Here is a 144179-nt window from a genome sequence, read left to right as displayed (position 1 = left end):
ACATATTGTAAGACAGATAAGAGAATGTTTTCCCACCATCTTGCAAGGAAACTTAATAACATCTTGCAAGAAATACTTTTGTCAGGTCTTCTGTCACCATCTTACAAGTCAGATAATCGATATCTTTCAAGGAAGATCTGGGCAGGTTTCCCCCCTGCATCTTGTAATTAAGATCAACATCTTGCAAGGCAGATCAGAGCAGGTCTCTGTCAGCATTTTGCAAGGAAGACAATGGCCTATAAAGAATTGGGTATTTGAAGACCAAATTAACAATTTGAATGATTACATCAAAGACTTTATAGCAGTGTGTAGTATAAACACTTTCTTAGTATAACCAATTCATTAAGCTAGAGTGACATGATAACTGCAGCATTTCATTTCAACATTACAATTTTGAGGATGTCCACGGATTTTCCAGTATTTCCTCCATTTTCATATAGGCTAACTATGAGTCAGTGCTGAGGGTATGTAGGATTCTGGACCAATTCCATATCTCTTAACAACATGAACAGCCTAAAACACCTTGTCAATAACAGACATTTTATGATTCATAAATAGAATTCATGAATTATATAAAAAATTATTCTCACCACCAGAATGCAAATCTTCCTACACAATTCTTAGTATGTTAGACGCCTCTATTCTAATGTGAAAATACTATGACGGTCTCTTATTTAGCTCTATGTTATCTCCCTGGGCTTGTAGTTGAACCACACTTATGTCACACCTTGTAGTCATCTCAGCAACACCAACAACAGCATTCTAAAAGAAATGCCTTTTCCTTAAATGTCAGAGAATTTTACTAGAAAGTGAAACAAAACAAATACAAATGCAAACCCAAGAAGCTTAAAAGGAAGAATTTACCATAATTTTAAAAATTCTTTAAATCCTCCAAAATAAATACAACACAAGGGGTCAATTTCCCTCTTGAATAAATGTGAAATTAAACTTGGAACCCCCAATAACACAAAGAGTTACAATGTTTAGCAGCTAACTGAGAAGATGGTTCCTTTCTCCTCAGAGACACTTTAACAGATAGATCTGGTGACTGACTTTTGAAAAAAAATAACCTTTGAAAACACTATGAGGCACAATTCTCAGACAAACATGGGCCACTGTAAACTAAACACAACCAAATATCAAATGTTCTTGAACAGCTCTGGAAACTTAGAATATGAAGACTGTCTTTAACAAGCAAAAGATGTCCTGTGAGTTTGTCACTAGAACAACCAGGGGCAGCGAGATGAAGAGCCAGGACTCCACCATGACTTTCACTGTCTCCCTCTATCTCCAGGCAACAGCTGCCATGAACAACAGTGGGAAAATTCTATGGACAGCCGCTCCAGAGGGGCAATGGATGAAGCCTCATGTTGCAACATAACTCTGGATGGGAAGCTCCAAGATGCTGAGTGGGTCCCTGTGCTCATTCTGACGAATCTTCTCCAAAAGGAATCCTGACCCATGAAGGGTAAGCTGCATCTGGTCAGACCTTAGGGAAGGCCAAGTGGGTGGGTGACCTCCATTCTCTGAAATCTTCGCCCCCGCACCTTTAGTCACTGACTGTTATTGAATCAGTGCTTCCCCATGAGTGTCAGAGACTGTGCCCTTTACTAAAGAAGCAAGCCTCACTTTTAATCCCATCCCGCCACCATTACACCGTGTCAGAAATGTTTAGGAAAAAATTCTAGTCACACTACTCACCTTTTCAATTCACAGTTGTAGAGGCTTTCAAGGCTCAGATATCATTCTGGACCACTCTCTTGACTCAAGTAGGTGAGTACCAGAGGAATCCAAGATGGGAACGTGGGACGGTAGGCTGCTTCCTCCCAGGCTATGCAGAAGGATGAATCCAAGTTATGTAGGAAATATGGCAAGATGCTGTCGCAAGTCTGGAGATGCACAAGTATGGTGAGGCCCTGGACCTGGCCAAATCTGCACAGCGTACAGAGAGAATCCACTTACATTTATACTGGGGGAAACCACACCCACCAGGATAGCACCTCCCACTTCTGGCTGCTGACAGAAAATCTCTTCATGGATGTGATGGCATTACTTGTCACCTAGGCTGACATTATCGTAATCGTTAACCTTCTGAGAATCCTGGCCAAGCAAGCCGATAAAGAACCTAACCCATTACAAAAAACAGACTGTTCCATAAACCCAAGTGATTTCAATAACATTGAAGAACGTGAAAGGGAAGAGGGATGGGCAATACCCTTCCAAAAATGGCATCCAACCAGATGTGTTCAGTGTTGAGCTCTGAAGAAGAGTCCAGCACATTTTCTTAGTTTTTAAGTGTCTTTTGAAGGAATCATCACTAATTGGGGGGTTTTCCGTTTAATGTGTATTTTCTTATAAATTAGGTGGGTAGAATTCTGTGGCTTATGTTACGTAGCCTATCAGCCATAGGTTAAGCCTCTCTTATTCTGTTGCTTCTGGGGCAAGTTCCTTGTCTGCTTGGACTATCTGTGGGATTAACTTGCTTTAGATAGCACTGTGTATGTGTATGTGTGCTTCAACATTACCTTGGATCTAGGAGGTTCACTGTGTAGGGACTGCTGGTCCACAGAAGAACTCTGATCCAGGTCTCCTTTCTTGCTGTAGTCAGGTCCTACATCTCTCTTTTCAATTCTCTATAATGCTTTCAGAGATGAAAGGCTGTGCTGCTATACCACAGGATAATCCCTTTACCTTTATCCCAGAAAGCTTATGAAGGGAGTAAAGGATTTACCAAACAGCCTGAATCCCTTTACCATGGAATGTCTTCACACATGATACCATCACAACTGATCCATCAGAGTTTCACTTTATATCATCAACATAAAATAAATCAAGCCCAGTAACACTGTGTCCATTCCCCCTCATAGCCAATCATTGGACAGACTAGAATTGCTCCCTAGTTCCCTCAATGCTGTCCATAATAGGATCCCCAAACTACTGGCCCTATTGCATGTCCTACTATCAGGAAAACAGAAAAATCACCCACATCCCTGCAGGCAACTGAAAATGTTTTCATTATATACCATAATCCAGAATAAGAGTAAAAATATTCTCACTGCCATTGCATCAGAGCAGACTAATAACTATTTAGGACAAGGTAGAACTGCCCCTGTGAGTTTTTATGACTGTAATTCTTTCTGGGATTAGAAAAACCACATATTTCTCCTATAAAGTACACGTGGACCATTCCATTTCCACTCAAGAGGAAGTATCAGGTACTTTGATAAAAACTAAAATATGTCTTTATGGGAGCAAACTTCTCACCTTTCTCAATTGGAAACTTGGTGAGTTTGAAGCCACCATCTCTTGATTAATAGACCCACTGAGCATACTACTCGACCAGACTCTAAAACTGACATCATTACGTAATTACTACACTACAAAGAATTATGACCCCAGAAAGTTGATACAGATAATGAACCTCTGCATATAATTAAGATATTTAAACACAATGAGGGCCCCGAATAGGTACTGAGCTTTAAAAGAGATAGAGAGTGAGCAGTACATACCAATCTGTTTGCCCTGTTTATATTGAATACAGCAAGTAAATCCATATCTTCAAAATTCAATATAGATTACACCCAGTTCACCCCAAAAGTAGACTTGTATGCTTTCTGTTACACATGCTCATTATGAAAGAAATAAATACAACACTTGTAAGGCTTTCACAAACAGAAAGTCATTCTCTTCCCATAGGGGTGGGTAGAAAGTTACATTTTATGTGACTGGACCAATACATAGCATAATGAGAATTTTAGAACATATTGGGATTGTCAATGATTACATCTTGCTTGCATGCACAATAAGTGCCCATGGAAGCAGAAGTCAAGAGATCAAGTGAACCATGACAGTAGATAAATCTGCTTCAAAAGACATCTTGAAAGTGTTGAAAAGCACCCCGCCCCTTCTGCCAGATGCCCCTCCCCTTGCGCCGGCCGCCCCACCCCCAGCGCCAACTGTAACTTTCGCTCCCTTCAGCGCTGTCCTCTTGGAGCTCCGAGCTGCCCGAAGCCAGCGCAGCCACCGCCCTCTCGCCACCGTCATGATCATCTACCGGGACCTCATCAGCCGAGATGAGCTGTTCTCTGACGTGTACAAGATCTGGGAGATCACGGGCGGGCTGTGTCTGGAAGTGGAGGGTACCATGGTCCGCAGGGCCCAAGGCCACATCTATGACGCGCTCATCGGCGGCAACGCGTCCGCCGAAGGCCCCGAGGGCGACGGGCCCGAGCACAAGGTGGTCACCGACGTGGACATCGTCATGAACCATCACTTGCAGGAGACCAGCTTCACCAAGGAGGCCTACAAGAGGTACATCAAGGACTACATGAAATCCCTCAAAGGCAAGCTGGAGGAGCGGAAGCCGGAACGCATGAAGCCCTTTATGACCGGGGCTGCCGAGCAGATCAAGCACATCCTCGCCAATTTCAAGAAGTACCAGTTCTTTCAGGGCGAGAACACGATTCCCGACGGCATGGTGGCCCTGCTGGACTACCGCGAGGGCGGCGGGACCCCGTACATGATCTTCTTCAAGGACAGCTTAGAGATGGAGAAGTGCTGACAGTGGGCAACGCACGACCGACCGCCCGACCGCCCCTCCTCCTAGCTGTCTGCGGTCCGCCCACACGACACCAGGACCGAGACAAACGGAACTGATGCCATCATGAGCTCTGCGTCGACTTGTGACCTTGACTTGGAGCGGTGACCTTGATTTTTTGGAGCAGAGGCTTTTTTTTAAAGAAAAAAACACACAAAATGTCGTGTAGGTTGTCTAAAAATAAAATGCATTTAAACAAAACTAAAATAAAGAGTTGGAAATGCAACAAAAAAAAAGTGTTGAAAAGCAAAGATGTTACCTTGAGGATTTTAAAGTATGCCTGCAGAAGCCTTGGAATTTTCTGATTCTTTCTTTTTCCTCAAACCATTTTGAGAACTAATCCAGATATCACATCATTCAATAGTTGTATCTTGTCATGCAAATGACTATCAGTTTCAAACATTTTCTTTTGGCTTATATTTCTTTTTTGTTTGTTTGTTTTTGCTTAAATTTCTTGATAGCAACTCCTCATTATCTCCCACCAGGAACCCTTAATGTAGCTATAGTTTCTATAGAGTCACCCACACTGGGTTCTACATACCAAATATGTATAGAAAGATCCATAACAGACTCAGAAGGCTGCCAACAATAACAACAACAGTAAAGAAATAAACTCAATTTGGAAACCAAAACCAGAAAGTATTAAAAAACAAGATTAAGGTGAAAGTGTATCAATAGGGAGATCAAATAACAAGTTTTTAACTTTCAAGTCAGATTTTTTATTTCAATCTGCTATAATCATCTCTCTAATACTCTGTCTGATAACCAGGTTATTCCCATCCCTTATTTATGGTCAGAGAGAAATCACCAGAAGCTTATTCCTTGTGTAGAACCCGCAAATGTATTTGGCCTTCAAATGTCATCCACAGCCTTCTCAAAATCAGAGTTAAAAAATTAAACTCTGATACAATTCTCTCCTTACATTTGAATGTGACTATTGGCAATCCTTTGATCAGCATGTTGGTGTTCTTCTCCATGTGGACTTAGTTGACGTTACACTGAGATGACTGCTTGTTTAAAAACAAAGCTTAAGACCCCAGACACCATTCTTTCTGAGAGCAAGATACCATCTCATTTCTTCACCACACTTTGCTGTAGCACCCACACCTGTGGTTCCTTCAAAAGGGCACATACTGATCAGGGCAATGTCATAAGAACTAATTGTTCTTAGATTGAGCTAGGGTTAAGTGTGACCCCCACATCCACCCCTAACTCTGTGTTTTCTATTCACCTCTTCTCACCTTCCAGATTTTTTTTTACTTTAATGCAGATAACTTTATCAATCATCCCCTTGGAGCATATGATTCTTCTGCTTGTAGTGTCATTGATTTAGGGCATGTAATATATTTAAAACACAATTGAGAAAAGGAAATTAAAGAAGTGTGCAAACAGTATTTTCAATTTCCTGTGACCAAGGAATGTGAAAGTTATACATTCTTCAGTGCATAGAAAGGAAGACTGAAGAAGAATCAAAGTGTTAGAATATAGTAATGGCAGAAAACATTGACAGCACCATGGACTGCCGAAAGTGAAGACAAATCATTCTCAAGGACCAACACCTTGAGTTTCCGGGTAAGGCCATTTGTTATGAGAACTTAGTGCTTATTCTGCTCCCTCATTCCTTGTGTACTTTGAGAAAGTGCATACAAGCTTACTAACACATGTCCTAGCTAACAGATAAAATAAAAGACCGTGCAGGGCATCCATCAGGGTGACATCCAACCAGAGGTGTTAGTCCTTTACTGGATAAAGGGTTGGTATTCCAACCTACATTTGTGACATGGTTTATCACATAAGCTCACCCTGGTGAACTTATACAAATGGAAGACAATATCCATAATATATAAGAAAAATTAACACCCTTCTATTGGCTCTATATTCACTCACATCTCCCATGTACGACTGAGAAGATCTCTTCTCTAGGACTTCCAATGCGCTAAATCTCAATGGTAGCAGTCTCATCTTCTTTGCTAGAGTAATTTGGGATCACAGACCAACAAATAAGCCTTCACACAACAAGGGCTTCAAATTTACAAGGTAGCATGATTGCCAATCTACTGAGTATCACGGCCTGACCAAGCTGACACAGAGAAGACGCACCTCAGGGAAATGAGATTTGCATCAGGGAAAGCATGCCAGAGACCAACTGCAAAGGCAGTGAAGGCAAAAAGATAGAGGGTGAACAAGACCTCAGAATTATGACACCCTGATTATGGTGAGTAAGGCATGGTGAATGTGCTCTGGAATGTCATTCAAACAATGCAAAGCAGACCTGTGTTCAAGCGCTGTCTTTCTGTTTGGAGCCCAGAGTATAACTGTTGATACGACCCCACACAGACCCCTCTCATGGAGTTCATTCAGCACCCTAGGTAGCTGCCCCTTTCATGGTTTCTCAGGCTGTAAACATATCATTGTCCTTCCCAGTGAAGTAACTGGTAGGAGTAGCACACAGACCATGTCCTTAGCTATCAAACGTTTCTGTCAAAGCACCACTAGGGCTAAATTCCCTACTCCACTGGGGTTACCAAAGAAGCATCATGATATAGCTGCCCAAGCACTGAGATGCACTGTGCAACCAGTGACACAACAATAAGGCATCACTGGTGGGAAAGATATGCAAAGCTAAGCTTCAAACATGGTGATATGGGAAATATAAAGAGGGTAACCAGTACATCCTCTCTGGATACCCATTTCTACTGAGTAGAGAAAATCTTCACAGATTCTGAATAGACATAGGAATACACTCATGCCAACTGTAGGACAACAACCAGAGATATAAATACCAGATGTGGTGCATATACATACATATATACATATATATATATATATATATATACATATATATATATATATATATTATAAAGCTACTTAAGTATGGAAGTTTATTATTGTTGTGGCATATTACTTCAAATATAGGTAGTATGCAGGGTTGAGGGCTGTGTTGAGGTCATGTGGTGCTGGATCTTTGAGTTAGAGGAGAATAACAGATAACTAAATATTGTTGAGCGGAGATGAAGAAATCTTAATAGATGAGTAGGTACAGAGAATAGGATATATTAGCACAAGGGTAGGGTTTAAGCGATGTTATAATCATAAGTGGTCTTCTGACTAAGTATAATGTTTTTTTTATAAATTAGAAAAGGGAATTTCAAGAGGTATTCTAGTACTTGATTGTTTATGTGAAAGGGTGTCACTGAGAAAATGAGGGGTGTGTCTTGAGGTAGTGGTGAAGGTGGTATAGATAGAGTATATCTAGTAAGTAATCTAAAAGATTAACATATCAATTCCCTATATAGTACATGAAGAGCGCAACAGATCAATGTTACTGTGTTTATAAGAAAGTGACCCCCTTTTTTTGGGGGGGGCGACACTCTGTTTAGCAGCTTTAAGCGTCAGTGTCACATGGGACATAGTGGAGAGGCATTGGGTTTCTGTGTCACACCAAATAGCCATCATCAATGCAGGGGTCCCAGAAAGGAAATGGAGGTCCAGTAGGAATGGAGGCTTGAGGTTTTAGTGGTGGGGAAGGGGCGCTTCTAATCAGGGGGAGGTCATTAAGAGGTAAATGGCAGCACTGGTTAGTTGCCAAGTTGAAGGACTTGCTGTTATATGAAGTTCTGGGTTATCTGGGCGGGGTGGGAGATTAAAGTTTTTTAAAAAGAGAATAAAAATAATATACATTATAGTTATATTCTGACTGAGATTGGTTGAGTTTGCTAAAAGAGTCTTTCAGGCAGCCATGTTTTCCCCTGAAATTCAATCATTTGAAAAGAGTTCTGAGTGGAGAATTTCCTCATCAAAAATATGTATTTAAACGTATGTCTTTTATCTCAGATAAATAAACTTCTTAACCTGATATTTTTGAACTAAGAGAAATGAGCAAATGTCAATAAATTACACACATACACAAAAACCTATACCTGGCATTCACCAGAACATAAAATGACTAAATGAAAAATATACAAATATCAGGAAACTCCCTGAATAAAAAAGATCTGTGATTTGTCCTTCAGGAGACTGGACCTTAATATTTTGAAAGTTTAGGTTGGAGAAACCCCAGGTGATAAAATGGCACCCTCCTCATTAAAAAATAAACTCAATTAACCATGAACTAAGTGGAAGTGAAGATACAAAAATGTTGGGCCGAGATCAGACCTAATAAATTGAAAACAAAATGAAGTCAGGATCTTGAAGGAGGAGTCAAGATTCCTGAGTATGCCCAGTTGGATAAGAAATCTTTCATTCCATTGGGGCTCCACTCAAGTTCCCCCTCAATGCAAGAGTATTTTGTTCTATTAAACTGGCATTTCATGATGCTCACCTTCCTGGCATAATCGCCAAAGACAAAGTTGGTGCATAAGCAAATGTGGTGAAGAAAGCTGAGGGTGCCTGATTATCAAAAGATATAGGGTCTGGGGTCTTAAAGGCTTGAAGGTAAAAAAGTGGCCATCTAGCTCAGAAGCAACAAAGCCTACATGGAAGGAGCACACCAGCCTGTGTGGTCCTGAGGTGTCAAAGGGATCAGGTATCAGGTATCCTCAGAACAAACAATCATATCATTGTGAATAAGGGGCTGTGCTGTGCGTAGTGGCGACCCAAAGTCCATCTGCAGGCAATTGGAGATTCCCTTACAGAAGGGCCGCAGGAATGAGATGAGCCAGTTAGGTTTCAATGTAGCAAAAATGAAACATACAACTTCCTTCTAGTTCCTAAATGCTTTCTACCCCGCAACTATCCTGATCCCAATTCTACCTTACAAATCTGGCTAGACAAAAGGATGTACACTGGTACAGTTCGGTACTGGAAACACAGGGAATCCAGGGTGGATGATACCTTCAGGACCAGTGCTACGAGCGGCAATACTGGGAGGGTGGAGGGAGGAAGGGGTGGAAAGGGAGAACCGATTGCAAGGATCTATATATAACCTCCTCCATGGGGGACAGACAACAGAAAAGTGGGTGAAAGGAGACGTTGGACAGTGTAAGATATGACAAAATAATTTTTAAATTATCGAGGGTTCAAGAGGGTGGGGGGAGTGGAGGTGGGGGAGATGAACTGATGCCAGTGGCTTAAGTGGAGAAAAAATGTTTTGAGAATGATGAGGGCAATGCATGTACAGATGTGCTTTACGCGATTGATATATGTATGGGTTGTGATAAGAGTTGTATGATAAAATGATTAAAAACAAAACAAAAGAAATCTTTCATTCCAATTATCCAGTATTAGTCACTGTGATTACTGTTTGGGCATAAAAAGACTTAAACTGGTGCAAAGAAGATAAAAATTACTTTAGACATGGTAGTCAAGTGAAATATACAAGGCTGATTACTGTGACCCACTGGCTCAGAAGCACATGTCCAAGTCTGTTTTTTACCAGTAACAGTGCATTGGACATGCTATCAATCAGTAACCATGTTTTCTAAGATTAGCAGCCACATCATTTACATGGATCATGAAAAGTCATATTTTCTTCTTGGGAAAACAAAAGAAAACTTTTGTGTCCTAGATTGAGACCAGGCTGTCTGTGGGGTCTTTGACACCTTAAAGCATGTTGGACTTTGTTCTAGTTGATTGCTATAGACAAATTCATCACCTCAACATATATGGTGTTTTTGTACAGTGATTCACCTCCAGAATGCCCTTTCCTGGTACCACTAACAAAAATAGTACTTTGAGTTCATCCAGAAAGTAGCCTGTGTGATTCCAGCAGAAACTACATTGAAACACTACTAATTGGATCACAGAATTTCACAGTTACTTAAAAACGAGTTGATATTAACTTGTTATAAATACACATACCATATGACAGCTAGATCCCCACAAGTATTTATTCATATAAAAGTATATATGTTCAGAAAATAGTGGTACAGGATTATTAATATATTCTTTAATAAAATTTTAGAAAATAGTGTATAAAACATTACCAAATTCCTATATATTGGTGAGGTCATAAAAATATTTGTATATAAGTAAAATTAATAATCCATAAAATTTATGTTGCATCTATAGAAGTCAGCAGATGAGAAAATTGAGCGCACACACTACTAAAGAGTTATAAAGCTTTGTCATAATTCCTAATGCTTCTCTGCAATATGGGTTTTTCATATGTACAGTGAAGTTTTTGGATTCACTAAATCTGTTACTACATTCCTTACATTCCTAAATCTGTTACTATGTTCCTTACATTCATAAGTCTTCCCTTTACTTTGAGTTGTTATATGGTTAATGAGGTGTGAGTATTGAATAAATTAGTTCCTACATTCATTACTGTAATAATGTCTTCTCTCCACTATGAATTCTCATATGTTGATTGAGTTCTGAGGAATTATTAAAGGCATTTCCACATTCCTTACACTCATAAAACCTCTGCCCACTGTGAATACTCATATGTATTTTGAGGTTTGTGGATTGAGTAAATGTTCTCTTGTATTCCTTACACTCATAAGGCCTCTCCCCACTGTGAATTCTCATATGTTGTGTAAAGCTAGCAGATCTAGTAAAAGTTTTTTCTCAGTCTTTACGTTTATAAGGCCTACTTCCAGTGTAAACTCGCATATGTCTAGTATGAACTGAGGCTCTAAGAAAAGCTTTGCCACATTCCTCTGCTGTGAGTTTTCAAATGTTGAATGACACATGTGTCTTGAGTAAAAGCCTTCCCACAGTGCTTGCATTCATGAGATTGAGCTCCATTGAAAATTTCAATATCATCCGTGAGTGTTGACGGATCTCCATGGAGTTTTCTACATTATTTATTGTCACCTTTGCTTTCTTTTAGAAATTCTATTGTAATGTTCATATTGTTTTTTCCATTTTTGTTAAACTTGTCAGCATTGAACTGAGTATGAAATTGCTTGTTATGCTGTAGTGAAGGTAAATGCTTGAATGATTTTCCATCCCAAAGATGTTCCATGGGATATAAGTGTTCTGGTCTTTTTAATTCAGGAAGAATTCCAATTTGACTGGAGAGCTCATGAATAGTATTTACTTCATATATTCTAGAGGATATCAAGGGCAAATACTTTCTACTACAACAAGCAGGTAAAAAGAAGGTTTTTTACCATTTTATTATGCCCATAGATAGTAAACATACACAATTTATCTCAATTATCTAACAAATCATAAATTTAAATATCAGATACAATCATAATGGTTGGTGAGTTAATAAAATATGGAGAAATTATATAAGTTGGCATATGAGAAATATATTTAAATATTTAAAAGTAATTCACAGGGATTAAAACTATATATCTGCAATCAATATTTTAAGTGTACTATTAAAATAAATGTTGACACTTTATATTGAGTGCCATTTCTTTAGTCATAATTTTGGTAATTGAATTAATATATGTATAGGTTATACATTTGTATATGCAACCATATTTGTAATGCATATGCTTTTATATTATATTCTAATAGATATATGGATAGAGATATAAGCTGTAATTTAGTCATTCTACTCATTGTGACGCTATAAGGTAGATAGGAATATTAATTTTTATCAGAACAATAATATCGTATTTCTCATAATGTATGGCCGATGTGTTAGAACCACTCTCCTTTCAGTTAGCAATGAAATGCTTAATATCATGCACCACAAGCCTTATGTTTCTGTGACTGCATATGCATATATACAAACATACATTTATTTTCATCTACAATAACATGAGATGGAATTAAATGTTTTCTGGAATAATTTCTATTTTTCATGGATTTTGGTTTGTTGATGTACCAACTATGTCTCAAAATTCACTTTGAGTGGATTATGACTCAGTTCAACACTTCAGGTGCATGTAAAAATTTACCCGTAATTTTCTGAGATGATAGCTTTTCAATGCAGTACAAGGCCTTAGGTTTCTCCCTTGGAACAGGTGGTGGTTTAGAACTGCCAAACTTGTGGTTAGCAGGCAATATTCAAAGAGCAATTGGCAATTAAACACATCTTAGAAATTTATCACTAACAATAATGTGTACAGTTTCTAATTAGAAGATCAAATTAAAAACTACGGGACACAATGCAGATGTAACACTAATGATGAAAAGTGACTTTTTTTTTCCTTCACCACTACACCAGGTGAATTAGGTGTTGGCTACTAAGTCATAGTGCTGGTGAAAAGAACGTTGATCACCAACTTAATATGAGGTGATCTATATGTGTAGACGGTGTGTTGATTATGCACAGATATTTATTTTATATCATTTATATCTTTACATATTTATATATATAAACAACATATTCCTACATGTACATGTAAAGACAGGGTATTATAAGATGATAAGACAATTTTGGCTCTGAGCGGCTTATCTGTAAGTATTAAAGAAGGAGATCACCAAAGGATTGATTCTTTAGAGGCACTGGCAGGTTCTGAATTGCCTCATTTTGCTATTAGATGAGTACTTAATCATCTACTCTACATGTACTTAAAATGTCTAAATGCTCGCTTCGGTCTCTTTCCTCATACATGTACTTAAATAACATAATATATCCTTCCAACTCAAATCTGGAGCATTGCTCTCTCTCAAATAAATTACACTCACCTCAAAAGTGGGTTCTTGTTATCTTGCTTTACACTTCCAAGAAACTTACAGATTTTTTGTAATATGGAGGTACTTGTATCATTTTTCAAGAATCTTACCATTACATTTTCAGTGGTTAGTTTTTTCTTAATCATTAACATATGAGAAGCAGAACCAATTATGCATATTGAAGTTCACAGTAGGAAACAAAAAGAACAGCATTATACACAGACAAGAAGTAGCTATGAGACAAGAAATACTTTGTCGTGTAAATATTTTTTGATGTTTTAACCATGTTCAAAGAGAAATTAGCAATTAAGCATCCTTGAAGATTAACAACAACAGTAACATATGTAGTTTATAATTAGAAGAGCAAATTAAAAAGCTATGGTGCACAGGGCAGATGTAACACTAAAGATGAATGTGGTTTTCTTTTCTTTCATGAACACAGGTGTTGTAGTAATGTCTAAAATTAATGAAAACGCAAGGGCAGGCATTTGTGCAGAATGTTCTTGGGCAATTGAGACTTTTACTTACAAATTTATCAAGTAAAATTTCTTCCATAAAGAGTTGGTCAATGCTTTCGTGACACAATGATCCTGAATGAATTTTCTGCCCTCTCCCATGACATTTCTCTTACTACTCTGAGAGAACAAAATAGATTTTACCAGCATACTGCTCCTGACAGAAAAAAAAGTCCTATTAACATTTCCCTGAAGCTGTTTCAATACTTTGATTTTTCAAGATTTCAAAAAGTATGCAGGTGTGAATAATTTGCAAAATAAATTACTTTTTCCCTTTCAAACATTTAATAAATGCACTAATACTATGGTTACATAGGTGGTACACATTGTGCTGGTAACTGGAACATCAGAAATTTGATATTGACATCCTGGTCTGTGGGTGAAAAATGAGATTTTGGATATTTTTAACTGCATGGGGCTCTTCTTCTGTCACTGTATCAGAGAATGTTCCATTATGATTCGGTGTTTACCAGTGGCTTATATTCCAGAAGTGGAACACTTCTTCCTTACTACAAGTCTGCTCAGTTGGGAAGTTGCACAGTTGCACAGATACCTGTTTAGCATGGGTAATACTGCTAGTATTTAAAATACTTGTGTAGCTTCCATAATAAAATCATGGAAGTTTAATATTGTGCAAAACTGACAGAGTAGTGGCAGACTGTAATATGTAGAGATTTGTGATCATGGGAAATTTTGGATATAATCAGAACTGAGATAAAATTAACTTTATTGTCATATTTAACCAGGTATCCCTATCCCTTATCCCAGTGACGGAGGCAACAATCACCTGTATTTGGTAAATAATGCATTAATTTGAAATAAGCTATTCATACCTACTATCACTAAGTTCTTGAAGGTCTCCACCATCACATCTCTGTAGAGTTGCTTCTGAGAAACACCCAGCAGTGCCCATCCTTCAGTGGTAAAATCCACGGCCTCACCCTCACCAGTCACTGAGTCCAAAAATAGTCCACATATTCAGCTTCATCTGAGGATTAAGCATTCAAACATGTGTGAAAAGAAAGATGCAGCTTAAAGTTCTGATCAACTTTCATTTGATAAGGATTTGACAAATGGTTGTGTGTTCCATAAAGTCTACCTTTGGGTTTTGTCATTATTGTCATTCTCGAACCATCTACATTCACTTCTCCAAAGATTTCAATTCATCTCATAGACTTACCAATATGAACACCATTCAGAATTTGTGCGCAAAACTTCCATTACCTTTAATTCTCTTTTCTACTAACTTTGTGACACGTCCGCCAGTTGATTACATAGCAAACATCACCGCCCATTTGGACTGTCCAATGTCCATCTGTATCCTATAGTAATAGTTTATGATAGAAACTCTCTACTATAAACACCATCGTCTACATTATATGTTTTCTGTGTGTGGGTGTGGAGCAACACCTTCCATAGCAAATAATTGAATATATAGTTTAAAAACAAGTTAATTTGGAAATATTAACTAGAGATACTGAAGACTGGAAACTTGTTTGTTTTAGGGCTTTTATCAACCATTTGAGGAGCTATCATGACATCAACAAATGAAGGAGCTGGGACTGCCCTTTCTTTCACATCCTCTCTTCAGAGATGAAAAAGGAAAGACATAACAATGGTCATGCCAAGAAAGCCACTGGCTGCAGACACACTATTTGCTGCATGAACTGTGCCTGCTGTGAGCCCAGAGACAAGGCCATGAAGAACTTTGTAATAGAGAACAATGTAGACCACAGCCTTCAGAGACATTTCCATAGCGAATGCCTTAGTGCATATATGCTTCCCAAGCTGTATGGGAAGTCATGTTATTTTGTGAGTTGTGCTACTCACAGCAAGGTTGTCAGGAACCAGTGACTTGAATCCCAGAACCTTCACATGAAGTCTAAACCTTCCCACCCCATTTTACACCTACAGGTACAGTCCGACGACCATCTCCAAAGCCTAAGCAAAGATTAGAAGCTGAAGGGAAACAAACCTGAAAAAAAAGGGAAACTATTCTTTAAAAACAAAAGAAAGAAAGAAAGAAACAAATTGCATAAAAAATTCAAATGTACTGTACAGTATTATGGATAAACAATGTTTCAATAACTGACTGAATATTAATTAATATGATTAAACAAACACATTGGGAATTGTCTATGTTCCCAAATTTGGAAAACAAGTACTTGTCTGCAGACTGGTCGATGTGCATATTAATGTGAATTCTACAAAAGAGACATTTAAATTAACTCTCAAATTTTAAAACTATTATCATTATGACACAAATATAAAATGATGCTAAAATAACTCAGAGACACCTTTAATTCCAGATCAACGGAACTGCCAGGAATCCAAGATGGATGTAGAACTTCTGAAACTTGTGGTGATATCAGATGGTTGTTATATATGATCTAGTAAGATAATACCATAAAAATGCTGGTCTGTCTTTTGGCACTTATAAGCATCCTTAATGTGAAAAATAGTGCAAGCTATTCAAACAGAATAATGGGATGTTGCTGGGTAATTTAAAATCAGTAAAGATACTATTTTTTTAAATCTGGAAAACTAGGCATAATAAAAAACATGGTATCAAGATGGAAGAAAATCAAATTAATAACATATGACAAAGAGGTATTTCTTGATTAAAGTTAATAGAATGTAAAGAGATTACTAAGGAAGATCCCAGACTATAGCCTTGAGTATTGATTCAAAAACAGAACAAAGAAAATTAAATTCTTACAACTGAACCAATAAAGAGCATTCCTAATAGTTTGAGCATAATTTTAAATCAAGATTTTTATTTATGCACAAGTGGCATAGGGGAAAAGCTAGTGTATACAAACATTCCTGGGCAAGGTCTAGGTAGTATGGCAGGGGTCAGACCAAATCTAGGGATACATATGGAAGCCAATTCAAAATGAGAGGGCAAAAGGGAAAAAAAAGGACAACGGGGTACTAACCCACCAAAGGGGAGGGTATTGTTTATCTCCACAGGGAAAGAGGGGCCAGACTTCAGCCCGGTGCTCCATGACACGAATGAAACATACTAGCATGAAGAAGGGAACCAATAGAGAGGTTTGAGGGGCGGGCCACAATCCCAACTACCTGGACAGTCTCCCCGCCCCCCCCCCCCGCCAAGAAGAATGTACTTCAGAGGACCACACTGAAACTACAGCTCAGGGAAAGGGACATGTCTCATCAGAGCACACAGGTGCAAAGGAAGGAGGTGCAAGGGAGAGCAGGGCACATGCTGGGCCACCAAGTCCTGAGGACGATATTCCAGCTCATAGCAGCCAATGCATAGAGAGGTCCATAGGGCTGGCCCCACTACGCGGCACAACATCCTTCACTGACCCATAGCATGATGGGGAACAACACTGGAGACACTGGGAATTGTGTCCAATCTGACCCCACCACACCGAGGCAAAACACTAAAGGTGTGTGACAGAACAACAAGGGGAGCAGAACATTGAGTCCCAAGGGAATATAAAAAATAGACTTTGGGGCCAGGAGTGGCACCTCACCACACTCCACCAGAAAACACTCCTAAAGGTCAACAAACAGACCTTGAACTATTTACAGCAGTGGTTCTCAACCTTCCTAATGCCACGACCCTCTAATACAGTTTCTCATGTTGTGGTGACCCCCCCCCAAGCCATAGAATTATTTTTGTTGCTACTTCATAACTATAGTTTTGCTAGTGTTGTGAATTGGGCGACTCCTGTGGCAGTGTCGTTCGATCCCCCCCACCCCCCCCCCCAAGGAGTCACGACCCACAAGTTGAGAACTGCTGATTTACAGGCTTTTCTTTTTGTTATTTCGTTTCTTTTGTTGCTTTGCTTTGTACTGTCTTATTTTTTGTGCATATTATTATCTATGTAGGTCTATCTAGATAAGGTAGGTAGGACAAAGAATCTGGAGGAAAAAACAATGGAACTGGCAGTTCCGGGGGTATCTGGGAGAGGGGGATTTGGGGGAAAGGAAATATGTGTTAACAAATGCAGGGGCAAAGGAACCAAAATCAATGGCAAGGAGGGAATGGGAGACCAGGTAGGCCTTGACAAAGAGCAAAGTAACTAAGAGGAATTACTGAAACCCAAATGAAGTCTGAGAATGAGAGTGGGACATGAGGAAAGGAATAGAAAATAGAGCAAATAACTAGGAGGCAAAGGGCATTTAGAGATATCTAAATACAGACATGTATACATGTAAATATGTTTATATATGAAGATGTGCATATATTTATAGTTTTAGTATTAAATTAGCAGATGGACATTGGGCTTCTACTCAATGCCAGAACATTTTGTTCTGTTAAACTGGCATTCCATGATGCTCACCTTCCTGACAAGATCACTGAAGACAAAGCGGTATATAAGCAAATGTGGTAAAGAAAGCTTAAGATGACCGGGTATCAGAAGATATAACGTCTGGCATCTCAAAGGCTTGAAGATAAACAAGCTGCCATCTAGCTCAGAAGCAATAAAGCCCACATGGAAGAAGCACAACAACCTGTGTGATCACAAGTTGTCAATGGAATCAGGCATCAGAAATCAAAGGGGGGAAATCATATCATTGTGAATGAGGGGGAGTTCGGAGTGGAGACCCAAGATCCATCTGTAGGCAACTGGACATCCCCTTACAGAGGGTTGTGAGAGGAAAGCAGCCAGTCAGTATGCAGTATACCACTGAAGAAACATACAACTTTCATCTAGCTCTTTATTGTTCTTCCCCCCTACTACCATGATCCCAATTCTACCTTTGAAACCTGGCTAGACCAGAGGATGTACACTGGTACGGATAAGAACTGGAAACACAGGGAATCCAGGAGAGATAAACCCGTCAGGACAAATAATGAGAGTAGCGATACCATGAGGATACGGGGAAGGTGGGATAGAAAGAGGGAACCAATCACAATCATATGGGTCTGGGTCTCCACTCCGAACTCCCCCTCATTCACAATGATATGATTTTTTCCCTTGGCATCAGCTGTTCATTTTCCCCTCCTTCCCTGTTCCCCCCTCCCTTATGAACACTTGATAATTTATAAATTAATATTACTTTGTTATATCTTACACAGTCCATCATCTCCCTTCACCCACTTTTCTGTTGTCCATCCCCCAGGGAGGAGGTTATATGTAGATCCTTGTGATCAGCTCCCACTTCCTACCCACTCCTCCCTCCCGGTATCACCACTCTCACCACTGATCCTGAGGGGTTCATCTGTCCTGGATTCCCTGTGTTTCCAGTTCCCATCTGCACCACTGTGCATACTGTGGTCTAACCAGGTTTTCAAGGTAGAATTGGTATCATGATAATGGGGTGGGGTGGGGGAGGAGGAAGTGTTTAAGAACTAGAAGAAAGTTGTGAGTTTAATTATTGCTACCCTGAAAAAAAGAGTTTTTATTTTATTTGGATCCATAATCTGTGGCAAAAACTGTCAATAAATCCAAAAACATATTTTATTGGAGAAAATCTTCTGCAAAGGATCCACTTAAAGTGTTGAAATCAACACGGGGAGCTTGGCTCAAACCAGACCATGGTATATTCATTACAACATATCCAATATTTTTAAAGTGGACAATGAGTAAAGCTAAAAATTAATTTATTTTAATTGTTGTGTTATTTGTGCAGAATATTGACTACACCACAGACAGGAAGAAGAATAAGCAAATCTATCTTGGATGGAGCACTAATGAAACATTTGGCTGCTAACTGCTCAGTCAGTAGTTTAAAACTTCCAGCCACTTCACTGGAGAAAAATAAGACTTTCAATTCCCACACATAGTTCCAGTGTAAGAAACCCATGGGGACAGCTCTACCCTCTCCTTTTAGGCTGTAATGACTTTCAGTCCTTTCTATCACAGTGAGTTTGTATTTTGGTCTCTTAGAAGAAGTTCAGGAAAAATGTCATTAAAATCAAAGATGTTGAGGTATTATTCCCTCATACATGGGACATATTACAGGAATGGAATAGTCCAGAGAAAAGAACATGGTTTTTTGTTTAAGTTTAACAAAAAATAGAACCATCTTCAATGGCTGTATTTTAACAATAGAGTGTAGTTTAACAATACAGGGGCTAATTATGTCAGGCATTGTGGAGATAGTGAAAGACAAGGCAGGATTTCCTTCTGTTGTGCAAAGGGTCATTAGGAATGAGGAGTGCGTCTACCAACCTAAGTATCACCATCCATAAAAAAATAATTCCCACATATTGACCAACTGGATACATTGCCATCAGATTCATTTTGTTAATGAAGCCCTTATACGATTACATTTCTAAACCGTGAAAGAGCTCAAGCTCCCATTTTCAGAAATCTATAGAAAATGTTTGACTGAATGAAGTGAATAAAGAAGACTGTAGGGCTGAAGAAATGCTGACACTAGACAAACAGATAATCCATGTCCTCTGGTAGAGCTTTATATCCAGACTCTACTCAGGAAGTTCTGTTGCCCATCCCAATGGACCAAGTCCCAAACTAGGAGGTTGACGCCTTACATAACCAGTACCAAGTCATAGAAGGAAAATCATCCCAGTAATCCAGTGCATTAAACCATATATCCATTTGATAGCAATAGCTATCACAAAGCTTTATGAAGCCCCGTCTTTGTTCCCCTACCCTGCCATGCTCTTACATTATAGACAACCCTCAGCTATTGGACATAGTGTTCCGCACAAGTCCTATCTAACCTTTACCTGGATAATGAAAATACCCTAGGCATCTTTAATACCATTTTGTAGCTCAAGCTTCTTGAAGTCAAATTAATGCATTCTTTACATACAAGAAGCAGAAGTCTAGAATGTTTGGAGTTGGTTGAATGAATTTGGTTCACACACCAGCCAAATGTTGATAGCTTTCCTGGTCGTGCATAAACGTGAAAGATAGTATTCCCAGGTTTTAGCTCCCTCAACTGGACGGTATTTCTCTCTGGCAAATCTGTGACCTGAAACTTAGCAGTAGATAATGTTGATTAGGGCATGTCAGTTTCTTGGCCTACACTTCTTACCCTAAGTGGTTCCTTGTGGCCTCAAAATAATGCTCCAATCTGAGTGTTTGCATTAAATACAGGACCCACTCTAAATTGAGGGTACTCTGTTTTCTTCAGCCTCCTTTGTTGGCATTCATGTCAGACAGGAGATATTTCTTCATCTCAGAGGATGAATTCATTCCAGGTCTTCCCAAAATGAAAACAGTGAATCTGAAGTCCTATATAGACTTGGGAATTTAATGCTTATGTTGAGGATTGATCTATATTGTTAAAGGTTGACCTACAGCATTAAACCACACAGATGAATTTGATATCACCTTAGGTGATTTTTCAGGCACAGCATATTATTTCAGTCCAAGTCAATGAACTCACTGTGTCAATTGTTTTTGTGCCATTAAAACACCAGTATTGTACTTAAAAAGCAATTTAGAAAAGTATGATATGTGATCAATAGTTTTGTTGCTGTTGTTATTTATTGTGGACTGTTTCTAGTAACAATTATTTCTCTTTTTAAAAACCATTTTATTGGGGGCTCATACAATTCTCAAAATCCATACATACATCCATTTGTCAAGCACATTTTTACATGTGTTGCCATCATATTTCTCAAAACATTTGCTTTCTACTTGAGCCCTTCGCATCAGTTCTTCAGTTTTCCCCCTCCTTCCCACCTCCTCCCTCCCTAAAGAAATCTTGATAATTTATAAATTATAATTATTTTGTCATATCTTACACTATCTGATGTCTCCCTTCTCCCACTTTTCTGTTGTCCATCTCCCAGAGGGGGTTATATATAGATCTTTATAATCCATTGCCCTTTTAGAATTATTTCTTAACATTTATGTTTAGTTTATCTTTATACTTCATTATCTGAATATAACACAAACAATCCCTTGCTTTCCAGAACTTGGAAAGATTTTTAAAGAAAATTCCCCCAATATTTTAATGATCGTTTAACTAAAGAATCAGAAATTATTTATATGTATTTTAAGTAGTAGTCACACACTTGTTCATGTTTCTTTCTTTCCCACTATCTCCTCCAACTAATTCCTATACTTTTATTTGTTGATTCCAATGCAAATGTTTCTCTTACTGTGACATTCCAACAGATTCTGAGTTTTTCATCAAAGTTCATCCTGCTTCAAGCTCCTTGTATCCCATGGAAACTGTATAATATTGACAGTGTGTGAACAAATGTGTATGGTAGGTAGAGCACATTTAGAAGCCCATAGTAATAGAGTGTGGTACCACAGTAGAGGGTCACAACCAGTGAAAGCTGTTTTAGAGATGGAAAACAAGAGATAAAAGGAAATAAGCAGGACATACTAGAGGGGACTTGGCTAAGGCAGAGACAACCTTAACAAGAACTCAAGCCCAGAGGGAGGTGTATTTCCTAGTCTCTACAGCTCTTGTGTTTAAGGATGCCCAATGTTAAAGCTTTTGTGAAAGATAGCACATTACCAATAAGGAATGACAAGGTGTAGGTAGACAGACGATGCTAAGAGTAAAGGTGAATGAAGGAAGAAGCTTAAAAGTACATGAGATGAAGGAAGGTACTGGCTGATGCAGTCACTCTCCTCCTGGCTGTGGAGCAGAAATAACCTAGACTGTAGGCACAAGGTGGATAGCAGCACGGGGGAACCCCAGGGTGAGGTCTTGTGACTAGCTCTCAGAGGGTCTCTGCAAGCCTGGGGTTATGACCACTTTTAGACAGCAGATGGAGCAACAGCAATCTAATTGAGAGGAATTACTAATAGGTGGAAGGAGGACAAGCATGATGGTGGGGTAAAGAGGAAGGTAAAAGGAAACAGAAGAAAGATCTAGGAAGCAAAGCTATGGATAGTGGTACAAGCATAGGTCTGTGCATATGTAAATACATTAATTCTGAAAAATAGAGGTCTTGACCTACATGCATATATTTATAAGGCAATACACTAAGATAGTAGATGGACTTTGGGACTCTGACCAAGCCCTCCCTCAATGCAAGAACACTTTGTTCTAACAACCTGACCTTCTTTGATGCTCACCATACCAGCATGATCACTGAAGACAAAATGGGTGCATAAGCAAATGTGGTGAAGAAGGAGAAAAGTGCCTGGCTATCAAAATATATACCACCTGAGGCCTTAAAGCCTTGAAGTTTAAAAGTGGGTATCTAGTAGAGAAGCAACGGGCCCACATGGAAGAAGCACACCATCCTGTGTGATCATGATGTGTCAAAGAGATAGGGTAATAGGCTTCATAAGACCCCAAACAAGCAAGCAAAAAAAACCCCAACATATTGCTGAGTATGAGGAGGGTTGTAGTAGATACCCCACATCTATCTGTAAACAATGGGACATCCCCTTACAGAAAGGTCACACTGAAAGGATGAGTCAACCCGGGACCAGGATAGCACTGATGAAACACAAATATTATTAGGTTCCTTGAGGCTTCTTCATATCCCACTATCATGACTCCAATTCTGCCTTTCCCTGTGGGCTAGACTGGAGCATGTGCACAGGTACAGAAAAGAGATACGAGTTCACAACATACCGAATCCAGGAACAGGAATGGGAGTATTAATACCAGTCGGGGAAGCGAAAGGCAGGGAGGAGAGGGGAGGAAGGGGGAGCCAATCACAATGATAGACACATAATCACACACACACACCCGGGGGAGAAACACAGAAACCATGGGGGAAGAGAGATAGCAGTCAGTGCAAGATACAAAATAACAATAATTTAATATTTATCAAGGGGTGACGGGTGGGGGGAGAGGAAGAGAGGGGATAAAAGGAGCTGATACCAAGGTCTCAATGGAAAGTAAATGTTTAGAAATGAATGATGGAAATATATGTACAAATATTCTTGATACAATTGAAGTATAGATTGTTATGAGTCCCCAATAAAATTATCTTTTAAAAAAGTACATGAGATGGATTAAGGAAAGACATGACTTTCATCCATTCTGTCATCTTGGGCTAGAGCATGGGTTTCAAGCTCTCTAAGTAATGTTAACAGATGACAAACAACACAAAGTGGGAGAGGACTTATTGCCTTGGGGTCTAGGATATCCCATCCATAGTCTTGGTCTTCTAGGGAGACTGGATTAGCTAGTGTCAGGCCTGGAGCTTGCGAATCATGCTTAACCAGGAACTTGGAGGGAGGAAATCAAAATGAGTGTGGTGGCAAGAGGCTGTGCTTCGATTAGTGAGGGCAGTATTAGTCTGAATGACTAGTTGGGCATCATTGGCACAGCCCTTTTGCAACCCCCAGGGTGTTTTTGGAGGCAGAGGGGTGTGAGGTTGCAGTTATAGGATAAAGGGTGAGGGTTTGGGCCCCTCTAAAACTGATCTGCAAGTCATGCTAATAGACAAAGCCACAATTTGTTTTAGACAATCTTGTGCCCAGTTATCATGCATTTCTGGAATCTAAGTGTCATCATTCCTCTAGGTCTTAAGGACAGCCTTCCAGCTCAGGGCTCTGAGACAGGTTGGTTTCAGAGAAGGTGAGCTTCCAGGTCCCTCCTTGCTCAGTATTCTTAATCTAAGCTCGACTAAGTATTAACTTCTTCTGGAAAGATTGTTAGGTTATGGGAAATTACAAAACAACTAAAAGGTGATAATAAATTCAATAGATCAATAGATGCATTATACTGGATAAATCTGCCTAACAAGGCCCCTGAAGAACTTCCGGGAAGATGGCGACGGAGTGACACACACCAGAGGGACTCCGCAGAATCCAGCCCAGGAGAGTTGCTCAGAGTGAAATTCAACGCCACTGGATCGCAGGAGGTGCATCATAAAGATAAGTAGGCACAGATCCACGGGGTTTTGAGGGGCTGGGGGCTTTTGGCTTACCTCAGTGGAAGCCGGCTGGGGCTCGACCCTAGTCCTGTTGCCGGATCTGCCCAAGCCGGGACCATTTGGAGCCTGTAGCAGGGCTTGGTCTCAGCACAGCCACAGTTTTTCCCTATCTGCCTCAGGGCAGGAACAGGACTCTTGCGGCTCCACTGGCAGGGATCGGGGTTCATCTACATTGTTGCTTCTGTTTGCGTCTCTGCTTTATATTCCCACACAGCCTTGGAGGGCTGCGCAGGGGCTTTTTCAAGGCACAGCCACAGCCGCAGCCGCGCCGCGTGGTCTGAGCAGGGAATAAACCCAAACCCCCACAGCTTCATAGGCAGGGATCAAGCTTCAGCTACACGGCGGCGTCTGTTAACATCTCTGCTCTCTGTCCCCCCTCTCTGCTCTCTGGGGGCAGCTCAGCAGTTTTCTTGCGACCCTTCTTGGGGCTCAGCTGCGAACTACCGCTGGGGCTTGGGGCAGGGAGTAAGCCCTTGTAGATCCACAGGCAGGGAGTGGGACTCAGCTACATAGTTTCTTTTGCTTCCCTCGCTTCCCTGTACCCCTGCACAGTCTAGTCTCACTTTTTTATTTTTCTCACCCCCCTTGTTCCTGCCCTGCTCTCTCACACTCCATTGCGGACTTACGGGGCACTCCCATTGCCCTAGGGCATTTGCGCCTGGGTCACACCCAGCTAGGTGAGCTCCACCCTGCATAGATAGCCCAAGGCTAGGGTAAGGCCTGCTTGCTCTCCAGGGGATACTCCTCAGACTTCTCACCAGGGAGTTCCTGCCTGTGTACCTGGGGACATAAGGCAGCTCAGCCAACACTTATCAATATTCAAACCAATAGCGGGAACTTCAGCCCAGCCTCTGCAACACTGGTGCAGGCAGTTGATCTGCCATCTGGGGCACTCCCCTAATAGGGAAGCCACAGGAAGATAAAGTGGTAGGTTAATCCCATAGCAAAATCAGCTGTAGGCAGATCGAAGAAGAATTCCTATAAGTCTTCCAGAGAGAGATTAGAAAATGGCACCTGGTCCCTCAAAAACAACTCAACGCAAACAGCCATCACCCCCAATGACCTCAACGAAAAAACAAGAGAAACAAAAGGCAAAGGAAGAAGATGTCCTGAACATAACAACATACATAGAAGAAGCAGACATTGAGATGCCATACAAAGAAGCTCTCAGAATGGTGCTTGGAGCGATGCAGAATATGAGGGAAACACTACAGAAAAAGGATGAAATGATAGAGGATATAAAAGACACATACCAAAGGAAAATACAGGAGCTTGAGGAGCAGGTAACGAAACACAATAGCAGAATCATGTTCCTTGCGAATCGATTGGAGGAATCAGAGAACCGCATCAGTGGCGTGAAGGACAGCCAAGCAGACTTTAATAAACGTGAACAAAAATCTAATAAGAGCATCAGAGAAGCCGAAGAAAACCTAAGAGCTATGTCTGATGCTATGAAGCGGAACAACATTAGAATTATTGGCCTACCGGAGGAAGACACAACAAAGAAGTCATCTGCAACAATAGCAAGAGAATTCTTGGAGGAAAACTTCCCCAGCCTAATGAATGAAAACCAAGCAACCATCCAGGAGGCTGAAAGAACACCAGCACGAAGGGACCCCAAGAAGAAATCACCAAGGCACATAATAGTTAAACTTTCAAACTTTGAGGAAAAGGAGAAAATCATGAGAGCAGCTAGGGAAAAGCAAGCAATCACATATAAAGGTTCCCACATAAGGATATGCTCAGACCTATCAGCAGAAACTATGAAAAAAAGGAGAGAGTGGAGTAACATATTCCAAAAATTGAAAGAAAACAACGCAAATCCAAGAATACTCTACCCAGCCAAATTATTGATCAAGATCGATGGAGAAGTAAAAGTCTTCCCAGACAAGGAAAAACTCAAAAAATACGTTACAACAAACCCAGCATTACAAAAGATCCTCGCCGACTCAGTATGGGCAGAAGAACAACACTCACCAAGCACAAATAAGACACCAGCACATAGAACAACTTCACCCAGAGCACAACAAAGAGAAAACAGACCCCAAGATAGCAATGACTTAAGGATGGAAAGAAGTCAAGAATGATACACACACAAAACACACACTAATGAGAAAGGAAAGTAGGAAAACTCCCAACGCAAAAAGTATAAAATGGCATCACAGAGTCCGCACATGGAGATAATAACCCTGAATATCAATGGCCTGAACTCAGGCATTAAAAGACTGAAACTTGCAGAATGGCTTAGAAAACACAACCCATCAATTTGCTGCCTACAGGAGACACACCTCAAGGCTACAGACAAAAATAGGCTGAGAATCAAAGGCTGGAGAAGGACCTACCAAGCAAACAGCAACACAAAAAAAGCAGGGGTTGCAATCCTTATCTCGGATAAAATTGACCTCAAAGTGCAAACCATAAAAAGAGATAAGGAGGGACACTATATAATGCTCAAGGGAATGATAGACAATGAACCACTAAGCATTGTAAACATATATTCCCCGAATGAGAGACCAGTTCAATACGTGAACCAAACACTCCAAAAGATTAAGAAAGAAATCACAGACTCGACAATTATAGTGGGTGACTTCAACACACCACTCACTGAGAAAGATAGATCACAGGGAAAGAAACTCAACAAGGAGACTAGAGAGCTAAACTCCACAATTAGACAATTTGACCTAATAGATATTTACAGAGCTTTTCATCCAAATACAAAAAATTTCACATTCTTTTCAAGTCCTCATGGCACATATTCGAAGATAGACCACATGCTGGGGCATAAGGCAAATCTACATAAATTTAAGCACATTGAAATAATACAGACCTCTCTCTCTGACCACTGTGCCATAAGACTGGAAATCAACAAAAGGAAGACAAAGAAAATAAGAGCAAATAATTGGAGGATGAATAACTCTCTACTGCAAAAGGAGTGCATACTGGTGCAGATCCGAGACGAAATCAGGAAATTTCTCGAAACCAACGAAAATGAGCACACGACGTACCAAAACTTATGGGACACAGCAAAGGCAGTCATCAGAGGAAGTTTCATAGCAATACAAGCACACCTGAGAAAGGAAGAGAGACTCATGACGGATACGCTGACACAAAATTTACAAAAACTAGAGCTGAGTCAGCAGGACAACCCTACTAATAGCAAAAGAAAAGAAATTATAAAAATCAGGGCTGAGATTCAGGAGAGGGAAAATAAAAAAACTTTGGAAAAATTAATATCGCTAAAAGTTGGTTCTTTGAAAAGATAAACAGGATCGATAGACCATTGGCAAACCTAACCAAAGAAAGGAGGGAACAAATCTCAATAGCAAGAATAAGGGATGAAAGAGGGGTCATTACAACAGACCCTAATGAAATCAAAAGGATAGTTACACAATACTATGAAGGATTGTACTCCAATGAATTCAACAATTTGGAAGACATGGACAAATTCCTGGAAAAACAATCCCTCCCTAGACTATCCTCGGTGGACATCAAGAATCTCAACAGACCCATCGCAATAGAAGAAATAGAAAAGGTTATCAAGGGATTACCAACAAAAAAATCCCCTGGAACAGATGGATACACTGGAGAATTCTACCAAGCATTCAGGGAAGAACTAATACTAATCCTACACAAACTTTTCCAGAACATAGAAAAAGATGGCAAACTCCCAAACTCCTTCTATGAAGCTAGTATAACTCTGATACCCAAACCGGGCAAGGATCCCACAAGAATCGAGAACTACAGACCGATATCCCTAATGAACATTGATGCAAAAATCCTTAACAAAATACTAGCCAACAGAATACAAAAGTATATAAAACAAATAATTCACCATGACCAAGGGGGATTCATACCAGGGATGCAGGGATAGTTCAACATACGAAAGACCATTAGTATTATTCGTCACATTGACATGAAAAAGTACAAGAATCACATGATAATATCAATAGACGCAGAAAAAGCATTCGACAACATCCAACACCAATTCCTGTTTAAGACACTAGCGAAGATAGGAATGGAAGGAAAGTTCCTCAAGACAATACAAGCTATATATGAAAAACCAACAGCCAAAGTCATAGTCAATGGAGAAAAGACTAACACAATCCCACTGAAAAAGGGAACCAGACAAGGATGCCCCTTGTCTCCACTCCTATTTAATATTGTGCTGGAGGTTTTAGCTAACAGCATAAGGCAAAGAAGTGACATCAAAGGTATTCGTCTGGGGAAGGAAGAGGTGAAACTATCGTTATTTGCAGATGATATGATCTTATATATGGAAAATCCCAAAAGTTCCACAAGGGGAGTACTGGAAGCAATAGAGGAGTTTGGCAGAGTGGCAGGATACAAGATCAACAAACAGAAGTCCATCGGACTATTATACACATCAGATAAGACCACAGAAGAAGAGATCAAAAAGGTGGTACCCTTCACAATAGCCAAACACAAACTGAAATATCTAGGGATACACCTGACTGAAAAAACAAAAGATCTATATAGGGAAAACTATAGAACACTATTACAAGAAACCAAGAGCGACCTCAACAAATGGAAGAATATTCCGTGCTCTTGGATTGGGAGACTTAATATAGTTAAGATGTCAGTTCTGCCAAAGGCACTATATAAGTTTAATGCTATCCCGATACAATTACCATCATCTTTCTTCAAAGAAATGGAAAAACTGATTACCAACTTCATATGGAGAGGGAAGAAGCCCAGAATTAGCAGAGAACTCCTCAAGAAGAAGGACACCGTGGGAGGGCTTGCTTTACCTGACTTTGGCACATACTATACAGCCACAGTTCTCAAAACTGCATGGTATTGGTACAATGACAGATACTCAGACCAATGGAAAAGAACTGAAAACCCAGAAATAAAAGCATCAGCATACACACAGCTGATCTTTGACAAGGGCCCCAAAAAGATCAAATGGGAAGCAGATGCCCTCTTTAACAAGTGGTGCTGGAAAAAATGGATATCAACATGCAGAAAAATGAAGCAAGACCCTTATCACACTCCATACACAAGAATAAACTCAAGGTGGATCACAGACCTTGAAGTTAAACCCCAAACTATTAGGGCCATCAATGAGGGATTTGGGACCAACTTGAGAACTTTGGCGCAGGGAATACACAGGCTATCAGAAATAGGGAAGGACACAAACACAGAGGAGGCACAAATCGACAAATGGGATATACTGAAGATAAAACACTTGTGTACATCTAAAGAATTCACCAAGAGAGTAATAAGTGAGTCCACAGACTGGGAAAACATCTTTAGCAATGACACATCAGACAAAGGCCTTATTACAAAAATCTACAGTACTCTGCTAGCTTCCAAAAAGAAAAAAACCAATAGCCCACTTGAAAGGTGGGCAAAGGACTTAAACAGAAGTTTCACAGGGGCAGAAATCCGAATGGCCAACAAACATATGAGAAAATGTTCCCGATCTTTAGCCATAAGAGAAATGCAAATTAAAACAACAATGAGGTACCACCTGACACCCTCAAAGGTAGCCCAATTCAAAAAATCAGAAAGCAATAAGTGTTGGAGGGGCTGTGGGGAGACAGGAACTCTCATCCACTGCTGGTGGGACTGTAAGTACGTACAGCCACTATGGAAATCAATCTGGCGATACCTAAAACAGATGGAAATAGAGTTACCATATGACCCAGCAATCCCCCTACTGGGCATATACCCAGAAGAAGGAAGAAACAAACCAAGGCCAGACATCTGTGCTCCAATGTTCATTGCGGGACAGTTCACAATTGCAAGGAGTTGGAAGCAACCCAAATTTCCATCAACTGACGATTGGATTAAAAAACTGTGGTATATACATACAATGGAATACTACGCATCACTAAAGAGCAGTGATGAACGTATGAGGCACATAGCGGCATGGGAAGAACTGGAGGAAATCATGCTAAGCGAGGTAAGTCAGGCACAAAAGGACAAGTACAACATGAGTCCGCTGAGGTAAGAATTAAAAAAAAATTTTTTTTTAAAAAGTAAAAGTGGCACAGGGAAAAAAGCTACTATATACAAACATTTTATGGGTGAAGACGGGGTAGTATGAAAGAGACCAGACCAAAACCAGGGATGTACATGGCAGACAATGGTGGAGGAGGTGGGGAAAGGAAAACAAAAGGATAAATACAAGGAAGAAAAGGGTAGTGGGGTCATAGGGCATTAATCCACCCAAGGGGAGGGTAGTGTTTATATCTCCACAGGGAAAGTGGGACCAGACTTCAACCCAGTGTCGCAAGGTGTGAACGCAATATCCCGGTATGGAGGAGGGAACCGGTGGAGAGGTCTGGGAGGCTGGCCCCAGCACCATAAATTACGTGGATTCCTGCCCCTCCCCTGAAAAGAATTTTTTCCAAAGGACGACATTGACTCTGCAGCTCTGGGAGATGGACATATTTGATCAGAGCACACGGGAGCAGATGAAGGGGCAGGAGGAGAGAGTGGAGCACAACCTGGCCCACCAGGCCGTGATGATGATGTTCCTGAGTAGAGCAGCCAGTCCACAGAGAGAACAACATGGCTGGCCCCACTATGAGACATGATGCCCCTCAGTGACTAAAGGCGATACAGGGGACAGCACCGGAGACACAGTGTGGGAATTGCACCTGACCTGATCCCACCACACCGAGGCAAATCACTGGGGGAGTGCAGCGGAACAGCAAGGGAATGGAGTGGCAAGGTCCCCAGGGAATGCTGAAAGTGGACTTTGGGGCCAGGGCGTGGTGCCCCAACAGACTGGACTGGAAAACGCTCCTAAGGGCCAGCAAGCGATCCCTGAACTATCTACAAGCTTTTCTCTTGTGAACTGTTTTATTCTGTTCATTGTCAGTGGTTTGTTTTTGTTGTTTTGTTGTCTGGTTGTATACTGTTGCTTTGTTTTCCTCTCTCTAGTTTTCGTGCATGTTAGTGACTCCACAGGTCTGTCTGAATAGGACAGGCTGGATGAACTATCTGGAGGAAAAACAACGGGACCGACAGTTTTGGGGGGACTTGGGGTGGGGGGGTAGGGGGGGGTAAGGAAGTGGTGTTAACAAACCCAGGGACAAGGGAAAAACATGGGACCCCAAATGGTAGAGAAGGGGGAGTGGCAGGCCTGGTGGGAAATGATCAAGGGTAAGGTTGCTTAGAGAAGAGGTATACTCTAGCCCAGGTGGCGATGAAGCATGGTAGTAGGGCAGGAGGAAAGTCAAGGGAGATGGAGGAAAGAGCTAGGAGTCAAAGGGCATTCATGGAGGTCTAGACAAAGACATGTACATGCAAATATATATAGGAGGATGGGGAAATAGATCTATGTGTCTATATTTATAGGTCAAGTATTAAGGTGGCGGAAGGACCTTGGGCCTCTACTCAAACACTCCCTCAATGCATGAATACCTTCTTTTATTAAATTGGAACTCTATGATGCTCACTCTCCCGACACAACGGCTGGAGCCAAAGTGTGTGAACAAGTAAATGTGGTGAAGAAAGCTGATGGTGCCCGGCTATCAAAAGAGATAGTGACTGGGGTCTTAAAGGCTTGAAGATAAACAAGCAGCCATCTAGCTCAGAAGCAACAAAGTCCACATGGAAGAACACACCAGCCTGAGTGAGCGAGTGGTCCCAAAGGGATCAGTTACCAGGCATCAAAGAACAAAAAATCATATCATTGACTGCACACCTTCATGATAGGATCGCTGAAGACAAATGGGTGCATAAGCAAATGTGGTGAAGAAAGCTGATGGTGCCCGGCTATCAAAAGAGATAGTGTCTGGGGTCTTAAAGGCTTGAAGGTGAACAAGCGGCCATCTAGCTCAGAAGCAAATAAGCCCACATGGAAGAAGCACACCGGCCAGTGCGAGCACGAGGTGCCCAAGGGACCAGGTATAAGGCATCATGCAAAAAAAAAAAGATATAAGTGTGTGTATGTATGTGTATATATGTGTATATGTATATATATGTATATATATCATATTAAATGAAGGGGGAAGTGCAGAGTGGAGACCCAAGGCCCAAGTGTCGAACAATGGAGATCCCCTCATAGAGGGGTTTAGGAGAGGAGATGGGTTAATTAGGGTGTGAGGTAGTATCGATGAAGAACACAGCTTTCCCCCGGATCCTGGATGCTTCCTCCCCCCAACTACCATGATCCGAATTCTATCTTGCAGGGCTGGATAGGACAGAGGCTGTACACTGGTGCATATGAGGGTTGGAGGTACAGGGAATCCAGGGTGGATGATACCTTCAGGACCAAGGGTGTGAGGGACGATGCTGGGAGAGTGGAGGGTGAGTGGGTTGGAAAGGGGGAACTGATTACAAGGATCCACATGTGACCTCTTCCCTGGGAGAGGGACAGCAGAGAAGGGGGGAAGGGAGACTCCGGATAGGGCAAGATATGACAAAACAACGATGTATAAATTACCAAGGGCATATGAGGGAGGGGGGAAGGAGGAGGGAGGAGGGGGAAAAAAAGAGGACCTGATGCAAGGGGCTTAAGTGGAGAGCAAATGCCTTGAGAATGATTGGGGCAGGGAATGTATGGATGTGCTTTATACAATTGATGTATGTATATGTATGGATTGTGGTAAGAGTTGTATGAGTCCCTAATAAAATGTAAAAGAAGAAAAGAGAAAAAAAAAAGGCCCCTGAAGAGTGTTGAAAAACAATGATGTTACTTTAAGACTAGGTTCATCTTACCCAAACCATGGCATTGCCAATTACCTCATATGCATTTACAAGTTGGACATTGAATAAGAAAGAATTAAGAAGAACCAGTGTATTTGAATTGTAGTGCAGGGGCCTTCAAATGGACAAACAAATATGTCTTGGCAGAAGTAAGGTCAGGGTGCTAGATAGAGATAAGGAGGTGAGAGTTCACATGAAATTCTTTGGACATGTAAGAAGTGATCAGTCCTTGGAGAAGGATATTTTGTTTGGTAAAGTAAAGGGGTAGTGAAAAATAGGAACCCCTCAACTGAAAGGATTGATACAGTAACTTAGGTAATAGGTTCATTCTAAATTGTGAGAATGCTGCAGGGCTTGGCAGTGTTTCATTCCTTTGTGCACAGGGTCCCTGTGAGATGGAATGGACTCAATCAGAACTATCAACAAGAAGAACCTCAGAAATTACTAATCAATACCCAAGCAATGCACAAAATACTAAATATTTAGCTATGTTTACAAAAGTTATTTCCATGTTATCAAATGCCTGAAAGCTCAAGAGACATTCACTGGAATATGAGCTTATTAAAAATAATGAATGGGTTTCTTTTGTTAAAAAATATAATAAAATAAAGGTGATGCAAAACCAAGGTGATGCAAAAATTACTGAGGAATTGCTGCTCCTCCTTATACCATTCTTCTGGAGGTTAGCTAAAGGACATTTTCTAAGATCCATACAGCATGTCATATGGCAGAGTATTTTCCAAATTGAGGATCTATTGTGAGGGCATCACACAATGACGTAGGTGTTAGTGACTATCTGTCTGGCAAGAGGAATGTAAATCATGTCGTCTTCCAAACTGAGCCAGCTGGAAGATCAGAGGGTCCAGCCAGTGCATGGGATCAATGGTAGTTGAATGCATTTTAGGTTGCTTACAAGGGCTATAATCAATTGAATCAAAATAAAATTCCAGGAGAAATTTCTAGCATAATCAGACCATAGATTAAAGCTTAATACAGAGTACTGAGCTGGTATGAATAAACACCACTTAACTGTTTGTTAGTTTAAGTTCAAGTTATTGAGTGTAAATATAACAATGGTTGTGAGAGAACACTTACCAATACTTCAATACTTTCTCTTTTTAAAAAAAATCATTTTATTGAGGGCTCATACAACTCTTAACACAATCCATAACATACATCCATTGTGTCAAGCACATTAGTACATCCATTGCCATCATCATTCTCAAAACATTTTCTTTCTGGTTGATCCCTTGGTTATCAATACTTTGTATCAAACCAGTAAATACCCTTGACACCAATGTCAGATAATGACACTACAAGAAAACTGTAGCGCAATACTGATAATCGATCTACATGAAAAATTCTTTTAAATATTTGGAACAGATTCAGACAACATATTACAAGGATTATGTACCATGATTCATTGAAATTTGTCCCAGAGCATATTTTACATAAGAAAATAAGCACTATAGTGAACCATTGACAGAAAAGAGGGTCAATTGTCTAAGTAGGCACAGAAAACAAAGTAGGAACATTTAAAAAGTCAAAGGTATTGGGCCTCTACTCAAGTCTTTCCTCAATGCAAGAATACTTTGTTTTAATAATCTGTTATTCTGTGATTCTCATCTTCCCAACAGGATTGCTTAAGGCAAAAGGGGTGTATAAGCAAATATAGTGAAGAAAGCTGATAGTGCCTGGCTATTATAAGATATAGCATCTGGTCTCTTAAAGGCTTGAAGTTAAACAGTCGGTCATCTATCTGAGAAGCAACAACGCCCACATGGAAGAAGCACACCAGCCTGTGTGATCATGAGGTGTCTATGGGATCAGGTATGAAGAATTAGAAGACCCCAAACAATCATACAGATGGGAACAAAGGGTGTTTGATTGGAGACCCAAAGCACGTCTTTAGACATTGGACATCCCCTCACAGAGGGGTCACAAGGAAAGAATGAGCCAACCAGTGTACAATAAAGCACCAACAGAACACATACCATTCGTATAGTTCTTTAAAGCTTGCTTCACCCTACTATCATGACCCCAGTTCTACTTTTCAAATTTGGCTAGACCAGAGCATGTACACTGGTACAGATGCGATCCCTCAACATAACATATGGAATCCAGGAGAGATAAACCCCTCATAACAATAATGGGAGTAATGATACCATGAAGGTAGGGGAAAGGTGGGGCCACAAGGGGGAGAAAGGGGAACAGATTGTAAAGATCATCACATAACACTCCCCCAGGGTAAGAACAACAGGAAGTAGGTGAAGGAAAATAGCAGATTGTGTAAGATATGAAAACAATAATTTAAAATTGATCAAGGGGTCACAATGATGGGAAGGTGGTGGAGGGAGGGAAACAAAGATGAGCTGATACCAAGGGCTCAAGTAGAAAAAATAAAATATTTTGAAAATGATGATGGCAATGTATGTACAAATGTGCTAGATAAAATTGATGTGTGGTTTATTAAAACAGCTATAAAAGCCCCCAATAAAATAATTTAATTTAAAAAATCAAAGGCTTTTAAAGTTTGGGGGAAAAAACTACAACTGTAACATGAAGCAGGTATAGTTCAATATGCTAATATATTCAGTTAAAAAAGCACCAGCAAATATCATTCTTAGAGGAAAGAGAAAATACCCCACCCCACTTAAGAAATAGGACAGACAGTTCCATTTTCAATACTGTATTAAAAATTCTATAGTATTTTCTAGATAGACCAATCATAAATGGAATGCTTTTTAAAGGAAGAAAAGAGGCTTCCAAAGCGAAGAAATACTAATTCCTCTAATCATCACAATTTAATGATATTTTACATAACAGATTTCAAATATACCATAAATATTACAGGTAATGAATAGTTTAAAAGTTGTAGGCTACATTTCAACACACAAAAATAATTTTTGCCACTGAACTCTCTAACCATTAACTACAAATCTCCAAATCTGAAACCATTAACCCTTACACCTTAATATGCTAAGCGTGCTTACAACACACTAATAACCTCCTAATGCACTGACCCCCTAAGTACATGAAAAAGCCCCTTACCACCCAGAACTCTTAACACCCTGAGCATCCCCTGACACCCACAAGAAACTTGACATGCTTAACAAATCCTACCACAATACACTCTTAACCTAGGCTAATGCATTTATCCCAATGTTTAAAACCAGGTCAAAGGTTGAATATATTTTACAACCTGAAACCTAACTTCATGACCATAAACCTCAAATTCAGAAATCCAACCCAGAAAACAAGAATCCTTAAACCATAAATCTACATCTTCATACCTTAACACATAAGCCCCTAATAAACTCCAAACACAATCTGTTAGCCCCTACTGAACTCCAAACATAACCTTCAAAACATAAAACCCTTTAACATGTCCACTAACATCTGACTCATGACACTTGATTCCTATTTCTATTTCTTGGCAATTGTTCTTGAACCTGGAACACTGATTAATCCCAGGATTTAGATGCTAATCTTTAAGTACAGACTCTCATTCAAGCACACTACAAGCCTAAACAGAACCCCAAACCTAATCCATCAAAAAACTAATGTTGCTAATTATGTGTATGTAGCTGTCTTCTCTCTCAGATTTTACACAAACAAGAACTTGGGTAGGTTGGCAGGCAAACTAAGAATCACAAACACATTTTCAGTTAATTTTAAGTAATTTGCATCTGGTTCAAGGAACTTAGGAAAACAAAGAAGTGTTATATAAAGTTTAAATATGACAAATAGCATCATGGTCAAGGGCTATCACAGGTCCCTTGCTGATCTCTGATCTACTGTGTGCTGGCCTCAAGGAGTCTTTTCTGCTGTTAGACATATGCAGGGATGGTACCCAGTAAGCCAGATGCCTGAGGGTTGAATAGTATTTACGCACGAATTTGTAGATCGCTATTTATCCTGGTTTATCCCTGGAGGATAGAGTGAAACCCATGTTAAATAAAACAAAATACTTACTGGTTATTCTTTCATTTACCCCCTTGCTCTCCTCATTCCCAGGGGACACTCACATCACCAGAGATGGAGGAGGTAGCAAATTAAAGGTGCTTACCTTGGAATCTGTGACTCCACTTTTGAAAATTGATCTTGGCCTTTCTCTCAGACCTAGGAAAAAAGACTCAGAGGAAGAATTTGCACACCCCCTTAAATAGAGAGACCTGGCAACCCTAAAATATTTGGGTCCATGTCTCTTGGAGATTCCTGTGAGTTAACGTCTTAAGCTCACAAGACATACTTCAAGCAGGAGCTCTATTTTCACCCCAAGCGGGAAAGGTGTCAATTCCAGGGACACCTGTGTGTCCAGTACCAGGAACTGTCACTCACAGCACACTGGGGATCTCCTCTCATGAAGACACAAGTCCTCGAAGAGGTCTCAGGAGAACAACAGCGGACCAAGCTCTCTCTGATGCTGGCCTGGAAATTAATACCTTTGAGTTCAACCCCAGGGACTTCCACAGGCAAACCAGAATATTCCTTCCTGAGCCTGTCTTACATGTCTACCGGCTGAGAGTACCTGTCTTAAGATAGGGCCCCCTCCCCAGGTTCCAGGGTCTCTTACCTTTAGGACACACAAAACATCCAAGCACGGATGATCCGCTGTCTTTCCACACAGCATACCCTGATCTGAGATCCAGATCCACCCCAATCTCAGCACCTTGAATTATCTGCCTCACCTGGGTCCTGCGAGTGACCTGGGGAATAAAGCAGGGAAGGTAGAGACAAGTTAAATCACAATCACCTGTAATTACTTCAGCATGATTAGTAAATCAACAGCTGAAGGCAGATTAGACCCTAGGTAGATTGGTTTACATTGCTGTAGTGAGGCATTCTTAGCTAATGCTTGGGAGCCCCGAGAACATCTTTGTTCACACACTCACACACACACACACACACACACACACACACACACGCACGCATGCACGTGCAAGCATTCATTTAAATGGTAGCAGGCAATAACATCCTAAAGAGAATGGGGAGCCTAAAGGAAAATAAGAGACAATGGATAATATTTAACATCAAATCAGAGCACAACTAAATCCCACAGCCTACCACTGTGTTCTCTATATTTGCTCCATTAGAAAATGTAATATTTGCTGACCCTTTATCTGTTAATCTCTATTATCAGATTAGGTGTGTTCATTAGTAAATTACCTCTTTGGCAAACTTCATTCTTCAGTGATCAACCTTGATTATCCTTTATGTTTTAAATATGTTTTCTCACACTTCAGATTTGAACTGCTTAAAACTTCACATTTTTTATTTATGAGTACTCAGAGGGCATTATACCATTGTGGCAGAACATAATAACTAATGAAAACTAATTGACAGTCTTGGGTCTTAGGAACTTGAAGGTAAGCAAGTGGGCATCTAGCTCAGAAACAACAAAGCCTAAATGGAAGAAGCACACCAGCTTTTGTGATCACAAGGTGCCAAAAGAATCAGTTATCAGGCATCAGAGAACAAAAAATCATATCATTGCATTCTCCTCTCCCCGATAGGGTCGCTTAAGACAATTGGATGCATAAGCAAATGTGGTGAAGAAAGCTGATGATACCCAGCTATCGAAAGATATAGCATCTGGTGTCTTAAAGGCTTGAAGGTAAACAAGCAGCCACCTATTTCAGAAACAACAAAGCCCACATGGAAGAAACACACCAGCTTGTGTGATCACGAGTTGTCAAAGGGATGAGATATTAGGTATCAAAGAACAAAACACTGTGTAATTGTGAATGAGGGGGGTGAGGAGTGGGAACCTTAAGCCCATATGTAGGCAACCTGGCATCCACTTATGGAAGGGTCTCAGGGAGGAGATGAGCCAATGAGGGTGCAGTGTAGCAACCATGAAACACAACTTTCCTGTCTAGTTCCTAAATGCTTCTCCCCCCACCCCCCTCCCCCACTCCCCCACTCTCATGATCCCAAGTCTACCTTACAAATCTGGCTAGACCAGAGGATGTACTTTGGTACAGATAGGAACTAGAAACACAGGGAATCCAGGATGCATGATCCCCTCAGGACCAGTGGTGAGCATGGCAATACTGGGAAGGTGGCGTGGAAAGGGAGAACAGATTAAAGGGATCTACATATAACTTCCTCCCTGGGGGATGGACAACAAAAAAAAAAGTGGGTGAAGGGAGACGTCAAACAGTATAAGATATGACAAAAACTTATAAATTATCAAGGGTTCTTGACTGAGAGGGAGAGTGGGTAGGGAAGGGGAAAAAATGAGGAGCTGATGCCAGGGGCTTAAGTGGAGAGCAAATGTTTTGAGGATGAGGGCAAGGAATGTAAAAATGCGCTTTATACAATGGATATATGTATGGATTGTGATAAGAGTTGTATTAGCCCCTAATAAAATGATTAACAAATAAAAAGAAAACCAATTGACTAATTATAAATTTGTATTGGCTTAATTATATCTTTTTAGTCTGTTTCTCATTTGAGGATATTTTAATGCAGTGAATTCACAACGGATGGTGAGTTATCTTGTATTCACAGTTATTGGCAAAAAAAACACCTGGTTGACAGTGTCTAGAGGCAATCTGATATATTTCGCTAGGAAAAATGAGTATATTTAACTATAACGTATAAAATAAATAAGTAATGTGTAAATATTGTGGGGTTTTCCCCTAAAAATCCAGCGAATTGCACTTTTTCAATAAAACACACATTTTCATCTGTACAGTTTCCACAGCAAAACAAGATTTTCCAAATTAGAGATAAAATATTTTAGTTGTATCAATAGTATTGACATGTTCAAAGAAAGTTTTGGGTCGATGCATACCAATGCTCAGTTTAAAAATTTTTAAGATTGATTCGTGGATAATATTTTCTCAAGTTAACATTTGCTGGAATTAAGAAAATCTGTGGGAGACTCAAAGCCCATCGGTAGGCAACTGGGAACTCCCTTGATGATGGATTTTGGGGACGAGATGTGCCAGTCAGGGTGCAGGGTAGCAATGATGAAACATATAACTTTCCTCTAGTTCTTAAATGCTTCCTCCCCCCACTATCATGATTCCAATTCTACCTTAAAATTCTGGCTAGACCAGAGGATATGCATTGGTACAGATAGCAACTGGAAACACAGGTAATCCAGGACAGATGACTCCTTCAGGACCAGTGGTGAGAATGGCGATGCCTGGAGTGCGGAGGAAATGTGGGGTAGAAAGGGGAACAGATTACAAGAATCTACATAAAGCCTCCTCATTGGGGGATTGACAGCAGAAAAGAGGGTAGGTGGAGACGTCAGACAGTGTAACATGTGACATAATAATAATTTATGAATTATGAAGGTTTTATGAGGGAGGGGGGAGTAGGGAAGGAGGGGGAAAATGAGCAGCTGATATTAAGGGTTCAAGTATAAGGCAAATGTTTTGAGAATGATGGCAACAAATGTACATATATGCTTGGCATAATGGATGTATGTATGGATTGTCATAAGGATTCTATGAGCTCCCAATAAAATGATTTTTTTAAAAAGGAAAAGAAAATCTATGGGTAACTTTTCATCCTCACTTTAGTTGGCTATAAAATATGAGTATATTTTTGCATGTACAAAGAATAAAATATTACAATGAGTAAAATAATGTTCAACTGAGGAACGCCCTTCTAGCATCCCTGTCAACAAGTTTAACCAGGTTAAACCACCACAATGACTTTCTACAATGATTCATTATCAAGTTTATGAAATTGAATGTCTCATTTATGAAAACATATTTGCATATGTTCAATTTTAGATACTGTACCTGATCTCTTCACATAGTAGCAAACAATCATAGTTCCATTGGTCTACACTCTTGATGTTGTTAGTTTATTGTGCCAACTTGGCCAATAAACACGTCAGATTAATTGAAGGGCAGAGAGATAAATGGCTCAGCGAGCCTCACCTTTCTTGTCTCTTGCTCTTTGATCATCAGATCAGTGTGTGGCTGCCTTGCTTGATCTGTGCATCAATTTGCAAGCTACACTACCAGTTGGACAACTAAGCCGTGGACTGTGTCGCTGTAATTTGAGGTTCCTTCAAGACCTGCTTTGCCACACTATTAGAATATACATTTCTTGAGCTGGGAACTGTCGGACACTGTCATCTGGCTGACTGTTGGTGACCTACCTGCCTTGCTGTTTGCTTCCTGTGACTGGATAGCCTGAATTGCTCTACAGAGGACTACCTGGTGGTCCTCAAGATTTGAAGGATCCCCAGTGTCTCAAAGACTGTCTCATGGGAGTGAGCTGCACTGAGCCATTTGTGCTGCTTTATAGATTGTTTATTTCTTATGTTATCTTTCTCTCTCTAGCATTATATTAATCAATGATAATATAATTAGCATTCTATAATTTATATGTTAATTACATAATATATAATTGATAATGCTAATAATTATATAAACTATAATAATCTATAGTTATTAGCATTATGGTTTTGTTTCTCTAGAGAATACTATATAACATAATTGATAATGCATGTTCATATGCTCAATAAATTTGTAAAATATATATATATATGCTCACCTCAGCCCCATGATGCAAAGACCAAGGTTTATTAAGTGCATCCACTTCATTGGGGGAAATGTGGTAAGAGAAAAAGTGCAGAGAAGATCATGGAGGCGGGAGGATCACTCAGCTAAGACGCAAATCTTACGCTGAGAGAAGGAACAAAAAATGAGGTAAGAAAAACTTCCTTAAATGTCAGTGTAACCCAGCAGATGTCCAATAATTTGATCAGCTTACCTCAATACAAAATCACTCTAGAGAACCACCTTCTTTATCACAGACAAACGTTTATGCTTTGCTATTCTTCTTCTTGACTTGGGCTCACCCTTAGAACTGTCAGGGCTACAAACCAGGCAGTAGAATTCAGAAGCAATGTTTCTGCCTTGTCTCCTTATGCTCATTGTGTTGGAAAGGAATTACCTTCTTAGATTTGATTCTGCTGTTATATGTTTATATATGAAAACGTGTATGTATTTTCTAATAAGATACATTGACATGTAGGATGTCCTTTCTTTAGGATGAGATTGTAAGAAATCTTTCCTCTTAATGACATTCCCATAGGTAATAATTTCAAATTTTGTTTCCAAATAGCATCCTGCTCTTCTTTGCTTAGGACTTTCATTACATTTCCTGAAAATCATCTCACTCTTCTCTCTTTAGTTCTTTTTAAAGATAAATATTCAGTTCGTTTTTGGAGTTAGTTATCTCAGCCCATTAGATTCCCATTTGACGTTTTCCTCAAAGATATTTCAGGGACATTAATTGTATATATTCCTACCCTGTTATTATTATTTCATGCTACTCTCCACAGAAGTCAAAGACATTGACTTCCTCTATACATTCTTCTCTCCCATACTGATCGAACTCCTATGCCCTTATCATCTCATCTACTGATAGCAGAGGGAGTAGTTTAATCATATCAGCTACTATGAGGAAGGCAGTTGAAGCTGATTACTTGCTTAAAGACTTATAATCTAGAGACCATAAGGATTTCTACTCTGTCTTTCAGGGACACTATGAGCCAGAATTAACATAACAAGAGTGGGCAATTGAGTTTGTTGATTTGATTCTTATTTTATTTGCTGTTTTCTTTATTTTTTTCCCCTGTATGTCAACACAACTCTGATGGAATCTAGGGGAAACTTGAGTAAGCCTTGGTGATCTCCCCTTCAGGATCTGCACTCAGTTTCAGTAACAACTGTGTGTCCTATGTATGTTGTTTCCAGGGTAGGGCTTTCAGTGGGTTGCACAATTTAACCTGATGGTGGCAGAGAGAACTATGTTCCACGAAGAGTTGATTGCCCATCTCTAGAAACAGGATGAACTGAAAGTGAGGGGGTGTCAGTGTGAGTCCAGGCACACTCAGGATCCAATGAGCACAGGCACCAGCATCTGAAGTCAGTGCAGGTTGATTGTCAGGGTGAGTTTCCTGTTGTGGTTTTGAGATTCATTTCCATCTCTAACTTTTCCAGGGGAATCTCTCTCTATAATTATTCTGCATCCACCCCTGCTATCTATGAATTCAAAAGTTGTATTGAACAAGTAAATAGCCTCACTCGCAGGAAAACCAGTCCATTAACCGCATGAAAACTCAGCTTTTCTGGCATTAAGAGTGAGAGTTCTGATGAATTTCAGCGAAAACTCTGTAGAATTCTCTCTCAGACTTGAGTCAGAGAGCATGCAAGGGGCCATAAATTTAAGTGTTTGAACACCAACTTGTCAAACCAACAGAGATGCCTTCAGGAAAGACCTGTGCTTTGATTTGATTCTGAAACAACAGACTCATGGCAAAGACTGCAGTGCAATCCTCTAATTCCGAAACGCTGAGTTTTGAGTTAAAGACTAGTGAGTGGTCAGTATGTATGGTCAGTAACATATGAAAGTATAATTTGGTTCACAACCGCTGTGCTCCTTCATGCAGAAGTGGGTCAAACCCAACAATGATCTGAAGATTTATTTGTCCTTTTCTATTTTCTTTTTTCCTTCTTTTTTTTTCAACTTGGACAACTATTGATTCATGCTGTATCATTTATATCTCCAATGGAGCATGTCCACATTATCAATCACTCTGTTAAAGAGCATGTGTTAGTTATTATCCTGCAAGATGCAGGGACCAATCAGGGAAAAATCTGTGCTGATTTTCCTGGGAAACACCTGTGTGAGAAAAAATCAAGAAGAGGCCAGGAGAGAGAAAAGGAATTCAGTCTATGAAAGGAGGACAAATGGGTTTCAAAATATTCACAGAGAAATGGAATTAAACAATAATGGATTGTTTCCAGTAACTTTGGAAGACTACTTGTGTGGTCTTGAGGGAAGAAGAGAGAGGGGGTATGCTTGGCAGAAATTGTATTAACTATTGTGCAGTTCAAGGAAAGTTCAGTATGGCCATTGGATGTTCTAATTGAAAAATCCACCTTTGAAAATGATATACAATCTCTTGTGCTGCTGGACTTTCTGTGGGGGCTCCCCTCTGGGCTTGAAACATCTGCATAATATTGGCAATGGATTTCATGACCCTTTGTGACCACTGTAGTTTTCCAAAATGAAGGAGGCATCATCAGGCCTGACGGATTCTTGATCGATGTTTTTGAAGATAACCTGGTCTTATTTTTTCCTCTTAGAATACACATAGATGGTTGGATTATAATTCTTCTATTGGTTATATTGACTTGGGTATTTCTCACCCTAGAGAGATTTCTCACCCTACAGAGATAATTTCCAATCCTTTTTAAGACCAATGCTTCTATCCTCTTCTCCTGGGAATTTTATTACCTGCACTGGAGACATTAAAGCTCTGTGTCATTTAACATCTTATATTTATTGTACATTTTATCATGAATGTTGGGTTTTTACTAAGAACATACCACAAGTAATTTTATTTTTGTACAATCTTCAATCTAGATGGACTATTCTGTGTTTTCTACAGAAAGTGAACATATTTCTCTTTACAACCAGTTTCATAATTAGCACTGTGATAGACACACCACTCTATCTGCTGAAATCTATTACATGGCTCATTTTGCTTTAGCATCAATATAAATGTAAGACAAGTGTATCAGTGCACAACGATGAAAATAATGAAGTCATTTTTAGGAAAGTTACCAAAAGCATGCTCCTTTATTCCTGCTTACAGCTCAGAAATGAGGTTAAAGCTTCTCAGCCCAGGTTAGGAGTGTGATGGGATTGAGATGGGAAAACACTCACTTACAGTCAATCCAAAAAATTTTAAACGTTCATTAAATATTTTTTAAGTTGAGTTTCTCCCTATATTTTTAGGTTATGACATAGCATTCCGTTTGACTCAATATTCAAGTTGATAGATGCTATTTGAGAGGTGAGCCGTTAACACCCACCATCAGGTCCCTGTGCACATGAAAACTGACAAGCTGCATCCACAAAGATTACATTCTAGGGAACCATATGGGTTCAGTTCTAGTCTGTAGTAAAGAGTGACCTGGAGACAAAATGGTCAAAACATTCACAAAAATAACGTGTCACGGTATATATTAAAGTTAATGTCTCCTCCAATTTTGAAAGTACAGTTAACCATGCCATCGGCAGCTAACTAATAAGGAGAATTCTGAATTAATGTTAGCAGTGACTTAATTCACACTTTATGTGGAATAGACTAGGAAGCAAACATAAGCAATTCACAACTTAGGTCTAGAGAGACTGACTTAGATATGCCTGCAGGAATTGGGTCCAGGAGCAAGGAAACGTCTCATTATCAAGTATGATGTAGTCTGGATACTTCCTAAATAATTATTAACCTCATGTGATTTTTCTGGTACTCAGTATTCTGAATTCTAATCTTAGTCAGCTGTTTATTGACTAAGTCAACAAATTAAGGACAAATTTTCTCTTTATGATACTACTTAAGTATCATAAATAACTTTCACTTTGTTTTGAAAACTTGACAGATTTTACTCAAGCATCTTGCTTCAGGCATTACTTTCATTAAGTTTTTGAAATTAATTAATTTCTATTTATGTTTGCTTTACTCACTGCTGCACCTGCTTTACTCTATTAGAATATGATCATCTCTTTAGTCTTCTCACTCTTTCTTTGCAGATTTCAATGTGCTCTGCAGAGCATTTTATCCAATGGTCTCCTCTCATATGAAAAAGGACTCTGTTTTATTCGGCACTCCATTTCCACAACCATGTGTCCTGCTCACTTCAGATGGACAATCTACAGCAATTTGTTAAGGAATGTTGATTGGTTGTGTGACTGAAAAATCACTCTGTTCAGTTTTTCAATATAAAATGAATCACGAAAACTTTCAAAAATGCTAACGAATTAAATTTGAGATGTCACAATGTGCTGCACAGACTAAAAACTAACTGCACGGAAAGGTCATGATCAAATGAGATTGATGTATTCAGATAAATGAGAATTTAATCTTAATATTTACTATTTCTGCACGGTGGAAACATGTATTTCCCTTGTTCTCAGAGCTGAGTCTTATGAGGATTTATCCTAATCTGGCAAGAGTTAGAAAATATTAATGTTCACTATACATCTATTTTCTACTCCTCAGAGGAGCAGATTATTCCCTTTCTAAATTGTGATCCACAATTGTTATGCTGGGAATCTGGATGGTGATGAAGTGAGAGAATGGGAATGTTCTGTGTGATCATCTGATTGGGCCTTGCTCTGTTATAGGACCTTCGTAGTGGGGCTCTGACCTTAACTTCATGCCTTTTCCATACTTTATATCTTCCCTGGTCGGTGTTCCTTTCCTTCACGGCAGTATCCACATTCTTTGCCTTTAACTCTTTATCACTGTTGACTATGCCTCTCCCCCTACTTAGGTGTCATGGGTAAGATGTGGGTGTGTGATTGATAGGGGGAATATTTCACCCCCAGCTTTGCAAAATTAATAAAAATGACCTTCCTCTGGTGAGAAATCTTTCAAGTTGAGAATAGTCTTCCTCTCCAGTGCCAGAAACATGAGGACTTGTTTTAAATGTTCACTGGAGAACCTGGACGGGTTTTACAGTTAGAACATGGGCCCCACTAATAACCAGCCCCAGTGTTTTCTCACAGTCTCAGTAATCAGTACTCAACCTCTAGAAATGTATCACATTTAAATGTACATACATATTTTTATTTTTCATATATATATATATTATTGTGAAGATGGCATAAGAATAGAGTGTTTTATGCTGTTGTACATAGGGTAAATATGAGTTGAAACTGCTTCTGACTTGATGGCACCTAACAATAATATGCATTTTGTCTCCAATGTTCACATTTAAAATGACAGGAATTATCAATGCTACTTGATTGCAAGTTCTTGCAGAAGTTGGCAGATGTCTTCAATTTCTTCTTCTTTTTTTTACATTTTATTAGGGACTCATACAACTCTTATAACAATCCATACATATACACACATCAATTGTATAAAGCACATCCATACATTCCCTGCCCCAATCATTCTCAAAGCATTTGCTCTCCACTTAAGCCCTTTGCATCAGGTCCTCTTTTTTTTTCCCTCCCTCCTCACTCCCCCCTCCCTCATGTGACCTTGGTAATTTATACATCATTATTTTGTCATATCTTGCCCTATCCGGAGTCTCCCACCCCCTTCTCTGCTGTCCCTCCCCCAGGGAGGAGGTCACATGTGGATCCTTGTAATCAGTTCCCCCTTTCCAACCCACTCAGCATCGCCCCTCACACCCTGGATTCCCTGTGCCTCCAGCCCTCGTATGTACCAGTGTGCAACTTCTGCCCTATCCAGCCCTGCAAGGTAGAATTCGGATGATGGTTGTTGGGGGGAGGAAGCATCCAGGATCTGGGGGAAAGCTGTGTTCTTCATCGGTACTACCTAATTAACCCATCTCCTCTCCTAAACCCCTCTATTACACAGGCAGAGTTGTGGTAATCTCCATGTGCAGAGATGTTACAGGGGGACTAGTGCAATGGGTGCCTCATGGCCCAAAGTCAATAAAATCTGATGAACATTTTATCATCCCTTCTGCTTTGTTCCCAGGTTCTTCTAGCCGAAACCTGGAAATCAGTGCCCTGGACTTTAAGTAAAGAGCATCCAAAGGTTAATGGTGTCTCTTGAGCTCTTAGCCCTTGAATTGTTTTAGGACCATCAGACAAGGAAATATTTTTATAAAAATGTGTACTATATTCTTCAAATTTTGCCAATTTTGTAGCGATATAACCTGATAGTATGGGATTTTGCTCTAATTTTTCTTTCACAGTGCGGATATTATGTTGTTTTTTTTGAACAATTTATTAGGGGGTCATACAACTCTTATCACAGTCCATACATATACATACATCAATTGTATAAAGCACATCTGTACATTCTTTGCCCTAAACATTTTCTATTTTTTTATCCTCTTTTCTTTTTTTACATTTTACTGGGGACTCATACCACTCTTATCATAATCCATACATATACATACATCAATTATATAAAGCATATGCATACATTCCCTGCCCCAATCATTCCCAAAGCATTTGCTCTCCACTTGAGCCCTTTGCATCAGGTCCTCTTTTTATTTCCCTCTCTCCCCGCTCCCCCCTCCCTCATGTGCCCTTGGTAATTTATACATCGTTATTTTGTCATATCTTGCCCTATCCGGAGTCTCCCTTCCCCCCCTTCCCTGCCGTCCCTCTCCCAGGGAGGAGGTCACATGTGGATCCTTGTAATCAGTTCCCACTTTCCAACCCACTCGCCCTCCACTCTCCCAGCATCGCCCCTCAAATCTTGGTACTGAAGGTATCATCCACCCTGGATTCCCTGTGCTCCGGCTCTCATAAGTACCCGTGTAAAACCTCTGCCCTATCCAGCCCTGTGAGTTAGAATTCGGATGATGGTAGTTGGGGGGAGGAAGCATCCAGGATCTGAGGGAAAGCTGTGTTCTTCATCGGTACTACCTCGCACCCTAATTGACCCATCTCCTCTCCTGAACCCCTCTATGAGGGGATCTCCATTGGCCGGCACTTGGGCCTTGGGTCTCCACTCTGCACTTCCCACTTCATTCGATATGGTATATATATATATATATATATATATACACACACACACACTCACACACACATACATATTATACACACACACATATATACACCTATACACATACATCTTTTTTTTTTTTTGCATGATGCCTTATACCTGGTCCCTTTGGCACCTCGTGATCGTACTGGCCGGTGTGCTTCTTCCATGTGGGCTTTTTTGCTTCTGAGCTAGATGGCCACTTGTTCACCTTCAAGCATTTAAGACCCCAGACACTATCTCTTTTGATAGCCGGGCACCATAAGCTTTCTTCACCACATTTGCTTATGCACCCATTTGTCTTCAGCGATCCTATCATGGAGGTGTGCAGTCAATGGTATGATTTTTTTGTTCTTTGATGCCTGATAACTGATCCCTTCGGGACCACTTGATCACACAGGCTGGTGTGTTCTTCCATGTGGACTTTGTTGCTTCTGAGCTAGATGGCCACTTGTTTATCTTCAAGCCTTTAAGACCCCAGTCACTATCTCTTTCTATAGCCGGGCACCATCAGCTTTCTTCACCATATTTACTTGTTCACCCACTTTGGCTTCAGCCGTTGCGTCGGGAGAGTGAGCATCATAGAGTTCCAATTTAATAAAAGAAAGTATTCATGCATTGAGGGAGTGTTTGAGTAGAGGCCGCAGATATTATGTTTTAATTAAAATTTTCAACTTTGGTTAGTCCTTTTAAAGTATCTTAAATATATATGTTGCAAACTAATTGAATTTATTTATAGAATAATATCAGACTTATGACAATATAGATAATATTCCTTAGATTTGTTTTTCTAATCAACTTCACATAACACAAGCCCCTTGAATGTTCAACGTTAGTGTTTGAGTAGTTGATTTTTTCACATCTCCCCTACGAGATGAGTGAAATTATAGGAGATGTGTATAAGTGGATACGTCTGTACCAGTATGACCAGCTGTGAGCTCACTTGGTGAGATACTCCCACAATTAGCCATCAGGATTCCAGAATGCACTTGAGATGCACAGCTCAGCTATCACTACCTGTGATGCTCTAGAACAGCGGTTCTCAACCTGTGGGCCACGACCGCTTTGGGGATCGAAAAACCCTTTCACAGGGGTCACCCGATTCATAAAAGTAGCAAAATTCCAGTTATGAAGTAGCAATGAAAAATAACTTTGGAGGTCACTACAACACGAAGAACTGCTCTCGAGTTATTGAAGCTTCCGATTATTTAGACATGATATAGACCAGAAATACATTCATGAATGTGAAATATATACACATACAAGTGTTCTATAGAGTTGAAGGTTGAATCCATCTCTGCTGTCACAGCATCAAGCAAGGATATTGTCATATAGGTTGCATCTAAACCACTGACAACAAAGTGAACTCATGAAGGGGTGACTGTGGAGCTTCATTTCCTATTGACAGTATCCCTGGGTAAGACAGCACATGGGATGGAGAGAACACTGTGGCAGCTCCAGAGCCCTCACCTTCTGATTTATGTCCTCACAGGTGTGCATGCCCAGATGCAGTTAGTGCAGTCTGTCACCAATGTGAAAAACCTTGGAGATTGGTGACGGTGTCCTGCAGGACCTCTGGAAACACTTTCACCAGCTACAGTATAAATAGGGTTTGACAAGCACCAGGAAAAGGCTTCTGTGGATGGGCTGGATCAACACCCACGCTGGGAAATCAGCCTATGTCCAGGGATTCACACAGGGCTATGCCTTCTCCTTGGATGCCTCAGTCAGCACAATGACTCTACAGATTGTCAGCCAGAAGTCTGAGACACACGCTGTGAAACCCACATCCCGAGAGCGGCAGGAAACCTGGGGGAATGGCAGCTGTGCTCACTATGGCAGGGACTCTGAACATTTCTCTGAATCCTTTATTTACTAGGTATGCCCTTCGAGATGAAATACAAAGAAAATTACTTCCTGAAATTAGCATAACTTTCCTGTGAAATGAGGAGGAGGATAAACAATACCTTGGTATGCAGCCTTTGTTCAGCTCTCTGTGTAAATACTGCCATTGCAGCACTAGGAACAATGCAGACTCTATGAAGGGTTGATTCAACATCTCCAGAGACAATGACAAGAACACAGTTTATCTGTAAATGGAAGGTTAGAAAATGGAAGACAAGACCCTCTGTTACTCTGTGAGAACATGAGAGGAAGTCAGTGTGATCCCAGACACCAACTCCCTGCTCGGAGAGAGCTGGGCAGCAGGGGACGCTCAGGACCCACACATCACAGGACACACTCAGGGACAGGTGCACAGGGACAGTTTCAGGGCTGGTTTCCTGTTGTGGTCTGGGGATGCTTCTCCATCTCACGTTTCCCCCAAGGGTTTTCTCTATTTTTATGACACAGGAATGCAATGTTAATGTACAAGAAATATGTAAAATCAGACCTATTGCATGTAGGATGTATAACAATGGAATTGAAATCTCAATTTAAAAAGTGGGAGGAAGGAGCAAATAAAAAAGACAATTTTTATTTATTAGGGTTATACCTTACTTATTGGTATGCTAAACTTGGCAGCAATTGCATTCTTCAAGTAAAGCTTGATAATAGTTGTATTGATTGGATTTCCTTGAAGGCATATAATCCTATCACAGACATTATTGTATTTCATGATGGGTTTAGCAAGATCCTTTCTGACAATGACTGCCATGCCGTTCTCTTGACTGTGCTTTTCCCAACATAATAAATCCTATGTTTTTCTGTTCAAATTGGTCAATACCAGTCAGTCGATTTATGCTCACTAATGCCTAGGTTACCAATCAATATTCTTGCACCCCATTTAATTTTTGACCACTTCCAATTTCCCTGAATTCGTAGTATGCTCTTTACAAGTTCTGGTATTAGAAGGCTTTTGTAGCTGTTTCGCTTTACCTTACTTAAGTCATGCCCCATCAGCAAAGGAAGATCCTGACGGCTCCACTCCCAAATCACGTCATGATGGCCTACTCCCCTCCAAGAAATCGGCCTCTCTTCAGTCACATTTTGAGTGCCCTCGAACCTGAGGGGCCCATCCTCTGGCAGTAGCTTCAACAATTTCCTACTTCCTTGGCTTAAGCTTTTAATATTCGACAATACTTCAAAGTTATGCATAAGGTTTTAGCAGCATCTTCCTCTTAAGAGGGCAGAGGGGTCCTTCTGCATTGTCTGTTCTTAGTCTGGAAGCTTTGCTGAAATCTGCTCCCTTTGGGTGACCCTGCTGGCATTAGATATAACACTGATATATCTTCCAGCACCTCAACAAAAAGAGCCATGACAGTATCATGAACTAACAGACAGATGGTGAGAATATAACAGCATTTCTTTACTATATATCAAGCAAGTTCTGGATAATATTTTAAATGCAATAAATAAATAACAGCATAGTGCAACCAAATAGTGGAATATTTCAGTTCAACATTCTCTATTATGAACTTAACATTGAAATAGAAATCTATAAGGACATCAAGAATCAAATAAGTAAACAAATAAACAAGTCTAGCAAACTAAAATTAATAACCAATATATAGCATACTCCACCAAGAACCAAACATATTTGCTCCCATTAAGCTGGGGTTTATTTCAGAAATAAAGTTAAGCATGAAATTGGTGGAAATATAAACAGAACTATAAATAGACAGACAGATAGATAGATATAGATGACAGATACAAGATATCGACAGTATTGACAGAAAATAGATGATAGCTAAATCGATAGTTGAGTAGATTTGTAAACCAATTAATAGATATTCAGCAGATATAGGAAAATATATAGATGGATGAGAGAGAGAGAGAGAGAGAGAGAGAGAGAGAGAACCTTGTTCAACAGACTCCATTGTCATTGTGTATTCAGGTTCAGGGTTAGGGCTAAGTCCATGCAGATGGTGTTCAGACAACACTCTTGTCTATCCTGAGATAAATTGGAGACTAATTGCACAAACCACAACATGAGGTGTTCCATCAGGAGTAAGCTGTTGTACATGGATGCTATAAAACAATGACTCACTCGTCGAGATTATCTCAAGTAACTGGGTCCTCACAAAAGAAATATACCACTTATTTGATGCATGCATGGATGGCGATACAAGTAGGTCAGGGAAGCTATGTGAGACCAGATTGTAAGCATCACGAAGGGAAGCTTGTGATGTATGGCACAGGGTCTCAGGCCAAATAGGGACATGACCCTCATTCAAGACTCAGTGCATGGGGAGGAAGATACAGATTTTCTAGCCGAATTTGGGGGCCTTCCCTACCCCATTTTCCCCTGTGTCATGGTTTTTAGTCCTCATCCTGCTTCTGAGAACCAAGATTTAGATGTTTTTAGCATAACTGTCAACCCAAGAGAACAGAGGGAGGAGAATGAAGCATGGAAGTAGGACATCTTCTCTGGGTCCTGGCTTGTGTCTTGGGATACCACAAGTGGACACACCACAATCCAAGGTGCTCTCTGCCCACCAGAGGAGACCTGAAGGGAAAGTGTTCTAATGTTATTTTCTCTTTACTTTTCCTTGTGAATTGCATGAAGGTATACTGAGGAGATTAGTGTTCATTCAACAATTCATACACTTTTGTTTCATTTCATTGTCTACAATACACACAAACTCCTGTTACAATTACCTTTTCTTGTCAAACATTCTGAATTTTCCCTGGATAAGTGATGCCCTTTTAAATTCAGAAGTTTGATTATTCTAAGGTAAGTGTATCTCCCCAGGACTATTGCTCCCTTGTAGGCTTGCCGATTATTTGACTGGAAGTTTTTCCGAGGCTGTGAGTTTGGTCCCAAACCTGAAGGGATGCTGACAGCCATAGTCTCAGGACTTCCACAAGTCTACCCAACCAGGAAGCCTAGTCTTTGTATTTTTATTTTCTTTGTGTGTGTGTGCGTTGTTTCACTTATTATCCCACTCCTCCCAAGAACTTCTAATGCTATCTTTTCCAAACAAGTGGGTACTGATAGCAAGGCACCATCTATTGCTTCTGGTCTTAGAGTTCAGGATACTCATGTCCATGATTCATTACAGCATTGGACTAATAATGGTTTCCATGTGTCTTCAGTGATCATCACTCTGGAAAGGGAGAGACAATTAGCTACACTTCATGTGGTTTAAAGTCTCTAATGACTACCCTCAAAACCCAGATGTAGAACATTGTCTTTATGGGCTGTTATGTCAACGGTTCTTGGTGTTCCCTGAGCCCCAAGGCCTCCTTAGAGAGAGAAAAGTTAACCTACTGATTGTTTCCTTTCGTTCAGATCAGAGCAGATCAGAGAAATATTTAGGACAGATTATGAAACTGATGAAGATGAAATATTCTCCATGTTGTACTTTTAACTTCTCTTCTGAACTAGCTCCACTGTCAGAGAGATGGTGACAAGGGCCAGGTTGACCATGAGTATTCAGAGTGACACACTCATCTTTGGCTTTAATCTGCACAGATTTGTCTGACACTCTGAGTAAAGCTGACATTCCCTGAAATTTGTCTCCTCTCCTCAGGAAGCAGGAAGCACAGGGGAGACTGGGCACTGGGAGACACCTGAGAGGTCTATTCAGAAGGGGCCATTCAGGCTATCAGATTTTTCAAAGTCTTCACTAAGAATACAGGGTCACTTTTTATGCTGGACATCATTCCCCACAGACAGTAAGGAGGGACCATCTGTGAGGCCCCAGGCTCCTTGGGCTGCAGATTCACACTGGGTTTAAAACCACTCCTCCCCGGTGTAGATTGAGAGATGCACTGAGTGGAGAGCCACCGTTCAAAACTCTCCATGCGTGAGGTGCTAGTGCCAGTGTTCTCTCTCTCTCTGTCTCTCTCTGTATACATGTGTGTGTTGTGGGATGTTATTAGGATCCAGTTCTTCCCTCCCTGCGGTCCCAAGACCCGCACCTCCCCCTGCCTTGGGTTTCCAGGGTTGTGAGGCTGGAGGAGTCTGACATGGAGGGCAGGACAGAAATATGCAAAGTGGAAGACATCCATTTTAGACCCACAGGCTACCTCCACAGGGGAAGCTCCCTCATCACCCAGCTGGTGACCTTAGTGTGATTGCTTTCCATCCTCCTTGCAAGATGGGTTCTGCCACCCTACCTCTCCTCATTGCTCTTTTCCCAGGTCAGGATTGCCACAGGGTTCGAGATGAATAGAGGTGTGTGTGTGTGTGTGTGTGTGTGTGTGTGTGTGTGTGAAGAGGAAATCTCTGAATCCTATCTCCACACGTGTGTGTGCTCAGGTGCAGCTGGTGCAGTCTAAAGTGAAGAGACCTGGGGAGTCTTTGTGGATCTCCTGTAAGACATCTGGATGCAGCTTTACTGGAAGCTGGATCGGCTGGATTAGGCAGACACCTGCAAAGGGCTTGGAATGGATAGGAATTCTTGACCCTAGTGAGGCTGACACCAGGTCCAACCCATCCTTCCAAGGAAAAGTCACCATCTCCACAGACAACTCCATCAGCACCATGTCCCTGCAGTGAAGCAGCCTTAAGGACACAGACATGGCCATGTATTGCTGTGCAAGAAACACAGTGAGAGAAACTCCTTCCTGAAAGGGGCAGAAACCCTCAGCCCGATGCAGCTGCAGAGCAGGAGTCTCAGAGGCATCTGTCAATCCAGCACCAGAGGACACAATGTCTGCTGTGTCCTAGAGAGTGAGAACAAGAACACAGGCCACTGACACGACAGGGAAATATCTCCCCATGTGGGGGCAGTGATGCCTCTTACTGGATCGGGGTTCTCTGGAGTGGCTCACTCTGTGGCTTCTGAATAACCACACGGCTATAGAGCAGATGAGGTCAGGTTTCTTCACGATATTTTCAGAGTTCAGCCCTTGCTGCCGTTGAGGAATGAGCAGGTGCATTGCTGTAATGGGAAAGAAATTCCTAACCTCAAATTTCCTGGCCTCTTTTCTCACCAAGGCCATTCCAATTATTACTAGAACTTCTTCCTGACAAGTAACTGAGGTATCTTATTGTCAACATGGCTGATAAACACATGTGGGGTTAATTGAAGGGCGGAGGGATAAATGGTTCAGTGAGCCTCGCCTTTGTAGTTCTCAGGTCTCTTGCCTGTGATGATCGAACCAGCGTGCAGATGCCTTAGCAGTTCCCTGCTTCAGCTTGCAAGACTGACTTCCTGCAAGACATCCCCAAGGAGAAGCCACATGAACCTACCCCGATGCAGCCCTGGGTGCTGGAGCACCCGTGTGGAGAACCCTGTGTGCGCTGAGTTGCTTACACATTCACTGACTCAGCTTTTCTCCTACAGTTGGCATCATTGTGTCCGTTTTGTGAGATGGAGGTGGACTTTGTGGATTGGTTTTGGACATATGAGTTAATGTTGGTCTTGTGGGCTTGAGAAGCACTGGGTTGGGATGTTTTCTTGATGCACACTTACCCTTTATATAAAACTCTCTTATACATTAGTTTCTATAGATTTGTTTCTCTAAAGTACCCAAACTAACACAGTAGCGATGGTCATTTTTGCGTTCTAACTGAATTCAGTTGCCTGCATTCAACTTGATTCAAGAAACAGCTTTGTAGAAACTTTAAGGTGGAGTGGTGGCATTTGCAATTAGAAAACTACTAATGGATCCCAGACCTTATACCAGCCAGTTACACTCATGGGGAAATACTTCATATAGTTTCCTGGTTAAAAGTGATCTCCCCAGGAGGAGATTAGACCCTGCTGAGCCAGGATGGACTTGGTTCAGAAGTGTCTACATCCTTCCTCTCCCTCTTTCTCCTGAAGATACTGGTCCTACCTGAGGTCAGTGTCAGGGAAGGGTATTTTGGATTGATTAGATTCAGGTAGCACACAGGGAGAGGCCATGGTGTACAGAGACCTCTGACTATAAGTCACTGTATTAGTGATTTTGACCCTTCAAGGAAACAGTTCTCCCTAACTCCGACCTCTGTGAGCATTGAGGACACATCTGTTATTACTGTGCAGGTGGACACAGAGAGGGCAGTCAGTGTGGCCCTCACATAAACTATACTGCAGGACAGCTCTGGTACCGGACTGCACAGACCGTTCAGACCAGCAGGTGGCACTCAGGACAAACAACAAGCCCAGGATCCAGGAGCAGGTACAGAGCTGAAATAATGTGGGGCTTTCTGCAGTGTCTTGAGTTGGTTTTGTTCCCACAGCTCTCAAACAGGTTCAGTGGAAACTCTGTTTACAATCGTAGGGAGTGTACTAGTGTCTCCTTAATGGTAACAAAGAAACTCTCACTGTCATGTAGTTGATTACGATCCAAAGTGACCCGATGGGACAGGTTTAAACTACCCCTGTAAAAGGTATTTGCATATAAGTGTTTAGTCTTGCAAAATTCTCTCATGTGATCTGCAATTTTATTTTTTAGTTTCACCTTAGTTAGTTGAAAGTATATAAAATACGAGTGATTTATATAAACAAACCTGGGGTTCGCATGAAAGTACCAGCATGGTAGCCAGTGAAATAGGCCCCATGGGGCAGAGATACAAAGAGGGGTGGTGATGTTGAAAGCTAAGTATCCCCAATAAAATTTTTTAAAATAGAAAGAAAGAAAGCTAAGCATTGGGCTTCTAACCACAAGGTCACTGGGTTGAAATCCAACATCCTCCCCTCAGGGACTGTACTATCGTCTCTTAAATTCCAACAAAGAGAATGTCCCTTAACAAAGGGCAGGAAGACAGTAAAAGCACTACAAGTTGGTGCCCTTTGAAAGTGAAAACTTGCCAGAAACGTAAAATGCAAACATTATCCACAAAATAAGTGGTCGAAAAATGGTAAACTTATTCCCTGTCAGTGGTGGAAAATTTGTGGGCTGAGGGTGTAGGGGGTCAGGCAGCCCCACTAGGTCCCTGCTGCCATCAGAATCATTGTATGTTTATTCACTGCACAGGGTGGTGTCTATTAACAATATTTCATCCTTCACTGCCTAAAAATTGAATGACTTTCTAAATCATTAGTATTATGAGGAAGGTAAAAACAATTTATTTTGGTTTTATGTTGACATTTACTTTGAGAACTGACTCTTTTTCATTAAGTGAACTTTTGCATAAATGCTATGTTTCTGAAAGCTACTGCAACTTGATATCACAATTACAAAGTCTTTAAGAATAGAAATATGTTTTGTTGAATATGGAACTAGAAGTTAAAATTCAAGGCCAGCTCTAAGGGAAGGCTTTATGACTGTTAAAAAAATTCATTTGATTAATGATAATCTTTTCAATTAATAGTTTAAAAGTATAAAACTAGGAAAGTTAGACCTTAATCCTATTAAGAAAAAAACATACAGTAAATTGCTTAGATGTTAAAACAAAATACAAAGGCAAAATAGTCTAGAATAAAATAATGGACTTTATATTTCTGTTTGTTTGTATGTCTTTATGACTATGAGATTTCAGATAAAACCATAAAATCATGATGCATTAATGAAAAAAATAAGTTCAATAGCATTTGGACTTTTTGCAATTATAAATGTTATGAAAAGCTAGATATTTTAATAAACTATGTGTAACCTTGAAAAGAATGGGAATTCCAGAACATTTCATTGTGCTCATGAGGAACTTGTACATGGATCAAGAAGTAGGTGTGTGAACAGAACAAGGGTTTAAAATCAGGAAAGGTGTGTGTCAGTGTTGTAACCTCTTTTCATACTTGTCCAAGCTGTATGATGAACAAATAATCAGAAGAGCTGGCATATATGAAGAAGAATATGGCATCAGGACTGAAGAAAGGCTTATTAATAACATGTGATATGAAGATAATACATTCTTGCTTGCTCAAAGTGAGGACTTGAAACACTTGCTGATGATGATCAAGGATTGCAGAGATTATTATGTATTAGGATTCAATGTAAAGAAGACCAAATGATGAGGGCCATATTCCAATTATTCCAATTCTGCTGTTGTTTCTGATAACTGTTTATTTTGAACTGACTTTGGAAAGTCAGCATACTTCATGAAGACTACAGACACCCATCTTCCTCCCAGGTGCTCTCACAACAAGCAGCCAAGAAGAGCATTCACTCTCTCTCTCCTAATAGCTCAAGTCAAAGCAAAACAAAAAAAAGTGTTACACAACTCAGTCTTTATAAGTGGCCTTGATTCTGCCTTGTCTGCTTGAGCCAACTGTAGTAAAGTTCAAAGTATTGGAATTTTCTTTTAAGTTCCAGGATCCTACTGCATTTAAACTCTGAAAATTGTCTTACTTTGTGGAACTTTGTGAATCCTTACAATTATTATTGTGCATTCCTAGATTGTTTCATTCCTTCAATAAACCCTTTAATTTTTAACTGAAGCTCCTGTTTGGCTTTGGAATGAAGAAGAGAAAAGTAAATAATATGTTCATTTCTTGACAATAGATGTCTACCAATCACTATCAAGTTCCTAAAAAGGAAGAAAACAAACAATAAATAACAATAAACTGACCATTTTTTAGCAAAATGTAGTAAACATCAAGGGATTCAAAAAGTTATCTTCAATAACTAATTTTTGTGGCAAGATTATATTTGTTTGAATATAATAGCGAAGGAGAATCTGACTACAGTGTAAGAACAATTATGAACATTGAGCATTCTGTTTGAGGCCATGCCCTAACCTGCTTAACTTTATGTAACAATGTAAATTCCACAGATTGTACAAAGAACCTCCCCTTAGGACACGAGATGAGGCCACAGGATGTTAGAATACCCCATTTATTGCCTATAATTATTCTGAATTTTCTTTCCCAATCCCCTGTCTCTCTTGAGCCTTTCCTCACAGGAAAATATCACATTATACCAAATGACTATCCATTTTGACCAAAAGTGGCCAGGCAAACATGTCCAGTATAGATATTCCCAACCTTCAGGTCACAGATAACTTGGAACGGAAGGACTTTGTTCAAGGAAGCAAGTCACCAAAAAGACATCATCACACCAAATAAAAAGACATTTGGAACCAAGAAGTAGAAAGAGTCCTATCTTGTTAAGAATCATAACCCCAGGTAGGGACAGAGGGGGAAAATGAGAAGCTGATACTAGGCATCAAGTAGAAAGAATATTTTTTGAGAACGATGATGGCAACAAATGTGCAAATGTGCTTGAGACAATGGCTGGATGAATGGACTGTGCTAAGTGTTGTACAAGCCCCCAATAAAATTATTTTTTGTAAAGAATCATAACCATGGACATCAAGAATCTCAACAGAGCCATAGCAATAGAAGAAATAGAAAAGGGTATCAAGGGATTACCACCAAAAAATCCCCTGGACCAGATGGCTACACTGGAGAATTCTACCAAGCATTCAGGGAAGAACTAATACCAATCCTACACAAACTTTTCCAGAACATAGAAAAATATGGCAAACTCCTGGACTCCATCTATGAAGCTAGTATAACTCTGATACCCAAACCGGGCAAGGATCCCACAAGAATCGAGAACTACAGACCAATATCCCTAATGAATATTGATGCAAAAATCCTTAACAAAATACTAGCCAACAGAATACAAAAGTATATAAAACAAATAATTCACCATGACCAAGTGGGATTCATACCAGAGATGCAGGGATGGTTCAACATACGAAAGACCATTAGTATTATTCATCATATTGACATGAAAAAGTATAAGAACCACATGATAATATCAATAGACGCAGAAAAAGCATTCGACAACATCCAACACCAATTCCTGTTTAAGACACTAGCGAAGATAGGAATGGAAGGAAAGTTCCTCAAGACAATACAAGCTACATATGAAAAACCAACAACCAAAGTGGTAGTCAATGGAGAAAAGACTAAAACAATCCCACTGAAAAAGGGAAGACAAGGATGCCCCTTGTCCCCATTCCTATTTAATATCATGCTGGAGGTTTTAGCTAACAGCATAAGGCAAAGATGTGACATCAAAGGTATTCATCTGGGGAAGGAAGAGGCGAAACAATCGTTATTTGCAGATGATATGATTTTATATATGGAAAATCCCACAAGTTCCACAAGGGGAGTACTGGAAGCAATAGAGGAGTTTGGCAGAGTGGCAGGATACAAGATCAACAAACAGAAGTCCATCGGACAGTTATACACATCAGATAAGACCACAGAAGAAGAGATCAAAAAGGTGGTACCCTTCACAATAGCCAAACACAAACTGAAATATCTAGGGATACACCTGACTGAAAAAACAAAAGATCTATATAGGGAAAACTATAGAACACTATTACAAGAAACCAAGAGCTACTTCAACAAATGGAAGAATATCCCATGCTCTTGGATTGGGAGACTTAATATAGTTAAGATGTCAGTTCTGCCAAAGGCACTATATAAGTTTAATGCTATCCCGATACAATTACCATCATCTTTCTTCAAAGAAATGGAAAAACTGATTACCAACTTCATATGGAGAGGGAAGAAGCCCAGAATTAGCAGAGAACTCCTCAAGAAGAAGGACACCGTGGGAGGGCTTGCTTTACCTGACTTTGGCACATACTATACAGCCACAGTTCTCAAAACTGCATGGTATTGGTACAATGACAGATACTCAGACCAAAGGAAAAGAAACTGAAAACCCAGGAATAAAAGCATCAGCATACACACAGCTGATCTTTGATAAGGGCCCCAAAAATATCAAATGGGAAGCCGATGCCCTCTTTAACAAGTGGTGCTGGGAAAAAATGGATATCAACCTGCAGAAAAATGAAGCAAGACCCTCATCTCACTCCATGCACAAGAATAAACTCAAGGTGGATCACAGACCATGAAGTTAAACTCCAAACTATTAGGGCCATCAATGAGGGAACTGGGACCAACTTGAGAACTTTGGTGCAGGGAATACACAGGCTATCAGAAATAGGGAAGGACACAAACACAGAGGTGGCACAAATTGACAAATGGGATATACTGAAGATAAAACACTTGTGTACATCTAAAGAATTCACCAAGAGAGTAATAAGAGAGTCCACAGACTGGGAAAACATCTTTAGCAATGACACATCAGACAAAGGCCTTATTACTAAAGTCTACAATACTCTGCTAGCTTCCAAAAAGAAAAAACCAATAGCCCACTTGCAAGGTGGGCAAAGGACTTGAACAGAAATTTCACAGGGACAGAAATCCGAATGGCCCACAAACATATGAGAAAATGTTCCCTATCTTTAGCCATAAGAGAAATGCAAATTAAAACAACAATGAGGTACCACCTGGCACCCTCAAAGGTAGCCCAATTCAAAAAATCAGAAAGCAACAAGTGTTGGAGGGGTTGTGGGGAGACAGGAACTCTCATCCACTGCTGGTGGGCCTGTAAGTACGTACTGCCACTATGGAAATCAATCTGACGATAGCTAAAACAGATGGAAATAGAGTTACCATATGACCCAGCAATCCCCCTATTGGGCATATACCCAGAAGAAGGAAGAAACAAACCAAGGCCAGACATCTGTGCTCCAATGTTCATTGCGGGACAGTTCACAATTGCAAGGAGCTGGAAGCAATCCAAAATTCCATCAACTGATGATTGGATTAAAAGACTGTGGTATATACATACAATGGAGTACTCCGCATCACTAAAAAGCAGTGATGAACGTATGAGGCACATAGCGGCATGGGAAGAACTGGAGGAAATCATGCTAAGTGAAGTAAGTCAGGCACAAAAGGACAAGTACAACATGAGCCCGCTGAGGTAAGTATTAAAAAAAAATTTTTTTTAATGCAAAAGTGGCATAGGGGAAAATGCTACTGTACACAAACATTTTGGAGGTGAAGACTGTGTAGTATGGAAGAGACCAGACCAAAACCAGGGATGCACATGGTGGACAATGGTTAAGGAGGTGGGGAAAGCAAAATAAAAGAATGAATATAAGGAACAAAAGGGGAGTGGGGGCATGGGGCACTAATCCACCCAAGGGGAGGGTATTGTTTATATCTCCACAGGGAAAGTGGGACCAGACTTCAACCCAGTGCTGCAAGGTGTGAATGCAATATCCCGGGGTGGAGTAGGGAACCAGTGGAGAGGTCTGGTAGGCTGGCCCCAGCACCATAAATTAAGTGGATTCCTGCCCCTCCCCCGAAAAGAATTTGTTCCAAAGGGCGACATTGACTCTGCAGCTCCGGAGATGGACATATCTGATCAGAGCACACGGGAGCAGATGAAGGGGCAGGAGGAGAGAGTGGAACACAGCCTGGCCCACCAGGCCGTGAGGATGATGTTCCTGAGTAGAGTAGCCAGTCCACAGAGAGAACAACATGGCTGGCCCCACTATGAGAAATGATGCCACCCAGTGACTAAGGGCGATACAGGGGACAGCACCGGAGACACAGTGTGGGAATTGCACCTGACCTGATCCCACCACATCGAGCCAAAGCACTGAGGGAGTGCAGCGGAACAGCAAGGGTATGGAGTGGCAAGGTCCCCAGGGAATGCTGAAAGTGGACTTTGGGGCCAGGGCTTGGTGCCCCAACAGACTGGACTGGAAAACGCTCCTAAGGGCCAGCAAATGATCCCTGAACTAACTACAAGCTTTTCTCTTGTGAAGTGTTTTGTTTTGTTCTTTGTCAGTGGTTTGTTTTTGTTGTTTTGTTGTCTGGTTGTATACTGTTGCTTTGTTTTCCTCTGTCTTGTTTTCGTGCATGTTAGTGTCTCCACAGGTCTGTATGAATAGGACAGGCTGGATGAACTATCTGGAGGAAAAACAACAGGACCGACAGTTCCGGGGGAACTTAGGGTGGGGGAGCGGTAGGGGGTAAGGAAGTGGTGTTAACAAACACAGGGACAAGGGAACAACATGGGACCCAAAATGGTAGTGAGGGGGGAGTGGCAGGCCAGGTGGGGAATGATCAAGGGTAAGGTTGCATAGAGAAGAAGTATAGCTATACCCCAGGTGGGGACAGGGCATGGTAGTGGGGCAGGAGGAAAGTCAAGAGAGATGGAGGAAGGAGCTGGGAGTCAAGGGGAATTTATGGTGGTCTAGACAAAGACATGTACATGCTAATATATATAGGAGGATGGGGAAATAGATCTATGTGTGTATATTTATAGGTTCAGTATTAAGGTGGTGGAAGGAGCTTGGGCCTCTACTCAAACACTCCCTCAATGCATGAATACTTTCTTTTATTAAATTTGCACTCTATGATGCTCACTCTCCCGACACAACTGCTGAAGCCAAAGTGGGTGAACAAGTAAATGTGGTGAAGAAAGCTTATGGTGCCCGGCTATAGAAAGAGATAGTGTCTGGGGTCTTAAAGGCTTGAAGGTGAACAAGTGGCCATCTAGCTCAGAAGCAATAAAGCCCACATGGAAGAAGCACACCAGCCAGTGCGACCACGAGGTGCCAAAGGGACCAGGTATAAGGCATCATGCAAAAAAAAAAAGAATATATATATATGTGTGTGTATGTGTGTGTGTGTACATATGTATATGTGTGTGTGTGTGTATACCATTGAGAATGAATGGGGAAGTGCAGAGTGGAGACCCAGGGCCCAAGTTTCAGCCACTGGAGATCCCCTCATAGAGGGGTTTAGGAGAGGAAATGGGTCAGTCAGGGTGCGATATAGTACCGATGAAGAACACAGCTTTCCCCTCGATCCTGGATGCTTCCTCCCTCCAACTACCATGATCTGAATTCTACCTTGCAGGACTGGATAGGGCAGAGGTTGTACACTGGTGCATATGGATGCTGGAGGCACAGGGAATCCAGGGTGGATGATACCTTCAGGACCAGGGGTGTGAGGGGCGATGCTGGGAGAGTGGAGGGTGAGTGGGTTGGAAAGGGGGAACTGATTATAAGGATCCACATGTGACTTCCTCCTTGGGAGATGGACGGCAGAGAAGGGAGGGAAGGGAGACTCCGGATAGGGCAAGATATGACAAAATAAATATTTGTGGATTATCAAGGGCTCCTGAAGGAGGAGGGAGTGGGAAGGGAGGGGGGAAAATAAAGAGGACCTGATGCAAAGGGCTTAAGTGGAGAGCAAATGCTTTGAGAGTGATTAGGGCAAAGAATGTACGGATGTGCTTTATACAATTGATGTATGTATATGTGTGGATTGTGATAAGAGTTGTATGAGCCCCTAATAAAATGTAAAAAAATAAAAGAAAAAAAAGAAAATGATTAGAGCAAAGAATGTACAGATGTGCTTTATGCAATTGATGTATGTATATGAATGGATTGTGATAAGGGTTGTATGAGCCCCTAATAAAATATTTTTTAAAAGAATCATAACCCCACCATAATGCATATTCATGACAATCCCCGGTCCCTGTGAAATCTGTTTCACATCCATAATCGTTTACATTTACTTGTTGGTTTACTTGGCTAAATCTGTAAACCACTTCTACCATTTATTTTCAGGAGCTTTCCTTGGGGAATCTTCTGGCTGAGTCCTTACTTGATCCAAGTAAAGCAAGGCCCTTTCACTTTCATACATCTCCTGTCTTTTTTTCTCAGCAAGAGTGGTGCTACTTAAATGTTATACATTTCGTTTAGATGAGTTTGCTTTTCCCTTATAGAGTCGCTATGATACGGAATCACTTTAATGACAGTGGGTTTGGGATTGGTGTTATCATAAAGAAGATGTGATAGGGACAGGAGGAAGGTCAAGGGAAATAAAGAGGTGGGAAGCAAAGGGCTGTTATAGAGGTCTAGATAAAGACATGTACATATGCAAATATATTTATATATGAGGATGGGGAAATAGATCTATGTGCAGATAATTATAGGTTTAGTATTAAGTTAGCAGAAGAACACTGGGCTTCCATTCAAGTACTCCCTCAATACAAGAATACTTTCCTCTATTAAAGTGGCATTCAATGATGCTCACCTTCCCTACACAACCGCTGAAGACAAAGAGGGTGAATAAGCAAATGTGGTGAAGAAAGCTGATGGTGCCCAAGTATCAAAAGATACAGCATCTGGGGTCTCAAAAGCTTGAGGGTAAACAAGGGGCCATCTAGCTCAGAACAACATAGCCCACATGGAAGAACACACAAGCCTGTGTGATCCCAAGGTGCTGAAGGGATCAATTATCAGACATCAAAGAACAAAAAATCATATCATTGGATGCACACCTCCATGATACGATCGCTGAAGACAAATGGGTGCATAAGCAAATGTGGGGAAGAAAGCTGATGGTGCCCAGCTATCAAAAGGTATAGTGTCTACATGGAAGCAGCACACCAGCCAGTGCCATCATGAGGTGTCGAATGGATAAGGCATCAGAATAGAAAACAATCTTACCATAGTGAATGAGGGGAGGAGTGCAGAGTTAAGACCCAAAACCCATTTATCAGCCACTGGAGATACCCTTGAAGAGGGGTTTAGGGGAGGAATGAGCCAGTCAAGGTAGGATGCAGCACTGATGAAAAATACAACTTTCTTCTAGTTCCTAAATGCTTCCTCCCCCACACGATCATGATTCGAATTCTACCTTGCAAGTCTGGCTAGACCAAAGGATATACACTGGTACAGATAGGAGCTGGAAACACAGGGAATCCAGGGCAGATGATACCTTCAGGACCAGCGGTGTGAGTGGCGATACTGGGAGGGTAGAGGGAGAGTGGGTTGGAAAGAGGGAACTGATTACAATACAAGGATCTACATGTGACCTCCTCCCTTGGGGGCAGACAACAGAAAAGTGGGTGAAGGGAGACGTCAGACAGGGCAAGATATGACAAAATATTAATTGAGAATGATGAGGACAATGAATGTACAGTTGTGCTTTACACAATTGATGTATGCATGGATTGTGATAAGAGTTGTATGATATGAACCCCTAATAAAATGATTTTGAAAATAAATAATAATGAAATAATAAAGTTAATTCTCAGAGTAAAACAAAATTTTTAAATTGAAAAAAACAAAGAAGATAATGGGGTCGGATTTCCTCTTTTCAGTTTCTGAGCAGACTGGCATCATCACTACTTCATTCCTGGGGCTTCCAAAATGCAGAATATTTTATCAATTTCCAGGTAAAATATCAAACCTACTGAAAAGCATTACATCATGGACAGGGTTCTCTAGGATCCACAGACCTTGTCCATTGTCATCAAATTCCTGTGGAGATTCTTCTGCCAAGCGGTAAATTGCCAGTGTCCAGCTCTGTCAGAGATAACCTGAAACAGGGTCTGAAGGTAGGGAGAGGGACTTTAAATAAAGAAGGAATAGAAGACAGAACAGAGGGGTTCAGGAGGACCGAACAGCTCAACAACCCTGGAGCTGCTGGCAATTTTATTTTTGCAAAAGCCTTCCTTATATACTAAACACAGTAACCACAACCTTGACTTCATCATCTGTTCCGGGCAGTTTGCCAGTCTGTTTATACAAAGCTTATTCATAACTAAAACAATATATTCCTCAAAAAACTTTTATATCTAGTACAGGATGAGAACACACAATCAAGGCTATCTGTTCCTCCAAGGATACTGTGAGATCAGTCAACTGGACACGTAGTCCTCTGATGTACACAGAAAGGCCAAATTTTCCAAACTGACTCAGGGGAAGATAGGGAAAGGGAAAAGAGTCCCCACTCCAATCCCTTAAAGCCCGGAGTAATTAGGGAAAATTCCCTACTCAGTCTCAACCAAAGCCAAGGAAGTAAGTGGAGAACTTCTTAGACCGAATCCCACAGTAAATTCTCTCTGGTAGTGTCCAGATTCCCCAAATGGCTTGACATAATAAGGTTTCCATTGCTTGTCATCAGTGATTATTTTCCCTCTTCCTAGTTGTCAAAGATTTGAACCCAGGATTGATGAACCCCTCACAGATTCTCAACCTAGTTTTTGCTTTCTCTGGTGACTGCTGAATTCCAGAGCTGGATCTGCCAAAACCTGCAGAAGTGGTTGGAGTAGTTGTGAGCAATATATTCTAGTAGCAGAAAACAGCTTCCCATCACTATGGAGATGGTACTCAAGCTCCCGAAGAATACCCACAAATCAGTTATCCTGCATCTGAGCTCAATCACACTGAGGGCACAGCTGTCCACTCATGTGGGAGAGAATCTGAGAGAGAACTGAGTGCCATCCCAGACACAAATATCACTGCAATCATGGCATTGATCTACGGTGATAACGTGGGGTGTGGAAAGCACAGGGGCAACTATATTTCTGGGGCCTGGGCAATGTGGGAGGCCTGGGAGCAAGCAGCTTCCTGTTAGCATCTAGGGTTTCCATTCCCTCCAAAATATTTCCTCCCAGAATGCCGTCTTCTTAAATGTGTATTCCCAAACCCCACAGATATTATAATTTTCATCCATTTGTAGATTTTATGCACACACAAAATTGTATGTGTGCATGCATACCTGTTTTATACACGAATGCTGTTTGTCTCATTGAGAGCTATGGCATATATTCAATGTTTTTTATACCCTGGATGGCTGTATTGGAATGAAAAAACAATGATTGCACAATATAACACTCTGTGGGACTCAACTGAAGAGAACTTAATGGTGAATTCATAGACACAGACATCTGTATAGTATAGAAATATGGCTCGGAAATTAAGTACCTCATTGCCCATCTAATGGAGCTACTAAAGATGAGCATGCCATATCACAGTTTAGCAGGGCAGGCAAGGTGGGTAGGAACTAATACATATAAAAACTCACATAAATGAAACAGAAGGCGCACAGAAAATAAACGAATTAAATGAAAAAAAGAGAAGACAAATTAAAGTGATAAAGACCCAGATTCCCTGCTCATGACAAAAAGAAAGAGGACTGGAATCTCTCAGATCAGAAACCAGAGAAGAGACACCATTCCACAGGTTCCACAGGTTTTATGGACATGTTTTATGAACAGCTTCATATACACAGTTTAAAAAAGTCACTGAATAGGGGAAATTCCTTGAAAGGCTAAAAAGAATCTAATAATGTCCCCACATAAGAAACAGATCATAGAGCTGCTCACTGTCATCATGCGTATCCATCGGTTGAGGGGAACGAGAGGGGATGCACTGTGAGCTCTCAGATGGCAAAGGCTGTTGTGTCTGCCATATACAGCTTATAACTTGAAAGTTACTTTCTTAAAAATTAATAATGTGTAACAATCAAAGCAATACTTGGTACAGAACCTGTGTAAGGGCTCTGTTTTCCTATGAGAGTGTTTGTGTTTCTCTGAGTCTGAGGGAGAACAGGTGCCCATAATCTCTACTCATCCACTTCTAAATATCAGAGAAGATGCAAATGTAGCTCTCTGCCTGCCGATAAACCAGCCACAGCCCCTGATTTGGGAGATCTCAGAGGACAGTCCAGCCTTCGGGTCTCTGCTGTTACCATTTCATGCCCAGGAGCTAGTCCAGAGGACACATAATTAATTTTGCAGCAACGCTGGCTTTCATTTTGGCTATTTCACATGGTAATTGTGCTGTACCCTGCTCTGTGTCTGTGTGTGTGTGTGTGTGTGTGTGTGTGTGTGTGTGTGTGTGTGTGAGAGAGAGAGAGAGAGAGAGAGAGAGAGAGAGAGAGAGAGAGAGAGAGAGAGAGAGAGAGAGAGAGATGGTGAGTGATTTAGTTTATTTAGGTCATCTGAGCACAGTGTCTCCTGCTTGCAGGTGGTCAGTGTGAGGTGCAGCTGGTGGACTTTAGGGTTGATATGCGAAAGCCAGAAGGATCTCTGAAAATATCCTGTGTAAATTCTGGATTCAGCATCAATAACAATGGCATGAATTGGGTCCTCCAGACTCAAGGAAAGGGCCTTCAGTGGGTCTCAAGCATTAAGAATGGTGGTGGTACACACTACATTGACTGCGTGAAGGGTCAATTCACCATCTCCAGAGACAACTCCAAGAACACACTCTATCTTCAAATGAACAACCTGAAAGCTGAGGACAGGGCCATGTATTATTGTGCAAGAGACACCCAATGGGGGGAAATCAGTGAGAGCCCAGACACAAATCTCCCCTGCAGGAAGGACAGTGGTCTCCAGGGGGCGCTCAGAACTCACAGAGCACAGGACTCAGACACAGGAGCAGGTGCAGCTGGAGCTTCAAGGCTGTTTTCTTGTGGGGATCTGCGGATTCTGCTAAATCTCGGTTTCCCTAGGGAATCCCTCTCTAATTTAAAAATATTAATTCTGTGACTACTTCCGGTATCTGTGAATTCAAAAAGTATATTGTAACGGGAGAATATAATCTGTCTTACAGCAACAAACAGTCTGCCCCTTAAGGACAGAAAATGACTCTGTTAGGGGTCCTTGCATCAGAGTTCTCATGACGCTCCGATAAATACTTTCCAATCAGACTCAGTGGAAATAGGAGACTGGGAAAAGGTAACTGTTAAGTGCCAACATTGTTGGCTGCAAAGTTCACAGTATATTCTTCCATCACTTTGTGAGGTTTCCTGACAATCACTTATTCAAAATATAGAAACATCAATACATGCACACCATAGAAAGCTATACATGCCTAAAAGTACTAGAGAGACCACAAAGCACATTATGACATAGACATGAGTGAAATTACACAAACACACACGCACAAACACAAAACAATGAAACAAAACAAAAAAACACCTGCAGTGGAAGCTCCACTCAAACTTGGGCACTTGTCAGATAGCAGGAATTAGGAAATGGCAAATAGTTTCTGACATTCAGCAGTGTCCCAGGGTTACTTCAATTTCATAGTCTCCTGAAATGGTGTTCTCAAAGGAACCAAATTGTTGAACTTAAAGAAGAAAATCTCCAGTGTGGGTGGCACAGGTGATTGCTATCCTAAAGTCATGTGTTTCAGAGTATGATCATATGATTTCAAACTGTAAAAACAAGATCAGAGGAGGGAATGGTATTAGAGGTGCAATTCAGGGCTATCATTGTTGGAAGTTCTCTTTGTTCTGGCTAAAGACTTCAGGCCTCTAGTGATGTGCTGTTGTTTTCCTTTCTCTCTTGGCATTGGTCTGACAAGGGGAATACAATCCTGCACTTGCCTTGTCAGCACCCTCAGGGGGATTCCAGGGTTATTATAGTTGATGATTGTAAGTTTGTCTGGAGTTCTGCTAAAGCGAAAGGTGATCAACTGATCTTCTGACTGCAGCATTCTAAGGGAAACATTGTGAACCTAGGTCTGACATGTGGCCTTACAAACATCCACGTTTCTCCCTCAAGGGAAATATGGGCCCAGGAGAAATTCCTGGCCCTCTTCCAGGATAGACCTTCTTCTTTTTTACCGCATCTGTTTCCCCCTCAGTTGCTATAGCTTATCACAGGTGACCATAACGTCATGTTTTGGAGTTTTTAGCTTGTATATCTTGGTTTTTGTGTATTATGGAAGATAGGGGCTATATTCTGGGGGGGGGGGGATCATATGGCGTCCTCTGTTTCTATTGGTCTCTGTGTGACTTAACCACTACACGTTATTCTGCTGATGAAAACCAGACTAGCAAAAGTATTCAACTCTAGGAGAGAGGACACACCCCATAGGATGCCCAGTTCTCCCCATTCACTGGAAAGGCAGGATTATACATAAGTCACAGTGGAATTTCTGAAGGCCTAAGATTCTCTTGTTGCAATATTAAATAGGAAAAGAAAAATGTGTTGAACAAAAGAGTGAAACCATGGATGTTGGTTTCCTGATCGGATGTCTTTGTGTTTGCATGCCTTCAATGCAGCTAGAGGCTCTGGGAGACTTGAGGCAGAATAGGGCACCTCTGAGATTCCGCAGTCCAATCTGTGGACCAATCCCCAGCAGTGATGGCATGGATGTCATCAGCCAATTCTATGAAGGGCCTGAAGTGAGTAATAGTTATTCCATATCCTACCTATACACTGTGAATACCTGAATGACAGTCACCAGGGAAAAGCCAAGAACATTCTGCATCTTCAAATGGACAGCCTCAACACTGATAACACAACCTTCTATTTCAATAATGGAGACACGGAAAAGGGAATCTGTAAGGGTCTGTACACAAACCTCCCAAAGGGGAGGTATGGATTTCAGGGATTGCTCAGGACTCTCAGTCATAGGGCTCAGTTCTGGCAGACAGTATGGAGGGGAGTTAAGAACTGGCTTCATGTCAGTGTCTGGGACTTCCTCTCCATCTTACAAATTCCATTAGAGCTTCTTTCAATGTGAGGGTTTGCATCAACCACTGAATTACAAACTTTGCATTGTAAGGGGAGGAAACAGTCCCCCATTTCCAAAGAGCAGAAGGACACCTTTGGAGTCAGATACACACAGAGGGACAAGGCAAAGATGATGGATCTCTCAGCTATGATGCAAATCTGTGCCCAGTAAGGGTCTTGGGAGGAAAGGGTGGCTGGGATTTCCATAAAGTTAGCTCAATCCCGCATGAACCAGCAAGCACTTCACAGTGTCCTCAAGCCATAGCTGTGCATTGGAGCTGTCCTGTGTATCTCAAACCCAGCTTGTCTTCATCCCCTTGACATCCTCAGACACTGGGTGGGAATCAGGACAAAGCAGGTGAGGAGTTCCAGAGGACACATTTAAGGGCCTGCCCTATCATACGGTTAGCTTAGACAATCATGGCATTAACATTCAGAGATGGAGGTGACCTGGACTAGTGTGCATCTACATCAAAGTGTGATCCTTAAGTTGTCCTGCCAGCCAGCAACATCAGATGTTATGAGACGAGTGTGTGCTGGAATGACCAGGTTCACGTAATGCCATACTAGTCTGTATGTGGAAACTGAATGACTCCAATGAGCTTCAACTGAAAACTATCATCATATTATTCGATTGAAATCCTGAATTTTAGTGAACCTCGTGAGTGTTCTTTTGCAAGGCATTTGCTTTTTCTCCTCAGCAAAACCGAGCTCAGAAAAGCCCAGGTGACCAGGACCTGTGCTTGGATTTCCACAATGGTAAAAAAATATTAATTTAGAGACATAGAGACAGTTTAAGCATTCAGTAAATGAGTTGTGTCAACTGTAAGACTGGAGAAAATGCTTGTCATGGTGGATATCAATGATAAAGAAATATTCATGGGAAGTGAACATTAAAAATGCATGTTTCAAGATAGTACTACTGAGTTCATGGTCAAGAATATGCAAATGATTCCAAAATCAGGCAATCTGTGACTTGGGTAATACATTCAAGGTTGAGAGTCCTGCAGTTATTAAGGGGTCAACCCTACAGCACAAAAAGAGTCACAGACTTTGGTTGTAAATGATCAAATTTCAGGTGAGCCAGAGCCGCTGGGTAATGAATAGTTAAAACAGTCTATAATCCTTCCTAAAATTTAAGGACCTGAATGGACCTCATTTAATTTGGAGTGCCTTTGTGTCTCAAACTGGTGTATTTTGGTTAAGGATCTGAAATACTATTTTTGGATCTTATTCTTACTCTGTCCTGTCTATTAAACAACTCCTTCCCCCTAACTGCTCTGCTGTATCTCTACATGTGAAGTCATGACACCTGACTGGTTTGCACTCTTCTGAACGTTCCTGCCAAACAAAGGTCTTTCTTCAGAATCTTGCATTTCTTAAAGGGCACAGAGTTAAAGCCTTGTCTTGTCTGGGGACCAACTTTTCTAGTTGGCAACGTCTTCCCTGAATCATGATGACACTTAACTCACTTTACTTACACTGAGGTTTTCCTTAGCCATCAGGCACTGGGATGCATTGAGGGTGTTGCTTGTAGGAGCGGTGTGGTTTGTGATGATCACGGCCAAGGTGGGAAAAGACCGGGCTGATTCCCATCAGTAGGAGGCCAATGCCTCCTGGAGACATCCTGCCAGAGGGCTCAGGGCATATGACCATTAATAACATGCAGGGACAGGAGTGAAGGACAGCCTCTGGTCCCAGCTTACCCCTGCCTGACCTTAGCAATATGGTCTGAAGTGAACCCATGAGCAGGTGAGCCATTTCCTCAAGTATTCATGAGTTTCTGTTGGACTCTGGAACAATTCACAGAGCCAAGAAACATGAGGAAGTATACTCAAGGGAGGGGTGGGTTGAAAAGGGCACTGAATGGCATTATGGAAGAGGTGGATATTGAGGCATCATCAATCCCCAACTCCTTGGGATCAGCCTGGTATTAATTCTTGTAAATCATATATTTACCACATATGAAAATAACCAAGGACTTTGAGGTTGATTAAGTGGCACCAGTGTATGAAAAAGAAATGTGTTTTGGAGAGTGTGAGATAATGGAGACACTGCAGGGTGGACCTGATGGTTTCAAGGAAATCTGTACTGTCCAGTCTCTGACACACAGGTATATCAGAGCCTCAGGGCAGGAGCAATGAAGGGCTGGAGGGAGAGATTCTGGGCTCAGAAATGCGGGGCTGTTCTTTGACTATTCACTCACACCTCCTAGGAAACTTGCTTTCTCACTGCGGACTAACACAGAGATGAGTTCAAAAGAAGAATTACCCTACAATGGCCTCAGAGGAAACAAAGGAGCATCTATTCATAAGCACAGGGCTCCCTCCTATGCAAATCATTCTTCAGGCACTAGGTTAAAATCCCAGCCTTGGGCACTGAAGGCTATCAGTTCTCTTCTGACAGAGCTGTGGGTCCCTTGGGAAAGCGCAGCTGTTGGCTAAAGATGCTATTGCTATGTGTTCTCCTGTGCCTGCTGACAGTTCCCCAAGGTGAGGGTCTCAGATATCAGTGTGGAATCTGGGGAAGGTTCTGACTGAGTGACTAACAGAGACCAATTACCTTTATTTACAGAAGTCATGGCCCAGGTGCAGCTTCAGGAGTCAGGCCCAGGATTGGTGAAGCCCTCCCAGAAGCTGTCCCTCACCTGCACTGTCTCTGGTGTCTCCATCACAAGCAGTGGTTACTACTGGCACTGGATCCGCCAGACCTCAGGAAAGGGGCTGCAGTGGATGGGCAGGATAACGTATGAAGGTAATACATATTATAACCCGTCCTTCCAAAGCCGACTCTCCATCACCAGAGACACATCGAAGAATCAGTTATCCCTGTAGCTGAGCTCACTGACTGCGGAGGACATGGCCATGTCTTACTGTACAAGGAGCACAGTGAGGGGAAGTCAGTGTAAGCCTAGACACAAACCTCCCTTGCAGGGAAGTCATTGGGCAGCAGGGGGCGCGCAGGACCCACAGAGAACAGCCAGCCAACCCTAGACAGGCACAGATGAATGACAGGATGTCCTGTTGGAATTAAGGTTTCTCTTAGCTCTCAGCATCCCCAGGGACAATTTTGCCTCTTTATTTTTTTCTGTCTAAATTTTCTCCGTCACAATGCAGGCTTGAAAGGAGCGGCTAACAATCTTGGTTTGAAATAGAATATAAAAATCACAGGGCCCCCTGACTTGTGAGACAAGGTCAAATAGAATGGCCTGGAATGACTGGAGGACTGCTTTGTGAGATCATTCATGGAAGGGAACACTCATTGGAAGGGAACATTTGATCCCTCTAAAATGGCAAGTGTGTTACAAGAGCAGGACATTTCAAACGAGTGTCTCAGAATGCTGGTTAGAAGTGGAGAGGACGACACTTCTCCCCTGGTTTGAGCATGTCGTCAGGGAGACAAGTCCCTAGGGAAGAATGTCCCTTTGCACTGCAGTGTCAGCAACAAGAGGTGCACCCTCAATCAAGTGAATAGTCAGTGGTGCCTAAATGGTCTCACACATGGGAGAAGTGTGAGGATGGTGCAGGGCCTGGGGATTATTGTTATTATTCTGTTTTTTATAAAGTCGCTAAGAGTAAGCACTGACTCAACAGCACCTACCAACGTCTCTAATGCAGTGAGGGGCAGAAAACTGAAAGTAATTTGGAAATAAATATAATTGCCTAAATTAGCAATATACTATCTTACTGCATATTATTTTATCTTTATTTAGAAGTGTTAAAATGATTTAAAATTCAATAAATCTGCCATTTCTAATTATGATAAAACCTATGGGGATAACACACCCGAGGACAAGTGTAAGAAATAAATATAAAGGCTATAATGAAATAAGGAGAAATGGTGACACAGTGGATTTGGGTTGGGCTGCTAACTGCAAGCTCAGCAGGTAGTAGAGCACTACAGCCTCGCAACCCACAGAGCCCGTTGTGCTCTACCCTGCAGGACTGAGATGACAGAGGATGGACTCAAGGGCAGGGAGTTGGTGTTTTGGTATAAATAATAGTAAATCATCAATGATTCCCTTATTGAATCCAATAAATATTCCCATATAACAAGGAAGAATAAATGAACTTGCATCGGAGGAAATACAAATAAATTCTTTATGCTCCTGATGAGACATTTTTGCATTCTCAAGAGAAAAACTAAGTAAACCATGGACTCAAGAGTTTGTACTATACTAAGATCACTGAATCCAAAGATAATCAGCATATTGTTTTTCTAGATATTAGGGTGGAAATATTTCCAAATGTTTCAACTTTTAAATTTTAGTTACAATTCAATCCATTATCAATCAATTTGGTAACAGAAATTTAATGAAATCATCAGAATGGTATTTAAATTTATTTGGGATCATTATAAATGAAAAATAAATATAGCTAACGTATATTCTTGACCATACTCTGAAGTACAACACCGTGTTTGATGCCTTCTGACAACTATAAATGCAGTAACATTAGATATGATCTGTCTTTGTTGCATCTACTTCTCAATTGACTGTTTTATTGTGTGTGTGTTTTTTTTGTGTGTGTCCTTTCATTTCAAACAGTATGTGATGGTATCTCACTGTTTAACCTTACACTCTAATGACAAGTAATGCTTATTTGTTATATATGATGCTTATGTTTCCTAAGAAAGTCAGATTATTTGTGTTTTTGTAGTCCTTCCAGGATGAGGCTTTAAAATCAAGTCCTGTTTTCAATATTTTATATCTTCCTTATTATAGATTTCCTGCTAGTTCCCAGTTTAGGTCGGTACCTTCAGTGATGATGCCTCTCTCTGTGCCTGATATAACAGATCACAGGGAAAAACTAAGAAGAGCTTCCACCCCGTGGAACACATGGTCTAGAACAGACTCAGTAAGAGATTGACAGTACAACTGGGGGATTTATTGGGGTGGGCATCTGGAGGATCCTTGAGCAAAATCCGTGAAAGGCAGGGTTCAGACTCCATGCCGCTGTCTCTCAACATCAATGAGGACTCACCTATGAAAGTGGACAGAGACATCCTTCCTGAGCAGACAGCCCCCAGCACTCCTCTCAGACACCACACCCAGGATTCTGCCCAGCAGGACAGTGAGGGTTTGCATCTCTGGGCTCCCGCTGCGTCACAGAAATCTGGGAGCTTCCACTAGCCTTTCAGCTGGCCACTTCCCAGTGTGCATCTAGTGGAACAGAGTGTGTTGGTGACTGCAGATGGATTTCATCCATTTTTGACCCCCAAAATTCAATAAATACAAATAACAATTTTAAAATAAAAGCTACATAGTCATCAGTAACCAGAAAATGTGTAACGGATAAATAATAAAGACTATATATAAATGAAATCATCACAATGCATGTGATATGATTAAAGTTAACCTTAATGATTTTAAATGATATAGAACAGCTTTTAGCAATAATCCACACCAACTTTCATTATAAGAAAGAAATAAATGACAATCTATCCAAGGAAAGAGAGGTAAAAATAAAATTGTCACCCTTTATGGTATATGATTAAAGTTTACCCTAGTGCTTCTAAATGAGACCTCAGCAGCGTTCAGCATGAAAGCCATGTTTCCTACATAACTTGGATTCATCCTTCTGAATAACCTGGGAGGAAGCAGCCTACCATCCCACGTGCCCATCTTGGATTCCTCTAGCCCTCACCTACTTGAGTCAAGAGAGTGGTCCAGACTGATATCTGAGCCTTGACAGCCCCTACAACTGTGAATTGAAAAGGTGAGAAGTGTGACTAGAATTTTTCCTAAACATTTCTGGCACGGTGTAAGGGTGGCGGGATGGGACTAAAAGTGAGGCTTTCTTCTTTAGTAAAGGGCACAGTCTCTGAAACTCACAGGGAAGCACTGATTCAATAACATTCAGTGACTAAGGGTGCTGGGGCCAAGATATCAGAGGACGGAGGTCACCCACCCAGTTGGCCCTTCCTGAGGTCTGAGCAGATGCAGCTTACCCTTCATGGGTCAGGATTCCTTTTGGAGTAGATTCGTCAGAATGAGCACAGGGACCCACTCAGCATCTTGGAGCTTCCCATCCAGAGTTATGTTGCAACATGAGGCTTCATCCATTGCCCCTCTGGAGCGGCTGTCCATAGAATTCTCCCACCGTTGTTCATGGCAGCTGTTGCCTGGAGATAGAGGGAGACAGTGAAAGTCATGGTGGAGTCCTGGCTCTTCATCTCGCTGTCCCTGGTTGTTCTAGTGACAATCTCACAGGACATTTTTTGCATGTGAAAGACAGTTGTCTTCATATTCTAAGTTTCCAGAGCTTTTCAAGAACATTTGATATTTGGTTGTTTTTATTTTACAGTGTCTCATGTTTGTCTGAAAATTTTGCCTCAGTGTTTTTAAAGGTTTTTTTTTTTTCAAAAGTCAGCCACCAGGCCTATCTGTTAAAGTGTCTCTGAGGAGAAATGAAACATCTTCTCAGCTGCTAAACATTGGAACTCTTTGTGTTATTAGGGGTTCCAAGTTTAATCTCACATTTATTCAAGAGGGAAATTGACACATTGTGATGTATTTATTTTGGAGGATTTAAAGAATTTTTTAAATTATGGTAAATTCTCCCTTTTAAGCTTCTTGGGTTTGCATTTGTATTTGTTTTGTTTCACTTTCTATTAAAAATCTCTGACATTTAAGGAAAAGGCATTGCTTTTAGAATGCTGTTGTTGGTGTTGCTGAGATGACTGCAAGGTGTGACATAAGTGTGGATCAACTACAAGTCCGGGGAGATAACATAGAGCTAAATAAGAGACTGTCACAGTATTTTCACATTAGAATAGAGGCGTCTAACCTACTAAGAATTGTGTAGGGAGATTTGCATTCTGGTGGTGAGAATAATTTTTTATATAATTCATGAATTCTATTTATGAATCATAAAATGTCTGTCATTGTAAAGATGTTTTAGGCTGTTCTTGTTGTTAAGAGATATGGAATTGGTCCAGAATCCTACATACCCTCAGCACTGACTCATAGTTAGCCTATATGAAAATGGAGGAAATACTGGAAAATCCAGGGACATCCTCAAAATTGTAATGTTGAAATGAAATGCTGCAGTTATCATATCACTCTAGCTTAATGAGTTGATTATACTAAGAAAGTGTTTATACTACTCACTGCTATAACATATTTGATGTAATCATTCAAATTGTTAATTTGGTCTTCAAATATCCAATTCTTTATAGGTCATTGTCTTCCTTGAAAAATGCTGACAGAGACCTGCTCTGATCTGCCTTTCAAGATGTTGATCTTACTTACAAGACATGCCCACATCTTCCTTGAAAGACATCGATTATCTGACTTGTAAGATGGTGACAGAAGACCAGATAAAAGTCTTTCTTGCAAGATGTTACTAAGCTTCCTTGCAAGATGCTGGGAAAATATTCTCTTATCTGTCTTACAAGATGTCGCTGATACTCTTTAAAAGGTGCTGATAGAAGACCTGGTCTGAGCTTCACTGATCTTTTTTGGAAGATGCTGATAGAGTACTGCTCTGATTTTCCTGGCAAGATGTTGCTGTTCTTCCTTGCAAATTGTGAGAGAAGACCTGTTCTGATCTGCCTTGCAAGATTTAGCTGAACTTCCTTGCAAGAAATTGATTGAGACCTGCAATGATCTTCCTTACAAGATATCACTGGTCTTCCTTAATGGGTGCTGATGGAAGACTTGCTCTGGTCTTCCTTGCCAAGATGTTGCTGATCTGCTTTGCAATATAGAAGACCTACAATGATCTTCTGTACAAGATGCTGCTGGTCTTCTTCAAAGAAGCTCTTAGAAGATCTGCTCTGGTCATTCTTTTTTGTCTTCTTCTTCTTCTTTTTTTTACATTTTATTAGGGGCTCATACAACTCTTATCACAATCCATACATATACACATATCAATTGTAGAGAGCACATCCGTACATTCTTTGCCCTAATCATTTTCAAAGCATTTGCTCTCCACTTAAGCCCTTTGCATCAGGTCCTCTTTTTCCCCTCCCTCCGTGCTCCCTCCTCCCTCATTAGCCTTTGATAATTTATAGATTGTTATTTTGTCATATCTTGCCCTATCCAGAGTCTCCCTTTCCCCCCTTCTCTGCTGTCCCTCTCCCAGGGAGGAGGTCACATGTGGATCCTTATAATCAGTTCCTCCTTTCCAACCCACTCACCCTCCACTCTCCCAGCATTGCCTCTCATACCCCTGGTCCTGAAGTTATCGTCCACCCTGGATTCCCTGTGCCTCCAGCTCCCATATGCACCGGTGTACAACCTCTGCCCTATCCAGTCCTGCAAGGTAGATTTCGGATCATGGTAGTTGGGGGGAGGAAGCATCCAGGATCTCGGTGAAAGCTGTTTTCTTCACCAGTACTACCTCGCACCCTGACTGACCCATTTCCTCTCCTAAACCCCTCTATGAGGGGATCTCCAGTGGCCGACACTTGGGCCTTGGGTCTCCACTCTGCACTTCCGCTTCATTCACTATGGTATACACACACTCACACACACACACACACACACATATACACACACATATATTCTTTTCTTTTTTCTTGCATTATGCCTTATACCTGGTCCCTTTGGCACCTCGTGATCGCACAGGCTGGTGTGTTCTTCTTTGTTGGCTTTGTTGCTTGTGAGCTAGATGGCCGCTTGTTTATCTTCAAGCCTTTAAGACCCCAGACACTATATCTTTTGATAGCCAGGCACCATCACCTTTCTTCACCACATTTACTTGTTCACCCGCTTTGGCTTCAGCAGTTGTGTCGGGAGGGTAAGCATTGTAGAGTGCCAATTTAATAAAAGAAAGTAGTCATGCATTGAGGGAGTGCCTGAGTAGAGCCCCAAGGTCCTTCCGCCACCTTAATACTAAACCTATAAATATAGGCACATAGATCTATTTCCATATATATATATATATATATATATATATATATATATATATATATATATATATATATATATATATATATATATATATTTGCATGTACATGTCTTTGTGTAGACCTCCATAAATGCCCCTTGACTCCTAGCTCTTTCCTCCATCTCCCTTGACTTCCCTCGTGCCCTACTACCATGCTCCGTCCCCACCTAGGCTACAGCTATACCTTTTCTCTATGCAACCTTACCCTTGCTCATTCCCCACCAGGCCTGCCACTCTCCCCTCACTACCATTTTGGGTCCCATGTTGATCCCTTGTCCCTGTATTTGTTAACACCACTTCCTTACCCCTCTACCTCCCCAACTTTCCTAATAGTTTGAGCAAATTTTAAATCAAAATTTTTATTTTATGCAAAAGGGGCATAGGCGAAAAGCTCGTGTATACAAACATTCCTGTGGCGAGGTCCAGGTAGTATGGCAGGGGCCAGCCCAAATTTAGGGATACATATGGAAACGAATTCAAAATGAGGGAGCAAAAAGGAAAAAGAAAAAAGACATGAGATGCAGGACAACAGGGTACTAACCACCCAAGAGGAGGGTATAGTTTATCTCCACAGGGAAAGAGGGGCCAGAGTTCAGCCGGTGCAACATGACATGAATGAAACATACTAGCATGAAGAAGGGAACCAATAGAGAGGTTTGAGGGGCTGACCACAATCCCAACTACGTGGATAGTCTCCCCTCCGCCCAGAAGAATGTACTTCAGAGGACCACACTGAAACTACAGCTCAGGGAGAGGGACATGTCTGATCAGAGCACACAGGTGCAAAGGAAGGGGGTGGAAGAGAGAGCGGGGCACATGCTGGGGCACATGCTGGGCCACCAAGCCCTGAGGACGATATCCCAGCTCAGAACAGTCAATACAGAGAGAGGACTATAGGGCTGGCCCCACTACAAGGCACGACATCCCTCACTGACCCATAGCACTATGGGGAACAACACTGGAGACACTGGGAATTGTGTCCAATCTGACCCCACGACACCGAGGCAAAACACTAAAGGTGTGTGACAGAACAGCAAGGGGAGCAGAGCATTGAGTCCCAAGGTAATATGAAAAATAAACTTTGGGGCCAGAGAGTGGCACCTCATCACACTCCACCAGAAAACACTCCTAAAGGTCAACAAAGAGACTGAACTATTACAGCAGTGGTTCTCAAACTTCCTAATGCCAGGAACCTCTAATAGAGTTTCTCATGTTGTGGTGACCCCCCCAGCCATAGAATTATTTTTGTTGCTACTTCATAACTGTAATTTTGCTACTGTTATAAATCAGGCAACTCCTGTGAAAGTGGCATTCGATCCCCCCCAAAGGGGTCACGACCCACAAGTTGAGAACTGCTGATTCATAGGCTTTTCTTTTTGTTGTTGTTTTGTTTCTTTTGTTGCTTTTTTTGCTGTATTATTTTTTGTGCATATTATTATCTCTGTGGGTCTATCCAGATAAGTTAGGCGGGACAAAGAATCTGGAGGAAAAACAATGGAATCGGCAGTTCCGGGATTATCTGGGAGAGGGGGAGTATGGGAAAGGAAGTATGTGTTTACAAACCCAGGGGCATAGGAACAACAAATGATCCAAAATCAATGGCAAGGAGGGAGTGGGAGACCAGGAAGGGCTTGAAAAAGGGCAAAGTAACTAAGAGGAATTACTGAACCCCAAATGAAGGCTGAGAATGAGAGTGGGACATGAGGAAAGGAATAGGAAATAGAGGCAAGAACTAGGAGGCAAAGGGCATTTATAGACGGCTAAATACAGGCATGTATATATATAAATATATTTATATATGATGATGTGCATATATTTATAGGTTTAGTATTAAGGTAGCAGATGGACATTGGGCCTCTACTCAAGTACTCCCTCAAAGCCAGAACACTTTGTTCTATTAATCTGGCATTCCATGATGCTTGCCTTCCTGACAGGATTGCTGAAGACAAAGCGGTATATAAGCAAATGTGGTAAAGAAAGCTTAAGATAACCGGGTATCAAAAGATAAAACATCTGGGTCTCAAAGGCTTGAAGATAAACAAGCTGCCATCTAGCTCAGAAGCAATAAAGCCCACATGGAAGAAGCACACCGGCCTGTGTGAACACAAGCTTTCAGTGGAATTAGGTATCAGGAATCAAAGAGGAAAAATCATATCATTGTGAATGAGGGGGAGTTCAGAGTGGAGACCCAAGACCCATCTGTAGGCAACTGGACATCCTCTTACAGAAGGGTTATGGGGAGGAAAGCAGCCAGTCAGTGTGCAATATACCACTGAAGAAACATACAACTTTCATCCAGCTCTTTGTTCTTCCTCCCCCCTACTACCATGATCCCGAAGCTACCTTTGAAATCTGGCTAGACCAGAGGATGTACACTGGTACAGATAAGAACTGGAATCACAGGGAATCCAGGAGAGATAAACCCATCAGGACAAATAATGAGAGTAGTGATACCATAAGGATAAGGGGAAAGTGGTATAAAAAGAGGGAACCAATGACAATCATATGGGTCTGGGTCTCCACTCCTAACTCCCCATCATTCACAATGATATGATTTTTCCCCTTGGCATCAGCTGTTCATTTTTTCTCTCTCTCCCTGTTCCCCCCTCCCTCATGAGCCCTTGATAATTTATAAATTATTATTTTATCTTCTCTTACACTGCCCAGTGTCTCCATTCACCTACTTTTCTGTTGCCCATCCCCCAGAGATAAGGTTATATGTAGATCTTTGTGATAGCTTTCCCCTTTCTACCTCCCCTTCCCTCCCGGAATTGCCATTCTCTCCACTGGTCCTGAGGGGTTCATCTGTCCTGGATTCCCTGTGTTTACAGTTCAAATCTGCACTGCTGTGCATCCTGTGGTCTAACCAGGTTTTCAAGTTAGAATTGGGATCATGATAATGGGGTGAGAGGAAGTGTTTAAGAACTAGAAGAAGGTTGTGAGTTTCATTATTGCTACAGTGAAAAAAAAAGGTTTTTATTTTATTTGGATCCATAATCCGTGGCAAAAACTATCAATAAATCCAAAAACATATTTTTTGGAGAAAATCTTCTATAAAGGATCCACTTGAAGTGTTGAAATCAACATGGGGAGCTTGGCTCAAGTCAGACCATGGTATATTCATTACAACATATCCATTTTTTAAAAGTGGACAATGAGTAAAATTATATATTAATTTATTTTATTTTTTATTTGTGCAGAATATTGAATATACCACAGACAGGAAGAAGAATAAAAAAATTATCTTGGAAGGAGCACTAATGAAACATTTGGCTGCTAACTGCTCAGTCAGTAATTTGAAACTTCCAGCCACTTCACTGGAGAAAAATAAGGCTTTCTATTCCCACACATAGTTCCAGTGTAAGAAACCCACTGGGACAGCTCCACCCTCTCCTATTAGGCTGTTATGAATTTCAGTCCTCTCTATCACAGTGAGTTTGTACTTTTTTGTTTTTAGTCTCTTCGAAGAAGTTCAGGAAAAATGTCATTAAAATCAAAGAGGTTGAGGTATCATTCCCTCAGACATGAGACATATTACAGGAATGGAATAGTCCAGAGAAAAAAAACATGGTTGTTTTTTTTTAAGTTTAACCAAAAAATAGAACCACATTCAATGGCTGTATTTTAACCATAGGGTGTAGTTTAACAATACAGGGGCTAATTATGGCAGGCATTGTGGAAATAGTGAAAGACTAGGCAGGATTTCCTTCTGTTGTGCAAAGGGTCATTACGAATGAGTAGTGTGTCTACCAGTCTAAGTATCACCATCAATAAAAAGTAATTCCCACATATTGACCAACTGGATACATTGCCATCAGATTCATTCTGTTAATGAAGTCCTGAGACTATTACATTTCTAAACCGTGAAAGAGCTCAATATCCCATTTTTAGAAACCTATAGAAAATGTTTCACTGCATGAAGTGAAGAAAGAAAACTGTAGGGCTGAAGAAATTCTGACACTAGACAATCGGATAACCCATGTCCTCTGGTAGAGCTTTATATCCAGACTCTACACAGGAAGTTCTGTTGCCCATCCCAATGAACCAAGTCCCAAACTATGAGGTTGACGCCTTACATAACCAGGCCTAAATTACATAAGGAAGATCATCCCAGTAATCCAGTGGATTATACCATATATACATTTGATAGCAATAGCTATCACGAAGCTTTATGAAGCCCCGTCTTTGTTCCCCTCCCCTGCCATGCTCTTACATTATAGACAACCCTCAGCTATTGGACATAGTGTTCCCAACAAGTCCTATCTAACCTTTATCTGGATAATGAAAATACCCTAGGCATCTTTAATACCATTTTGAAGCTCAAGCTTCTTGAAGTCAAATTGATGCATTCTTTACATACAAGAAGCAGAAGTCTAGAAAGTTTGGAGTAGGTTGAATGAATTTGGTTCACACACCAGCCAAATGTTGAAATCTTCCCTTGTCATGCATAAACGTGAAAGATAGTATTCCCAGGTTTTAGCTCCCTCAACTGGACGATATTTCTCTCTGGCAAATCTGTGACCTGAAACTTAGCAGTAGATAATATTGAGTAGGGCAAGTCAGTTTCTTGGCCTGTACTTCTTACCCTAAGTGCTTCCTTGTGGCCTCAAAACCATGCTCCAATCTGAGTGTTTGCATTAAATAGAGGACCCCCTCTAAATTTAGGGTACTCTCCTCTTTTCTTCAGCCCCCTTAGTTGACATTCATGTCAGACAGGAGATATTTCTTTATCTCAGAGGATGAATGGATTCCAGGTCTTCCCAAAATGAAAACAGTGAATCTGAAGTACTGTATAGACTTGGGAGGTAAATGCTTAGGTTGAGTATAGATCTACATTGTTAAAGGTTGTCCTACAGCATTAAACCACACAGATGAATTTGATATTACCTTAGGTGATTTTTCAGGCACAACAATAAACTCACTGTGTCAATTGTTTTTGTGCCATTAAAACACTAGTATTGTGCTTTAAAAATAATTTAGAAAAGTGTGATATGTGATCAATGGTTTTGTTGCTGCTGTTATTTATTGTGCACTTTTTCTAGTAACAATTATTTCTCTTTTTAAAAACCATTTTATTGGTGGCTCATACAATTCTTACAATCCATACATACATCCATGTGTTGCCATCATAATTCTCAAAACATTTGCTTTCTACTTGAACCCTTTGCATCAGCTCTTCAGTTTTCCCCCTCCCTCCCGTTACCTCCCTCACTAAAGAACTCTTGATAATTTCGAAATTATTATTGCTTTGTCATATCTTACACTGTCTGACGTCTCCCTTCTCCCACTTTTCTGTTGTCCATCCCCCAGGGAGGAAGTTATATGTAGAGCCTTATAATCAGTTGCCCATTTAGAATTATTTCTTTCCATTTATGTTTTAGTTTATTTTTATACTTCATTATCTGAATATAACACAAACAACCCCTTGCTTTCCAGAACTTAGAAAGATTTTTAAAGAAAATCCCCCCAATATTTTAATGATCATCTAACTAAAGAATCAGAAATTATTTATATGTATTTTAAGTAGTAGTCACACACTTGTTCATGTTTCTTTTTTCCCACTATCTCATCCAGCTAATTACTGTACGTTTATGTGTTGATACCACTGTAAATGTTTCTCTTACTGTGACATTCAACAGATTCTGAGTATTTCGTCAAAGTTCATCCTGCTTCAAACTCCTTGTATCCCATGGAAACTGTATAATATTTATAGTGTGTGAACAAATGTGTATGGTTAGTGGAGCACATTTAGAAGCCCACAGTAATAGAGTGTGGTACCACAGTAGAGTGTGGCAACCACTGAAAGATGTTTTAGAGGTGAACAACAATAAATAAAATGAAATAAAGCAGAAAATACTAGGGGGACTTGGCTAAGGCAGAGACAACCTTAACAAGAACAAAAGCCCAGAGGGAGGTGTATTTTCTAGTCTCTACAGCTCTTGTGTTTAAGGATGCCCAATGTTATGGCTTTTGTGAAAGACAGCACATTACCAATAAGGAATGACAAGGTGTAGGTAGACAGATGATACTAAGAGTCAAGGTGAATGAGGGAAGAAGCTTAAAAGTACATGAGATGAAGGAAGGTAATGGCTGATGCAGTCACTCTCTTCCTGCCTGTGGAGGAGAAATGCAAATCCCTAGACTGTAGGCACAAGGTGCACAGCAGCACGGGGGAACTCCAGGGTGAGGTCTTGTGACTAGCTCTCAGAGGGTCTCTGCAAGCCTGGGGTTATGACCACTTTTAGACAGCAGATGAAGCAACAGCAATCTAGTTGAGAGGAATTACTAATAGGTGGAAGAAGGACAAGCATGATGGTAGGGTAAGGAGGAAGGTAAAAGGAAACAGAAGAAAGATCTAGGAAGCAAAGCTATGGATAGTGGTATAAGCATAGGTCTGTGCATATGTAAATACATTAATTCTGAAAATAGAGATCTTGACCTACATGCATATATTTATAAGGCAATACACTAAGATAGTAGATGGACTTTGGGACTCTGCTCAAGCCCTCCCTCAATGCAAGAACACTTTATTCTAACAACCTGACCTTCTTTGATGCTCACCATACCAGCATGATCACTGAAGACAAAATGGGTACGTAAGCAAATGTGGTGAAGGAGAATAGTGCCTGGCTATCAAAATATATACTATCTGAGGTTTTAAAGGCTTGAAGTTTAAAAGAGGCTATCTAGTAGAGAAGCAATGGACCCACATGGAAGAAGCTCATCATCCTGTGTGATCATGAGGTGTCAAAGAGATAGGGTAATAGGCTTCATAAGACCACAAAGAAGCAAGCAAAACCCCCCAACACATTGCTGAGAATGAGGGGGGTTTTAGTAGAGACGCCACCTCTATCTGTAAACAATGGGACATCCCCTTACAGAAGGGTCACACTGAAAGGATGAGTCAACCTGGGGGCAGGATAGCACTGATGAAACACAAATATTATTAGGTTCCTTGAGGCTTCCTCACACCCCACTATCATGACTCCAATTCTGCCTTTCCCTGTGGGCTAGACTGGAGCATGTGCACAGGTACAGAAAAGAGATACGAGTTCACAACATACCGAATCTAGGAACAGGAATGGGAGTATTGATACCAGTCGGGGAAGCGAAAGGCAGGGAGGGGAGGGGAGGAAGGGGGAGCCAATCACAATGATAGACACATAACCACACACACACACCCCGGGGATAAACACACAAAACATGGGAGAAGAGAGATAGCAGTCAGTGCAAGATACAAAAATAACAATAATTTAATATTTATCAAGGGGTGACAAGAGTGGGGGGAGAGGAAGAGAGGGGATAAAAGGAGCTGATACCAAGGTCTCAATGGAAAGTAAATGTTTAGAAATGAATGATGGAAATATATGTACAAATATTCTTGATACAATTGAATTGTGGATTGTTACAAGTCCCCAATAAAATTATCTTTTTAAAAAAGCACATGAAATGGATTAAGGAAAGAGATGACTTATCATCCATTCTGTCATCTTGGACTAGAGCATGGGTTTCAAGCTCTCTAAGTAATGTTGACAGAGGAAAAACGACACAAACAAGGAGACGGCTTATTGTCTTGGGTTCTAGGATATCCCATCCATAGTCTTGGTCTTCTAGGGAGACTGAATTAGCTAGTGTCTGGGCTGGAGTTTGTGAAACATGCTTAACCAGGAACTTGGAGCGAGGAAAACAAAATGAGTGTGGTGGGGAGAGGCTGTGCTTTGATAAAGGAGAGTAGCATTAGTCTGAGTGGCTAGTTGGACATCATTGGCACAGCCCTTTTGTAACCCCCAGGGTGTTTCTGAAGGCAGAGGGGTGTGAGGTTGCAGTCCTAGGATAAAGGGTAAGGTTTAGGGCCCCTCTAAAACTGATCTGCAAGTCATGGTAATAAACAGATGCACAATTTGTTTTAGACTCTCTTATGCCCAGACACCATGCATTTCTGGAATCTCCACGTCATCATTCCTCTAGGTCTTAGGGACAGCCTTCCAGCTCAGGGCTCTGAGACAGGTTGGTTTCAGAGGAAGGTGGGCTTCCAGCTCCCTCCTTGATCAATATTCTTAATCTAAGCTTGACTAAGTATTAACTTCTTCTGGAAAGACTGTCAGCTTATGGAAAATTACAAAAGAACTAAAAGGTGATAATAAGTTCAATAGATGCATTATACTGGATAAATCTGCCTAACAAAGCCTCTTTAGAGTGTTGAAAAACAATGATGTTACTTTGAGGACTAGGTTTATCTGACCCAAACCATGGCATTGCCGATTACCGCATATGCATATATAAGTGGGACATTGAATAAGGGAGAAATAAGAAGAATGAATGTGGTTGAATTATAGTGCATGGGCATTCAAATAGGCAAACAAATCTGTTTTGGCAGAAGTAAGGTCAGGGTGCTAGTTAGAGGGTAGGAAGTGAGAGCTCACATTAAATACTTTGGACATGTTGTCAGAAGTGACCAGTCCGTGGAGAAGGATGTTTTTTTTTTTTTTTGGTAAATTAGAGGGGCAGTGACAAATAGGAATCCCTCGACTACATGGATTGACACAGTGACTGAAGCAATGGGTTCATCCTAAACTGTGAGGATGCTGCAGGGGTGGGCAGAGTTTCATTCCCTTGTGCACAAGGTCCCTGTAAGATAGAATGGACACCATCAGAACTATCAACAACAAGAGCCTCAGAAATTACTAATCAACACCCAAGGCGTGCACAAAATGCTAAATAGTTATGTTTACAAAAGTTATTTCCATGCCATCAAATGCACAAAAGCTCAGGAGACATTCACTGGAATTTAAGTTCTAGTTTAAAAGAAGGAATGGGCCCTGCCCACTCACTGCGTTCTTCCCTCTGCCTTCCTTCCCCGCTGCGGGACGCCTCCTGGTACAGCCGGGAGCCCGGAGCCCGGAGCCATGGCCTCGGGCAACACCCTCTACAGCGCCATGGACGGCCCGGAGATGCCAGCCGAGATCGTGGAGCTGTGTGAGATCGAGGTGGAGACCATCCAGGTGGAGACCATCGAGACCACGGTGGTGGGCGAGGAGGACGTGGACTGGGACGATCGCGGAGGCGGGAGCGGCCATGGGCACACCGGCTACCACCACCAGCAGCAGCAGTCCATGATCGCGCTACAGCCGCCGGTCACCGTGGACCCGAGCCAGGTGCACCACCACCAGGAGGCGATCCTGGTGCAGACACGTGAGTTGGTGGTCGGCGCCGAGGAAGGCTTCGAGGGCCAGATCCCGATCCCAGTTCCAGCGCCGGCCAGCATTGGCGAAGAGGACGACGATGACTACATCGGCCTCAAGAGCAGCGGTAGCGACAGCTCTTGTGGGGCGGCGGCACCGGCAGGGGCGATGCGGGCAACAAGAAGTGGGAGCATGAGCAGGTGCAGATCAATCAAGACGCTGGAGGACCAGTTCTCTGTCACCCTATGGTCGTCAGATGAAAAAAAGGTCTTGACCATGAGACTGGCTGGGGAGCAGATCATTGGGGAGAACTCCCCTCCTGACTAATCGGAGTACATGATGGGAAAGATGCTCCCGCCCGGAGGGATCCCCGGCATCAACCTCTTGGACCCCAAACAGCTGGCAGAATTTGCCAGAATGAAGCCAAGAAAATTTCAAGAAGATGATGCTCCGAGAACAATAGCTTGCCCTCACAAAGGTTGCCCGAAGGTGCTCAGGGACAGCTCAGCCAGGAGGAGGCACCTGGACACCCATGGCCCTGCGTCCACCTCTGTGCCGAGTGCGGCAAGGCTTTTGTCGAGAGCTCAAAGCTAAACGACACCAACTGCTTCGCACTGGAGACAAGCCCTTTCAGTATAAGTTTGAAGGCTGTGGGAAGCGGTTTCCCTGGACTTCAATTTGTGCACAGACGTGCAGATCCACGTGGGAGACAGGCCCTAGGTGAACAAGAAGTTTGCTGAGTCTACTGACCTGAAATCTCACATCTTAATACACGCTAAGGCCAAAAACAAGCAGTGAGAAACCGTGAGAAGGTAGCTCCTTCTCAGCTCCAGAAGCCTTTTCCAGAAGTGACTGGCAGACAACGCGCCTCTCCTTTGTAGATTGTTTCCAGGAAAGAATTTTAAAAATGAATCCTACATACCTAAGGGACATGTTTTGATAAAGTAGTAAACATTTTAAAAACACAAACTTTATTAAGATGACATTGTTAAGATACCCTATCTTGCTCCGTAATCTCGTTTCAAAAAAAATAGTGTTTTTGTAAAGTGTACTCCCAGCAGGCGAACAGTTCATGAACTTCGCATCAAAAGACAATTCGTTATATGACAGTACTAAAAACGGAACTTCTTTTCACATTTTTATAAATATGGATCTCACCTGTTGCTTACAATTTTTTAATTTTGTATTCTCCAAGAGTGCATATTGTACACTTTTGGGGGATATGCTTAGTAATGCTGTGTGATTTTTCTGGAGGATGATAACTTTGCTTGTAGTATATTTTCTTTAAAAGAATGGGCAGTTACATGCATACTTCAAAAGTATTTTCCTGTACAAAAAATATTATATAGGTTTTGTTTGCTATCTTAATTTTGGTTGTATTCTTTGATGTCAACACATTTTGTATAATTGTATAGCTGTATTGAATCATGTAGTATCAAATATTAGATGTGATTTCATGGTGTTAATTTAAACCCATTTTAGTTACCTTTTTTCCTCTCCAAAAAATACTGCCAGATGCTGACGTTGCGTGTGCTCCCTTTGCTTGTTGAGTTACAGAATGTGGTGCTTGGTTGTAGAGTATACTGTACTTTGACTATCAGATGTGCATGCACACCATGTCACAGGGAGGGCGACAATTAAACGGTGGTCCTACAGACAGGAATGGCAGAACGAGCTCTGTAAGCACAGTCTTGTTGTCTTCTGTTGTCCAGAATTATCCTAATTCTTGAGCCTCCCAGAAATTGGAAGCTAAATAAAGCAAGTCAAGTTTTCCTTAAAAAAAAAAAAAGAATGAGTTTCTTTTATTAAAAAAAAAACTAATAAAATAAAGGTGATGCAAAACTCACTGAGAAATTGCTGCCCCTCATTGATTTATAACATTCTTCTGGAGGTGAGCTGTAGGACATTTTCTAAGATCCATACAGCATGTCATATGGCAGAGTATTTTCCCAAACTGGGGCTCTGTTTTGCAGGCATCACACAATGATTAGGTGTTAGTCACTATTTTCCTGGCAAGGGGAGTGTAAATCATGTAGTCCTCTAGAATGAGGAGTCAGCTGGAAGATCAGAGGGTCCAGCCAGTTCCTGGAATCAATGGTAGTTGAATGAGTTTTAGGTTGCTTGCAAGGGCTATAATCAATTGAATTGAAGTAAAATCCCAGGAGAAACTTCTAGCATAAACAGACCATAGATTAAAGCTTAATACGGAGTACTGAGATGGTATGAATAAACACCGCTTTAGTGTTTTGTAGTTTAAGTTCAAGTTATTGAGTGTAGATATAACAATGGTTGTGAGAGGACACTTACCACTACTTCAATACTTTCTTTTTAAAAAATCATTGTATTGGGGGTTCGTACAACTCTTATCACAATCCATATATACATCCACTGTATCAAGCACATTAGTACAGTTGTTGCCATCATCATTCTCAAAACATTTTCTTTCTACTTGAGTCCTTGGTTACCAATACTTTCTATCAGACCAGTAAATACTCTGACACCAATGTTAGATAATGATACTGCAAGAAAACTGTAACCCAATACTGATAATGGATATACACTAAAATTTCTTTAAAATATTTGGAACAGATTCAGACAACATATTAAAATGATTATATACCACGATGAATTGAAATTTGTCCCAGAGCCCATTTTACATGAGAAAATTAGCACTGTAATAAGCCCATTGACAGAAAAGAGGGTCAACTGTCTAAGTAGGCACAGAAACAAAATAGGAACATTTAAAAATCAAAGGCATTGGGCCTCTTCTCAAGTCCTCCCTCAATGCAAGCTAATAACCTGGCATTCTGTGATTCTCATCTTCCCAGCAGAATTGCTTGAGTCAAAAAGGGTGTATAAGCAAATGTGAAGAAAGCTGGTGATGCCTGGCTATCAAAAGATATAGAGACTGGAATCTTAAAGGCTTGAAGTTAAACAAGAGGCCGGCTATCTGAGAAGCAGCAATGCCCACATGGAAGAAGCACACCAGTCTGTGTGACCACAAGGTGTTCATGGGATCAGGTATCGGGCATCAGAATACCCCAAACAAAAAATCATATCAATGGGAACAAAGGGTGTCAGATTGGAGACCCAAAGTCCATCTGTAAACAATTGAACATCCTCTCACAGAAGGGTCACAAGGAAAGGATGAGCCACCCAGGGTACAGTATAGCACCTATGGAACATATAACATTCCTTCCGTTTTTTAAAGCTTGCTCCACCTCACTATGATGACCCCAGTTTTACATTACAAATTTGGCTAGACCAGAGTATGTACACTGGTACAGATAAAAGCTCTCAACATAGTACATGGAATCCAGGAGAGATAAACCCCTAAGAACAATAATGGGAGTAATGATACCATGAAGGTAGGAGAAAGATGGGGCCACAAGGGGGAGAAAGGGGAACCGATTGCAAAGATCATCTTATAACATTCCCCCAGGGGAATGAACAACAGGAAGTGGGTGAAGGAAAATAGCAGATTGTGTAAGATATGAAAACAATAATAATTTAAAATTCATCAAGTGGTCACGAGGGAAGAAAGGTGGTGGAGGGAGGGAAAAAAAGAGGAGCTGATACCAAGGGCTCAAGTAGAACGAAAATATTTTGAAAATGATGATGGCAATGTATATACAATTGTACAAGTTATCATTGATGTGTGGATTGTAATAGGAGCTGTAAGAGCCCCAATAAAATAATTTAGTTTTAAAATGTCAAAGGCGGAAGATGGCCGACAGGGACACCCGCATACTCTGAGAGCTCCTCCAAACAAAGCGGGATTGGCGACCAGGTAGCTGAATAGTAAGAGTCTGGTGAGTGAAATATCCCCCTGGGACAGCACCCCAGTCCTACCCCACGTATTTGTCCGGAGAAGGGGTCTAGGTGAAAGAGGACCGGACTAGTGGGACATCTCTGGCCACTAAGCTGCCGTGAGCTCACTGGCGACCGGCTTAGGCTCCATCCCCAAACCCGACGCCAGCCCAGAGCCGCTTGCCTGTCCTGCCTATTCCAGCGGCCCACTCCCCACTCCCTATCGCGGATCCCCACTGGGAGAGAAGCTTTCCTCTCCAGCAGTTCCCCTCTCCCCAGAGGGCAGTGATCTGCCCTCGGGCCCACGTCCCTCCCTCCATTCATCCAAGCTCAGGGGAGCGGACCCGCGGGTTGTCTGGCGACCCCCACGGGGGACCATCCACCCGCACCGCTGCCGCGGAACTCTCCACCTGCCCTCCGTACGCTGGCCTCCCACCCCCGCCAGCCCCCGCCAGCCCCTGGCAGCCTAGCGCCAGCTCCACTCCTGGCGGGGACCCTGCGCTGAGCACTTCCCGCCAACAGGAGCCATAGCCCAACCCGTGCCTGTCCCGGACCCTGAGTTTCCACGGAGCGCCGCGCCCCACGCTGCTGAGTCTGCCCACCAAGGGCCCCCCCCTGTGCAAGGCACAAGAGTAGGTGCCCTCCCCAGGGTGCTGCGGGGACCCCGGCGGCCGCGACTCTGAGCCTGAGCAGAGGAAGGGCGCCATTGCCCCCTGCGGTTTCGCGCCAAAAGGGCGGAGAGCGAACACCATTGTTCCCTGCAGTGTCCCGCAGCTGTCTGCACAGCTATCCAAGGGGCCTCCCCGCGCCCGCTCACAGCCCGGGCAGATCAAACACTCCACCTGCAGTGGAGCCTGGGTCTCGGCTTTGCAGTCCCTGAGGAGCCGTCAGTGAGCTCCAGCCAGCTCTCACCACCTGGGGCCCTGTTGGGTCCCCAGTGCCAGCCCTAAGCCTGCCGCAGCCCGCCCCAGCCACCCCAGGAGACGGCACAGTGGCCTGAGCCTCCACACAATAAGGTTACTCCTGTCTCCCAGAAGCATGGAGCCTATTAAAGGATCAAGGAAAAATCAACAGACCACATCACTCCCAACAAAAAAATCAGAAAAACGAGGCACTTTAACAGACCTAACGTCACTCATAGAAGAAACAGATATAGATCAGCCACAAAAGGAAATCTTCAGAACTCTGCTTGCAGTAATACAGGAGCTAAGAGAAGCAAACCAAAATAAGGATGCAACGATAGAAGGGATGAAATGCACAATAGAGGGGATGAAGTCCACAATAGAGGGGATGAATACTATCCACCAAAAGGAACTGCAGAAACTAACAGAGGAGGTAGCAGAGGCCACACAAAAGGTCACAGAAGCTATATCTAGGCTTGAGGAGGCTGAGAACCGTATCAGTGAACTCGAGGACGCTCAAACCAAACGAAGCAAGCGAGAAAAACAATCAGATAGGAAAATTAAAGAAACAGAAGACAGCCTGAGATCAATGACAGATGCTATGAAGAGGAATAATATTCGAATAATCGGTCTACCGGAACACAACATAACACAGAAATCGACCGCCAAGATAGCAAAGGAATTCCTGGAAGAAAATTTCCCCAACCTAACAAAGGAGAATCCGACTCTCATACAGGAAGCAGAGAGGACGCCGGCTAAGCTAAACACCAAAAAGAACACGCCAAGGCATATAATTGTAAAATTATCCAACTTAGAGGAAAAAGAGAAAATTCTACGAGCATCAAGAGAAAGGAAGACAGTCACATACAAAGGAGCGCAGGTAAGGTTATGCTCAGACTTATCAGCAGAAACCATGAAGAGGAGGAGAGAATGGAGCAGCATCTTCCAAAAACTGAAAGATGAAAACGCCTCCCCCAGAATCCTATACCCTGCCAAGTTATCCATTAAGATAGAGGGTAAGATAAGGGTCTTCCAGGACAAGGAAGAACTCAAAAAATATACTGCAAGTCACCCGACCCTGCAGAACATACTGGCTGACTCACTATGGCCAGAAGATCAAGCTCCAACTAGAACCACCAGGAGACCACCATATAGCCCATCTCCATCTAGAAGCCAACATGCCAGCAACATGTACCAGGACAACACGGTCTCAGATGGAAAAGAGGACAGGATAGAAACCCTCCACTCAAACGCAGTACACTGATATGAAGGAAGATAGGCAAAGACCCAAAACACAAAACAGAATATGGCAACCATGAAGCCAGAGATTGTAATAATCACTTTGAATACAAATGGGCTCAATTCATATGTTAAAAGAAAGAGGCTGGAGGATTGGATTAGAAAACATAACCCATCAATCTGCTGCCTGCAAGAGACACACCTTAAGCAAGCAGACAAGCATATGCTGAGAATAAAGGGCTGGCAGAAAGTTTACCAAGCAAATGGTAACTCCAAGAAGGCAGGAGTGGCTATCTTAATCTCCAACAAAATGGATCTCAAGATCCAAAACATAAAAAGAGACAAAGAGGGACATTACATAATGCTCAAAGGCTCAATAAACCAGGAAGCAATAAGCATACTGAATATTTACGCACCTAATAATGGTGCGGCAAATTTCGTCAAACAAACTATTAAAAAAATGACAGAAGAAATCACGGAAACAACAATAATAGTGGGGGACTTCAACACTCCACTATCAGAGAAAGACAGGTCACAGGGAAAGAAGCTCAGCAAAGAGGCCAGAGAGCTAAACAATGTAATTAGGCAACAGGGCCTGATAGACATCTATAGAGCCTTTCATCCAAAAGCAAAAGGTTTCACATTCTTCTCCAATCCACACGGATCTTTCTCAAGAATAGATCACATGCTGGGGCACAAGGCCAGCCTGAGTAAATTCAAACACATAGATATTATCCAGACGTCTTTCTCAGACCACCATGCCATAAAGCTGGAGATTAATAGAAGGGCACCCAGAAAAGCAAGGGCCACCAATTGGAGAATAAACAACGATCTCCTGCGACATGAATGGGTTAAGGTCCAGATCAGAGAGGATATCAGGAAATTTCTAGAAACTAATGAGAACGAGCATACAACATATCAAAACTTATGGGACACTGCAAAGGCAGTTGTCAGAGGTAGCTTGATATCACTGAATGCATACATGAAAAAAGAAGAAAGGCGTATGACAGATATGTTAACACAAAACCTCCAACAACTAGAACAGAGTCAACAGAACTACCCCTCCAATAGCAAGAGAAAAGAAATAATAAAAATCAGGGCGGAGTTAAACCAGTGGGAAGACAAAAGAACAATGCAAAGGATTAACGCAACTAGAAGCTGGTTTTATGAACGAATTAATAAAATTGACACTCCCCGGGCAAAGCTTACCAAAGATAGAAAGGAACAATCATCAATAGCCAGGATGAGGGATGAATCGGGGGCAATAACAACAGACCCCAATGAGATAAAAAGGATAATCACAAAGTACTATGAAGGTTTGTATTCTAATGAATTCAGAAACCTGGAAGACATGGATAAATATTTAGAAAAACAATCTATCCCTAGATTATCTGAGACAGAGATCAAGAACCTCAACAAACCCATAGCGAAGGAAAAAATAGAGAGTGTCATCAAAAACCTACCAAGGATAAAGGCCCCAGGGCCAGATGGCTACACAGCAGAATTTTACCAAACATTCAGGGAAGAGCTGACACCGATCCTCCACAAAGTATTCCATAACATAGAAAAGAACGGCAAGCTCCCAAACTCATTTTACGAAGCCAGCATTACTTTGATACCCAAACAGGGAAAAGACCCCACAAGTGTAGAGAATTATACACCAATATCTCTAATGAACATAGATGCAAAAATCCTTAACAAAATATTGGCCAATAGAATACAAAGGAACATCAAACATATCATTCACCACGACCAAGTAGGATTCATCCCAGCGATGCAGGGATGGTTTAACATCCGAAAATCCATCAATATCATACACCACATCGAGAAGAAAAAGGATAAAAACCATATGATAATATCCATAGATGCAGAAAAAGCATTTGACAACATCCAGCATCCATTCCTAATCAAAACACTCATGAAGATAGGATTGGAAGGTAAGTTCCTCAAGCTCATACAAGCTATCTATGAAAGACCAACAGCCAACATCATAGTCAATGGAGAAAAGACAAGAACAATACCACTGAAAAAGGGTACAAGACAAGGATGCCCCCTGTCCCCTCTTCTATTCAATATCGTTTTGGAGGTTCTGGCTAACAACATAAGACAGCGGAAGGATATCAAAGGGATCCAGTTGGGAGAGGAGGAGGTGAAACTATCGTTATTTGCAGATGACATGATCCTATACATTGAAGACCCCCAAAACTCCACAGTTGGAATACTTACAGCAATAGAGGAATACGGAAGAGTAGCAGGATACAAGATCAATAAACAGAAGTCGGTAGGGTTTCTATACACATCGGACAGGGCCATGGAAGAGGCGATTAAGAGGGAAGTACCCTTCACAGTAGCCAAGAACAAACTGAAATACCTAGGAATATACTTAACAAAAAATACTAAAGACCTATATAAGCATAATTATAAAACCCTATTACAGGAAACCAAAAGTGACCTTCACAAATGGATGAAGCTCCCCTGCTCATGGTTAGGTAGGCTGAACATAGTAAAGATGACAGTTCTTCCTAAAGCACTCTACAAGTTCAATGCTATACCAATCCAATTACCATCAACCTTCTTCAAAGAATTGGAAAAACTGACCACCAACTTCATATGGAGAGGGAAGAAACCCAGAATTAGCAGAGAACTCCTCAAGAAGAAGGACATAATTGGAGGACTCGCCCTACCTGATTTTAATGCCTACTACACAGCTACAGTGGTCAAAACAGCATGGTACTGGCACAATGATAGACATTCAGACCAGTGGAAAAGAATAGAAAGCCCAGGAGTAAAATCATCAGCATATAGACAACTGATCTTCGACAAGGGTCCCAAAAACGTCAAGTGGGAAGCAGATGCCCTCTTTAATAAGTGGTGCTGGAAACAATGGATATCCACATGTAGAAAGTTGAAACAAGACGTCTACCTCACCCCATGCACAAGAATACACTCAAGGTGGATCACAGATCTAGAAGTCAAACCCCAAACCATCAGGACCATTAAGGAGGGAATCGGGACTAATCTCAGAGCACTGGCCCAGGGAGCACATAGGCTCACTGCAACAGGGAAGGGGACACACACAGGTGATCTGGAAATCGACAAATGGGATCTAATAAGAATAAAACACCTGTGCACCTCGAAAGACTTTGCCAAGAGGGTGACAAGGCAACCCACAGACTGGGAGAAGATTTTTAGTAATGACACGTCAGACAAAGGGCTCATTACTAAAATCTACAACACCATCATGACCTGCAAAAAGAGGAAAACAGTTAACCCCCTAAGGAAGTGGGCAAAAGAAATGAGAAGAACTTTCACTAGAGAGGAGATCAATATGGCCAATAAATATATGAGAAAGTGCTCGAAGTCCCTTGCCATAAGAGAAATGCAAATCAAAACAACCATGAGATACCACCCAACACCCCTCAGGCTAGCCCAGATCAGTAAATCAGAGAGCAACAAGTGTTGGAGGGGCTGTGGTGAAATAGGAACCCTCCTCCACTGCTGGTGGTCGTGCAGATTTGTACAGACACTGTGGAAAGCAATCTGGCGATACCTAAAGAAAATCGAAATTGATCTACCTTACGACCAAGCCATCCCCCTACTGGGCATATACCCGGTTGAAGCAGCAAATAAAACACGACCAGTCATATGCGCTCCAATGTTTATTGCGGCACAATTCACAATAGCAAAGACTTGGAAACAGCCTAAGTTTCCATCGATAGACGAGTGGATTAGCAAACTTTGGCACATACACACAATGGAGTATTATGCAGCACTAAAAAGCACCGATGAGCACATGAAACACGTTATTTCATGGGAAGAGCTGGAAGGAATTATGTTAAGCGAGGTAAGCCAGACCCAAAGGGACAGGTACAACATGAGTCCCCTGAGGTAAGTACAATCAGCATGACAGAAATGGGGCATTAATCCACCCAAGGGGAGGGTATGGTTTATATCTCCACAGGGAAAGTGGGACCAGACTTCAACCCAGTGTCGCAAGGTGTGAATGCAATATCCAGGCGTGGAGGACGGAACCGGTGGAGAGGTCTGGGAGGCTGGCCCCAGCACCATAAATTAAGTGGATTCCTGCCCCTCCCCCGAAAAGAACTTGTTCCAAAGGACGACATTGACCCTGCAGCTATGGGAGATGGACATATTTGATCAGAGCACACAGGAGCAGATGAAGGGGCAGGAGGAGAGAGTGGAGCACAGCCTGGCCCACCAGGCCGTGATGATGATGTTCCTGAGTAGAGCAGCCAGTCCACAGAGAGAACAACATGGCTGGCCCTACTATGAGACATGATGCCCCTCAGTGACTAAGGGCGATACAGGGGACAGCACCGGAGACACAGTGTGGAAATTGCACCTGACCTGATCATACCACACCGAGGCAAATCACTGGGGGAGTGCCGCGGAACAGCAAGGGAATGGAGTGGCAAGGTCCCCAGGGAATGCTGAAAGTGGACTTTGGGGCCAGGGCGTGGTGCCCCAACAGACTGGACTGGAAAACGCTCCTAAGGGCCAGCAAAGATCCCTGAACTAACTACAAGCTTTTCTCTTGTGAACTGTTTTGTTCTGTTCTTTTTCAGTGGTTTGTTTTGGTTGTTTTGTTGTCTGGTTGTATACTGTTGCTTTGTGTTCCTCTGTCTAGTTTTCCTGCATGTTAGTGACTCCACAGGTCTGTCTGAATAGGACAGGCTGGATGAACTATCTGGAGGAAAAACAACGGGACCGACAGATCCGGGGGGACTTGGGGTGGGGGGTAGGGAGGGTAAGGAAGTGGTGTTAACAAACCCAGGGACAAGGGAAAAACATGGGACCCCAAAGGGTAGAGAAGGGGGAGTGGCAGGCCTGATGGGAAATGATCAAGGGTAAGGTTGCTTAGAGAAGAGGTATACTCTAGCCCAGGTGGCGATGAAGCATGGTAGTAGGGCAGGAGGAAGGTCAAGGGAGATGGAGGAAAGAGCTAGGAATCAAAGGGCATTCATGGAGGTCTTGACAAAGACATGTACATGCAAATATATATAGGAGGTTGGGGAAATAGATCTTTGTGTCGATATTTATAGGTCAAGTATTAAGGTGGCGGAAGGACCTTGGGCCTCTACTCAAACACTCCCTCTATGCATGAATACCTTCTTTTATTAAATTGGAACTCTATGATGCTCACTCTCCCGACACAACGGCTGGAGCCAAAGTGGGTGAACAAGTAAATGTGGTGAAGAAAGCTGATGGTGCCCGGCTATCAAAAGAGATAGTGACTGGGGTCTTAAAGGCTTGAAGATAAACAAGCGGCCATCTAGCTCAGAAGCAACAAAGTCCACATGGAAGAACACACCAGCCTGTGTGATCGAGTGGTCCCAAAGGGATCAGTTACCAGGCATCAAAGAACTAAAAATCATATCATTGACTGCACACCTCCATGATAGGATCGCTGAAGACAAATGGGTGCACAAGCAAATGTGGTGAAGCAAGCTGACGGTGCCCGGCTATCAAAAGAGATAGTGTCTGGGGTCTTAAAGGCTTGAAGGTGAACAAGTGGCCATCTAGCTCAGAAACAAATAAGCCCACATGGAAGAAGCACACCGGTCAGTGCGATCACGAGGTGCCCAAGGGAACAGATATAAGGCATCATGCAAAAAAAAAAAAAGATATAAGTGTGTGTATGTATGTGTATATATGTGTATATGTATATATGTATGTGTATATATATATTATATTAAATGAAGGGGGAAGTGCAGAGTGGAGACCCAAGGCCCAAGTGTCGGCCAATGGAGATCCCCTCATAGAGGGGCTTAGGAGAGGAGATGGGTTAATTAGGGTGTGAGGTAGTATCGATGAAGAACACAGCTTTCCCCCAGATCCTGGATGCTCCCTCCCCCCAACTACCATGATCCGAATTCTACCTTGCAGGGCTGGATAGGACAGAGGCTGTACACTGGTACATATGACGGTTGGAGGTACAGGGAATCCAGGGTGGATGATACCTTCAGGACCAAGGGCGTGAGGGACGATGCTGGGAGAGTGGAGGGTGAGTGGGTTGGAAAGGGGGAACTGATTACAAGGAGCCACATGTGACCTCTTCCCTGGGAGAGGGACAGCAGAGAAGGGGGGAAGGGAGACCCCGAATAGGGCAAGATATGACAAAATAACGAGGTATAAATTACCAAGGGCATATGAAGGAGGGGGGAAAGGGGAGGGAGGGGGGGGGAAAAGAGGACCTGATGCAAGGGGCTTAAGTGGAGAGCAAATGCCTTGAGAATGATTGGGGCAGGGAATGTATGGATGTGCTTTATACAATTGATGTATGTATATGTATGGATTGTTGTAAGAGTTGTTTGAGTCCCTAATAAAATGTAAAAGAAGAAAAGAGAAAAAAATGATTAGGGCAAAGACTGTACAGATGTGCTTTATACAATTGATGTATGTATATGTATGAACCATGAAAAGAATTGTATAAGCCCCAATAAATTGTTAAAAAAATAAAAAATAAAATAAAATGTTAAAGGCTTTTCATGTAAAAAAACTACAACTGTGACATGAAACAGGTATAGTTCGATGTGCTAATATATTCATTAAAAAAACACCCCACTTAAGAAGCAGGACAAACATACATTTCCACTTTCAATACCGTATTAAAAATTCTACAGTATTTTCTAGATGGACCAATCATAAAAGGAATACTTTTTAAAAGGAAGAAAAGAGGCTTCCAAAGAGAAGAAATAGTAATTCCTCGAATCATCATAAATTAATGATACTTTACGTAACAGATTCCAAATATACCATAAATGCTACAGCTATTAAATATTTTTAAAGTTGTAGGCTACATTTCAACACACAAAAATAATTTTTGGCATTGAACACTCTAACCATTAATTGCTAATCTCCAACTGCCAAACCATTAACATGCTGAACTTCCTTACTAACAACTTCCTAAAGCACTGACCCCCCTAAGTACATGAAAAAGCCCCTTACCACCAGAACTTCTACTAACACCCTGAGCATATCCTGATACCCACAATAGTCTTTACATGCTTAACCAATCCGACCACCATACTCTCTTAACCTATAATGCATTTATCCCAGTTTTTAAATCAGGTAACAGGGTAAACTTTATTTTATAACTTTAAACCTAACTTAATGACCCTAAATCTCAAATTGAGAAACCCAACTCCGAAAATAAGAATCTTAAAACCTTAGCTCTACATCCTTATACCTTAACACATAAGCCTCTAATCAACTCCAAATACAATATGTTAGGCATTAAACCTTCAAAACATAAAGCCCTTTAATATGTCCACGAACATCTGACCCACGACACTTAATTCCTATTTCTATTCCTCGGCAATTGTTCTTGAACCTGGAACACTGATTAATCCCAGGATATAGGTTCTAGTCTTAAATACAGACTCTGAGTCTAATACACATACAAGCCTAAACAGAACCCCAAATCTAATCCATCAAAAACTCATCTTGCTAATTATGTGTGTGGAGCTATTTTCTCTCTCAGATTTTACGCAAGCAATAAGAACTTGAGTAGGTTGGCAGGCAAACCTAAGAATCACAAAAATATTTTCAGTTAATTTTAAGTCATTTGAATCTGGTTCAAGGAACTTAGAAAAATAAAGAAGTTATATAGAGTTTAAATATGACAAACAACGTCATGGTCAAGGGCTATCACGGGCCCCTTGTTGATTTCTGATCTTTGCGTCTTGGTCTCAAGGAGTCTTTTCTAACATATGTAGGGATGTTACCCAATAAGCAAGATGCTGAGGGTGCAATAAGCACTTATTCACTAATTTGTAGATCAGCATTTAACCTGGTTTATCCCCGGAGGATAGGGTGAAACCCACATTAAATAAAACAAATTAATTACTGGTTATTCTGTCATCGACCCCCTTGTTCCCCTCATTCCCAGGGGACATGCATGTCACCAGAGATGGAGGAGGTAGCAAATTAAGGAGCTTACATTGGAATCCATGACTCCACTTTTCAAAATTGATCTTGGCCTTTCTCTCAGCCCTAGGTAAAAAGACTCAGAGGAAGAATTTGCACACCCCCTTTAATAGTGAGAGCTGGCAACTCTAAAATATTTGGGTCCATGTCTCTTTGAGAGTCTTGTCAGCTAACATCTTAAGCTCACAAGACATACTGCAAGTAGGAACTCTATCTTCACCCCCAAGCTGGAAAGGCATCAATTCCAGGGGCACCCTGTATGTCCAGTGCCAGGAACCCCCACTCACAGCACACTGGGCTCTTCACTTCTGAAGACCTAAGTCCTCGAAGAGTTACTCCTGATAACAACAGCCGCCTAAGCTCTCTCTGATGCTGGCCTGGACATTAATACCTTTGAGTTCAACCCCAGGGACTTACAGAGGCAAACGCATTGTTCTTCCCTGAGCCTGTCTTACAGGTCTACTGGCTGAGGATACCTGTCATAATATAGATCCCCCTGCTCAGGTTCCAGGGTGTCTTACCTTTAGGACACACAAAACATTCAAGCACGGATGATCCACTGGCTTTCCACACAGCACAGCCTGATCTGAGATCGATCCACCCCAATTTCAGCACCTTGAATTATCTGCCTCACTGGGTCCTGAGAGTGAGCTGGGAAATAAAGCAGTTAAATCACAATCCCCTGTAATTACTTCAGCATGATTAGTAAATCAACATAATGTAGCCATCCTTGGTTTAGTCCAGCTGAAGGTAGATTAGACCCTAGGTAGATTCCTCTAAGTTGCGTTAGGGAGGCATTCTTAGCTAATGCTTGGGAGCTCCAGGAACATCTTTGCTCACACATACACATGCACACGCGTGCACACACACACAGATGCACACAGGCAAATATTCATTTAAATGGTAGCAAGTAAGAATTTAACCTAAAGAGAATGGGGAACCCGAAGAAAAATAAGAGACAATGGGATGATATTTAACATCAAATGAGGGTACACTTACAGCCCACAGCCTGCCATTGTGTTCTCTGTATTTGCTCCATTAGAAAATGTAATACTTGATGACCCTTTTTGTTTTATCTCAATTATCAGACCAGGTTTGTTCATTAGTAAATTACTTCTTTGGCTAACTTCACTTTTCATTGATCAACCATGATCATCCTTTACGTTTTAAATATGTTTTCTCTCCAGGTTTTAACTGCTTAAAACTTCACGATTTTAATTTATGCGTACTCAGAGGGCACTATAACATTGTGGCAGAGCATAATGACCAATGAAAACCAATTGACTATATGGGTCTTAAAGGCTTGAAGATAAACAAGTGGCAATCTTGCTCAGAAGCAACAAAGCCCACATGGAAGAAGTACACTAGCTTGTGTGATCACGAGTTGTCGAAGGGATGAGGTAGCAGGCATCAAAGAACAAAATATCCTGTCATTGTGAATGAGGGGGAGTTCGGAGTGGGGACCCAAAGCCCATCTGTAGGCAACTTATGATACCCTAATGGAAGGGTCAAGGGGAGGCGACAAGCCAGTCAGGGTGCAGTGTAGCAACAATGAAACATATCTTTCCTCTAGTTCCAAATTCTTCTCCCCCCCACCCCCCCCTGCGCCCAATGCACACTATCATAATCCCAATTCTACTTTACAAATCTGGCAAGAACAGAGGATGTACACTGGTAGAGATAGGAACTGGAAACACAGGGAATCCAGGGCGGATGATCCCTTCAGGACCAGTGGTGTGAGTGGTGATACTGGGAGAGGGGAGGGAGTGGGGGTGGAAAGGGGGAACCGGTTCCAGGGGTCCACATATAACCTCCTCCCTAGGGGATAGACAACAGAAAAGTGGGTGAACGGAGACTTGGACAGTATAAGATATGACAAAATAATAATGGGTTCATGAGGGAGGCGGGAAGGGAGGGGAAAAATGAGGAGCTGATGCCAGGGGCTGAAGTGAAGAATATATGTTTTGAGAATGATGAGGACAAAGAATGTAAAAATATGCTTTGCACAATTGATGTATATGCGGATTGTGATTAAAAGTTGTATGAGTCCCAATAAAATGATTAAAAAAACAAATATAAAGGTATTGGTTTAATTATATCTTTTTAATGTATTACTCATTTGAGGATATTTTAATGCAATGGATTCACAACGGATGGTAAGTGATTTTGCATTCATAGTTAATGGCAAAAAAAACCGATTGACAGTGTCTAGGAGTTATCTGATACTTTTTGCTGGGAAAAAATGAGTATGTTTATTTATAAGGTATAAAATAAGTAAGTAACGTGTAAATATTGTGGAGTTTTCTATATAAAAATGTAGCGAATTGCACATTTTCAGTAAAGCATACATTTTCATCTGTACAGTTTCCATGTTAGAACAAGACTTTCCAAATTAGAGATAAGTTATTTTAGTTGTATCAATATTATTGGCCTGTTCAAGAAAGTTTTGCATCAATGCATACCAGTGCCCAGTTTGAAAATTTTGAAGAAGATTGATTTCTGGATATTTTCTCAAGCTTACATTTATTGGAATTAGGAAAATCTGTGGGTAACTTTTTATCCTCACATTCTTTGGCTACAAAATATGAGTATATTTTTGCACATACAATAAGTACAATATTACAATGAATAAAATAATATTCAACTGAGGAAAGCCCTTTGAGCATCCCTGTCAACAAGTTTAACCATGTTAAACCACCACAATGACTCTCTTCAATGATACATTATCAAGTTTATGAAATTGAATGTCTCATTTATGAAAACATCTTTGCATATGTTCAATTTTAGACACTGTACCCGATATCTTCACATGGCAGCAAATAATGATAGGTCTATCGTCCTACACTCTTGAGGTAGTTAATTTATTGTGTCTACCTGGCCGATAAACACATGTGGGATTAATTAAAGGGCAGAGAGATAAATGGCTTGGTGAGCCTCACCTTTCTTGTTTCTTGCTCTTTGATCATTAGACCAGTGTGCGGCTGCCTTGCTTGTTCTGTGCCTTAATTTGTAATCTACACTACCTGTGGGACATCTATCCCATCGACTGTGTCGCTGTAATTTGAGGTATCTTCAAGACCTGCTCTGCCACACTATTGGAATATACAGCTCTTGAGCTGTTGGACCCTGTCATCTGGCTGTTGGTGACCTACCTGCCTTGCTGTTTGCTGCCTGTGGCCGGACAGCCTGAATTACTCTATAGGCCCTCAGGATTAGAAGTACTGCCACTGTCTCACAGCTGTCTCATGGGAGTGAGTTGCACTGAGCCATTTGTACTGCTTTATAGATTATTTATTTCTTATGTTATCTCTCTCTCTCTCTCTCTCTCTCTCTCTCTCTCTCTCTATATATATATATATATATATATATATATATATATATATATATATATATATATATATATATATATATATATATATATATAATTATTAGCATTATGGTTTTGTTTCTCTGGAGAACCCTGTATAACATAATTGTTAATGCAAGTGTGTCCATATGGTCAAAAAATAAATGCTCACCTCAGCCCCATGATGCAAAGACCAAGGTTTATTAAGTGCATTCACTTCATTGGGGGAAATGTTTGTAAAAGAGAAAGTGCAGAGAAGCCCATGGAGGCTGGAAGATCACTCAGCTAAGATGCAAATCTTACCCTGAGAGAAGGAAAAAAATGAGAGGTAGGAAAAACTTTCTTAAATGTCAGTGTAACCCAGCAGATGCCCAGTAAGTTGATCAGGTTACCTCAATACAAAATCACCCATTAGAGAATCACCTTCTTTCTCATAGACAAATGTTTGTGCTTTGTTCTTCTTGCACTTGGCTTGGGCTAGCCCTTAGAACTCTGTCTTATGTACAAACCTTGTGGTAGAATTCAGAAGCAATGTTTCTACCTTGTCTCATTATGCTCATTGTGTTGGAATGGAATGACCTTCTTAGATTTGATTGTGCTGTTATATGTTTATATATGAAAACATGTTCATATTTTCTAGTAAGATACATTGATTATAGGATGTTTTTTATTTATGATGAGATTGAAAGAAATGTGATATTCAATCTCATTAGTGATATTCTCATAGGTGATAATTTCACATTTCAACCTCATTAGTGATATTCTCATAGGTGATAATTTCACATTTTGTGTCCAAACAATATCCTTCTCTTGTTTGCTTAGGACTTTCATTATATTTCCTGAAGACCGTGTCACTCTTCTCTCTTTAGTTCTTTTCAAAGATAAATTTTCAGTTTGTTTTTGGAGTTAGTTATCTCAGCACATTAGATCCCCATTTGACATTTTCCTCAAATATTTTTCAGGGACAGTAATTGTATATATACTTACCATGTTACTATTATTTCTTGCTACTGTCCACAGAGTCAAAGATGTTGACTACTGCTGTACATTCTTCTCTCGCATACGGATCCATATCCTGTGTCCTTATCAGGATATTTTTTAGAAATTGCCAGTCCAATCTAATTTTTCTCATCTCATCTACTGATAGCAGAGTGAGTTGTTTAATCACATCAACTACTATGAGGAAGGCAGATGAAGCTGCTTATTTGCTTAAAGACTTACAGTCTACAAAACCATAAGGATTTCTACTCTGTCTTGCAGGGACACTATGAACTAGAATTAACATAACAATAGGGGGTAATTGAGTTTGTTGATTTGATTCTTATTTTATTTAGTTTCATTTTCCTCCCCTATATGTAAACACAACTCTGATGGAATCTAGGGGAGGCTTGAGTAAGCCTTGGTGGTCTCTGGAATTCTCCCCTTCAGGTTCTGTACTCACTTTCAGTAACAACTGGTGTGTCCAATGTGTGTCAGTTTCCAGGGGAGGGCTTTCAGTGGGTTGCACAATTTTATCTGATGGTGGCACAAAGACCTATGCTCCATGAAGAGCTGATTTGCCATCTCCAGAAGCAGGATGAACTGAAAGTACGGGGTAGTCCCTGTGAGTCCAGGCACAAACCTCCCTGCAGGGAGAGGACTGTGCTGTTGAAGGGGGCACTCAGGATCCAGTGAGCACAGGAACCAGCGTCTGATGTCAGTGCTGGTTGACTGTCAGGGTGGGTTTCCTGTTGTGGTTTTTTTGTGTTTTTTTTTAACTTTTCATTAGGGGCTCATACAATTCTTATCACAATCCATACATATACATACATCAATTGCATAAAGCACATCCGTACATTCTTTGCCCTAATCATTTTCAAAGCATTTGCACCCCACTTAAGACCTTTGCATCAGGTACTCTTTTTCTTTTTCCCCTCCCTCCCCGCTCACCCCTCCTTCATGAACCCTTAATAAATTATAGATTGTTATTTTGTCATATCTTGCCCTATCCGGTGTCTCCCTTCCCCGCCTTCTCTGCCGTCCGTCTCCCAGGAAGGAGGTCACATGATGATCCTTGTAATCAGTTCCCCCTTTCCAAACCACTCACCCTCTACTCTCCCAGTATCGCCCCTCACACCCCTGGTCCTGAAGACATCATCCACCCCGGACTCCCCGTGCCTCCAGCTCCCACATGCACCAGTGCACAACTTCTGCCCCATCTAGTCCCTCAAGGTAGAATTCGGATTATTGTAATTGGGGGGGAGGAAGCATCCAGGATCTGGGGGAAAGCTGTATTCTTCATCGGTACTACATCGCACCATGAGTGACCCATCTCCTCTCCTAAACCCCTCTGTGAGGGGATCTCTAGTGGCCGACAAATGGGCTTTGGGTCCCCACTCTGTACTTCCCCCTTCATTCACTATGGTAAGATTTGTTTTGTTGATGATATCTTGTTCCTGATCAATTTGGCACCTCATGATAACACAGCCTGGTGTGCTTCTTCCATGTGGACTTTATTGCTTCTGAGCTAGATGGCCGCTTGTTCACCTTCAAGCCTTTAAGACCGCAGACACCATCTCTTTCAATAGCCGGGCACCATCAGCTTTCTTCACCACATTTGCTTATGCACCCGTTTCTCTTCGGCGATCATATCATGGAGGTGTGCAGCCAATGATATGATTTTTTGTTCTTTGATGCCTGACAACAGATCCCTCTGGGACCACGTGATCACACAGGTTGGTGTGTTCTTCCATGTGGGCTTTGTTGCTTGTGAGCTAGATGGCCGCTTGTTTATCTTCAAGCCTTTAAGACCCCACACACTATCTCTTTTAATAGCCGAGCACCATCAGCTTTCTTCACCACATTTACTTGTTCACCCGCTTTGGTTTCAGCAGTTGTGTCAGGAGGGTGAGCATCGTAGAGTGCCAATTTAATATAAGAAATTATTCATGCATTGAGGGAGTGCTTGAGTAGAGGCCCAAGGTCCTTCCACCACCTTAATACTAAACCTATAAATATAGACACATAGATCTATTTCCCCATCCTCATATATATATTTGCATGTACATGTCTTTGTCTAGACCTCTATAAATGTCCTTTGACTCCTAGCTCTTTCCTCCTTCTCCCTTGACTTTCCTCCTGCCCTACTACCATGCTCCGTCCCCACCTGGGTTACAGCTATGCCTCTTCTTTACGTAACCTTGCCCTTGATCATTCCCTACCAGGCCTGCCACTCCCCCCTCACTACCATTTTGGGTTCCTGTTGTGATTTTGAGATTCTTTTCCATCTCTTACTTTTCCCGGGGGATCTCTCTCTATGAATTATTCTGTGTTCACCCCTACTATGTATAGATTCAAAAGTTGCATTGAATAACAAGTAAATAGCTTCACTTGCAGGAAAACTAGTCCATTAACAGAATGGAAACTGTTTTTCTGGCATCACAGATTGAGTATTCTGATGAACCATTGAGAAACCCCAGTAGAATTTTCTATCAGACTCGAGTCAGATGAGGTGAAGGGGGGCCATAAAATCATGTGTTTGAGTACTGACTTTTCAAACCAACAAAGAGATGCCTTTAGGAAAGACCTGTGATTTGATTTGATTCTGAAATAATAGACTCATGGCAAAGACTACAGTGCAATTCTCTAATTCCAAAACTCTGAGTTTTGAAGTATAGACTACTGAGTGGGTAATGTATGGACAGTGACATATAAAAGCATAATCTGGTTCACATCTGACCCTCTCCTTCCTGCAGAAGTGTGTCAAACCCAACAATGGTCTGAACCCTTATTTGTCCTTTTCTATTTTCTTTCTTTCCTTCTTTTTTTTTCAACTTGAGCAACTTATGATCCATGCGTTATCATTTATATCTCCAAAGGAGCATGGCCACAATATCAATCACTCTGTTAAAGAGCATGTGTTAATTTCAATCCTGCAAGATGCAGAAACCAAGTCAGGAGAAAATCTGTGCAGATTTTCCAGGGGAAACACCTGTGTGAGAGAAAATCCAGAAGAGGCCAGGGGAGAGAGAAGGACTGTCAATCTATAACAGGAGGCAAAGGTTGTTTTTTTTTTTCAAAAAGTTCATGGAGAAATGTAATTAAATGATAATGGATTTTTTTCTTTAACTTTTGGAAGACTACTTGTATGGTCTTGAGATAAGGAGAGAGAGGGAGTATGTTGGGCAGAAATTGTATTAACTATTGTTCAGTTCAAAGGAAGTTCACTATGGCCATTGGATGTTCTAATTGAATGGGTTCCGTGATCCTTTGTGACCACTCTAGTTTTACAAAATGTAAGACGCATTCTCAGGCCTGACAGATTCTTGATAAATTTTTATGAAGATAACCTGGTGTTATTTTTTCTCTTAGCATACACATAAAATGGTTGGATTATATTTATTCTATTGGTTATATTGACTTGGATATTTCCCAATCCAGAGAGATTCACACGTGTGATGACTTTCAATCCTGTTTAAGACTCATGCCTCTATCATTTTTCCTGGGAATTTTATTACATGCACTAGAGACATTAAAGCTCGGTGTCATTTAACATTATGTATCTGTTGTACATTTTATCATGAATGTTGGAGTTTTACTAAGAGCATACCAGAACTAATTTTATTTTTTTTCAATCTTCAATCTTGGTTGGTCAAATCTGTGTTTTCTACAGAAAGCGAACATACTTCTCTTAACAAACACTTTCTTAATTAGTAGAGTGATAGACACACCAATATCTAGCTGTTGAAATCTATTACGTGGCTTATTTTACTTAAGCATAAATATAAAAGTAAGACAAGTGTATGAGCACACAAAGTTGAAAATAATGAAGTCATTTTTATGAAAGTCACTGAAAGCATGTTTATCCTTTATTCCTTCTTACAACTCAGAAATGAGGTTGAGGCTTCTCAGCGCAGGTTAAGAGGGTGATAGGACTGAGATTGGAAAATGCTTGCTTAGTGTCAATGAAAACATTTTACACGTTCATTAAATATATTTTTTAACTTGAGTTTCTTCCTATCTTTGTAGGTTATGACATAGCAATCCCTGTGCCTCAATGTTCAAGCTCATGGGTGCCATTTGAAAGGTGAGCCATTAACACCAACCATCAGGTCCCTGTGCACACGAAAACTGACAAGCTGCATCCACAAAGATTACAGTCTAGGGAACCATATGGGTTCAGTTCTAGTCTGTAGTAGACCTGGAGTCAAAATGGTCAATACATTAAAAAAAAAATGTCACGGTATATATTAAAGTTAATGTTTCCTCCAATTTCAAAAGTAAAGTTAACTATGACATTGGCAACTAACTAATAAGGAGAGTTCTGAATTAATGTTGGCAGTGACTTAATTCACACATTATGCAGAATGGACTATAAGTCAAATATAAGCAATTCACAACTTAGATCTAGAGAGACTGACCTAGATATGCCTGTAGGAATTGGGTCCAGGAGCAAAGAAACGTCTCATTATCAAGTGTGATGCAGTCTGGATTCTCCCTAAATAATAGTAACCTCATGTCATTTTTCTGGTGCTCAGTATTCTGAATTCTAGTCTTAGTCAACTGTTTATTGACTGAGTCAACAAATTAATGGCAAATTTGCTCGTTATAATGCTACTTATGTATCATAAACACTTTTCACTTTGTTTTTAAAGCTTGACAGATTTTACTGAGACATCTGGCTTCAGGCATTACTTTCATTATGTTTTTGAAATAAATTAATTGCTATTTATGTTTGCTTTATTCACTGCTGCACCTGCTTTACTCTATTAGAATGCGATCATCTCCTAAGTCTTCTCACTCTTTGTTTGCAGATTTCAATGTGCTCTGCAGAGCATTTTGTCCCATGTTCTCCTCTCATATGAAAAAGGACTCTGTTTCATTCAGCACTCCATTTCCACAAACATGTGTCCTGTCACTTCAGTTGGACAAGCTACAGCAGTTTGTTAAAAAATGTTGATTGGTCGTGTGACTGAAAAAATCACTCTGTTCAGTTTTTCAATATAAAATGAATCATGAAAACTTTCAAAGATGCTAATGAATTAAATTTGAGATGTCACAATGTGCTACACAGACTAAAAACTAACTGCACAGAAAGGTCATAATCAAATGAGATTGATGTATTCAGATAAATGAGAATTTCATCTTATTATTTACTATTTCTGCACGGTGGAAACATTTATTGCCCTTGTTCTCATATCTGAGTCTTGTGAGGATTTATCCTAATCTGACAAGAGGTAGAAAATGTTAATGTTCACTCTACATCTATATTTTTACTCCTCAGAGGAGCAGAATTTTACCTTTCTAAATTGTAATCCACAATTGTTATGCTGGGAATCTGGATGGTGATGAAGTGAGAGAATAGGAATTTTCTGTGTGATCATCTAATTGAGCCTGAATCTGTTATGGGACCTTCGTAGTGGGGCTCTGACCTTCATGCCTGTGCTGTAGTTTATATCTTCACTGGCTGGTGTTCCTTTGCTTCACGGCAGTATCCATATTCTTTACCTTTGACTGTTTATCCCTGTTGACTATTCCTCTTTCCCCCCTTACCCCCCCCCGACTCTCAACGTAGGCATCATGGGTAAGATGTGTGGTGGGTGGTTGATAGGAGAAATATTTCACCCCCAGCTATGGAAAGACAATACAAATGACCTTCCTCTGGTGTGAAATATTTCAAGTTGAGAATGGTCTTCTTCTCCAGGGCCAGAAACACGAGGACTTGTTTTGAATGTTCACTGGAGAACCTCAACAGGTTTTACAGTTAGATCATGAGCTCCACTAATGACCGGTCCCAGTGGTTTCTCACAGTCTCAGTAATCAGTACTCAGCCTCTAGAAATTTATCACATTTTAATTTATATATATATACATATATTTTTTTAAATACATGGTTTCAGTGGTTTCTGATCCAGGTAAGCAGATTACTGCTGTGCCTCTCTGAATGCACCTCTCTCTAGATTTTTGGAGGCATTTTGATATGTCAATCCATGTCAGTTCTCTGATGCCCGCATGTAGGGACTCCCAGCATCCGTGCATCCGTGACTCACATTGCAGAAAACGGAGCTTATGACTGACTCAGAGGAGGAGACAGGCCAAGAGAGAGAGTGCAGGGGTCCATAGCGGAAATGGAGTTGGAGGGGTCCAGAAAGGACCCAACGTGGGCACACAGGCACAGAGCTGTGGTAATCTCCATGTGAATAGATGTTATGGGGGATGAGTGCAAGCGGTGCCTCATGGCCCAACATCAAGCAAACCTGATCAACATTTTATCACCCCTTCTGCTTTGTACCCAAGTTCTTCCAGCTGAAACCTGGAAACCAGTCCCCTGGACTTTAAATGAAAACCATCCAGAGGTTAGTGGGTCTTATGAGCTCTTAGCTCTTGGATTGTTTTAGGACCATTCAGACAAGGCAGTATTTTCATAAAAATGTGTACTATACTCTTCACATTTTGCCAATTTTGTAGTGATATATCCTGATATTATGGGTTTTCTCTCTCTTTTTTCTTTCACAGTGCTGATATTATTTTTTAATTAAAATGTACAACTTTTGTTAATCCTGTTAATGTATCTTAAATATATATTGCAAAATAATTGAATTTATTTATGGAATAATATCAGACTTACTGTGATAAAGATAATTTCCTTTATATTTTAAAAGATGTTTTGTATGATTTTTGAAGTTTACACACTTTTATATTATTCAAGTGGTTGCCTTTCAATTTTTCTTCCATTGTGTTTTGTGGACCTTTTTAAAAATTTTATTCCCTGCCTTTTTTTAATCATTTCATTAGGGGTCCATACATCTCTTATCACAATCCATACATATATCAACTGTGTAAAGTACATTTGTATATTTATTGCCCTCATCATTCTCAAAACATTTGTTCTTCACTTAAGCCCCTGGAATCAGCTCGTTTTTCCCCTTCCTTCCCACTCTACCTCCCTCATGAACCCCTGATAATTTATACATTATTATTGTGTCATATCTTGCACTCTCTGAAGTCTCCCTTCGCCCACTTTTCTGTTGTCCATCCTGTAGGAAGGAGGTCACATGTAGATCCTTGTAATTGGTTTCCCCTTTCCAACCCACCCTCCCTCCACCCTCCCAGTGTCGCCACTCACACCAGTGGTCCTGAAGAGATCATCCACCTTATATTCCCTGCATTTCCAGTTCCTATCTGTACCAGTGTACATCCTCTGGTCTACCCAGATTTGTAAGGTAGAATTGGGATCATGATAGTGGGGGAGGAGGAAGTATTTAGCAACTAGAGGAAAGTTGTATGTTTCATAGTTGCTACATCACACCCTGACTGGCTAGTCTCCTCCCCAAGACTCTTCTGTAAGGGGATGTCCAGTGGCCTACAAACGGACTTTGGGTCTCCATTCCACACTCCCCCACCCCCATTCACTATGATTATTTTTGTTCTTGTGGACTGGTTTTTATGTGAGTAGTGGAAATAAGCATATGCCTGCTAAAATGATACATTTGTTTCAATTCTTTTCAACGAGTAAGAAAAGCTAAGTTCATGGAAGACATAGGTGGCTATTTAGGAATACCCGCTCATTACATTAAAAGTGAGAGAGAGGAGGATACAGTAAAATGAGTAAGACTCTCCCAACCCCAGGAGTCGGTGAGAAATCACTGCACTTCACAGACCAGAGGAATAGCCGTGGTGGCAGTTACATAATTTCATGTTAACTTGATAAATAAGTGTAGGGGTGGAGTCTAGCCTGTCAATCAGCTCACAGCCTGAAGATGCTTACTTGTGTGCGTGGCCTTCTCATGACGATTCTGAGAATTTCCTCTCTCTTGGGAGGCGGGACACACCTTGTCTGTGCTTCATCTCCCTGTGGGGAGGCCCATGCAGAAAGCTGGAGGAACCACATGGATACACACACCAGCACCAAGAGGCTTCCACTGATATTGGATCCACAAGACTTTCCAGCCACTAGACTGTGATCTTCCTGCACTCATCATCACTGAATACTCTGTGAGTCAAGAGAAATGTACGGACTAGTATTGGACATATGGCCTAATATCAGGCTTATGGATTTGATCTGGACTGGGCTTGGATGTTTTCTCAACGTACAATTGCTATTTGATAGAAAGCTCTCTTAACCTCTCTGGGTTTGTTTTTCTAATCAACTTCACCTAAAACAACCCCCTTGAATGGTCAGTGTTAGTGTTTGGGAAGTTGATTTTTTGTCACCTCTCACCTATGAAGTGAATGAAATTATAGGAGACGTGTGTACGTGGATACGTCTGTACCAGTCATGACCAGCTGTGAGTTCACTTGGTGAGATATTCCCACAATTAGCCATCAGTATTCCAGAATGCACTTGAGATGAACAGCTCAGCTATCATTATGTGTGATGCTCTAAAGCAGCAGTCTCAATGGGGTCAAAACCCCTTTGGGGGGTCGAACAAACCTTTGACAGGGGTCATCTGATTTATAAAAGCAGCAAAACTACAGTCATGGAGTATCAATGAAAAATAATTTCGTGGTTGGGAGGTCACCGCAATATGAGGAAGTGTATTAAAGGGTCGTGGCATTAGGAAGGTTGAGAATTGCTGCTCTAGAGTTATCAAGGCTTCTTATTATTTATCACTGATTTAGACCAGGAATACATTCATGAATGTGAATTATATGCACATACGAGAGCTCTATAGATTTGAAGGCTGAAGCCATTCCCCTGGGGAAGCATTAAGCAAAGATATTGCCACATAGGTTATTCCTAAACCACTGACAACAAAGTGCACTCATGAAGGGGTGACTGTGGAGCTTCATTTTCCTATTGGCAGTCGCCCTGGGTAAGATAAGACATGGGAATGGAGCGAACACTGTGGCAGCTCCAGAGCCCTCACTTTCTGGTTTACGTCCTCACACACAGGTGTGCATGCCTAAATGCAGTTAGTGCAGTCTGGGGCTGAGGTGAAAAAGTTGGGAGATTCGTGAAGGTGTCTTGTAGGACTTCTGTGAGCCCCTTCACCAGTGATGGAATGAATAGGGTTTGACAAGTACCCGGAAGAGGCTTTCAGTGGATGGCTAGATCAACACCCACACTGGGAAATCAACATATATCCAGGGATTCACATAGGGCTCTGTCTTCTCCTTGGATGCCCCCATCAGCACAGCTTATCTACGGATAAGCAGCCTGAAGTCCAAGGACACTGCAACCTGACTGTGTGAGACAAGCGCTGTGAAACCCATATCCTGAGAGCGTCAGAAAACCCAGGGGAATGGCAGCTGTGCTCACTGAGGCAGGGACTCCGAATATTTCGCTGAATCCTTTCTTTACTTGTTACGCATTTCAAGATGGGAAACAAAGACAATTACTCCCTGAAAATAGCATAACGTTCCTGTGAAATGAAATCACCCCTCAAGAGAGGAGGATAAAGATACCTTGGTATGTAAGCTTTGTTCATCAATTTGTGTAAATAGTTCCGTTACAGCACTAAGAACTATGCAGACTCTGAAGGGTTGATTCAATATCTGCAGAGACAATGACATGAACACAGTTTCTCTGCAAATGGACGGTAAGAAAATGAAAGACAAGACCCTCTGTTACTCTGTGAGAAAATGAGAGGAAGTGAGTGTGATCCCAGACACAAACTCCCTGCCGGGAGGGAGCTGGGCAGCAGGGGGCGCTCAGAACCCACAGATCACAGGACACACTCAGGAGCAGGTGCAGAGGGACAGTTTCAGGGCTGGTTTCCTTTTGTGGTCTGGTTATGCATCTCCATCTCGCTGTTTCCCTCAAGGGTTTTCTCTATTTTTATGACATAGGAATACAATGTAAATGTATAAAAATATTTAAAATCAGACCTATTGCATGTAGGATGTATAATAATGGAATTGAAATCTCAGCAAAAAAAGTGGGGAGTAAGAACCAAATAAAAACGTAATTTTTATTTATTAGTGTTATGTTGATATTCTAAACTTGGCAGCACTTGCATTGTTCAAGTAATCCTTGATAATAGTTGTATTGATTGGATTTCCTTGAAGGCAAATATAATCTTATCACAGCGAGTACTGTATTTCATGATGGGTTTAGCAAAACCTTTCTGACAATTCCATGCCATTCTCTTGACTGTGCTGTTCCCAGCATAGTAACTCCTATGATTTTCTGATCAAATTGGCCAATACTGGTCAGTGCACTTATGCTCACTAATGCCTAGGATATCAATCAATACACATGTATACCATTTAATATTTGACCACTTCCAATTTCCCAACATCCGTAGTATGCAAATTACAAGTTCTGTTCCTAAGAAGACTTCTGCAGCTGTTTCTCTTTACCTTGAGGCATGCCCCATCAGCAAATGGAGATCCTGATGGCTCAACTCCCAAATCACATCATCATGGAAATCAAGATGACTTCAAGAAATCAGCTCCTCTTCAGTAACATTTTGAGTGCCCTCAAACCTGAGTGGCCCATCTGGCAGTAGCTTCAACAATTTCCTACTTCCTTTGCCTAGGCTTTCAGTATTCAACCATGCTTCAAAGTTATACATAAGGTTTTATCAGCTTCTTCCTCTGAAGAGGGAGAGGGGTCCTTCTGCATTGTCTGTTCTTAGTCTGGAAGCTTTGCTGAAATCTGCTCACTTTGGGTGACCCTTCTGGCATTTGATATAAGAGTGACATATCTTCCAGCATGTCAGCAAAACACAAGCCACCACAGTATAATTAACTACCAGATAGGTGGTGAGAATATGTCATTATTTCTTCAAAATATATCAAACAACTTCTGGCTAATATTTTAATGCAATAAATAAATAACAGCATAATGCAACCAAATAATGGAGTAATTCAATTTAACATGTTCAATTATTGACTTAACATTGAAACAGAAGATCCAAAAGGACATCAAGAATCAAATAAGTAAACAAATAAATGAGTCTAGTAAACTAAAATCAATGACCTACATATAACATACACCACCAAGAACAAAACAAATATACTCCCATTAAGCCGAGGTTTATTTCAGAAATAAAGTTAAGCATGAAATAGATGGAAATAGGACAGGAACATAGATAGATAAATACAAATAGATGATAGATACAAGATATGGACAGTATATACAGAGAAAATAGATGATAACTTAATCAATTGTTCAGTAGATTGGTAGACCAATTAACAGATTTATGATAGATAGATAGATAGATAGATAGATAGATAGATAGATAGATAGATAGATAGATATAGAGCAGAGATTGGAAATGTATAGAAGGATGGAGAGGGAGATAAAGAAACTCGATCAACAAACTCCAGTGTCATTGTGTATTCAGATTCAGGGATTTGGGCTGAGTCCAGGCAGAGGGTGTTCAGATAACACTTTTTTCTATTTGAGATAAATTGAAGACTAAATGCACAAACTACAACATGAGGTGTGTCATAAGGAGTTGTACATGGATGTTATACAACAATGACTCACTCTTCAAGAGATTTTCTTAAGAAACTGGGTCTCCACAACAGGAATATATCACTTATTTGATGCGTGTGGTGATGCAGATAAAAGTAGGTAAGGAAAGTTATGTGAGACCAGATTGTAAGCACCATGAAGGGAAGGTTGGGATGCATGGCACAGGGTCTCAGGCCAAACAGGCACATGATCCTGATTCAAGACTCAGTGTGTGATGAGGAAGGTACAGGTTTCCTAGCAGAATTGGAGCCTCCCCTATCTCATTTTTCCCTGTGTCGTGGTTTTTAGTCCTCTTCCTGCCTCTGAGAACCAAGATTAAGATGTTTTTAGCATGTCCGTCAACTCCAGAGAACAGAGGGAGGAGAATGAGGCATGGAAGTAGGACACATTCTCTGGGTCCTTGTTTGTTTCTTGGGAGACCCCAAGTGCATAAACCACAACCTGGGGTGCTCTCTCCTCATCAGGAGAAAACTGAGGGGAAATGCTGGAATTTTATTTTCTCTTTACTTTTTTTTTGTGGATTGCATGAAGGTATACTGAGAAGATTAGTGTTCATTCAAAAATGCATGCACTTTTGTTTCATTTCATTGACTGCAATGCACACAAACTCCTGTTACAATTACCTTTTCTTTCCAAACATTATGAATTTTTCCCTGGATAAATGTTGCCCTTTTAATCACAGAAGTTTGATTGTTCTAAAGTCATTGTATCTCCCCAGGACTATTGCTCCCTTGTAGGCTTGTCAGTTATTTGGCTGGAAGTTTTTCCAAGGGCTGAGTTCTGTCCCAGACCTGAAGGGAGGCTGACAACCACAGTCTCAGGACTTCCACAAGTCTACCAACCAGTAAATCTATTCTTTTTTTCTCTTTTCTTTGTGTGTGTGTGTGTGTGTGTGTGTGTATGTTTCTCTCTGTGTGTATTGTTTCACTTTTTATCCCACTCTTCCTAAGACCTTCTAATGCTATCTTTTCCAAAGAAATGGGTACTGATAGTAAGGCACCATATGTTTCTTCTGGTCTGAGAGTTCAGGAGACTCGAATCTATGATTAATTACAGCATTGGACTAATGGTTTCCATCTGTCTTCAATTATCATCACTCTGGAAAGGGAGAAACAATTAGCTGCACTTCATATGTTTTAATGTCCCCAGTCACTACTCTCAAAACCCAGACGTAGGACATTGTCTTTGTGGGCTGTTATGTCAGTGGTTCTTTGTGTTCCCCGAACCCCAAGGCCTCCTCCTCAGAGAGAGAAAAAGTTAACCCACTGATTGTTTTCTTTAGTTTAGATCAGAGTAGGTCAGAGAAATGTTTAGGGACAGATTATATTTCTTCTCAGGCAGCAGGAAGCACAGGGCAGACCTGGGTACTAGGAGGTACCTGAGAGTTTACTAAGAAGGGACCATTTGGGAAATCAGATTCTGCAAAGTCTTCACTAAGGAGACAGGGGTACTCTCTATCTGGACATCATTCCCCACAGACAGTAAGGAGGGACCCTTTGTGACGCCCCAGGCTCCTTGGGCTGCAGATTCACACTGGGTTTGAAACAACTCCTCCCCGGGTGTGGACTAAGAGATACACTGAGTGGAGAGCCACAGTGCAAAACTCTCCATGCGTGAGGTGTCAGTGCCGGGTGGTGGTGGTGGTTGTGGTGATGGTGGTGGTGGTGGTGGTGGTGGTGGTGGTGGTGGTGGTGGTGGTGGTGGTGGTGGTGGTGGTAGTGTGTGTGTGTGTGTGTGTGTGTGTGTGTGTGTGTTTTGCAGGATGTTACTAGGATCAGGTTCTGTCCCTCCCAGCAGTCCCAACACACGCACCTCCTCCTACCTTGGGTTTCCAGGGTTATAAGACTGGAGGAGTCTGACATGGAGAGCAGGGAAGAAATATGCAAAGTGAAGACATCCATTTTAGATCCACAGGCCACCTCCACAGGGGAAGCACCCTCATCATCCAGCTGGGGACCATAGTGTGATCCCTTTCCATCCTCCTTGCAAGATGGCTCTGCCAGCCTAGCTCTCCTCATTGCTCTTCTCCAAGGTCAGGATCGTCACAGGATTTGAGATGAATGGGGTGGTGGGATGGTGGTGGTGGTGGTGGTGGTGGTGGTGGTGGTGGTGGTGGTGGTGGTGTGTGTGTGTAGAGGGAATATCTGATCTCTGAATCCTATCTCCACTGGTGTCTGTGCTCAGGTGACCTGGTGCAGTCTGGGGCAGAGGTGAAAAGACCTGGGGAATCTTCGAGGATCTCCTGTAAGGCATCTGAGTACAGCTTTACTGGAAGCTGGAGCCACTGGATTAGGCAGCCACCTGGAAAGGGCTTGGAATGGGTAGGAATGATTTATCCTGTTGACTCTGATACCAGGTACAACCCATCCTTCCAAGGAAAAGTCACCATCTCCACAGACAACTCCATCAGCACCACGTACCTGCAGTGGAGCAGCCTGAAGAACATGTATTACTGTGCAAGAGACACGGTGAGAGAACCCCCTTCCTGAGAGGGGCAGAAACCCTCAGCCTGATGCAGCTGCAGAGCAGGAGTCTCAGAGGCATCTCTCAGTCCAGCACCAGAGGATACAGTGTCTGTTGTCTCCTAGAGAGTGAGAATAAAAACACAGATCACTGACATGACAGGGAGACATCTCACCACATGGGGGCACTGACGCCTCTTACTGGATTGGGTTTCTCTTAAGTGGCTCACTGTGTAACATATGATTAACCGTAGGGCTATAGAGCAGATTAAGTACAGTTTCTTCATGAAATTCTCAGAGTTCAGTCCTTGATGCCCTTGAAGAATGAGCAGGTGCATTGTCAAAATTGAAGAAAATGCTCAGCTCAAATTTTCTGGCCCTTTCTCAACACATCCATTCCCAATATTATTAGACCTTCTTTCCTTCTTTCTAATAAGTAGACATGTTATTTGCTTGCTTTCTAGCTTCATTCACTTGCCTGCATTCAACTTGATGTGGGAAACAGTTCTGGAGAAATCTCTTGGTGGAGCGGTAATGCTGTGGCATTCGCAAACTACTCATGGGTTCCAGACCTTATAACAGTCAGTTATACTCATAAGAAAATGATTGGTATAGTTTCCTGGTTAAAAGTGGCCTCCTCAGGAGGAGACTCCAAAGCCTCTTGAGATAGGACGACCTTGGTTCAGGGAGAGGGTATTTGGGATTGATTGGATTCAGGCAGCAGCCAGGGAGAGGCCATGGTGAACAGGGATCTCCTACTATAAATCTCTGTAATATTGACCTTGATTCTTCCAGGAAACAGTTCTCCCTACCCCTGACCTCTGTGAGCACTGAGGACCCATCTGTCTATTTCAGTGCAGGTGGACATAGACAGGGCAGTCAGTGTGACCCTCACAGGACAGCTCTGGGGCTGGACTGCATGGGGCTTACTGACCAGCAGGGGGAGCTCAGGACAAACAACAAGCACAGGATCCAGGAGCAGGTTCAGAGCTGAGCACAGGTGGGCCTTTCTCCAGAGTCTTGAGTTGGTTTTGTTCCCACAGCTCTCAAACAGATTCAATGGAAACCCTGTTTACAATCGTAGAGAGTGTACTAGTGTCTTCTAAATTGTACATGGAAACTCTCACTGTCAAATAGTTGATTGTGACCCAAAGTGACTCTATCGGACAGGTTTGAACTTGTAAAAGGTATTTGCATAGAAGTGGTTGGTCTTGCAACATTCTGTCCTGTGATCGACAATTTTAATTTTTAGTTTCAACTCAGTTGAAAGTGTAGAAAATATGAGTAAAAGTCAGCATAGCTACTCCCACAACAAGCTGCCAGGAAGAGCATTCACTCTCTCTCCCAATATCTAAAGTCAAAGCAAAGCAAATAAAAATTGTTACATGACTCAATCATTATATAGTGTCCTTGATATTGCCTTGTCCATTTGAGCCAAACGTAGTAAAGATCAAGGGATTGGAATAATCTTTTAAGTTTCAGGATCCTTCTGCATTTAAACTCTGAAAATTTACTTTTACGGTGGGACTTTGTGAATCCTTACAATTATTATTGTCCATTCCTCGATTGTTTTGTTCCTTCAATAAACTCTTTAATTTTTGAGTGAAGCTCCAGTTTGATCTTTGGAAGGTGGAACAAAAAGGGAAGTAATATATACTTTTCTTGCCCATATATATCTACCAATCACTGCCAAATTCCTAAAAAAGAAAGAAAGAAAACAAACAATACATATGCAAATATATTAATGTATGAGGATGGGGAACTATATCTATGTGCACATATTTATAGGTTTAGAATTAAGGTAGCAGAAGGACATTGGGCCTCCACTCAAGTACTCCCTTAATGCAAGAATACTTTCTTCTACTAAATTGGCATTCTATGATTCTCACCTTCCTAACACAACCGCTGAAGACAAAGTGGATGAATAAGCAAGTGTGGTGAATAAAGCTGATGGTGCCCAGCTATCAAAAGATAAAGTGTCTGGGGTCTTAAAGGCTTGAAGGTAAACAAGCGGCCATCTAGCACAAATGCAACAAAGCCCACGTGGAAGAAGCACACCAGCCTGTAGGCTCACGAGGAGCCAAAGGGATCAGGTATCAGGAATCATCAGAACAAAAATTTTTACCATAGTAAATGAGGGGGGCAGTGCGGAGAGGAGACCCACAGCCCATTTTTAGGCCACTGGAGACCCCTTGCAGAGGGGTCTTGGGGAGGAGACGAGCCAGTCAGGGTGCGATGTAGCAACGGTGAAAAATACAACTTTCCTCTCGTTCCTAAATGCTTCCTCCATCCCCCCATCCCCCACATATCATGATCCGAATTCTTCCTTGCAAGTCTGGCATGACCAGAGGATGTACACTGGTACAGATAGGAACTGGAAGCACAAGGAATCCAGGGAGGATGATCCCTTCAGGACCAGTGGTATGAGTGGCGATATTGGGAGCATAGAGGGAGGGTGGGTTGGAAAGGGGGAATCGATTACAAAGATCTACATGTGACCGCCTCCCTGAGGGATGGACAACAGAAAAGTGGGTGAAGGGAGACATTGGACAGGGCAAGATATGACAAAATAATAATTTATAAATTATCAAGGGCTCATGAGGGAGGGGGTACTGGGGAGGGAGGGGGCAAAATGAGGACCTGATGCCAGGGGCTTAAGTGGAGAGTAAATATTTTGAGAATGATGAGGGCAATGAATGTACAAATGTGTTTTATACAATTGATGTATGTATGGATTGTTATAAGAGTTGTAGGGGGAAGATGGCCGACAGGGACACCCGCATACTCTGAGAGCTCCTCCAAACAAAGCGGGATTGGCGACCAGGTAGCTGAATAGTAAGAGTCTGGTGAGTGAAATATCCCCCTGGGACAGCACCCCAGTCCTACCCCAAGTATTTGTCTGGAGCAGGGGTCTAGGTGAAAGAGGACCGGACTAGTGGGACATCTCTGGCCACTAAGCTGCCGTGAGCTCACTGGCGACCGGCTTAGGCTCCATCCCCAAACCGGACGCCAGCCCAGAGCCGCTTGCCTGCCCTGCCTAGACAGGCGCAGCAGGTCACGCTCCCCTACTCCAGCGGCCCACTCCCCACTCGCGGATCCCCATGGGAGAGAAGCTTTCCTCTCCCGCAGTTCCCCTCTCCCCGCAGGGCAGTGATCTGCCCTCGGGCCCACGTCCCTCCCTCCATTCATCCAAGCTCAGGGGAGCGGACCCGCGGGTTGTCTGGCGACCCCCACGGGGGACCATCCACCCGCACCGCTGCCGCGGACCTCTCCACCTGCCCTCCGTGTGCCAGCTCCACTCCTGGCGGGGACCCTGCGCTGAGCACTTCCCGCCAACAGGAGCCATAGCCCAACCCGCGCCTGTCCCGGACCCTGAGCTTCCACGGAGCGCCGCGCCCCGGGCTGCTGAGTCTGCCCACCAAGGGCCCCTCCCTGCGCAAGGCACAAGAGTAGGTGCCCTCCCCAGGGTGCTGCGGGGACCCCGGCGGCCGCGACTCTGAGCCTGAGCGGAGGAAGGGCGCCATTGCCCCTTGCGGTTTCGCGCCAAGCCTCCTTTGCCGGCGCCATTACCCCCTGCGGTTTCGCGCCAAAAGGGCGGAGAGCGAACACCATTGTTCCCTGCAGTGTCCAGCAGCTGCCTGCGCAGCTATCCAAGGGGCCTCCCCGCGCCCGCTCACGGCCCGGGCAGATCAAACACTCCACCTGCAGTGGAGCCTGGGTCTCGACTTTGCAGTCCCTGAGGAGCCGTCAGTGAGCTCCAGCCAGCTCTCACCACCTGGGGCCCTGTTGGGTCCCCAGTGCCAGCCCTAAGCCTGCCGCAGCCCGCCCCAGCCACCCCAGGAGACGGCACAGTGGCCTGAGCCTCCACACAATAAGGTTACTCCTGTCTCCCAGAAGCATGGGGCCTATTAAAGGATCAAGGAAAAATTAACAGACCACATCACTCCCAACAAAAAAATCAGAAAAACGAGGCACTTTAACAGACCTAACGTCACTCATAGAAGAAACAGATATAGATCAGCCACAAAAGGAAATCTTCAGAACTCTGCTTGCAGTAATACAGGAGCTAAGAGAAGCAAACCAAAATAAGGATGCAACGATAGAAGGGATGAAATGCACAATAGAGGGGATGAAGTCCACAATAGAGGGGATGAATACTATCCACCAAAAGGAACTGCAGAAACTAGCAGAGGAGGTAGCAGAGGCCACACAAAAGGTCACAGAAGCTATATCTAGGCTTGAGGAGGCTGAGAACCGTATCAGTGAACTCGAGGACGCTCAAACCAAACGAAGCAAGCGAGAAAAACAATCAGATAGGAAAATTAAAGAAACAGAAGACAGCCTGAGATCAATGACAGATGCTATGAAGAGGAATAATATTCGAATAATCGGTCTACCGGAACACAACATAACACAGAAATCGACCGCCAAGATAGCAAAGGAATTCCTGGAAGAAAATTTCCCCAACCTAACAAAGGAGAATCCGACTCTCATACAGGAAGCAGAGAGGACGCCGGCTAAGCTAAACACCAAGAAGAACACGCCAAGGCATATAATTGTAAAATTATCCAACTTAGAGGAAAAAGAAAATTCTACGAGCATCAAGAGAAAGGAAGACAGTCACATTCAAAGGAGCGCAGGTAAGGTTATGCTCAGACTTATCAGCAGAAACCATGAAGAGGAGGAGACAATGGAGCAACATCTTCCAAAAACTGAAAGATAAAAATGCCTCCCCCAGAATCCTATACCCTGCCAAGTTATCCATTAAGATAGAGGGTAAGATAAGGGTCTTCCAGGACAAGGAAGAACTCAAAAAATATACTGCAAGTCACCCGACCCTGCAGAACATACTGGCTGACTCACTATGGCCAGAAGATCAAGCTCCAACTAGAACCACCAGGAGACCACCATATAGCCCATCTCCATCTAGAAGCCAACATGCCAGCAACACGTACCAGGACAACACGGTCTCAGATGGAAAAGAGGACAGGATAGAAACCCTCCACTCAAAGGAAGAACACTGATATGAAGGAAGATAGGCAAAGACCCAAAACACAAAACAGAATATGGCAACCATGAAGCCAGAGATTGTAATAATCACTTTGAATACAAATGGGCTCAATTCATATGTTAAAAGAAAGAGGCTGGAGGATTGGATTAGAAAACATAACCCATCAATCTGCTGCCTGCAAGAGACACACCTTAAGCAAGCAGACAAGCATATGCTGAGAATAAAGGGCTGGCAGAAAGTTTACCAAGCAAATGGTAACTCCAGGAAGGCAGGAGTGGCTATCTCAATCTCCGACAAAATGGATCTCAAGATCCAAAACATAAAAAGAGACAAAGAGGGACGTTACATAATGCTCAAAGGCTCAGTAAACCAGGAAGCAATAAGCATACTGAATATTTACGCACCTAATAATGGTGCGTCAAATTTCGTCAAACAAACTATTAAAAAAATGACAGAAGAAATCACGGAAACAACAATAATAGTGGGGGACTTCAACACTCCACTATCAGAGAAAGACAGGTCACAGGGAAAGAAGCTCAGCAAAGGGCCAGAGAGCTAAACAATGTAATTAGGCAACAGGGCCTGATAGACATCTATAGAGCCTTTCATCCAAAAGCAAAAGGTTTCACATTCTTCTCCAATCCACACGGATCTTTCTCAAGAATAGATCACATGCTGGGGCACAAGGCCAGCCTGAGTAAATTCAAACACATAGATTTTATCCAGACGTCTTTCTCAGACCACCATGCCATAAAGCTGGAGATTAATAGGAGGGCACCCAGAAAAGCAAGGGCCACCAATTGGAGAATAAACAACGATCTCCTGCGACATGAATGGGTTAAGGTCCAGATCAGAGAGGATATCAGGAAATTTCTAGAAACTAATGAGAACGAGCATACAACATATCAAAACTTATGGGACACTGCAAAGGCAGTTATCAGAGGTAGCTTGATATCACTAAATGCATACATGAAAAAAGAAGAAAGGCGTATGACAGATATGTTAACACAAAACCTCCAACAACTAGAACAGAGTCAACAGAACTACCCCTCCAATAGCAAGAGAAAAGAAATAATAAAAATCAGGGCGGAGTTAAACCAGTGGGAAGACAAAAGAACAATGCAAAGGATTAACGCAACTAGAAGCTGGTTTTATGAACGAATTAATAAAATTGACACTCCCCTGGCAAAGCTTACCAAAGATAGAAAGGAACAATCATCAATAGCCAGGATGAGGGATGAATTGGGGGCAATAACAACAGACCCCAATGAGATAAAAAGGATAATCACAAAGTACTATGAAGGTTTGTATTCTAATGAATTCAGAAACCTGGAAGACATGGATAAATATTTAGAAAAACAATCTATCCCTAGATTATCTGAGACAGAGATCAAGAACCTCAACAAACCCATAGCGAAGGAAGAAATAGAGAGTGTCATCAAAAACCTACCAAGGAAAAAGGCCCCAGGGCCAGATGGCTACACAGCAGAATTTTACCAAACATTCAGGGAAGAGCTGACACCGATCCTCCACAAAGTATTCCATAACATAGAAAAGAACGGCAAGCTCCCAAACTCATTTTACAAAGCCAGCATTACTTTGATACCCAAACAGGGAAAAGACCCCACAAGTGTAGAGAATTATACACCAATATCTCTAATGAACATAGATGCAAAAATCCTTAACAAAATATTGGCCAATAGAATACAAAGGAACATCAAACATATCATTCACCACGACCAAGTAGGATTCATCCCAGCGATGCAGGGATGGTTTAACATCCAAAAATCCATCAATATCATACACCACATCGAGAAGAAAAAGGATAAAAACCATATGATAATATCCATAGATGCAGAAAAAGCATTTGACAACATCCAGCATCCATTCCTAATCAAAACACTCATGAAGATAGGATTGGAAGGTAAGTTCCTCAAGCTCATACAAGCTATCTATGAAAGACCAACAGCCAACATCATAGTCAATGGAGAAAAGACAAGAACAATACCACTGAAAAAGGGTACAAGACAAGGATGCCCCCTGTCCCCTCTTCTATTCAATATCGTTTTGGAGGTTCTGGCTAACAACATAAGACAGCGGAAGGACATCAAAGGGATCCAGTTGGGAGAGGAGGAGGTGAAACGATCGTTATTTGCAGATGACATGATCCTATACATTGAAGACCCCCCAAACTCCACAGTTGGAATACTTACAGCAATAGAGGAATACGGAAGAGTAGCAGGATACAAGATCAATAAACAGAAGTCGGTAGGGTTTCTATACACATCGGACAGGGCCATGGAAGAGGCGATTAAGAGGGAAGTACCCTTCACAGTAGCCAAGAACAAACTGAAATACCTAGGAATATACTTAACAAAAAATACTAAAGACCTATATAAGCATAATTATAAAACCCTATTACAGGAAACCAAAAGTGACCTTCACAAATGGATGAAGCTCCCCTGCTCATGGTTAGGTAGGCTGAACATAGTAAAGATGACAGTTCTTCCTAAAGCACTCTACAAGTTCAATGCTATACCAATCCAATTACCATCAACCTTCTTCAAAGAATTGGAAAAACTGACCACCAACTTCATATGGAGAGGGAAGAAACCCAGAATTAGCAGAGAACTCCTCAAGAAGAAGGACATAATTGGAGGACTCGCCCTACCTGATTTTAATGCCTACTACACAGCTACAGTGGTCAAAACAGCATGGTACTGGTACAATGATAGACACTCAGACCAGTGGAAAAGAATAGAAAGCCCAGGAGTAAAATCATCAGCATATAGACAACTGATCTTCGACAAGGGTCCCAAAAACGTCAAGTGGGAAGCAGATGCCCTCTTTAATAAGTGGTGCTGGAAACAATGGATATCCACATGTAGAAAGTTGAAACAAGACGTCTACCTCACCCCATGCACAAGAATACACTCAAGGTGGATCACAGATCTAGAAGTCAAACCCCAAACCATCAGGACCATTAAGGAGGGAATCGGGACTAATCTCAGAGCACTGGCCCAGGGAGCACATAGGCTCACTGCAACAGGGAAGGGGACACACACAGGTGATCTGGAAATCGACAAATGGGATCTAATAAGAATAAAACACCTGTGCACCTCGAAAGACTTTATCAAGAGGGTGACAAGGCAACCCACAGACTGGGAGAAGATTTTTAGTAATGACACGTCAGACAAAGGGCTCATTACTAAAATCTACAACACCATCATGACCTGCAAAAAGAGGAAAACAGTTAACCCCCTAAGGAAGTGGGCAAAAGAAATGAGAAGAACTTTCACTAGAGAGGAGATCAATGTGGCCAATAAATATATGAGAAAGTGCTCGAAGTCCCTTGCCATAAGAGAAATGCAAATCAAAACAACCATGAGATACCACCTAACACCCCTCAGGCTAGCCCAGATCAGTAAATCAGAGAGCAACAAGTGTTGGAGGGGCTGTGGTGAAATAGGAACCCTCCTCCACTGCTGGTGGTCGTGCAGATTTGTACAGACACTGTGGAAAGCAATCTGGCGATACCTAAAGAAAATGGAAATTGATCTACCTTACGACCCAGCCATCCCTCTACTGGGCATATACCCGGTTGAAGCAGCAAATAAAACACGACCAGTCATATGCGCTCCAATGTTTATTGCGGCACAATTCACAATAGCAAAGACTTGGAAACAGCCTAAGTTTCCATCGATAGACGAGTGGATTAGCAAACTTTGGCACATACACACAATGGAGTATTATGCAGCACTAAAAAGCACCGATGAGCACATGAAACACGTTATTTCATGGGAAGAGCTGGAAGGAATTATGTTAAGCGAGGTAAGCCAGACCCAAAGGGACAGGTACAACATGAGTCCCCTGAGGTAAGTACAATCAGCATGACAGAAATGGGGCATTAATCCACCCAAGGGGAGGGTATGGTTTATATCTCCACAGGGAAAGTGGGACCAGACTTCAACCCAGTGTCGCAAGGTGTGAATGCAATATCCCGGCGTGGAGGACGGAACCGGTGGAGAGGTCTGGGAGGCTGGCCCCAGCACCATAAATTAAGTGGATTCCTGCCCCTCCCCCGAAAAGAACTTGTTCCAAAGGATGACATTGACCCTGCAGCTATGGGAGATGGACATATTTGATCAGAGCACACGGGAGCAGATGAAGGGGCAGGAGGAGAGAGTGGAGCACAGCCTGGCCCACCAGGCCGTGATGATGATGTTCCTGAGTAGAGCAGCCAGTCCACAGAGAGAACAACATGGCTGGCCCTACTATGAGACATGATGCCCCTCAGTGACTAAGGGTAATACAGGGGACAGCACCGGAGACACAGTGTGGGAATTGCACCTGACCTGATCCCACCACACCGAGGCAAATCACTGGGGGAGTGCAGCGGAACAGCAAGGGAATGGAGTGGCAAGGTCCCCAGGGAATGCTGAAAGTGGACTTTGGGGCCAGGGCGTGGTGCCCCAACAGACTGGACTGGAAAACGCTCCTAAGGGCCAGCAAAGATCCCTGAACTAACTACAAGCTTTTCTCTTGTGAACTGTTTTGTTCTGTTCTTTTTCAGTGGTTTGTTTTGGTTGTTTTGTTGTCTGGTTGTATACTGTTGCTTTGGGTTCCTCTGTCTAGTTTTCGTGCATGTTAGTGACTCCACAGGTCTGTCTGAATAGGACAGGGTGGATGAACTATCTGGATGAAAAACAACGGGACCGACAGTTCCGGGGGGACTTGGGGTGGGGGGTAGGGAGGGGTAAGGAAGTGGTGTTAACAAACCCAGGGACAAGGGAAAAACATGGGACCCCAAAGGGTAGAGAAGGGGGAGTGGCAGGCCTGATGGGAAATGATCAAGGGTAAGGTTGCTTAGAGAAGAGGTATACTCTAGCCCAGGTGGCGATGAAGAATGGTAGTAGGGCAGGAGGAAGGTCAAGGGAGATGGAGGAAAGAGCCAGGAGTCAAAGGGCATTTATGGAGGTCTAGACAAAGACATGTACATGCAAATATATATAGGAGGTTGGAGAAATAGATCTTTGTGTCGATATTTATAGGTCAAGTATTAAGGTGGCGGAAGGACCTTGGGCCTCTACTCAAACACTCCCTCTATGCATGAATACCTTCTTTTATTAAATTGGAACTCTATGATGCTCACTCTCCCGACACAACGGCTGGAGCCAAAGTGGGTGAACAAATAAATGTGGTGAAGAAAGCTGATGGTGCCCGGTTATCAAAAGAGATAGTGACTGGGGTCTTAAAGGCTTGAAGATAAACAAGCGGCCATCTAGCTCAGAAGCAACAAAGTCCACATGGAAGAACACACCAGCCTGTGTGATCGAGTGGTCCCAAAGGGATCAGTTACCAGGCATCAAAGAACAAAAAATCATATCATTGACTGAACACCTCCATGATAGGATCGCTGAAGACAAATGGGTGCACAAGCAAATGTGGTGAAGAAAGCTGATGGTGCCCGGCTATCAAAAGAGATAGTGTCTGGGGTCTTAAAGGCTTGAAGGTGAACAAGCGGCCATCTCGCTCAGAAACAAATAAGCCCACATGGAAGAAGCACACCGGTCAGTGCGATCACGAGGTGCCCAAGGGACCAGATATAAGGCATCATGCAAAAAAAAAAAAAAGATATAAGTGTGTGTATGTATGTGTATATATGTGTATATGTATATATGTATGTGTATATATATATTATATTAAATGAAGGGGGAAGTGCAGAGTGGAGACCCAAGGCCCAAGTGTCGGCCAATGGAGATCCCCTCATAGAGGGGCTTAGGAGAGGAGATGGGTTAATTAGGGTGTGAGGTAGTATCGATGAAGAACACAGCTTTCCCCCAGATCCTGGATGCCTCCTCCCCCCAACTACCATGATCCGAATTCTACCTTGCAGGGCTGGATAGGACAGAGGCTGTACACTGGTACATATGAGGGTTGGAGGTACAGGGAATCCAGGGTGGATGATACCTTCAGGACCAAGGGCGTGAGGGACGATGCTGGGAGAGTGGAGGGTGAGTGGGTTGGAAAGGGGGAACTGATTACAAGGAGCCACATGTGACCTCTTCCCTGGGAGAGGGACAGCAGAAAGGGGGGAAGGGAGACCCCGGATAGGGCAAGATATGACAAAATAACGAGGTATAAATTACCAAGGGCATACGAGGGAGGGGGGAAAGGGGAGGGAGGGGGGTGGGAAAAAGAGGACCTGATGCAAGGGGCTTAAGTGGAGAGCAAATGCCTTGAGAATGATTGGGGCAGGGAATGTATGGATGTGCTTTATACAATTGATGTATGTATATGTATGGATTGTGGTAAGAGTTGTTTGAGTCCCTAATAAAATGTAAAAGCAGAAAAGAGAAAAAAATGATTAGGGTGAAGACTGTACAGATGTGCTTTATACAATTGATGTATGTATATGTATGAACTGTGAAAAGAATTGTATCAGCCCCAATAAATTGTTAAAAAATAAAATAAAATAAAATAAATAAATAAAAAATAAGAGGAAAAAAAAGAGTTGTATGAACCACTAATAAAGTTTTTAAAAATAACAATAGATGTACCATTTCTGGGAAAAAGTTATCATTGATAACTAATCCCTTGTGACAAGATTATATTTGTTGTGAATATAGTAGCTAAGGAGTACAGTATAAGATGAACTTTGGACATTCTCTTAGAGATTATTTCCCAAGCTGCTTAAGGTTGTGTCACAGTGTAAATTCCATAGCTTGTCCAAGGAACTTCTCCTTAAGATATGAGATGTTGCCACAGGATGTTGGAGTGCCTCATTTATTGCCTGCAATTATTCTGTATTTCCCTTCCTGATATCCTGTATCTGTTGAGCTCTTTCCTCACAAAAAAAATATCCCACTACACCAAATGAGTATCCATTCTGGCCAGGCAAACATGTCCACCAAGACATTCCCAACCTTCAGGTCACAGGTCACATGGAACATAAGAATTTTGGTCAAGGAACCAAAAGTCACCCAAAAGGTCAAATAAGACACTTGGAACCAAGAAGTACAAGGAGCTGTGTCTTGCCCGGCTACTGAGAGATATAGCATATGGGGACGTAAAGGCTTGAAAGCAAATAAGCAGGCATCTAGCCCAGAAGCAACAAAGCCCACACAGAAGCAGCTCACCAACATAGGTGATCGTGAAGGGCAGAGGAGACCAGGTCCCAAACAACAAAGGTGGGGTGGTGGCGAGAATCACCTCACCGTGAATGAGGGGGAGTGCAAGATGGGGACCCAATGCCCATCTGTAGACAGCTGGACATCCCTTCCAGAGGGGTAGTGTGGAGGAGATGAGTCACTCAGGGTTCACTGTAGCAACAATGAAACTCAAAACCTTCCTCTAGTTCCTGAACGCTTCCTCCCTTCCCAATTATCATGACCCCAATTCTACCTTGCGGACCTGGTTATACCAGAGGATGTACAGCGGTGAAGTAGGTATCTGGAAACACAGGGAATCTAGGACAGATGAACCCCTCAATACCCGCGGTAGGAGTGGCTACACCAGGATGGAAGGGGTGCAGAAAGGGAGAGCCAATCTTGGAGATCTATGTGTAACCTCCTCTCTGGGAAATGGGCAATGGGGAGGTGGGTGAGGGGAGACACCGGGGAGTGTAAGATAAGATATAATAATTATTTATAAACTATCAAGGGACCAGGGGGTAGGGGGGAGCAGGGAGGGAGGGGAAGGGGGAAAATGGGAAACCGGGCTGATTCCAGGAACCCAAGTGGAAGGTGAATTTTGAGAATGACGAGTGCAAAGAATGTATAAGGGTGCTTTGCTCAATTGATGTATGTACGGATTGTGATAAGAGTTGTATGAGCCCAATAAAAAGATTTATTAATTTAAAAAAGAATCTTAACCTCACCCTAATGCATATTCGTAACCATCCCTGTGAAATATGTTTCACATCCTTAATCCTATACATTTACTTGTTGGTATATATTTCCAAACCTTTAAGCCATGCCTACCATCTTTTTCAGAGGCTTTCTTTGGGGAATCTTCTGCCTCAGTCCTTGCTTGATCCAAGGAGAGCGGGTCCCTTTCACTGTCATGCAGCCCTGTGTTTGTTTCTAGCAGGAGTCATGTTGGTAACACAGTTCCTTTCGTCGAGTGTGCTTTTCAACATGATGGAATACACTGTCATATAGAGTCTCTAGGAGTCGGAATCCACTGATGGCAGTGAGTGTGGTGTTGGTGTTAGCACAAAGAAGATGATGGGGTCACACTTGCAGTTTCTGAGAAGATTGGGAACTTCTCTTCTTTATTCCTGGGCTTCTAATATGCAGAGCACTTCATCAATTTCCAGGTAAAGTCTCAAACCTAGTGAAAAGCATTTCATCATAGACAGGGTTCTCTAGGATCCATAGACCTTTTCCATAGGACATCAATGTCCTGTGGAGATTCCTCTGCCTAGCTATTACTTCTCTCTAGCAGTGTCAAGATTCCAAAAATGGGCTGGATTACTGAGGCTTCCATTACTTGTCATCAGTGATTATTTTCCCTGTTCCTAGTTGGCCAAGATTTGGGTCCAAGAGTGAGAAATCATCACAGATCCTCTGCATAGGCTTTGCTGTCTCTGATGCCTAGATGCTGCTGGAGCTGGAGCTGCCAAAACCTTCAGAAAAGGTTGCAGTAGTTGTGAGCAATATATTTCAATAGCAGAAAACAACATCTCATCTTTAAGGAACTGATGATGCTCAAGCTCCAGAAAAATATACAGACTCAAATCTGTTCTCCCTGCATCTAAGCTCAATGACACTGAGGACGTGGCTGTCCATTAATGTGTGAGGGAAACAGAGGACTCACTACCATCACAAACACAAACGTCCCTGTGATGATGGTATTGGTCTATGGGGATAACTTGGGTTGTGGAAAGGACAGGGGCAAGAATTCTGAGACCATAGAAATGGGGGAGGCATGGGAACAAGGAGCATCCTATTAGCATCTAGAGTTTCAGTTCCCTCCAAAATGACCACTCTGTGAATATTTATTACAAAACCCCACAGATATTGCGCTGTTTATACATTTGTAGATTTTATGCTGTGGTAGTTACACAATTTCATGTTAACTTGATAAAAGACTGAAGGTGAAGGGGTGGATTCTAGCCCATCAATCAGATCAAAGCATGGTGATCCCTTCTTGTGCGTGTGGCCTTCTTATGAGTCTTCTCGGAAGTGTTTTCTTGAATCTCCCATTAGAAGAGGTAGATATCTCTCTCTCTCTCTCTCTCTCTCTCTCTCTCTCTCTCTCTCTCTCTCTCTCTCTCTCTCATTTTCATGTTGACAAGCCACGTGGAGCCACAGTGATGGCAACCAAAGCCCTGAAGATGCGTCCACTGCCATTGGATCCCCAGGACTTTCCACTTGCCTGCGATCATCCTGCATTCAGCATCATTGCATGTGCTATGTGACTTAAAAGAAGAATTCAGACATATGGGCTAATATCAGACCTATGAGCTAATATTGAACTTATAAATTTTATCTGTACTGGCTGGGATGTTTTATTGATGTGTAATTACTTCTTGATATAAAGTTATCTTTTACACATATATGAGTAGCAATGGACTTGTTTCGCTAGACAACCTGGTTTAACACATATGCAAATATGACATTGTATGTATTCATGAATACCTGTTTTATATACAAATGCTATTTGTATCATTGATAGCTAGTACATAGTTAATGATTTTCATAGCCTGAATGGCTGTGTTGGACTGAATTAATTAATGGCTGCTGTTTCCATTTACTGGAACCAGAAAACGATGAGTATGCTATATCATAAGTTAGGAGGGCAGGGGGTGGGGGAGGAAACTAATAAATATAAGAACTCAAATGAAGTGGAAGGAACACATTAAGTAAGCCAATTAAAAGAAAAGTGACTTTTAGGAGATAAAGTTAAATAATCAATATCGAGTTTTCCTGATCATGACAAAAGAAGTAGGACCAGGGAGGAGATTTCATTCTTCATGTTTTCTGTACACATTCTATGATCAACTTCAGGCCCAAAGTTAAAGAGTATCACTGAAATGTGGAAATTCCATGGACAGCAAAAAAACAAGACAAAACAAAACAAAAAACATCTAATAAGGTTCCCTTGTAATACAAGAAACAGATTATAGTTACCCATCATAATCATGTGTACCCATCTCTTAAAAGGGATGGGAGAGGATGCAGTATGAGCTCTTATGTCACAAAGGTTGTTGTGTCTGTAATATAAGGTTTATAAATTAGAAAGTACTTTTCAAAAATATTGATAATATACAATGATTAAAGCAATGCTTGATAAAAATCCTAACTAAGAGTTCTGTTTTCCCTTGAGAGTGCTTGTGTTTCTTTGAGTCTGAGGGAGAACTCTGGCCCATGATCTCTACTCATCTGCTTCAAATTTCAGGGGACATGCAAATGTAGCTCTCTGCCTGCTGATAAGCCGGCCACAGTCCCTGATGTGGGAGATCTCAGAGGACAGCCCCAGTCCCTGGGGTCTCTGATATTTCCATTTGTGCCCAGGAGCTAGTCCATAGGACACACCATGAATTTTGGCCAGACTTTGGCATTCATTTTTGGCTATTTTACATGGCAATTGTGATAGACTTTGCTCTGTGTGTTTAAAATTGTGAGGGCAATTGTTTGCATGTGGGTTGTATAATCAGAGTGCCTCTGTGTTTGCAGGTGTCCAGGGTGAGGTGCAGCTAGCGGAGTCTGGAGGTGAACTAACAAAGCCTGGTGGCTCTCTGAGACTCTCCTGTGCAGACTCTGGATTCACTTTCAGTGACTCTTACATGCACTGAATCCGCCAGGCTCCAGGAAAGGGCCTGCAGTGGATCGCAGCCATTAGTGGTGATGGTACATATTCTACACCAACTCCGCGAAGGGTCCATTTACTATCTCCAGAGATAACTCCAAGAACACACTCTTATCTTCAAATGAATAATCTGAAAGTTGAGGACATGTCCATGTATTACTGTACAAGAGACACAGTGAGGGGAACTCAGTGAGAGCCCAGACACAAACTTCCCCTGTAGGGAGGAGACTGGTCTCCAGGGAGGTGCTCAGGACCCACAGAGCATAGGACTCAGCCCCAGAGCAGGAGCATCTGGAGTTTCAAGGCTTGTGGTCACATGTGGATTCTTCTAAATCTCACAGTTCCCTAGGGAATCTATCTCTAATTTTAAAATATTAATTATATGCCTACTCCTTATGTCTTTGATTTCAAAAGTTATGTTGTAACACGAGAATATATTCTGTCTTACAGCAACAGTCTGTCCCTGAAGGACAAGAAATGACACTCTCAGGGGTCCCTGTGTCAGAATTCTCATGACGCTCAGATAAATACTTTTCAACTAGACTCAGGGGAAATGGAGGGATGGAGGTCTGGGTAAAGATAACCATTAAGTGTTTTTGTATTGGCTGGAAATTTAATAGTATATCCTTCCACCACACTTTGAGAAGTATTCTGACAATCATTTAGTTGAAATTTAAGCAGTTATCCTATGTTTTAAATTTAATTCTTCAGAATATGCAGGGTTTTGTATTTGGTTTGGTTTGGTTATTTTTCCAAACCATGGTGGCCTAGTACTTTTTTCTTTCTTTTTTGATTTTCTGTTTTGCCTTTTTAACATGCATATGAGGCCATAGAAAATGTTTGGCATGGTTAAAGCACATCTTTTTGGTCACAGGACCACTTTATCTCCAGGAGTCATGGGGCAGGCTGCAGTTGACTTCCTACCAGTATCACAGTTTCCAGCACTCCACTCCTGTCCCTGCCTCCCCATTCACAACCCTGCTATCTCTCTGTTCTACTCCAAGAACAAGGGAATCCCCCTCATCCTGGATATCCATGTTCCCCCTTCCCTAAGTTTATTCCTACTCATTCTCACCACGATGTCCTTGCACATGAAAGGAACTGGAAGTTTCCATCACAGTAACATCTTCCCTGATGGTAGGTCCTAAGATGAATGATGCAGAAAATAACAAACTGCTCATTACTGCACTGTCCTGACAGCCTCCGTCTCCTCTAATTCACCAGCAACCATCTGACATAGCCTTGTCCCTGCCTTCTGCCACGCCATAATGTGCCTTTTCTCTAGAGCCATGTTTTCCATGCAGATGCACTGTGCAATTGCTTGTCCCAGCTCAGCCTTCTGTGACATGAAGGAATGACGTCCATAGAAAGTATCTACACCATTCAAGTGTTCCTTTGCAAATGCTCAGAAGCAAAGCCTGAGCTCCTCACAATTAAAAAGCAAGCCAACGGACAAAGAACAAAGAAACATATTTGAAATGCTTCATTATATTGTTTGTACTTTTTCTGCCATTTCTCCTAGATAATAAATTTTAAACTGCCAGGTTTCCCCCTCAAAACTTATGAATAAATTTCTCCCTCATTTGTCCTTAATTATCTGTCCCCCAGACAGCTCAAGCATAGGATCTTGAGAACGGACGGTGCAGGACCAGACAGTGTTCTGTTCTGCTGTGCTCAGGGTCCCTGTGGGTCAAAACTGACTCCATACCATCCATCCACAACAACCACATGACCCAGAACTCTAATCCTGCCTTCATTCAGAACACGATGCTTTAGTGGGAAGAAGACATGCTAACTGCCCAATAATTGGTCTATTGCCTGTAGGACCCCTGTCCTGTAGCAATTTTAAAAGGCTTCAGCATAATGACCAGGGCTCATATGAAAATGTTTTAAGAAAATGGAAAACTGCAATGATGAGAAAAAGGGCAAAGAATTTGTGCCACATTTCCTTTTTCCCTTTTAAACTCTTTAGGACTTTGTACCTACTTATTCTTCAAGGGTAGCAAGAGCAGTTCTAAGAATTAATTTGGAAATTTTTGCTCATCCATCTTACAACACTGACCTTTTTTTAAAAAATCACTTTATTGGGAGCTTGTACAACTCTTATCAATCATAATAGATACATCCATCCATTATGTCAAGCACATTTGTACATTTGTTGTCATCATCATTCTCAAAACATTGTCTTTCTACTTGAGCCTTTGGTATCAGCTTATTTTCCTCTTCCCTCCCAACTCACCCCTCCCTCCTGAACCCTTGATAATTTATAAATTATTATTTTTTCATCTCTTACATTGTCTGATATCTACCTTCACCCACTTTTCTGTTTTATAACCAGGGAGTGGGTTACATGTAGATCATTGTGATCAGTTTCCCCCTTCCCCCCCAACTTCACCTTCTCCCCCACCTTCCCCTTGCCTTCCTTGTATGACAACTCTTATTATTAGTCCTGAGGACAACCTCAACCTTGCCTCTTCCAAAATCTCAAGGGACATTAAGAAGGAAATGCTGTGAATCCTTCATAGATATAAAAAACATTTTTACATCTCTGTATGTAGTATTATTCCTAAAAACCAGAAATCTATAAATATAATCTTATGTATTGTGTTAGTAGAAGAATAAAATGAATTATATATGATAACAATTTAGCATAGAACAGTAATATAATACATGTTACCAAGGATATTATCAGCATGCCCTTTCCAACACACTTAAAACACTCATATCTGTTCTAGGAACAGAACCCTCAGATCTCAGAAGTCATGCAACTTCATTTATTGCTATGTAGTAGGAGGGAATGCAAATCCACCCCTCCCTCTGCTGATGAAAGCCAACACAGCCCCAACCCTGCAGCTCTGGAAGTGCTCCTGGATTCTCAGGAGTCCCAACTCAGTGATCAGGACTGAGCACAACACAGAAAGCCTGGCCTCTTAGTTGAAAGGGGCTTGTCCTTGTTGCTATTTTAACAGGTGATTTTGTCATGAACCAGTTTGTGTGCTTGGGTGTGAGTGGGAGACACGGTGAACATGTCTGATGGTTTTCCTGCCATGGATATCTGTGTTTGCAGAAGTCCAGAGTGAGGTGCAGCTAGTGGAGTATGGGGTTCCTTGGGGGTCTCTGAGATTCTCCAGTGCAACCTCAAGATTGCCCTTCAATAGCTATGCATGATCTGTGTCCACCAGGCTCCAGGGAAGGAGCTGCAGTGGGTGTCAAGTGGTGATGGTGCATACTACAAAGACTTCTCCAAGATGTTTTTGTATCTCCAAGAACTGCTGCATCTGCATATGAACAGCCTGGAATTCGAGGACATGCCTTTTTATTTCTGTGCTACCATCACAGTGAGGAGAATTCAGACTGAACCAGGACACAAACCTCCCCTTCAGGGAGGAAACAGGCCCCCAGGGGGCGCGCAAGACCCACAGAGTCAAGCCTCAGGTCCAGGAGCAGGTACAGATGGGGACATTCAGGACTGTTTTTCTGTTGTGATATTGGTGTTCTTCTCCATCTTGCAGTTTCCCTCAGAGAATCTCTTAATGATTATACTACCAGCTTTGCCTATCCTGTTTATACTACCAGCTTTGCCTATCCCTGATATTTCATACACTTAAAGAGCTGTATCATAACAAAGAAAATATTCTTCAGAAATATCAGCCTTTTTTCGTGTGGAGTAAAATGATTTTGCCAGGCAGTCCTCAGGATCAAGGTCCAGATGAAACTCATGGAAACTTGGTGATTTGGATCTAATGAAATTGAGGGAAGATGGAGCGACAGGGTACTGCCAGAGGTGAGCTATTTGAATTAAATCAGAAAGACTGGCTATTCAAACTTACCAAGTGATGCCTGAAGAGAAAGACTTGGTGATGTTACTTCTGAAGGGACAGACTGAGAGCAGAGGCTTCCATAGAATTTCCCGATTGTGACATTGATTTCCCGGCTATAGTTATGTAGGCAGCAAGTTAGGGAACAAACCATATGAAAACAGAATGTGGCTCCCATATGACTCTCATCTTTAGTAGGAAGTGTGCAGGTCGAACTCAGCACTGGTCCAAAGCCTCTTTGTGTCTTCTCTATTTTCTGTCTCTCTTGTTCAGCAAGATGCCATGATTCAGGAATGTTTATGCTTCCCAATGCAAGTCTGTTCACATTCTCAATATGCCATGTTCATGGATAAAGAGGCCCAATACCAAGGAAATGTTAAAACTACCCAGTACTGTCACTAAGTACAATGTAATCGTGATCCAAATGCCAATTCAACCCTTTAAAGAACTGGAAAATAATTACTCACTTTATATGGAGAATCCTAGGATAATCAAGGGACCCAAAAATATTTGGATCAAGTTAGGGGGACTCACACAAACTGACCTCAAAAGTATTACACCGCCACAGCAGTAAAAACAGCCTGGTACTCATACAATGATAGATATGTTGACCAATGAAATAGAATAGAAAACTAATAAATAATCCATCCACATACAGGCAACTCTTCAACAAAGGCCATAGGAACTGTATAAGGGAGAGCGACGTTATCTTCAACAATGGGGTTGGCACAATTGACTCGTCACCCTCAGAAGAATGAAAGACAACCCAAACCTCAGCCATGTACAAAAATGAATACAAGATGGGTCAAGGACCTAATGTAAATCCCAGAGCTATAGAGACCATCTATAAGGAGGCAGGGACACACGCAAGTGCCCCACTGAAGGGCATCCATATACTATCGAACACAGCAAAGGACATACACACAAAGAAGACAACAGAGATGAGAGTGTCCTCTGAAATCATATATGTGCATTATAAGAGTAAATAGGAAAGTCAAGCAACAAATGAAAAACAAAAAGATCTTGTGATTTTAAGCTACAAGGTTTCATGTCTGTTTAGTGTACAACAATAGACAACTGGAGAAAAAATCTATTGCATTTTCCTTGAGGCCATATTTTCTATCATTTCCATATTTCAGTATTTTGAAAGATGCAGTACACCTTGATTAAGCGACCGGTCAAGCCCAACCCGAGGAGATGGGGACTACAAACAAATCCAGAAATCTGAGTCTAAAAGACCTCAATGTTTCTTCTTCAGAGTGCAGGGATCACTCGGGAGCTGAGGTTGTTAGTTTATTGTGCCAACCTGGCTAATAAAAACATTAATTGAAGTGCGGAGAGATAAATAGCTCGGAGAGCCTCGCCTCTCTTGTCTCTTGCTCTTTGATCATTGATCATCGGACCAGTGTGCAGCTACCTTACTTTTTCTTTGCCTCAATTTGCAAGCTACACTACCTGTGGGACACCTAATCCATGGACTGTGTCGCTGTAATTTGAGGTTCCTTCAAGACCTGATCCTCCACACCATTGTAATCTACATCTTTTGAGCTGGGGACTGTCGGACCCTGTCATCTGGCTGACTGTTGACCTGACTTGCTGTGTGCTGCCTGTAGCCAGATAGCCTGAATTGCTCTACAGAGGACTACCCAGCAGCCCTCAAGACTTGAAGGACTGCCAGTGTCTCACAACTCTCTCATAGGAGTGAATGGCGATGAGCCATATGTACTGCTTTATAATTTAATTAACTGTTTATTTCGTATGTTATCTATCTATCTATGTAAATATGTAAGATGACATTGCCTATTCCTGTAAATAATTATAGTCAGAAGAAGCTCAATGAGTTCTAATCAGTCTTATAGGGTTCCTATGAGTCAGAATAGATTTGGTTTTGAAAGAAGAGATTGTTCATTTCTAGCTCAGTTGCTTGGTTTTCTGATTTTCCCTCAGTCAGAAGAATATCTGGCGTGTTCATAACTCTCAGACCTCACAAAGAAAAATTAATTCATGAGTTAGTGGATGCATATGTTCAAATCAAACAACACTGCTACCTTGGAACTCTGATTTTGTAATTTCAAATATTGGAATTTGGAGAGCCTACTAATTCAAGGTATGCCTGTTGGTCACATCACTCCCATCTCTGTCATCCAACTTTATTCAAGAATCATCCCTGGAGACACTTTCTTGTGGAACTGAGGTGCCTGCACCTTAGTATGCTATTCATAGCCCCAAACTCCTATAACAGCCAGGAACACTCCTAGACAAATGCCTGTTGTGGTTTCTTACTCAATGAGACCACCCCCATCACCGCCCTGCAATCAGGGGATTCCAAACCCTTCTGAGTCAGGGAGCCTTTGATACAGAAATGTCTGCCTCCTATCTCTTCCTCCTCCTGATGGTGCTGGGTCTCCCATCGTGTCAGTGGCAGGGAGATGCAGTGAATGACAGCACATTCAAAGACATATGGGGCCTTTAATGCTTATTTCATAAGACTCCAGGGGTCCTGCACCACATGCAGCTACAGGAGTCAAGCAATCAAGTGGTGAAGCCTTTACAGACTCTCCCTCTCACCTGTACCATCGCTAGGGACTCCATCTCCAGCAACAATGTTACTTGGGACTGGATCAGACAGAGCCCTGGGAGAAGCCTTAAGTGGATGGGAAGGAACTTCTATTGGTCAGAGTGGTTTAGCGAATACACACCATCCCTGGGAGA

The 144179-nt window shown here is 41.8% G+C and overlaps 1 protein-coding gene across 1 annotated transcript; it reads left to right on the top strand.

Moving 5' to 3' along the window:
- Positions 1-4042: 4042 nt before the first annotated feature.
- LOC142436579 (translationally-controlled tumor protein-like) lies at positions 4043-4561 on the top strand. The gene has a single exon (XM_075540142.1). The coding sequence runs from the start codon at positions 4043-4045 to the stop codon at positions 4559-4561; it is 519 nt and encodes a 172-aa protein (XP_075396257.1).
- Positions 4562-144179: the final 139618 nt, after the last annotated feature.

This window comes from Tenrec ecaudatus, unplaced genomic scaffold, assembly GCF_050624435.1.
Source record: "Tenrec ecaudatus isolate mTenEca1 unplaced genomic scaffold, mTenEca1.hap1 Scaffold_4238, whole genome shotgun sequence".
In the NCBI taxonomy this organism is placed as follows: domain Eukaryota; kingdom Metazoa; phylum Chordata; class Mammalia; order Afrosoricida; family Tenrecidae; genus Tenrec; species Tenrec ecaudatus.
Note: the sequence above shows the minus strand (reverse complement) of the source record. Positions and strands in the feature narration are given on the sequence as shown.

Bases quoted from the DNA above. Each gene is read 5' to 3' on its own strand.
- LOC142436579 (XM_075540142.1), top strand. From the start codon at position 4,043: ATGATCATCTACCGGGACCTCATCAGCCGAGATGAGCTGTTCTCTGAC.